The sequence below is a fragment of the Pongo abelii genome, chromosome 4 (genome assembly GCF_028885655.2).
Source record: "Pongo abelii isolate AG06213 chromosome 4, NHGRI_mPonAbe1-v2.0_pri, whole genome shotgun sequence".
NCBI lineage: Eukaryota > Metazoa > Chordata > Mammalia > Primates > Hominidae > Pongo > Pongo abelii.
Genome location: NC_071989.2, coordinates 159,115,283 through 159,258,105, shown reverse-complemented (window position 1 = coordinate 159,258,105; position 142,823 = coordinate 159,115,283). Strand labels below are relative to the sequence as shown.

Here is a 142,823-nt window from a genome sequence, read left to right as displayed (position 1 = left end):
ATAAAAAATAAGATTTCATATGTTAGCATTCTTTTTTTGGAACATTCTTTTCCAAGTTCGTTATTGGTAGAGCATCTCCTCACTGTAAAACACATGATATGCAATGAGTTTGAGGACAATAATAATGATATCATATTGCTGTGAGGATTAAATAAGGTAACCTGTGTACATGCTCAATAGAAACAGCTGTTGTTATTATAATTATTGTTTTTGCGAAGTGGTGACTGAGGGCATTACAAGAGCTACCATGTATTGAATATTGAGCATGTGCTGGGCACTGTATCAATCTTGTTTCTTGTTTCTTCCTCACAATAACATAATGAGGCAGGCACCTACTGTTATCCCCCAGTTAACAGATTGAGGAAGCAGAGGCTCACAGAGGGTAAGTCTGCGCCCATGATCCCAGAGCAGGAAAATGACCACGCTGGAACCTGACAGGTGTCTGTGGCCTGGCGTGGTCACTGGAGGTTTTCTGAGGGTCTGGGGAGAGGCCATTTCACACAGCACAGAGTCCTTTGTTCTGGCTCTGGCTCTGCCATGCCTGTGACCGTGGCCACATGCCTCCATTCTTGGGCTTTGGTGACCGCCCCCCCCGCACAATGACAAGGCTGGGCCTGGGGTCTCAAAATGCTCTTCCAGCTTTAGACTGCCTGTGGAACCCAGCACCCAGGATGCTGGGGGACTCAAGCCTGTTCCAAGTGGACTCACTGAAGCCAGCCTGCTCACAGAATCAGCCAAGTCCCCAGTACGTCACATCTATTTCTGCCCTGCTGGGTTTATAAATACATGGGCCAGGGAACCAGCTTCAGAGGAACTGGGGAGACTGAAGTCATGGCTATAAATACGGGGCTGAGACTGGCTGGGGTCAGGCAGGGGTGTGGCAGGGCAGAGGCCACTCTGCACACAGCCCAGTCTCCCTTGGCCACACCAGAAAATGGGGGCTCAGATGGGGAGGGACTTGCCCATGGCCATGCAGTCAGCAGAGGGGGAGAGGGCTGGTACACAGGGCCCTGGCTATGAGACTGCTCCCCACTGCCGCCCCCTGCCACATTCACAGTGCCCCCTCACCCTGTCCCCCAGTTTAAACAAGAGACTGAGACTGATACTATGATTTCGGTTTCTATAATAAACTTATGCTGATAACATACTGCTTTTTATCTGTTGCATACATTGGGGCTCCCAAATATTGCATTGCAGAAAGGGTTCAAGGACTAAAAATTCAGAAAATGCCTAACCATCCAGGCACGATGGCTCACGCCGATAATCCCAGCATTTTGGGAGGGCGAGGCGGGTGGATCACCTGAGATCAGGAGTTCGAGACCAGCCTGGCCAACATGGTGAAACCCCATTTCTACTAAAAATACAAAAATTAGCTGGGCGTGGCGGTGCATGCCTGTAATCCCAGCTACTCGGGAGGCTGAGGCAGGAGAATTGCTTGAACCCGGCAGGTGGAGGTTGCAGTGAGCCGAGATAGAGCCATTGCACTCCAGCCTGGGCGACAAGAGTGAAACTCCATCTCAAAAAATTAAAAAAAATTAAAAATAAAAGTAGAAAATGCTTAACCATGCCTACCAAATGGGATCCCTTCTTCTCCGTGCCAAGTGGCCCAGCTGTGTGCTGAAGCCAGCCACACTGTCTCCTCAGCCAATGCACCCTTTCCCAGCTCTGCATTCAGGGACATTGTCAATGGCTTAAAATGGCCCACGGTGGGAGTAGCTACACCACGGAAACTGGCAGGTGCTACAAATCAAAGCTTTTTTTCTCCAGAGAGCAAGTTGTTAGACATTTATCCACACACCGCTGGTTAAAACCATGGCTAGTGAATCCCTATCATATCCATTTCCTGACTGTCTGAACTTGCCCCAGTTACTTTACTTCTGTGAGCCTCCCATCTTTCATCTGTGGAGTGGGAACCCTAACCACGCCTGCATCATAGCGACTGTGAGGGCTACCGGAGCTGGTGCCCCTAAGGGTTAGCATGGCAATTCCCAAACTTGTCCAACTCATCAGAATTACCTGAGGATCTTTTATACATTCCAAAGCTCTGGCCACACCCCAGACAAATTAAATCACAACCTCTAGGGGTAGGACCTGGGATCAGCGTATTTTGAAGCTTGGCAGGTGGTTCCTATGCGCAGGTAGGTTTGGGAACCCTCACTCTTTGCAAGCACTATGTAGCTGCCCAGAGATCATACAGGGATGGGGAATGTGCAGACCCCACATCACTGCTCCATTGTTTAACTCCTGGGGTTTCAGGGAAAAAAAAAAAAACTGTATTAAGAATAGTGGGTTTTATTCATTTGTTTTTTCTGTTTAAAAGCCTAAGCAGCCTAAAGGAACCATGGGAGGAGAGGCTCTTACCCTCTCCCTTGCAGATGTGGGCCTGGCTGCCTCACACTCCAGAGCAGTTGGGCCACAGGCTTATAGGCCCCAAGGAAGCTCCACTTCATGTGGTACCCAGCTGGCCAGCCAGGAAGATGGAGGGGCTTCTGGCTGGCCTCTCTTCCTCTCCTAGAGAATCATGCTGGCCCTTTTGGGTCCACGGGCCAAAGGTTCATTAAGTTGGCTCTGCCTGCGAGACATCAAGCTGCTCCTGGCTTGAAGGACTTGGATTAAGAAGAGTGACATCAGTGCACAGTTTATGCCAAGGGCTTGGGGCCTCAGTCCAGCTTCTTCCTGGACCACCAACAACAACAACCAGTGATAAAAATAATCATACTAGTGGCTGACATTTGTGGATTTTTCCTATACACTAGGCTATACCACAGCGAGTGCCTCGAAAGGCAATATAGTATATAGCACTGTGCCGTCCAACATGGTGGCCACTAGCCACATGCACTACTGAGCCCTTGAAATGTGGCTAGCCCACATCGAGATGTGCTGAAATAAAGAATAGACACCAGATTTCCAAGACTTAGTACCAAAAAAAGAATGTAAAATGTCTCATTAACAAGTTTTTTTCTTACACTTATTACATGTTAACATGACGCTATTTGGAGTTTAAATAAATGCATTATTAAAATTGATTTCACGGGCTTCTTTTTCCCACCTTTTTTTTTTTTTTTAAACTTTTTAGTGTACCTGCTAGATAATGTAATATTACATATGTGCTCGCATTAAGTTTCAGGGGACAGCGCTGGCATTGCAGTCAGGAGAGCTGGTCTCCACTGCCATACTCCAGCACTGCATTCTGCCACGTACCAGCTGTGAGACCTGGGTCAAGTTATATCACCCTCTGTTCCTGTTTCTTCATCTGTAAAACTAGGTAATAGTACCTACCTCTCATTTAAATGTGCCTGGCAAAGAAAGTCTTCAATAAAGATCAGCTATCCTGGCACCCCTTGGCATTGGGCTAAGTGATTCCTCAGATTAATACGTGCCTCAATAGGTACTGAGCTCCCTGTCACTTGTGGTAAACAAGCAGAGAATGAGAAATTCCTCAGTAGAAATGAACTGACCCCAATATTACAGGAAACCCAGACCAGCACAGAGCATTGTAAAACCGTAACCTCCTTCACTCTGGACATTCTACCTTTATTAATGCAGCCTAACATCAGATTCGCTTTTTTTTTCCTTTCAACAGCTATGTCCGTATTATGCTTATGGTCCACAAAGACGTCACTAAATAACTGCTACTTTTATGCCATATCTCCCACATCCTGTACCTAGGCAGTTGGCATTTTGAGCCCAATGGAGGACCTGACATGTATTTAAGTTAGTTTGGCATCATGCTGACAAGGACTCTCAGTAAGGACTGGAGCCCAGACTCAAGTCTATCAAAAGATAAGAACGCCCTCCCCCTCCCCACAACATAGGATGAAATAAAATAACGGAAGGGAAATATGTTTTGTCAACAGTTATCCAAGGCTACTATTAAATCCATTCAGGACACACTTGTTGAGGCTGGATGAAGAACAAGTGTGAGGGCGTCAGATACTGGACAGGGAAGGGCTGGAGGATAGAAGTACAGGCTCAGGAGTTGGGGGCAGGTCAAGGAAAGGAAGACACTGAAAGAGGAGGCTGAAGGGCGCTGAGCCTAACTGTAGATTTGCTCGGTTGGCCAGCCCCTGTCACCTGCCTCTCCTCCTCACTGAAGCCTTGGCTCAGCACACACTCAGACGTTCAGCCCTGCTCTTTCCAACACCTGTGACCGTGGGCAGGTCACTTTCCCTCCCTGGACCTGAGAAAAGGCAAAATCATGTTGCTGCTCCACAGGGCATGGCAATATTGGAGGTGAAAGAGCTGGTCCGCATGCCCGGCGCAGAGCAAGAGCCCAGTGCTCTGGGACAGTGTGGGAGCATGGTTCGCCAGCTGGCTCTGCACACTGGCAGCCTGCCTTGCAGAAGCCGTAAACGAACTGTGTGGCCTTGGGCAAGTGACTTCCCCTCTTCTCCATGTACAAATCAAGACTAATCACAGCGCCCACCTCATTGGGTGGTTGTGAGGACGAAACAAGTTAATATAAGAGCTTAGAACAGAGCCTGACACGTGGCAGTGCCCAGTATACAGTAGGTGTTATTACTGCAGTGAGGGGGTTGAGCCTGTGTAAGTTGTTGGGGCAGAGGGGAGCAGGTTGAACTAGAAGTAGCTACAGAAATGCACCATCCCAGCATCTGTCCTCCAGCTTGGAGCCTCTCTGCTCTGTGTCTGTGTGCGTGTGTGTGTCTATGTCTGTCTGTGTGTATATGTATTCATTGTGTATGTTTGTATGTGAATCTTGTGTTTATGTGGATATCTGCATGATATCCATGTGTGTGTATGTGTGCATGTGTACGTGTCTGGGCATTCATCTGTGTCTGTGTGTCTGTATGTGTTTCTATGTGGCATTTTGTATATATGTGTCTGCGTGTAATCTGTGTAATTGTGTTTCTTTGTGTGTATCTACGTAACTGTGTGTAAGTGTGATGTATATGTGTCTCTGGGTACGTATGTATGCATCTGTGTGTGTCTGTGTGTGTGTGTCTATGTATATCTGTCTGTGTGTATTTGTGTGTCTGTGTGACTGTATAGTCGCGTGTTTGTGCCTACATTTATGTGTGTGTCTGTACGTGTCTCTGTGTATCAGTGTGTGCATATCTGTGTGTGTGTGTGTGTGTGTGTGTATGTGGTGGGGGTGGTTGGAGTCTGTCTGCAGAGCTGCTGGGAGTGGCCCAGGAGGTGGTCCAGCCAGACCAAACAACCCCAGCGAGCTTGCAGCTCCAGGCTTTTCGCCTGACTCTGTTTGCTTTCTTCCTCTCCTTTCCGGTCCCCTTTAACCCATTCCTGCTCCAGTGAAGCTGGGAAGGAGGCCCTGTACGGGTAAGTACCAAGGGCCTCCCCTTCCCTTCTCCCCATAAGGTTTCCTACCTTCTTGCCTCCACCCCTCCATCCCTGCCTTGTTGCCACATTGATCCCACAGAGGCCCGTTCCCTATCTGAGCCTCAGTTTTCTGAGTTTCCTCATCTCTTTAAATATCCTTCAGGCATGAACCATCACACCATCCCTGCTGTCAGTGACAAGGAAGAGCGCTAGTCCTGACCACCTGCCAACCTGGGAGACTCAGGGAGAACATTCCAAGAAGTGCTTTTGGTAGTGTTTATGGCAAGATTTGAGACCAGCCTCAGGGAGAGCCCCGCCTGGGGCTCAGGGCCTCTGACCGTCCAACCTCACTACTCACAAAGGCTGTGGCCCCAACTTGGGACTACAGGGACTATCAGAGGGGAGCAGTTTAAGGAGCAAAGGCCTCTGGGTTTCCATTCAGCCAGAGGAGTGTTCATTGAGCACCTACTATGTGCCAGGAGCTTAGGGTTGGCTCATTTAATCGGCATCACTGCCTTGTGAGGTAGGTGCTATTCCCGCCCACTTTACAGATGAGGGGACACAGACTTGGTGGGGTGAAGTAATCTGCTTGAAGTTATGGAGCCAGTGGGAGCGGGGATGGGACTGGAACCCAGGCCTGCGAAAGAGTTGGTGCTCTTCTCTCATCTTAGGGCATATCATTTGCTTCCGCATTGTCCCCTCTGTAAAATGACAATCACACCCCCTCCTTAAGCCAACAGAGCTATCAGCAGGCCTGATACCTTTGAGCTACAATTTGTTCAGTGCCAGCCGCAGTGTGTGCCAGGGCTTCTGGGCCGCCACCTCGTGAATTTTCATGACAACCCATTTTACAGGTCAAGAAGGTGGCGTTGAGACGCAGTCACCTGGCGAGCTCCCACGTCTGCTACAGGAGCAGAGCAAGGGGTCACCTAGCTTCTCTTCTTTTTCTTTTTGCCTCACCCAGCAGCTACCTTCAGTTTTTCCTTGCCTAAAGTTAACATTGCCACCAGTAGATCTGGATGTGACTCTATAGATAAACTGCATTGTTGCCACTTCCACACACTGCCCCCTACCAAACCCAGGAAAAAGAAATCAAAGTAAAATCTAAGGAAGTCAAGAAGCCAGGGCATCACTGTCGGTGAATAAGTTCTAGAATCTTCAGCCTCCATCTGCACCCCATTCCTTAGCCCACCAGGGTGGCTTACTTAAGCAGACCACAGTTGTGGGAACAGTTTTGCTTTTAAATGAGAATGTTTCTTTGGGACGGAGTTGCTCTTTAAGCGCTCATCCTCCCCACATAGCAGTGCCACCTCCCGCTTGCTGGTCAGGCAGATCTCTCTATAACGGTGCCCATGCCAGGACAGCATGAAGCAGATCTCTGTTTTCCCTTGGCCTTGGTTATAGCTGCTAGTGGTTCAGCAGGACCCACAAGGCCACTGAAGGTCGGTTAGAATGTGGCATGTTCTGCAAGCAGAAGCTATGCCCCTGACCATGGCCAGCAGCTTCCCCAGGGTTTGAAACAAGATTCAAGGGAATCCAGGCCCAAGGACTGTGGATGACTCCATATGCCCATCTCCAGAAAGCCCAACTCCAAAACTCACAAGGTTCCTCCCCCTAGGAAAGGCACCCTTCCATAAGAACAAGAGTCCCCTGGAAATAGGATTTTGTTTCATCCTAGGGCAGCACTAGAGAATCACTTCAGCCTCATCAAGGACAATGCCTCCTGGGGCCAGAGGAGAGGTGTGCCAGAGAGGGCAAGGAGCTTGCCTAGGGTCACACTGCATGTTAGTGTCAGGGATCAGGTGGACCCAGCCCTGTGCTCCTTCCTCTGCATCTCTGCCTCACCAAGAAGAGACTGTGAATTCATCCCCACCCAAGGATGCTGTCCACATCCTGGAGCCAAAGCTTGGTACCCTTTGCCTGTTGCAGGACAAGACAAGAAAGAATGGTCGTGAGAGTTGCATTTCCTGCAGCAGAGCAGGGTCAGGCTACCCTAAAGAGCTGGTGATGAGACAAATCACCAATGAATATCCACATATAAGCAACTGTGGTCACAAGTAACACTAACAGCAACAGCAAATCTAGCAGAAAGGGAGGAGGGTGAAAGAGTATGTCCTGAAAGATGCCAGCTCTGACCAGCTTTGCCTGGAGAAGTGACTGGGGAGCTTTGCCAAGGGGTCTTCCCAAAACCGTTGCACCCTCCCAGTGCACCTCTCCCTGGCTAGTTCTGGGCTGGCAGATAAAATGCAGCCAAGCGGCCTGGGATCCAGAGCTGAATGGCAGGAAAGGCCAAGGCCAGGGCGGCCTCTCGCCTACCCACCCATCCTGGTGATTCAAAGCAAGGCTGAGGCCGGACAAAGCACTTGAAAACGTCAGTCAAGGGACAATCTCTTTCCCAAACTCCTCGCCTGTGACCTTGGGCATCCAGCTTTTACTCAGGATGGCTGATCTTTTCCCCAGCTCTGCGCATTCCATCCCCTGCCCCTTCCCACATAGCACTCACAGCATACACCACACACACACACACACACACACACACACACACACACATCCTAAGGTGGCAACTGGGCTTTCCACTCTGTAATCACAGAATTACAGGGCGGTTGCTAGTTTGTGGGGGCCAAAAGATGGCCTACATAGCAGATCACACCTTCAGGCCCTAGGCAGTCAAAACCAACGCTCTTAGGAACATTTAAAATGATGAAAGCGGCTATGTGTGGTGGCTCATGTCTGTAATCCCAATGCTTTGGGAAGCCATGAGGGAAGGATCGCTTCTGGCCAGTTGTTTGAGACCAGCCTGAGCAACATAGTGAGACCCTGTCTCTACAAAAAATAAAAGAAAAAATGGCTGGAAGAGTTATGATCATGCTACTAGACTCCAGCCTGGGTGACAGAGCGAGACTCTGCCTCTAAAAAAATAAAATAAACAAATAAAAATAAATAAACAAATAAAATGCCGGAAGCATAATGAGAGCCCATTGCCAAAAGGGACAGAACACAAGGATCTTCTCCTGATCCCTGGCTTTTATTCATTTGGGTCCATTATTCCTTTATTTCCACCTACCCGCTGGCTTGATATGCTATTTAGACACCTTTCCCTAATGTAGGTAAAAACAACACACACTCCTTGTTACAACGAAAATTGGCAGTCTACACGGCACCGTCTCATGGGCTGCCAGAGGTGCACACACCAGACTTTGGAAAACACTATCCTGCCCCAACTCTGCCATTGTGGGGATAGGGAAACAGGCCCGGAGACAGGAGGAGACCTGTCCGACATCCGTAGCAAGGCAGTGGCAGGGCCACCACCAGAACCCAGAGCCTGGCACCCAGTAAGGCTCATTCCTTAAAGAGAGATGATCCAGGACTCAGGTCACCTAGGCCCTCTGGGAGCCCCATTTGCCACAGAACCTGAAAGTGTGGACTCCAGCCTTGCACCAAGGCTGAGCCCACATCCCAGTGTCCTCTGTGCCCCTGGTGAGTCTGGGTGTCCCACCACTCTCTCCCCGATGGCCATGAGCAAGCTGTCCCTCACTCAGGCTAGGTTTTCTCACCTGCCAGGGCTACAGTGGCGATGCCGAGCTCCTGGAGGTGACTGCTCTGAAAAAGATGAAAACAGATGTGGGAGCAAAGATTATTATCACCTCCTTGCTCTACTTCTCAGCTCTTCCCCCAGGGAAATGGGCAGAGGTTGTGCAGGTGCCAGAAGACTGAGCTGGGCTGAAAGAAAAGGAACGAAGGAAGATGGTGGTCACAAGGGAGTCTCTGCACAGTGAGGACCACCCCCCACTCAGGTGAGTGTCCTCTCACCCCAGAGGGCCCTCCCAGGGGGCAGCCAGCAGGCTCCCAAGCTCTGGGTGACAGGTAGGAGTGTGCCCAGGACTTAGGCCACAGGAGGCCACTTCAGCCCTGCAAGCAGGAACACCCCACCGACCTGCAGACAGGCTCTCGTGTGTGCACGCACGCTCATTCATACAACAAGCACATGCACAGAACTCATTCACTCACACTCTGACACACTCTCACTTGTACGGATGCAAATGACCCCGAGCCCTCCTGCACAGCCCCTCACCCACCCTGGGGCACATGGTGGGGCCAGCTGCATCTTTTCTCCCCCAGCCCCAAGCCCCAGGCTTGGCGGCGTCTCTGCCCCGCTGCCTGGGAGACACATGTGGTTTCAGTTAACAGGAGAGCGGGCATTTCCGTCCCAGACAGCCAGGCCCTGCCAGGGCCCTGGCCCTATAGGCGCCCGCAAGAAGGGCCACCTCCACCCCCACTCCTCCACTGGCCATCCCAGGGACCCCGAGGTCCCCTCTCCCCTGGAAGGCCCTATTCTCCTTCCCTGTGGTCGCCCCCTCACCTGTAGCCGGACACCACACCCTCTGGCACAGCAACTGGCTGTGCCCGGGCCTCTGTCCACGGCTGCCCGGCTGCCCGCCGCCTGCCTGCCTGCTCCTCACTCGCGCTCTGTCTTGAGCAGGCTGAGCGGGATGGGAGGAGGACAGGGTGTCAGGGGGGCGGGAGGGAGGGAGGGGAGGGGGCGTGTGGAAATGAAACTTTAATAACAGAGCCCCTTTTGTTTCCGAGCATATGGGATATTTCATACATGCTGAAGACATTAGCCGTCTATATTTTTAAGGGTTTGGGCTAAAGGATGAATAAATACAGCCCATATTCTGCTTGACAAACACACATATCAGAGTACTGACTTCTGTAGCATTTCAAAACCTGAAGAAAAAGCCCCCAGCGACACAGGACACTTAAAAATAAATATGTTTCCAAAACCTTAGTCTGGCTTTGCCCCTTCCTGGAGCCACTTGGAGGACTCGGGGCTCCCTTTATCCCACAGCACTTCCCACCACCCCCTATACCTTCTGTGCTATTGTGGGAAGCAAGCCCCTGGAATCCAGCCCCCTGCCCCATTTCCCTTTCCCGGATCCCCTAACCCCCAGCCAGATCCCTGAGTGTTAAGAGTTTCAGAAGAGCTTGGGATCTCTGCATCTCATTGCAGAGATGGGGAGCCAAGGCCCAGAAAGGGGCAGGGACTTGCCTGAGGTCACACAGCAAATCCGGATTTGGGCCAAGGGGCTGTGCCTTCTTTTTTCAACAGGAGGGATCCCCACTTCCCTGCCTGGGGGATGGGCTGGGGAGACCCCAGAGCCCCAGAGGGAGGGCCGTTGTGTGGGCTGGGAGAGTGCCCGCCTGCCTTTCCCACTGGAGTGCTGCTCTGGGCATCCCCTCCAACTCTGGGCACCCATCCAGGAGTGACGTCAGCAGGGCTGGGAATGGGGCTGGCCCCAGGAAATCCCCTTCAGGCCGGCAGATCCCAACAGGCCTGGAGGCTTCAGGTGCAGGAGCCTCCCTCCTTTACAGTTCAGCTCCCAAGTCCCCTCTCGCCCTCCATCTGTTCTCCAGGAACAAAAGCAGAGGCCCAGAGAGGTCTGAGGTTTGGCCAAAGCCATGCAGCACAATGATAGCAGGACAGAAAATCGACCCCGGCTCTTCTGAGCTTGTGTTTGCTGGCAAGGCTTTGCCAGCAAGCTGTTCCCAGCTCCCTCCAGGCAGGGTCCCTTGCTTGGGGTCTCTGCAGTTTCCCCACTCGTGTCTATTCATTCTCCGGAGGTGGCCTCAGGTCCCCTCTCCTGTTAGAATTCAATCCCTTCTCATCAACTGCCTAACCATCCATTTAGTTAAGCAGTTAACACAGTGCTTGACACTTAGTAAGTGCCCATGATAAATGCAAACACTTTATTATGATGATATTGATTGAGTCCCTGCTACAACCAAGCCTGTGCCCAGCACTGGCACTGCAGTAGTTACTGTAAGACAAGCCCACCCCCCGACCCCCAGACTCACAGTACAGAAAGAGCCTCCATCTTTGGAGATGTCTTCTCAGGGACTCTTCTCCGATACACTTTGCAGTAGGTACCACAGTCATCCTCACTTTAGGGCAACTGAGGCTCAGAGAGGTTTAGATGTCTCCCCAGGCCACACTGGTGGTAAGGGGGCTGGGCCTCCAACCAGGATTCCCTGACTCCAGAGCCGGTGCGGGTCACCCTCCTGGGGCTCACTCAGTACTTGGCCCCAGCATTGGTCCCAAGACTACTCAGCACCGCATACCACTGGGTGTCTCTACAGCCAATAACAGTCACTTTCCTGGCCCCTGACAGGAAGAGCACCCCCAAACCATCCATGAAAAAGGGGGCACTGATGCAGAAGCTTGCGTCCTGGGTTCTTGGCCTCACCATGCCACTAGCAAGTGTGTGGGGTCCCTTCTCTAAGGACCTGGTTCTTCACCTGTGAAGTAGAGATTGCCGTTTCACTCAACTGTGAGGATCACATGATATTAAAGGATGTGAGAGGGGCTTCGCCAGGTACATGGTGATTTCCCTGTCTGGAATTTTGTGTTGAGAATGGATCCTGGCATTAAATCCTGTCTGGGTTCCAACAGGCCCTGACAGGCCTCCTTGCCAATGGGTGGCCCTTGGTGTAACCTGCATCCGGCCCCAGAATCAGCTTCCTGAACAAGCCCTTCCGTGTCGGTGTCGTCGCCCCTGCAATAAACCGACAGCAGGTCCCCCGGCCATATGAGGGGCTAGAGGGGATTGATTCAAGGCCCCCATGAACCTGGCCCCACCTCAACCTCCCCCTCCTTCCCAACCCAGAGCCCCCACCATGTCAGCCTGCACCTTCAGGCCTCTGGAGACCCCTCCCTCCCCACCACCATCAGCGGCCCCTGCCTTCCACTGCCGCCATCAGCTTGCTGATGTGGGAAGTCCATGAGCTGTGTTGTCTCTGCACACGGAACTCTCTGTTGGTAACAGTTCAGAGGCCTCTTTAGAAAGGGGGTTTCATAGGAGTTCTGGGCTGGGCTCTGCATTAGGAAGTTTCCCAGGTAGGTGGGAGGTTATTATCTGGATACTAATTATCTCATAAAATAATAAGAAAACCGCCATTAAGGGATCACTTCCTCTGTGCCGGGCACTGGGCTAAGCATTTCACATGCACCGTACACGCATTCCTGACAACCCCAGAAAGCTGGTAGGGAGGCCGAACTGTTTGCTGAAAGCCCCCCCAGCCTGTCCGTGGCAGTGCGGGTATTTAAGTGTGTCCTACAAGTATAACCTGCTACCTCCAGCGTATGCCCTTCACGGCAGCACAGACTGGCTCCAGGGGCAGCATTTTCTGTCCCTGGTGACAGAATGAGCCCCTGGAGGAGTGAGGCTCAGCCTCAGTCTTTTCTTTCCCCCTGCAGCAGGGCTGAGCGCCGTGCTTGTTCTGAATTGGCATCCGTGAACATTTGCTGCGTTGAATGCCAGAGAGGTCCTGGTTAAACTCTCAGATGGAAGGAGGTAGTGTATGTTTCTCTGTGGGCGGGGGACACTGCTTCCTCAGTCTGGCGAGCCCTGCCCAACCTACGTGGAGCCTGTGACCACGATGTGTTGTGAGGGCAGTGGGTATTCACAGGCAAGATCCCACTATTGAGGAGCGTGAGGGTTTTGACCCACTCTGTTTCTGACACAGGGAAGTTTGTCCCTCCTTAGGTAACCGGGTGGTCTCCCACCCCCAGGAAGTCATTATATTCATGCCAAATTTAATGTGGTCTGGGTGCGGTGGCTCACGCCTGTAATCCCAGCATTTTGGGAGGCCGAGGTGGGCAGATCACTTGAGGTCAGGAGTTCAAGACCAACCTGGGCAAGATGGTGAAACCCTGTCTCTACTAAAAATACAAAAATTAGCCAAGCGTGGTGGCATGCGCCTGTAGTGCCAGCTACTCAGGAGGCTGAGGCAGGAGAATCACTTGAACCCAGGAAGTGCAGGTTGCAGTAAACAAAGATCATGCCACTGCATTCCAGCCTGGGTGACACAGTGACACTCTGTCTCAAAAACAAAAACCAAAAAAACCTGGCTGGGCACAGTAGCTCACACCTGTAATCCCAGCATTTTGGGAGGCCGAGGCGGTTGGATCACCTGAGGTCAGGAGTTCGAGACCAGCCTGACCAACATGGAGAAACCTTGTCTCTACTAAAAATATAAAAAATTAGCCTGGCGTAGTGGCGCATGCCTGTAATCCCAGCTACTCCAGAGGCTGAGGCAGGAGAATCGCTTGAACCTGGGAGGCGGAGGTTGCAGTGAGCCGAGATTGCACCATTGCACTCCAGCATGGGCAACAAGAGCAAAACTCCGTCTCAAAAACAAAACAAAACAAAACAACAAAACCAAATTTAGCGTGGACACTCAATCAGCACAGCACACTATGTCCCAGAACGCCTGTGCTCACTGAGCCTCCTGTGTATGTTGATGGTGAGGGGTGGGAGACAGCCAAGAGGCACAATGTCTAAGAAAACAGTCCTTGAGCAATGGGCTCAGAGTAAGAGGCGTTAAATGGAGACTTGAAGAAACAGGAAGCTCCAAAGCCCACTGTCCCCCACTAGCCAACTTAGCAGAAGCCACAGGAAGACAGCAGGATTGTCTTGATTTCCCAAGGAAGGCGTATTGAGACCCAGCACTAGGTCCCCAACCCTCACTATCATAGCCCTGCAAGCAGGTGCCAGCCCTACCATCCAGGTTCCCCTTCTAGAGTCCAGAATGTGGACAGAAGTCATGAGGATTTCCAGCCCTTGCAAACTCTAATGGCTGGGTACATGATGGGGCCCGTGGGTGTGAAATGCGTACACTATCTTCCGTTACCTTCCAGCCTCCTTGCCCTGACTTGGGTCTTTGCATGGGGGATCTGAGCCCATGCAGGAGATGGCAGCCTCTTCTGGGTCCCCTACCCTTGCTTAGCAGGAGACACTGCTCACCAGACCCATTCTGGGAGCCAGGGACCTCAAGAAGTTACCCTGGGCTGTGGGAGGGGTGGATCACTGGCCCAGGAACCTTCAACTCTGGCAGAGTAACCTTCACCAGGGCCCCCTTTGACACATGAGCCGTCCTGATCAGATCACTGGTAATTGAGTTGCCTTGGGGGGTAAATTCCATCCAGATGTGGAGGGCGGGGTGGACTTCCTGAGCAGAGCAGGGGCGGGGCACTGATATATGGGGGCCGTCCGTCAACTCGCCAAGTACCTAGGAGGCCTGGAATCGAACATAGTCTTCTGAAAAAGCCAGATGTAGAATTTCAAGGCCAGGATATCTGAGTCCAGCCTTCTTAGTGAGCAGATAGGAAAACCGAGGGCTAGAGAGCCTGGAGAGCAAAAGGGACTAGTCCCACAGTGACTGCTGGATTTGCGGGATCAGAATTCCAGATCTCCCATCTGGCCAGATCTCTTCTCTGGGGGTGTTTAGGGGAAAGTAGGCAGGGTGACCCCCTCCCCCAGGAATCTCTATCAAGCCCTGGATTTGGAGGTCAGGAGTAGGGGTCAGGAAGCAGAGAATCTGTGGTTGGGGGAGGCTCTAATCACCTCCAGCTTAAACCCCCAAACCATAGAGAGCTGTATTTTATTTGCAGAGGTTGTGGGGACAGAGGAGAGAAGATTCTAGGGGCAAGCCTGTAAACAAGACTTCCCCTCAACCCACCTGCCCTTGCACGGTCATGGGAGAGCCTGTAGCCTGGGCTTCTTTTCCCAGGGGAGGCCCCTCCATGCTTCTCTCCTTTGAGAAGAGCCGCTGGGCCACATACCTTCCTGGCTCCGTTGGGCTGACTTACGGGAAGGCAGGAAGGGGCCAGCCAGCTAGGGGGGTGGGGGGCATAAGAACTTGGAGAGAATGAGAGGAAATGAGGGGGGAGTGGGCTGGGGTGGGGGGAGATTAAGAAGGGAATTTTTTTCCTCCTGCCTCATGTTTTGGCTGCCTTAGTGTGAACATGTCTAGGTGCCTTATCGCGAAGGCCAGCACAGTCTGCACGAGAAAGAAAATAGTGTCTGCAGTGGAGAAAATTACATCTTGATAAAATAGCCCTTTGGAATGACATTGTGGGTCTCTTATCAGCGAGTGGCTGGGCCTTACATACCTCTTGTCTGCCTGTCCCCAGGCCCCCAGATCCCTCCTTTTCTTCTCTCTCCCCTGTCCCCTGACTCCTAATGCCTATCCAGAAAGTGGCCTATGCCGAAACTGTCAGCAAAGTGTGGAGACCCAACTTTCTAGTCCTGTTGCTCCTGATGCTGTGAGACCTGAACCAGGTTCTTCTCCTCGCTGGGCCTCTGTTTCCCTTCAGTGAAGAACAGGGAAGGGTGGAGGAACAAGATGGTTTCTGAAGATCCTTCCAGCATTAGCATCCCACAGTGCTGACGTTTTCATACTTGGTGATTCTATGTGTTTTGAACTTTTCCAACCTCTTCCCAAATGCCATCGCATGCTAAATGTCTACGATCTAAAATGTGCAAGTCCCCTTCATTTCCATTAGACACATGAAGTTCTTGCTTAATCCCCAGATAAAGCTACCCAACCCAGAGTCTGAGCAGCTCAGAAGAGGGTCCGCCTCAGCTTCCACCTGAGAAGTCTTGCAACAGCAAGGGGTCTTCCAATTTTTTAGGCATAAATATTTTTTTCCTCAAAATATTTCCTACGTGGAAATCCATATAAAATAACAGACAAGTGAAGCAATCATGCCTGCTTCATCCCATCCCCCTCATCATCCACATCTGCTCCTCTCAGGCCTCTGACCTCCTTCCACAGCATCCAGGCCCCACTGAAGCCCCTTGCAAACTTCTGGGGCAGTTGATGGAGGTCTGGACGTAACGGCAAGAGTCCTCCTCAACCATTACCTTGCTGTGCAAACTTGGAAGGACTTTCCCCGTCTCTGAGCCTCAGTTTTATCATCTGAAAAAAACTGGGGATAATGTTCACCACACCCACCTCCCCAGGTTGTTGAAGGATAAACTAAGTGGTAAATAGGAAAGTGCTCTGTGAACTGAAAGACTTGATGATGATGAGAGAACTTGTAGTCTGCAAATGTGAGGCCCAGGAGAGCTTTTAGTGACTCTCTGTGCAATTCCTTCTTCTTACAGTTGGGGAAACTGAGGCCCAGGAAGAGGGGAAGGGATCTGACAAAGGCCACACGGTGAGATGGCAGCAGATCCGGGGCAGGTGGAGGGACCCATTTCTGTAGCCATCTGTCAGGAAGGCCTGTTGGTAGGTTGTGGGGAAGACTGGTTGCTTTTTAGGGATCCTGCCCAGCTTGAGGATTTGTTCTGACCCCTCTGAGCTACTCAGAGTCTGGGTTTTCCCCTCTTCCAGCCTCCTGGCTCTGCAAGGCAGGGATGGGGAGAAAGCCCCTTTGTGTAGCAGCCAAGCCCCAGCTCTGACCCAAGTTTTTGTTCCGTAAAGATCTTCCTCCTGGCAGAGAAGCCCTATCTCCACTGCCCCAGCCCCACTTGGCCAGACTCCCCTGCCGCCTTCCACACCACCCTCAAGCCACAAGTCCTGGCCCACACACAGGATTCCACAGAGCGCCTCTGTCCTCTGGCCATCTGGATGGCAGGGCAGGAGCTAACACACGTCTGCAGGCTGGAGAAGGACAGCGCCAGGGTCAGCACGGCCATGCAGGGTAAGCCTCTCCGCCCAGCAGGGACACCCCCTGCCCCATGCCTGACTTCATTATCACCTCACTTTGTGGGGCTTTATCATTCCAGAACCAAGCACTGCCAGAGCTGGCAGCCCCCTAAGTCTTCCATGACTGGTACCTACATAGCTCTCAAACTGCCATTCTACTGACCACACACTGCCCATTTACCCACCAAACCCAGACACCGCCTCTGAATTCTTCTTATCATAGTTCCAGCCAGCACTGGCCAACCAGAACAGACACAGATGTTTTTATTGTTAGAAATAGGGCACACCCCGGGCGTGGTGGTTCATGCCTGTAATCCCAGAACTTTGGGAGGCCCAAGTAGGGGGACTACTTGAGCCCAGGAGTTCGAGAGCAGCCTGGGCAGTGAAGCAAAACCCCATCTCTACAAAAACACAAAAATTAGCCAGTGTGGTGGTGAACGCCTGTAGTCTCAGGTACTTGGGAGGCGGAGGTGGGAGAATGGTTTGAGCGTGGGAGGCAGAGCTTGCAGTGAACCGAGATCATATCACTGCACTCCAGCCTGGAAGACAGAGCAAGACCCTGTCTCAAAAAAATAAGAAGAAATAGGCCAAGCCACTTCCGGAATATATAAAATAGAGCCAAGGCTCAGAAGGGAAAGGAGTGTTGCCTGAAGCTGCACAACAAATAAGGGACTGCGTAGGGAACAGAACCCAGGTCTCCAGGGCTCTGTCTGCAACTCCTGCAGACTCAGCATCCAAAAGCTCAGAAAGGAGCTTTCCTCCTTGTCCTGGCTCTGCCCTGGCCCCGGCTCCCAGGACAAACCTCATTCTTACTCCCTGCCTGAAGATAGCACACAAGTCAGGGCTGCCAGGCATGCCCTGGTCTGGGGGCCTAAGGCCATTTCTCTGCAAATGAGAAAGCCAGAGACCAGGCCATAACAGGTAGAATTCAAAGAAGTGGGTCTATTCAGACTCCAGTGGGCTACCAATACAGCTCTGAAGGACTGTCCTGGGACATAGGGGAGCACTTTGTTCAGAAGGCAGCAGTAAATCTACAGAGACATAACAGGAAGGCAGGTTTCTGTTCAGCCTAAGGAAGAGCTTCCTAAGCTGCCCAGTGATGGAAAGACATACCTTGGTAGGTGGTGAGCACCCTATCACTGGACACAAGGTTCAGATGCTCACATGGGGTGGGCAGGACTGGTAGGTGGTATTAGAGGAGATGCCCTTAAAAGCCCTTTTCCATCTTGAGAGGGTGTGATTTGGGCAAACACACTCAGTCACTCAAGTTCACAAACCACAGTCACTCGAACACAAGATCCCCTGTCTTCTGAAAGAAGGGTGAAGCCTTAATCACTGAGGAGTGGCCTCTGTCCTTCAGGCCATGGCTCAACAGGAGGAAGGGTGCTCGGTCTCCAAGACTGCTGTCTTACACTAGCTGGCCTATGAGTCCAGCCCCAATGCCTCCTTCTCCTGCATGGAGCCTTCAGAATTTCCCCCATTTGGAATGTTCTGAACCTACTTGCAGATTCCCACACTAGCGTGTTTTGTTGGTCTAATTCCACCTTGAATCAGAACAGTGTTTCTCAAGATTTTTTTTTCTTGGTGGCATAGGGACACGGAAATATCCAATATCACTTAGCAGTGAGAAAGCTGTTCCTTTAAAAACTCTCTCATTCGTTGAGGGTGGGGTTGCCAGATTCAGCAAGTACAAATACAGGAGACCCAGTTAATTTGAATTTCAGATAAACAAGAAATAACTTTTTTCAGGGTAAGTAGGGCCTCCGCAATATTTAGGACATATACTAAAAAATTATTCAATGTTTATCTGAAATTCAAACCCAGTGGGCATCTTGTATCTTTTTTTATTCTTTTTTTTTTTTTTCAGATGGAGTTTCACTCTCATTGCCCAGGTTGGAGTGCAATGGCGCAATCTCGGCTCACTGCAACATCCGTCTCTTGGGTTCAAGCAATTGTCCCACCTCAGCCTCCCGAGTAGCTGGGATTATAGGCATGCACCACCACGCCCAGCTAATTTTGTATTTTTAGTAGAGACGAGGTTTCTCCGTGTTGGTCAGGCTGATCTCGAACTCCTGACCTCAGGTGATTCACCCACTTCGGCCTCCCAAAGTGCTGGGATTGCAGGAGTAAGCCAGGGCATCTTGTATTTTATCTGGCAGATATAATCAAGAAGAAAGTCTTAGTTGGGTGCTAGCCTGTCTTTAACACAGCTCTGACACTTGTTAATCTTCCTTTTTATCAGAGAGAGAGAGAGAGAGAGAGAGAGAGAGAACAAGTCTCAGGCTCTAGGTAAAATTTAACAACATTGTTTTGTTTTTATTGTATTTTATTTACATGGTTACTATGTACGGTGAGTGTTACCGTCTTCCCTTTAGAGTAGCAACATCAAATTCCCTTTGAAATAAATGTATTCAGGTTTTAAAAAGTGAATCAATTTAAAGAAAACTGTTACGTAAGTAACATCACAGGTTCAATGCAGTTGTGACAACAAACAGGAAGGCGAAGGCCAAGAGACCAAGGCTTGGGGCTATCTGAGAAGGTGCTTCTGCCCTTTCCCGTCTGTGAACTCTAGGGTCCCTTCCTCCCCTGCCCGGTCCCTTGTCGCACACAGGCTTGATGGCTGGAATTCTGCAGCCCCTGGGGCAGGCCTGCAGGAAGTGCTGGGGGCTCAGCTGTGCATGCTGCAGTTCTGGGGGAGAGGTTTCAGTCCATTCTCCATTACCGAGGTCCCCAGAGCCCCTTTATACAAAACAGCCTCCCCGTCCCGGGCTCGACTTCAGAGGGGCTGTTACTGAGGAGGCAGCCGCCAGGGACTTCTCAATGTGTTTCCAAGTCAAATCCCAGCCTTTTCAGCTTTGCCAAGACCCACCCCCCCCTTCCACTCTGGCTGCCTCCAGGAGTCAGGGCTGCAGGCCATGTCCTCCAGACACCCCTCCCCCACCTACCAGACCTTCCGGCCCAGACACCATTAGTGCCCCCATCCCAGGCCTGGCACCTTTGCCTCATCTGTTCCCCACCCCCTCTAACCCTGAGGCTCAGAAGACAGTCTTGGAATTAGAGGTAGGGGCTGGGAGTGGGGCAGAAAAGGAGCTAATTCCCTGGATTGCAAAGAAGGCCCCAGTCCCTTCTTAGACCAGGACTGGGCTGGGGACGGAGAGGTATAGCAGCAAGTCTATGCTGCACGAGCCTCTTCTTAGAAGCCCCCTTCCCACTTCTTTATTGTCATCACCAGCAACAACGATACCAGCCCTTCCTTTTCGAGACTCTTCACGTGTCAGGCACTGTGCTAAGTATTTTCTGTGAATCTTCTTATTGCACCCACACAGGGACCCTCTAAGCTGAGAATTGCCATTATCTTATTTTAGAGATGAAAAAGCTGAGGCTTGGTTGTGTTAAGTAACTTGCTCAAGATCACATAGCTAGAAGGGACAGAGCCCACACAAACGCCACCCTCAGATGCACAGTATCAGCCCCAAAAGACTTCTAGGACGTGAGGTGGAGAAACTGAGAAACCAAGAGACAAAGGCTGCCTACCAGGCTTGGTTTGACCCTGGTAGAAATCCCCTCTGCTGTCTCACCCAGTGTCTGATCACCACCAGAGCTGAAGTGCTCTACCAACTTGCTGTGTGGCCTGGAGCAGCCCCTTGGCCCTCTCTGGGCCTCTGCATCCCCTTCTGAGCTCTGTCTTAGAGGCTTTTCAGCTTGGCTGGCTGTGGTGGTCCCTCTCTCCCCTTCCAGGGGCCTGTGGTCCCAGCCAGGAGATGAGCCAGGGGAGCACGTAGGGGAGAGGCATGGGGACCATCTCAGGCCTCATTCACCTCTTGATCCTCAGCAAAGATGCTTCTCCCCAAGGCAGAGGCAAGCTCCAGCTCAGACATCAAAGAGCCTGTGCGGCTGGCGCTTTGATGGGAGCCTTGTAAAATAATAGGAAACATGAGGATGACACTGTGCCCCAGCCCAAAGCGCAAGGCTTGGAAAAATGAAAAGAAAAAACTCTTGGCAGCCGTCTGTGCGGGCTTTGGCTGAACTTCGTTCCTTGCAGCTGTCGGCAGCCTGTCCTCTCCCCACTACGTTGTTTTCAGCCACCCCCGGTGGGGGATGTGGGTCCTTGCATGACTGGTGAACTGGGGACCTCTCCCCACAGCAAAGGAACTTGTCTACTGGAATCCCTTTCTCCCAGGCTCCAGAGAGCACTACAGAGAGCACAGAGCTGGGGGCTTTGAAAGGGCTCACAGGGACTCTGAATAAACCCTCATTTGAAGATACTTTAGTCCATCTCAGACCTGGAGACTGTGTGGTTCATAATCCAATAATTTGCTCTTTCTACCTCCTGCCAGATGCATTAGCAGCAACTGACCAGACCACGGAGGCCTGTCATTCCCCTGCTCAAAACCTTCTAGGCAACAATGTGGTGACACATACTGAATTAAATGCATGTATCCTTTGACCAGCAATACCACTTCTAGGAAGTTATCCAGCTGGCACACCAGCCCACATGCTCAAAGGTGAATGCGTGAGGATATGTTCATTGCAGGGTTGTTTGTGGAAGCAAATGGCTAGAAATGATGTCAAGGTCCATTCGTAGGGATGGGTAATGAAGTACAGAGCGTCCATATGGCAGGACAGTAAGTGGGGGTAAAACCAGTGAGATACACCTACATGTGCTGCTCAGAAATTATCTATAAGGCTGGGTGTGGTGGTTCACGCCTGTAATCCTAGCACTTTGGGAGGCCGATGTGGGTGGATCACTTGAGGTCAAGAGTTCAAGACGAGCCTGGCCAACATGGCCAAACCCTGTCTCTACTAAAAATACAAAAAAATTAGCTGGGTGTGGTGGCGCACACCTGTAGTCCCAGCTACTCGGGAGGCTGAGGCAGGAGAATTGCTTGAACCCAGGAGGTGGAGGTTGCAGTGAGGCAAGATCACACCACTGCACTCCAGCCTAGGCAACACAGCGAGACTCTGTCTCCAGAAAAAAAAAAAAAAAAAAAAAATCTATAAAGCACACACTGGAACAGAGAATGGTGTGTATAGTACATTACTACTTACAAAAAGGAAGCAATGGAATACATTGAATCAATATAGCCTCGAATATCGCTCCAAAGACATACAAGACCTGTCAAAAGGGTTTGCTTCTCCAGAAGGAATTGGGAGAGGGGAAGGAAAATTTATTTTTTACTAAAAATTGAGTTGTATTGTTTGCTGCCTTTTTTTTTTTGTAAATAAGTGATTGTGCAATACAAATTTTTTAATGTCAAAAAGTGTGAACACCTTTAAAAAAAATGGTTCCATATTCCACAGAGGATAAAGTCCAAAACCCTCATTAGACTTACTTTATGGCCCCTGGGAGCTCCTGGGAGCACCACCCCAGCCTCCTCTTCTCTCCCCTGCCCCATTCCCGCACCCCACCCCTAACCTCTGCCATATAGGATGGTTTTTCTCCCCCACTCTCCTAGACAGACTGAGATCCCCTTCTCTCTGACTCCCGCAATCCTGTGTCTGGGGCTCTGAGATGCTCAAGACCTACTTTCTTCCATGGCTGCTGCAGAGATCCTTCCCTTCCCAACACGTGGAGCCCCTTTTCCTCTGGGTGGGGACAGGCAGCCTGAGGCTCACTCTGGGGGAGGGGAAGTTCCCCCTGGCAGACACACCCCCAGCTTCAGAGGCTGAGGTTGCAGAAGTCCAGGGTAGTGAGAAAGTTCCAGGGAGGTTATGTGGTGCCAGAAACTCACTAAGGACCCTTTTATAACACGCAGCTTCCCCCGACTCCCGGGGCACACCAGAGAGCGGAAAGTCATACATGGAGATATGGCCGGTGGCCAGGCTGGCTCAAGAGGGAGTTGGAGGTTGGTCCTTAGACAAGAATGGGAGGTCCCAGAAGCTCCCAGGATCCATAAAGTCAGGCTGAGGCCTTTGGACTATCCTCTATGGAATATGGAACCGTGTTTTCACACTTTGTTGAAACTAAAAAAATTCATACTGTACACTGACTCATCGTAAAATCACTTCACTTTACCCCCAGGGGCCTGGCGTCCACCCTGACAACTCCATTGGGCTTTGAGAAAGGTATGGGGAGGGATATCCGACACAGCTCAGCAAGGCTGACCTTCCCAAAAATGCAAGGGAATAGCTAGATTTTGCCCCTGGGAGAGACCCAATCTTTTCTTCTAAAGAGAAAATGAAGTCCCAATAACTTGTCCCAATAACTTGTCCCAAGTCACACAGAAACCTCAGAAGAGACAGGACTGGAACAAAGCCTTCTGACCCCTTTTCCAGAGGCTGTTTCACACAGTGGTGAGAAAACAGATTTGTGGACACCTAATTTGCTGTGTGGCCTTGGACACATCGATTTCACTTCTCAGAGCCTATCTGCTCATCTCCTGTAAGAGGAAATTGAGCTCTTAATTGTCCCTTCTAATTATAACGCTATGTTTTATTTTAACAATGTAATAAATAAAAGGTACCTGTCTTTAGCATTCTAGAGTTTCATGATTATGAACATTCTAACAGTCTAACATTCTGAATTTCTGCCCAGACATCCATCCATCCATCCTTCCATCCACCCCTCCATGTATCCATCCGCCTATTTATCCACCTACCCACCCAGCATCCATTCTTCTATACATTCTTCCACTCATTCATCCTGCCACTCACCCATCCATCCATGCATCCACATATCCATCCATGAATCCACATATCTATCCATGAATCCACATCTTCATCCCTGCATCCACATATACCTACATGCAGCATTCACATACACATACATGCATCATCCACATGTTCATCTATGAATCTACATATCCATCCACACATCCATATATCCATCCATCCACCCACATATCCATCCGTGCATCCCTATATCCATCCATCCATGCATCCGTTAACATATCCATCCATATATCCACCCACGTACCCATCCATCCATCCATACATCCAAATATTCATCCATGCATCCATATATACATCCATGTATCCATATATTCATCCATGTATCCATATATACATCCATGAATCCACATATACATATATGCATCCACATATCCATCCATGAATTCATATATCCATCCATGCACCCATATATCCATCCATGTACCCATATATCCATCCATGTATCTACATACTCATCTATGTATCCATATATCCATCCATGAATCCATATATCCAATCATGCTTCCATATATCCATCCATGAATCCACATATACATACATGCATCTACATACACATCCATGCATCCACATATCCATCCATGCATCCATGTATACATCTACCCATCCACATCCACTCAAGCATCCATTCAACTTGTTCAACTAATATTTCTCAGGTTTTTACTATATTCCAGGGCCTGAGGATAGTCTGGTGAACATGATAGACACAACTGCTACCCTTTCAGGGCTTGCAGTTAGAAGGGGCACAATATCAATCAAATAATTCCACAAATGAATATATAATAACAAACCAAAGTTCTGCCCAGACATCATCCATCCGTCCATCCATCCATCCTTCCATCCACCCGTCCATGTATCCATCTGTCTCTTTATCCACCTACCTACCCAGCATAGGAAAAGCCTCAGTTTTAGAAGTGCTATTCTGGAGTTTGACCATATCTCCGGTTTATAGTGGGGGTTGTGGGTTAGGTATCAGGGCGGGCTTCCCTGAGGAAGAGTAGCTAGAGCTAAGACCTGAAAGATGAGGAGGCATTTGACAAGGAGAGGGAGACTGAAGTGGCAGATGAGCCCACAGGCTGTGTTTTAGGAAGCTCCACACTGCAGCGTAAGATTGATTCTAACCTCTGTGATTTGTGGTTTAACGATCTTATCACAGCAGTGGCCTCAGCTGCCTTGCCCTAGAGAGACAGCTGTCAAGCATGAGCTTTCCCTTTTCCCTTCCCGATTTTCCAGCCCCACCAGGTCTGCCAAGGCCGAGGGGAGCCTCTGTCTGGCACTCACCTCTGCCAGTCCTGCATGCTGGCCTGCAGCTGTGCCATACAGCAGGGAACCTGATGCCAATGCATCCTGAGGACCTTCAGAGCCTGGTACATGTGCCGGCCCCTGGCAGCGTCCCTCGCTTGGGGGTGGCACCGCCACTAGGAACCTCTTGGCTCCTCCTTCCATGGGGCCTGGTTTATGACGCCAAGGAGAACTTTGCCCAGCTCAGGGCCTCCCAAGTTCCTCTGGAGCCAACCCTGGCAGAGCCTCCAAGAGCTCCCCAGACTTGGGTTCCTGGGCCAGGCTCACCTGTCAGCCCTTCCTCCAAGGAAGAAGCTGCAGGATGCCAAGAGCTCAAATGGCTCCGTTAGCCAAAAGCCTCCCTCTGATCAGGCTGTCACCTCGCTGGTCCCAGGGCTCAATGGGTATGTTTTGGCTTCCATACCTTGGCTCAAACAGTGCCCACTTTCCAGGATGTCCCCCTCTTTCCTCCCATCCTTTTCAAGGTCTGCTGAAACCCCAGCTCCTCGTCAAAGCCTTTATCCATTGGGTACCCCAGTCCCTTCCTCATCCAAGGCAGGTCAGCCTGCTGGGAGAGCTGAGGTTTTAGAGAAAACAGACCTAGGTTTGAGTCTTGACAGCGGTGAGCCTTGGTTTCCTTGTCTGTAGAATGGGGGAAGGATGATAATCATAGTATCTACTTGTTGGGTTATCAGGAAGACTAAATAAGAGAATGTATATAAAGGGCCTGGTGCACGCGAGCACCCAGCACATGGAAGATACAGCTCATGTCAGGGCCACTCTGAACTCCCTTAGGATTCCATGCCTGAGCCATGTATTTGGAGTGCAACACATGCCACCTTAGACCATTAGTGCTCCCGGTGGCCTGTGCTGTCTCCCCAAATAAAAGCCCTGGCCTGGGCACAGGGAGCCTCAACTGTGAGGCATGGCTCTACGCTCCCTCCTCATGTGACCTGAGCAAGCCCCCTGCTTCTAGGCCTCACATGATGGGAAGAACTCTCAGTTTCCCAAAGGACCGGAACCTGAGCTACCCACCCCACCACAGCCCCAGTGGCGACCTCGGTGCCAGGCACACAGTAGGTAGGTCCTCCAGTGGCTTGAGAGAGCAAAGGAGGAGAGAGCAGGGAGAGGCAGACAGGGAAAAAGAGGGAAAGAAAAAGGATTCAGGGACAGGGCCAAGGGGCTGCCCCCCACCCAGTTCAGAAGCGCAGGTCTGGGGAAAACTCCGCATCTATACAAACCAAGAAGGTGGTTTACAGCCTGTGTTTATTGTACTTACTGTGTCTCTAGCTGCCTGAATCTGGACAAGCCAGGTCTGTTCCACTGTGTACCAAGGGCTGGGTGAGGCATTGGGGGTTCATGTGGTGAACACTCGGCTACCGCAGCCCGGGCAGGAAGGCAGCGTGCAGGTAGTTGGGGGGCCAGGTTGTGTCTGAGTGGTGGGAGGGGAGTGTGTGCTGAGGGTGGGGATCCTCTGCTCAGCATCTCTGTGACCTTAGGCAAGTGACTTTCTCTCATCCTTGCAATGAAGCTAACGAAAGGAGGCTTAGACAATGCCTGGGAAGGGCCTGGCATGTAAGTAAACGCTCAATAGGTGTTATTAAAATTATTACTACATTATTATTATTGTGCGTCTGAATGTGATCTGCGTGTGTGAGGCAATGAAGGTGCAGTCTTTAGTTAGAGAGAGAGAGAGAGAGAGAAAGTGTGTGTGTAGGGTAGAGAATGCTGCTGGTAGTAGTTGACTTTATGTGCAAAGTTAAATGAGCGTCTGCATGCGAATGTCAAGAAAGGTGCTAGTTCCATGCAGTTGGGATTCTTGGGTTCCAGGAAGCCTTGAGAGGTCACCCCCAAGTCCATTCTACTCCTCCAGCCTTCTCTGAGCAGTCACAGCTCATGCCGCTTTGTCATATGTCACACATCCCTGTCCTCAAAGAGAAGCAGCTAAATCTTCTTTAGTCGCTCACTGCAGGGCTGAGCTGCTCTTGCCCTGGCCAGGGTTTCCAGTCTGTTGGTAGGAAGCTGGGATGTCACTGCACAGGCCCCTGCCTGGAGCAGTGCCCATGACATGAACACCCTGCCCTTGTGCCTCTCACAGTCCCCACGTGAGTCGTGGAAGTCCGTCCCTGCAGTGGGCATATTGTAGAGGACCTGCTGTCATTCACACACTGTATAAACTGAAGGAGGCTGTGGTACTGGCCCCCCATCACTCCCAATGGGTAAAGTGTGGACTAGACAGGACCTAGGCAAGATCCTTTCTGTTCCACTCCAGGACTTCCCCACCGTGAGATGCCCTCTAGAGAGAGATCAATGGGGCGAGATATTTCTGGGCTCCCGGGCCAACCTTGTCTGGCCAGAGTGCCCCCCCCAGCCACAGGTGAAGGGCCTTGCAGTACCACTAACCACCTTCCAAGGTGGGGTGGGGGCACGGTGGACATCACGGGCAGCTCTGAGGGAAGGACATAAGCAGAGGGAAGAATGAGGGCCTGCGTGTGTGAGTTCAGTTGGTTCATAGGTTTACCCTTTGAGCAGTTTTACTTCTTGCCATTTATCCCAAGGAAATAATTCACATGTGTACAAAGGTGCAGGTACCAAGAGATTCAATGCTGCATTGTCCATTCAAGGGACATTTTGAAAATCCCCTAAAAGCTCGACAATATCGGGCAGCTATACGATGGAACGGCCCTATAAAGGTCGAAGTGGATCTGCATTTCCTAATGTGGCCAGGTGTGCACCACTGGTGTTGAGTAGAAGAAGGAACGCGACAAAGTTAGATGAGTATGATGAGCCTACTTTCCTGAAAAGTAAACATACATAAATACTACATACACCCAGGACAGAAATAATAGGAGAAATGACACCAGTATATTGGCAGTTAGTCATTTTACATGGTAATTTTGGGTTGATATTTAGTTCTCTTTTTTGTTATATTCTCTTCCAGTTGTTATGTGTTTAACAATAAAATCATTGGCTGTGTGCAGTGGTTCATGCCTGTAATCCCAGCACTTTGGGAGGTTGAGGTGGGAGGATTTCTTGAGACCAGGAGTTTGAGACCCTGTCTCTTAAAAAAAATATGACAACACTAATAATAAAACCATTGAAAGGGCTAGAGATGGTGGCCTGCAGCTCTCTGCTATAATCACCGTACTTGAGAGGAGCTCATGACGAAATGTGCCTTGGGTTCATCTTAGCACCTGCTGGAGGGACTTTCTCTGAGAAGTCCAGAATCTGCTTTCAGACCCTCTCCCAAACCACTCACCCAGGGGCCTCAACCTGGATTTTCCTCCTCCATGGATGGTTCAGGTGCCAGTCACACCTCACCCTGTGGCTCTGGCCAGGGTAACACCAGAACCTTGGGCAGGTGGGACATTTTCCTTTTTGGGGCTGAAAGCCCTTTCCTAGGCAGCTGTGTGCCTCTCCCGGCAGGACAGGGTGGGTGAGAACCCCACCCCCAATTCTGAACAGAGCCAAAGTCCAGGAGACACAGTCATTGGCCAAAGGTCAGCAGTACAGCCAACGCCACCTGGGCCCGGCTGCTCAGGAGAAAGAGGTAGAGAGGTTCGCCGTTTGGGCAGCTGCCCTCTGGCCCGCTGCCGGCCTCCCCTGCCCCCACCCCAGCTCCCCAAAGGCTGGGAACATCTGGCTGCTGGCCTAGATCCAGGAAGGGTGAGTGAAGGGGCCTCTTTCCACCAGGCCCGCCGCTGCCACGGTGCAAGGCACATCAATCAAGACCGCAGAGCTGGCTGGTGATGGGAGAAGAGCCGGCTCCTTCCCCACCCCCTCCCCAGACATTCCTGCGTAATGGAATCTCCTTTCCTGTTCATTTATTACCAACCCGCAGAACCCCGCCAACCCCCGTCTGCACACTCAAGCCCCACCGACCCTGCCTGTTCCTGGGGAAAGGGGTTCCTGGGGGTCCTGGAAGGAGCGACCCTAATGGCCACTAGCAGATTCCCACAGTACTCCTCTGCCTTCGTGCACTTGCCCAAGGGGCCTGCTCTGCTAAGCACTCACATAGGAGATCTCAAGTGTCTATGCCTGTGATATGAGCACTCTCATCCTCATGTTAACAGATGAGAAAACTTCAGGTCAGAGATGTTAAGCCACTTGCTCAGAGTCACACAGCAAGACAATGGCAGAATCTGCCAGATTCCCAAGCCCAAGCTCTTTCTTTTCTTCTGTTGAAAAGACTATTCTTTCCCTCACTGAATGGTCTTTCTTCGAACCCTTGTCAGTTGACCATAGATATATGGATTTATTTCTAGACTCTAGACTTGATACATATCCTTGTGCCACACTGTCATGATTACTGTTGCTTTGCAGTTGCTTTAAAATCTCAATGTGTGAGTCCTCCTGCTGTATTCTTTTTCAGTATTGTTTTGACTATTCTGGATCCCTTGAAATTCCATATGAATTGTAGAATTAGAATGTCAATTTATACAATTTATATCAGCTATTTGATAAGGGTTGTGTTGAATCTGTAGATCAATTTTGGGAGTACTGCCATCTTAACAATGTTAATTGAGTCATCTAGTCCAGGAATATATAGTATTTTCCATTTGTTTAAATCTTTACTTTCTTTCAACAGTTTTGTAGTTTTCAGAGTATAAAATTTGCATTTATTTTGTTAAGTTTATTTATACGTATTTTATTCTTTTTGATGCTACTGTGAGTGGAACAGTTAATTTAATTTCTGGATTGATCATTGTGAATGTGTAGAGATACAATTGATGTTTGTATATCAATCTTGTATCCTGCAACCTTGCTGAACTCATTTATGAGCTCCAATAGTTTTTTAGTGAATTTCTTAGGATTTTCTATGTGTAAGATCGTATCATCTGTGACTAGAGATAGCTTTACTGCTTCCTTTCTTTTTTTCTTTTACTTTTGCTTATGTATATTTTTATAGAGACAGGGTCTTGCTCTGTCACCCAGGCTGGAGTGCAGTGGTGTGATCACAGCTCACCACAGCCTTGAACTCCTGGGCTTACACAATCCTTCAGCCTCAGTCTTCTGAGTAGCTTGGGATGACAGGTACACACCATCACATCTGGCTTATTTTTTTTTATTTTGTTGAAGTGAGGTCTTGCTTTGTTGCCCAGGCTGGTCTCAAACTCCAGGCCTCAAGCAATCCTCTCACCTCGGCAACCTCCCAAAGCACTGGGATTATAGGCACGAGCCACCATGTCCAGCCTATGTCTTCCTTTCCAATCTGGATGGCTTTTTCTTTTCCTTGCCTAATTACCCTGACTAGAACTCCCAGAACATGTGGAGTAGAAGAGGCAGGCATCCTCATCTTAGCCCCTTTCTTCTCTATGTCCCTTCCTTTCTTATGGTTCCTTTTCCTCTCCTCCACCCAACAAGGGATGGCAATGGTGTTAGCAGAAAAGAGAGTCTATACAAGGGAAGTGGCAAGAATAAAATAAGAAAGAAAAAAACAAATTTGTCAGATACCTGAAAGTCCAAGACTGTATCAGGATCCCCACTGTATAACCGAGAAAACAGAGGCCCAGATAAAAAGATGTGACAATTAAATTTATTGGACGCCTACTCCATGCCAAGTACCCAAGATACAAAGATGAATCAGAAACTCAAGGTTGAAAGCTGGAATTCGAACTGGGATCAAAGTAGACCCACACTACCATCTTGGAAAGGAGGGAAACATAAAAGAAACCCGTCATTATTGCTCTTAAACCTCTTTAGAAGCGGAGGCTCGGAGCTGTCAGGAAGGTGGCCACCGCACACAGCCAGGTGCGCCAGCTGTGGCGGGGTGGGCAGCTCTAGGCACCGGCACAGGGGCTGGCTCTGTGTGAAGCTGCAGTTGAACCAGATGTACCGCAAGCAGCTTCCACTGTGGGCACCGGGGAACATGGTGGCTCCTGGAAGTTTAGAGACACCAGAAACCCGAGTCCCAAAGAGGGTGTCACAGCCCTGGCTCAGGGAGCCCCTAGGTCTGGGCTCCCTGAAGGGCCGCAGCTCCTCTCTCCTCACCACCCGCAACATGGCAAGTGGGGGGCATGTTTCAGCCTGTTTGTGTTACAGCTCTTTCAGTCCCACCATTCGGTAGGTCCTAAGTTCTTGTCCTGTGTCCAGGAAGTATGAGGTACGTGGACAACTGGAGGGTGAGCAAGACAGAGAGGAGCTTCACTGGGTGACAGAACAGCCCTCAAGAGACCCAGAGTGGGTAGCTCCTTTCTGCAGGCAGGCTGTCCCAATGTGTCCATCTTTCAGCGGAGAGGAGACCCACAGTGGGCAGCTCCTTCCCGCAGGCAGGTCATCCTGACAAGTGTCCATCTCGCAGTGGAGAGAAGACCCGCAGTGGGCAGCTCCTTCCCGCAGCTGGTAGTCCAGACATCTGTGTGAGTCTGGCTGAATCTGGGTTTCTATGGGCTTAGAAGGGAGAAAGTGCTTGCTGATTCATCCATGGGCAGCCATAGGTGGCCTAGAAAAAGCACCATCAGTTATCATTCTGGGCTGGGCTGTGGACTTCACCCAGAACAGGCAGCCCAGCATCCAGGCTTCAGGCCATCCCTAGCTTGAAGGTGGGGTTTCACCAGGGACCTGCCCCTTTCTGCCCAGGGACCTGTCTGCCTCTGCCATCAACATGCTGTCCATGGCGTCCAGGCTGTTCATGGCAAGGAGTGCCAGCAGGCCAGTGCTGAGCTGCCCTCAGCCGTCCCTTGCCTTCCTCCCATGCTTATCGGTGCCCAAAGTCCAGAGGAGGTCATGGTGGTGTGGGTGCCGGTGTGCCGGTGTGTCAGTGCCACTTCGAATGCGTGCACACCTAGCTGGGTTGTGACAGCACCTGGGCTCAGCCACAACATTGCTCCAAAATCAGAGCAGGTGCCAGGAGCAGGGAGAGGCCAGAGAGCAGGAGCAGGTACATCGGAGCCTGCGCGGGAAGGGGGACTTCCCAGGCCCCTGAGCACACAGGGATGCCCTGGTCCAGAGCTGCGGCTGTGCCTGGCAACATGGGCTCCCACCCTGCCAACTTGGTAGGGGCGGGGCTCCTGCCTGTTCTTGGCCCCCTCTGGCTCTGCAGAACGCGCAGCCCTGGCAGTGCCTCCCCCACTGCAGCTGATGTCCCTGCAGCGGTTGCTCCAGACGGGCCGCTGCCGCCATCAGTAGCCACCTCGGTGCTCTATTGTGAGGATTAGATGACTGGTTAATAAGTGAAGTTTGTGGCAAAGGGCCTGGCATGCAATGGAGCTATGCGAACCATCCCTCTTCTGCACACTTGGCATCCAGAGAAGCCAGCCCTGTCGTGCTATGGAGTGTAGGTGGGGCCGTGAGTCTGTCTGTGCTGGGGCTTCGGACGGGAATTGTCCTTGCTGCCTAGAGCCCTTTGGAGTCATGGAAGAAACTGCTGTGACTTCTTTTTTTTTTTAAGACGGAGTCTCGCTCTGTCACCCAGGCTGGAGTGCGGTGGCACGATCTCGACTCACTGCCACCTCTGCTTCCCGGTTCAAGTGATTCTCCTGCCTCAGCTTCCCAAGTAGCTGGGACTACGGGCGCCTGCCACCGCACCTGGCTAATTTTTTGTATTTCTAGTAGAGACTGGGTTTCACCGTGTTAGCCAGAATGGTCTCGATCTCCTGACCTCGTGATCCGCCTGCCTCGGCCTCCCTAAGTGCCGGGATTACAGGTGTGAGCCGCCGCGCCTGGCCAAAACTGCTGTGACTTCTGTTCCGCTTATAGAATGGGACTCCTTGGCACTTGCCAAGGGCCTGCGACATGCAGACCTACTGCTGGGGACTTCCCAGAAAAGGCGATAATTGCGATTGTTATTCTTATCACAGCTCACTATGTGTGTCAGTCAGGGTTCAGCCAGAGAAACACAACTAGTAAGAGATGTATAGTAAGAGATTTACTGCAAAGACTTGGCTTACGCGATCGTAGGAGCTGGCTAGGTGAGTCTGAAATGCATAAGTGTGGTGGTGAATTTTATGTGTCAACTTGACTAGGTCATGTGGTGCCCAGAAATTTGGTCAAACATTATTCTGGGTTCTCCTATGAGGATGTTTCTGGGTGAGATTGACATGGGAATCACTAAAGGCAGATGGCCCTCGCTAATGTGGGTGGGCCTCATCCTGTCAGTTGAAGAGAACAAAAAGGCTGACCTTCCCTCCGGTAAGAGAGAATTATTTTTGCCTGCTGACCTTGGAACTCAGACATTAGCTTTTTCTACCTTTGGATTTGAACTGAAACAGCTCTCTTGCTTCTCAGGCCTTCAGACGCAAGACAAGAATTACATTCTCAGTTCTCCTGGGGCTCTAGCTTGCCAACTGCTGTTCTTGGGATGGGTCAGCCTCCATAATCTGGGGAGCCAATTCCTTATAATAAGTCTGTCTATATAAATACATGTGTGCGCACACACAGGTACACATACACATGCATACACACGCACATGCACACACACGCATGCACACCCACACATGCACACATGAATGCACACACAAGCCCACATGCATACACCCACACAGTGCACATGCACACAGGTGTGCACTCACACACACACACACGTGCACACATGCATGCACACACCTTCTATTGGTTCTGTTTCTCAGGAGAACCCTGACTAACACAGCAGGGCAGTTTGTCCAGAAGAGCAGGCTGGAACCCTCAGGCACAGCACGCACTGAAGCTGGTGTCCACAACTTCTCCTCTTTAGGGAGACTTCAGCTCTGCTTTTAAGGCCTAAACCACTTAAATCAGGTTCATCCAGACCATCTCAGATGGTCTCCCTTACTTAGTCAACTGATTACGGACTTTAATCACATCTACAAGATACCTTCACAGAACACCTAGATCAGCGTCCGACTGAATATCTGGTGACCATAGCCTGGCCACTGACCATCACAACACCTGCTGAGTGTGATGGTGAGCCCATGACTACATAACAGCTGATTTGTTCCCCCAAAAATCCCATGGGAAGATGTTTTTAGAACATGTCTTGCTCAAAGTGACACAGCTGGCCAGGGGGAGCGCTGGTGTTAGAAGGCAGGTTGCCTCCAGAGCTCAGCCTGAGCCAATCTGAGGCTCTGAACCCCTAACCCACCTTCTCAGCCCTCATAGAGGCCCCTGTGGTGGGACTCTCTTCTCTGCTTTTGGAGGACACAAAGGCTCAGAGAGGGCAGGTGGCTGCCCCAGTCACACAGCTGGGAGGTGGAGGCTGTTCCACTTCAGCTCTAGGCCCCTCCTCACAACAGCCTATGCTCGCTCCCCTCCCTAAGCAGTCCACCCCAAAGGACAACGCTGAGTTTCTGCCCAGGAGCTCTCTGAGTGATACAGGCACCCCTCCCTCCAGGCCTGAGCATCGCCCAGTATAAAGAGGGACAGGGCTCTTCCAGGTTTGAGGTCGGGGGCCCTGGCCTTGGAGCACAGGGTAGAATCTCAGGACCCCTGGCTCCAGGGAGCTCCTATTTTGGGACTACTCCCACCCTTGGGAGAAGGTGCTGAGGGTATCTCATGGGGGCTACTCAGTTAGGACCAAATGCCGTCAAATGGCCTCCCTCCCAGAGGGCCTGCATCGCCCAGTAGAACATGTGTTCCTGGGGAAACCAGGGTGCCTCCTGACAGACAGGACCTCGAAGGGTCCCAACACAGCCGAGCCTGTGGTCAGTCCCAGCCATGGCGCGGCCCACCTGCCCGCCCTTTCCTGTGAGGGCCCCGGTGCCAGGGGAGGCAGCCCCTGAACAATGCCTCACTCTGTTCTTGGCCTGGGCAGGGGCGGCTAATTCAGCCACACCTCACACCGGCTGTAGATCCCACACTCCCCTGCTCTCCCCTGCTTTTCCCCGGCTCTCCCCTGCTCTCCCCTGCTCACCCCTGCTCTCCCCTGCTCACCCCTGCTCACCCCTGCTCTCCCCTGCCCTCCCCTGCCCTCCCCTCCTCTCCCCTGCCCTCCCCTCCTCGCCCCTGCTCGCCCCTGCTCGCCCCTGCTCTCCCCTCCTCGCCCCTTCCCTCCCCCCCTCTCCCCTGCCCTCTCCTCCTCTCCCCTGCCCTACCCTCCTCTCCCCTGCTCTCCCCTGCTCACCCCTGCTCTCCCCTGCTCACCCCTGCTCTCCCCTGCTCTCCCCTGCTCACCCCTGCTCTCCCCTGCTCTCCCCTGCTCACCCCTGCTCTCCCCTGCCCTCCCCTGCCCTCCCCTGCTCACCACTCCTCTCCCCTGCTCTCCCCTGCCCACCCCTGCCCTCCCCTGCCCTCCCCTGCTCACCCCTCCTCTTCCCTGCCCTCCCCTGCCCTCCCCTCCTCACCCCTGCCCTCCCCTGCCCTCCCCTGCTCTCCCCTGCTCTCCCCTGCTCACCCCTCCTCTCCCCTGCCCTCCCCTCCTCACCCCTGCCCTCCCCTGCCCTCCCCTGCTCTCCCCTGCTCTCCCCTGCTCACCCCTGCTCACCCCTGCTCTCCCCTGCTTTTCCCTGGCTCTCCCCTGCTCTCCCCTGCTCTCCCCTGCTCACCCCTGCTCACCCCTGCTCTCCCCTGCTCTCCCCTGCCCTCCCCTGCCCTCCCCTGCTCACCCCTGCTCTCCCCTGCCCTCCCCTGGCTCTCCCCTGCTCTCCCCTGCTCACCTCTCCTCTCCCCTGCTCACCTCTCCTCTCCCCTCCTCTCCCCTGCTCACCCCTGCTCTCCCCTGCTTTTCCCTGGCTCTCCCCTGCTCTCCCCTGGCTCTCCCCTGCTCTCCCCTGGCTCTCCCCTGCTCTCCCCTGCCCTCCCCTGCTCTCCCCTGCTCTCCCCTGCTCTCCCCTGCTCACCCCTGCTCTCCCCTGCTTTTCCCTGGCTCTCCCCTGCTCTCCCCTGCTCATCCCTGCTCTCCCCTGCTCACCCCGCCCTCCCCTGCCCTCCCCTGCCCTCCCCTGCTCACCCCTGCCCTCCCCTGCCCTCCCCTGCTCGCCCCTGCTCACCCCTGCTCTCCCCTGCTCACCCCTGCCCTCCCCTGCCCTCCCCTGCCCTCCCCTGCTCTCCTCTGCTCTCCCCTGCCCTCGCCTCCTCTCCCCTGCCCTCCCCTGCCCTCCCCTGCTCTCCTCTCCTCTCCCCTGCCCTCCCCTGCTCTCCCCTGCTCACCCCTGCTCTCCCCTGCTCACCCCTGCCCTCCCCTGCTCACCCCTGCTCTCCCCTGCTCACCCCTGCCCTCCCCTGCCCTCCCCTGCTCTCCCCTGCTCACCCCTGCTCACCCCTGCTTTTCCCTGCTCTCCCCTGCTTTTCCCTGGCTCTCCTCTGCTCTCCCCTGCTCTCCCCTGCTCACCCCTGCTCACCCCTGCTTTTCCCTGCTCTCCCCTGCTTTTCCCTGCTCTCCCCTGCTCTTCCCTGCTCTCCCCTGCTCTCCCCTGCTCACCCCTGCTCTGCCCTCCTCACCTCTCCTCTCCCCTGCTCTCCCCTGCTCACCTCTCCTCTCCCCTGCCCTCCCCTGCTCTCCCCTGCCCTCCCCTCCTCTCCCCTACTCTCCCCTGCTCACCCCTGCTCTCCCCTGCTCACCCCTGCTCTCCCCTGCCCTCCCCTGCCCTCCCCTGCCCTCCCCTGCCCTCCCCTGCTCACCCCTGCTCTCCCCTGCTCACCCCTGCTCTCCCCTGCCCTCCCCTGCTCACCCCTGCCCTCCCCTGCCCTCCCCTGCTCTCCCCTGCTCACCCCTGCTCTCCCCTGCTTTTCCCTGGCTCTCCCCTGCTCACCCCTGCTCTCCCCTGCTTTTCCCTGGCTCTCCCCTGCTCACCCCTGCTCTCCCCTGCTCTCCCCTCCTCACCTCTCCTCTCCCCTGCTCTCCCCTGCTCACCCCTGCTCTCCCCTGCTCTCCCCTGCTCTCCCCTCCTCACCTCTCCTCTCCCCTGCTCTCCCCTGCTCACCCCTGCTCTCCCCTGCTCTCCCCTGCTCTCCCCTCCTCACCTCTCCTCTCCCCTGCTCTCCCCTGCCCTCCCCTGCTCTCCCTTGCTCACCCCTGCTCTCCCCTGCTCACCCCTGCCCTCCCCTGCCCTCCCCTGCCCTCCCCTGCCCTCCCCTGCTCACCTCTCCTCTCCCTTGCTCTCCCCTGCTCTCCCCTGCCCTCCCCTGCCCTCCCCTGCTCTCCCCTGCTCTCCCCTGCTCACCTCTCCTCTCCCCTGCTCTCCCCTGCCCTCCCCTGCCCTCCCCTGCTCTCCCCTGCCCTCCCCTGCCCTCCCCTGCTCTCCCCTGCTCACCTCTCCTCTCCCCTGCTCTCCCCTGCTCTCCCCTGCTCTCCCCTGCCCTCCCCTGCCCTCCCCTGCTCACCCCTGCTCTCCCCTGCTCACCCCTACTCACCCCTGCCCTCCCCTGCTCTCCCCTGCCCTCCCCTGCCCTCCCCTGCTCTCCCCTGCTCACCTCTCCTCTCCCCTGCTCTCCCCTGCTCTCCCCTGCTCAGCTCTCCTCTCCCCTGCTCACCTCTCCTCTCCCCTGCTCACCTCTCCTCTCCCCTGCTCACCTCCGCTAACTGGCCTCAGGAAACCTAGACACTCCACACTTAGCACCCTCCCAGCTCCCTGACAAGCCACAACTCAAAGGTCAGGAGTGACAGCCAAACGACTTAGGGGCCCTGGGGCTCGGGGTTGAGGATGGCCCATCCTCAAGGCCAGCCATGATCAAAAAGCCTACCCAGCCAATGTAGCCCCACCTTTGCTCAACCACATTGACCAGGCCTCCATCATCATTTGGTGAATGAGGAGAGGGGCTCAGAGAGGCTGGGCAGCTTGCCTCTGGTCACACAGTCTAGGAGCAGCAGAAGCGGAACTCAAACCCAGGTCTTGTGCCTCCAGAGCCCATGGTCTTAACCACTGCACAAAACTGCCTTTAGGAAACCCCGAAGTGATCATGAGTCCAAGGACTCAGAGGCACCTTGCATGGATTTCAGCACATATGCATGGATGTGCGCGCACACACACACACGCACACACACACACACACGCGCACACACACACACACACACACACACACACACACACACACGCCTTCCTCGGTAACCAAACCCCATAGATGGGGCCTGCCCTTCCCAGGCAGCCTTGAAAAGGGCCTTTCAAGGGTCTGAGACATTCCAAGCCTGGTCCCTACCTTCACCTGGAGGGGGCCTCTCTGCCTCCCACAACCCCAGCCTGGGCCTAGGAGTCAGTATCACAGCTCAGAGTCTCCTTGGCGTGTGTACATGACTTGGGGAGGTCAGTCCCGCCCCAGAGCACCCCCCAGCCTGCCAGGCCTGTGGGTCAGCCAGATCCCTCCCCCAACCCTCTCAAGGCCCACAAGCCCCAGGCCAGGCCTGGCTTCCGGAGCTGCCGCCACCTTGGCTGGCCACACCACACATGGTTTTAATCAGCAGCCTGCCTGGATGAATGGCGCCTTGTGAGAGCGCCGCAGGGCTCACCTCCATGGCAGGGCCAGGATGGGCCAGGTGGGGCAGCCTCAGGGAGGGAGGAATGTGAGCGGACCCCATGTGGGGGTCAGGGGGACAGGCGGGGACAGCCCAGCACAGCAGTCATGAGCCAGGGTCTGTGGCCGGACAGAGAGCGGGGGGTCTGGCTCTGCCACCCACAGTCTGCGTCCAGGCAACTCACGGAACCTCTCTAAGCCTGGGCCCCACCCTGCGTATAAACGGAGCCCCTTACGGGGGGCTGTGAGGATTTCATCTGAGGGTGCTTGGTACATAGTGTGGGCCTGACACATAGTATGCACTTTGTACCTAGAGGCCAGCCCAGGGCCAGGGGCAGGGGACTCACAATTTGATTTAATGGAAGAGTGGCGAGAACTCACCTTGGAGCAAGGTGGCTGACCTCCAAAGAGGCTAGGGGTGGCATCTACAGTTGACTCTGGTTTCCTCAGTTCCAGGGCCTGGGCCTCCGCTGCTCCCTCCACCTTTCAAAGGGCCTCACAAAGAGAGCTGGAGGGGCAGACCTCAGCTCCTCGAAGGGCCCACCTCGCCTCCTTCCATGGCAGGCAAAGCTTCAGACAGTACTAATTAATGTTTATTGAGCACTTACTAGGTGCTGCACCTGGGCGTTTCATGCATAATCTCATCTAATCCTCCTTTTATGATCGTTTTCATTTATGTAGAACAAAACTATGACTCAGAAAGGGTAGGCAACTAGGCCATGGCCACACAGCCAGGGAGAGGCAGAGCTGGGATGCGACGCTGCAGAGCCCTGCTCCTGCTGTTGCCTCAACTCCACCCACCCTGTGTCCTGTCCAGGGAGCACCATTTCCCACAGGGGTGGCCGGCACTGGGCAGCCTGCCGGGGGGAGCAGAGAGTGCCTTCTCCTCGGGCCTCCAGTGGACGGACCTGTCTCCCTCACTGACAACCCTGCTCAGCCTCCCTTCCCTCCCACAGTGCCTCCGAAGGCCCCATCCCAAGGGCCCAGGAGCCGTGTCCTCCTCTCTGCCACTCTCCCAGCACCCACCAAGCCTGGCTCCTGGGTGTCTGAGAAATTATGGGAGGGAGGGAGAAAACATCAAGGGAGGGCCCAAACCTTGTCACGCCTCTCCTCACTGAGCCATCGTGGCGGTCCTGTCATGTGGGGTAAAGTGCAGACTCCTGTAACCCCTGCTGCACCCCTGCCCCTAACCTCCACCCTGCGGACTAAGGCTTTCAGCTCCTCCGCAGCGCTGGCTCTGTCTCTCATCTCCAGGCCGTGCTCATCTTTCCCCCTGCCTGGGACCCTCTCGTTTTCCACCCTGGCTAACTTGTGGTCCGAGCCCCATGCACTAGGATGACTGTGTGAAGCCCCTCCATTCCCCACCCACCCCCTAGAACAGCCCCTGGAGCACTTCTGGGAGCAGAGCTCTGGGACCTCTGGGAGTTGCTCCAATTTCAGAATCCATTTCTGCAGAGGAAGGACTGCATCCTCTTTCCTCTGTTGGAGATGGGGACATCACCTTTGCAGACTGGTTTTCTCTCGTTCCTCTTCAAATTCAACTATCTGCAGAGCCGCAGGGGCCGCACTCACATGCCCACATGGGTGTCAGTTGCCAAGCTAAGCTCCCAGCCTTTCAGTGGTTTTCTGAACTCAGCTGAGACCATTTCTAGAGGACTGTTTAAAAAATAAGGCATTCTGCTGTCTTCTACATAGATTAGGATGTCTCCCTCAAGCTGACTTGGCCGAGCTAAGAGCCGGGTGAGCACACCTTATTGGGTGCTCCCCCCACCCAGGGTCTCCCTGACCCCCTGCCCTTTGGTATGATGGGTCAGCGAGGGCCATTAGGGAAACAGCCCTGTGGAAATAACTATAAGCACACTCAAGGGTTAAGCCACAAAAATGTTCTGCATAGCTTTGTTTATGATACTAAAAAATATCTAGAATAACCCACATATTCAACAATTAAATAAAGTGTGATACATCCATAAAATGGAATTCCATAAAGAGGGTTATTTATCAACACCGAGAGATGGTCACAATTTATCTCTAAGTGAAAAAAGCAGATTATAACATCTTACGTTGGAAGAGGAAAACCTGCAGGCAGTTCAGTGAACGAAACTGAGGGATGTAGAATGAGGGGTGCTTCAGGGTGCAGACTTGGAAGCTGGAGGCCCAGGTCATCCGGCAGCCTCTGCCCCCTTGCAGCAAAAAGACTTTGGGCCATTCACCAAACCTAAAGAGCCAGAGGTGGCCATCTGTACAACTGGGGTAATATTGTACCTACAGACATACTAGCCACTTAGCACACTGTGTGTGGCCTGCGACAGACATACAGACTAAGCAGGCAACAGACATTATAAACATCACGTATGGGCTTATTTCCATATTATGGGTGATTTTCATTTTCTTACATTTGCCTATTTGTTTTTTTTTTGTTTTTTTTTGTTTTGTTTTTTTTGAGACAGAGTCTCGCTCTGTTGACCAGGCTGGAGTGCAGTGGCGCGATCTTGGCTCACTGCAAGCTCCGCCTCCCGGGTTCACACCATTCTCCTGCTTCAGCCTCCTGAGTAGCTGGGACTACAGGCACCCGCCACCTCGCCCAGCTAATTTTTTGTATTTTTAGTAGAGACGGGGTTTCACCGTGTTAGCCAGGATGTTCTCATCTCCTGACCTCGTGATCCACCCGCCTCGGCCTCCCAAAGTGCTGGGATTATAGGCGTGAGCCACTGCGCCCAGCACCTATTTGTATTTTTAAATTTTTCTGCAATGAATGTTATTACTTGTATTAAAAAGTAAAAGCAAACATGACCTTACAAGGAAACAGCCCAATGGAACTCATTCCTGTGTTAATGGCCAGCATGTTGTTAAGGACATTGCTTATTATGCTGCCCTAGTGAGATTTCCTGGGAGAAACTATGATCTGCTCTTGGAACCAGGAGGCTTCGCTGGTCACACTGGCTGCCTGTGGGCTTCAAACAGCTGTGTACCTAACCTCAATGCCCACTGTGACAGAATCATTTAAATAAACTATGACACAACTCTACCATGTACACCAGTTTGTGATGTACATAGGAGAATGTCTGAGAGATTTCCACCAAAGGGTTAGAAGTATTACTGGGGCACAGGAAAGAGAGGGACATTTGAGCCTTAAATTTTGTGCATTTCAAAAATGATTGCAATTCTTTCACAATAATCTTGTATTATAATCAAAATAGAAATAACATAATTTGATGTAGTAGAAAAATATTTAATAACATATAAAGATGTTGACAATTTATTATGATTTAGAAGAGTTCGTAGGCTGGGCGTGGTGGCTCATGCCTGTAATCCCAGCATTTTGGGAGGCCAAGGCGGGTGGATCACTTGAGGCCAGGAGTTCAAGATGAGCCTGGTCAACATGGTGAAACGCCCCTCTTTTTTTCTTTTTTTTTTTTGAGATGGAGTCTCACACTGTTGCCCGGGTTGGAGTGTAATGGTGCAATCCTGGCTCATTGCAACCTCCACCTTTCAGGTTTGAGCGATTCTCCTGCCTCAGCCTCCTGAGTAGCTGGGATTGCAGGCACCCACCACCACGCCTGGCTAATTTTTTATATTTTTAGTAGAGAAGGGGTTTCACTATGTTGGCCAGGCTGGTCTCAAACTCCTGACCTTGTGACCCGCCCACCTCAGCCTCCCAAAGTCCTGGGATTACAGGCATGAGCCATCACGCCCGGCTGTGAAACCCCCTCTTTACTAAAAATAGAAAAATTAGCCAGGCATGGTGCCACACACCTATAGTCCCAGCTACGTGGGAGGCTGAGGCATGAAAATCTAACCACTTGAACTCAGGAGGTGGAGGTTGCAATAAGCCAAGATCGCAACGCTGCACTCCAGCCTGGGTGACAGAGCAAGACTCTGTCTCAAAAAATAAAAATAAAAATAAAGGGGGTTTGTAAAATACAGTGTATACATATTCTCCTTTCTGCAAAAACAACTTTATATATCAGACAGAAAGGAAACGTCCTAAAATATGAACCATGGTTATCCAGGGTGGTGGGATACAGACATTTAGATTTTCTTCTTATGTGTCTGTATGTTCTAAAGTTTCCACGATGAAGATTTATAACTCTTGTGATGAAAGAAAAAAATGCATTTTCTTAAAAGGAAAGATTTGGCCCCAGCTCTCCCCTGCCCCGAGTGCCTAAGTCACGGCAAACTCATTCTTAGCCTTCTCGTCTCCTCGCTCCTCACCTAGGCGTGTCTGTTTCCCACTGGCTTTCATATGGGCCACCTTGCTGTCCTTCCTGTGTCCTTGTAAAGGGCCTGAAATCCTCGTTAGAACCAGGCAAGGCAGAAGCCAGGACACAGGCCCAGCCCACCGCTCAGCGTCCAATGGTCCCCCAACCACCCGCCGCCGCCTCCTGCAGCATTGTTCTCATTAGTGGGGATGCAAAGCAGACCCAAAGGCGGAACTATAAACACCAGAGGCAGAGACCCATAAACAGCTGGGTAACCAACTCCAGCTGTGCAGATGGGCCCCGGCCACACTGGGGGGCAGATGGGGGCTGGGCTGGCCACTGAGGAATTGCCCTTTGCCTGTCCTCCTTAGGCCATGAGCTGCCAGGAGCCAGGTAGGCACCACTAGTTAGCGAACTGGAGGGTGGAGGGTCTGTACAAACCTAAGTGAGATTACATGCAAGTGAGCAGGGGTCTGGGGGCCAAGGATTCTCAGGCACCTGAGCCCCATTACCTATGCACCTGGGCCTCAATTTACCTATCTGAAAATGGGGAAGAAAAGAAGTAACAGACTAGATGGGCTTTCTCAGCTCTACTACATCATGACCCACCCATAAATCTATGCACTAGGCCTAAATGCCTATAATATATCTGTCTGTAATATAATAAAAATATATACTATGCAATAACATAAACAAATGTTGTAACTAAATTACCTGTACCATAACCCATACATATTATATGTTTTATATCAGCCTCTTTAATGTTATGTTTCTAAATGTTTAATGACCATCTCTGGATATCTGTGATCAGAGAGTAAGTGGAGGCAAACCAGGAAGACCTCCTGGGAGAAGGGAGACTTAAAGCCTATGAATTCGACAGGCAAAAGGAATGAGCCACCAAAAAGGTTCTAATGGAGGAGAAGGGAGGGATTTGAGTGTGAGGGGATTTATAGGGCTGTTGAGGGTCATCCAGGGAAGGAATCCATGTCCATCTTCCACCCTAGAAACAAACCTTCTGGCACAGGAGAGGGGCAGGGAGAAAGCACACTGGACTGAAGTGACTAAGATTTGCCAGCCCCAGAAGCTCCCAAACCTGGTTACGTAACAGGACTACTGGGGAACTTGGTAAAATACAGACTCTTGGGCCCTTCCCAGTGCTCCTGAATCAGAATTTAGGATAGCAGTGTCTGAATATTTGAATTTTTAATAATTGCCTGGTGGATTCTGAGGCTAGAAGTCTGTTACAGGTGGGTGTTTGGGAACCTCTGGCCTAGAGCTCCCAGTGTCTGTGGATTGGATGTAGGGCAGAAGGAACACCCATAATTTTCACATCCTGTCCTGTGTCTGATCAACCAACACAGGATATAGTCATTGCCAGGCAGCTGGTGCCACCCTATGCTTGGGGCCTGATGGGACTGGGAACCCTTGAGAAGCTCATCACCTAGTGAGGGGTCCAGACCCCCATATCAGCCATCTGAGCTCAGTGCTGGATGTTGGAATCTTCTCAGGCAGCACAGCCCAAAGGGTGGATGCTGGAGGAGCCCAGAGGAGCAAAAGCAAACCTCTGAAAGCAGGACTAGGAAGGGGACCACAGAAGGCTCTAGAGAAGATGCTCTGAAGGATGGGGAGGATTCAGGTGATGGAACAGGAAAGGAACAAACAGGCTAGGTGGAGGGAATGATGGGATCAAAAGCGAGAAGTACAGAGGCAGTAGAGGTAAAAATCAAATGGGAACCATTTTCTGGCCATATGGTTTGTCAGGGGCTCTTTCTGTTGGGCACTGTGAAAAGGCAGTGTGCTGAACAGCCTGGGCCAGGGGACCAGAGAGCACATCTTCCATGTCGTAGGCAGCTGGCCCAAGGTCCCAGAGGAAAAGCCCAAGCCTGGGACTCCCCCGACCTCTCCCCGTCCACCAGGCCCAGCCATGTGACTTTCCCAGTTCCCCCATCTGGGATCACATGAGGCAGGCATAGGCAGGGGAGAGTCGCAAGTTCCAACTCTGACCCCAAGATCAGAATCTCCTTTTCCAGAGGGGCCCCTGAGGCCAAGTCAACCCTGATCCAGGCCACTTCTCCCCAAGCCAATTCAAAAATGGGCAAAAGACTTGAACAAATATTTCTCCAAAGAGATATACAAATGTCCACCAAATACATAAAAAGATAATCAACATCATTAGTCATTAGGGAAATGCAAATCATAACCACAACGTGGTACCACTTCACATCCATTAGGATGGCTATAATTTAAAAAAAAAAAAGGAAAATAAGGCCAGGCTCACATCTGTAATCTCAGCACTTTGAGAGGCTGAGAAGGGAGGATCACTTAAGCCCAGGAGTTAGAGGCTGCAGTGAACAATGATCACACCACTGCACTCCAGCCTGGGCAACAGAGTAAAATGCTATCTCTTAAATAATAATAACAATAATAATAATAATAAGGCCAGGCACATTGGCTCACGCCTGTAATCCCAGCACTTTGGGAGGCTGAGGTGGGCAGATCTCTTGAGCCCAGGAGTTTGAGATCAGCCTGGGCAACATGGCAAAACTCTGTCTCTATAAAAAATACAAAAATTTTCCAGGTGTGGTGGTGCACAACTGTAGTCCCAGCTACTCAGGAGGCCAAGGTGGGAGGATCCCTTCAGCCTGGGGGGAGGAGGTTGCAGTGAGCCATAATCCCATCACTGCACTCTCCCCTAGGCAACAGAAAGAGACTCTGTCTCAAAAATAAATAAAATAAAGTGGAAAATAAATAAAATAAAGTGGTGAGGATGTGGAGAAATTGGAACCCTCATATATTGCTGGTGGAAATGCAAAATGATTCAACTGCTGTGGCAAAAAGTTTGGTGGTGCCTGAAAAAGTTAAACATAGAATTACCTTATGATCCAGCATTTCCCTCCTACGTCTATACCTAAAGGAATTTCAAATAGATAATTGTACATGAGTATTCACTGCAGCACTATTCACAATAGCCAAAAAGTGGAAACAACCCAAATGTACATCAACTAATGAATGGATAAACAAACATACCAATAATGGAATCGTAGTCAGCCATTAAAAATGAAGTATTAACACAAGCTACAACATGGATGAACCTTGAAAGCACACTGAGTGAAAGAAACCAGGCACAAAAGGCCACATATGGAAGAAGGATTCCATTTATGGGAAATGTTCCGAATATGCAATTCATTGAAACAGAAAGTGGTTCAGTGTCTGCCAGGGCCTAAGAGAAGGGAAGAATGAGGAAAGACCACTTACTGCTATGAGGTTTCTTCTTGAGGTGATGAAATGTTCTGGAATTAGATAGTGGTGATGGTTGCACAATTTGCTAAAAACCACTGAATTATACACTTTAAAGTATTATTTTGTGTATGTAAATTATGTTTCAATTTAAGAAAACAGAGCTGCCTTGAATGCCATATATGTATTTTTATTGTGGTGAAATACATATAACATAAAATTTGCCATTTTAACCATTTTAAAGTGCACAATTCAGTGGCATTAGTACATTCACAATGTTATACAACCATCGCTACTATCTATTGTCAACATTCCCCATCACCCAAGGAGAAACTCTGTGCTCCTTAAGCAATAACTCCCATCCTCCCTCTCCCCTCAGCCATGGTAACCTCTAACCTACTTCTTATCTCTATGAATTTGCCTATTCTAGATATTTAGTATAAAGGAAATCAGACAATATTCGTCTTTTTGTGTGTCTGGCTTATTTTATTTCACATAACGTTTTCAAGGCTAATTTATGTTGTACCATGTATCAGAATTTCTTCCTTCCTTTTTTGTGGTGGAATAATATTCCATTGTATTATATGCCACATTTTATTTGCTCATTCATCTATTGATGGACACCTGTGTTCTCTCCAGCTTTTGGTTATTGTGAATACTCCTTAACCTTTTGATGAAACACTAAACTGTTTTCCACAGTAGCTGTACCATTTCACATTCCCACTAGCAATGTATAAGGGTTCCAATTTCTCCATATCCTCATCAAAACTTATTTTCCTTAAAAAAAAAAAAAAATTATAGCCGGCCACATGTGGCGGCTCATGCCTGTAATCCTAGAACTTTGGGAAGCCCAGGTGGGCAGATCAGCTGAAGTCAGGGGTTCCAGATCAGCCTGGCCAACATGGTGAAACCCCATCTCTACTAAAAATACAAAAATTAGCCGGGCCTGGTGGTGGATGCCTGGAGACTGAGGCAGGAGAATTGCTTGAACTCGGGAGGTGGAGGTTGCAGTGAGCCGAGATCACACCACTGTACTCCAGCCTGGGTGACAGAGCAAGACTCCATCTCAAAAAAAAAAAAAAAAGAAAAGAAAATTATAGCCATCCTAGTAGGTGAGAAGTGGTTTTGATTTGCACTTCACTAATGACTGATGTGTTGAGCACCTTTTCATGAGTGTGTTGGCCATTGTATGTCTTCTTTGGAGAAACATCCATTCAAGTCATTTTCCCATTTTTTAATTGGATTGTTTGTCTTTTTGTTGTTGAGTTGTTCTTTATATTTTTTGGATATTAGGCCCTTATGAGACATATGATTTGCAAATATTTTCTCCCGTTATGTGGATTGTCTCTTAACTCTCTTTACAGTGTCTTTTTTTCTTTCTTTCTTTCTTTTTTAGGGTCTTGCTCTGTCACCCAGGCTGAAGTGCAATGATGCAATCTTGGTTCACTGCAACCTCCACTTCCCAGGCTGAAGGGGTCATCCCACCTCAGCCTCCTGAGTAGCTGGGACTGCAGGCACACCACCATGCCCAGATAATTGTTGTATTTTTTGCAGAGATGGGGTTTCACCATGATGTCCAGGCTGGTCTTGAACTTCTGGTCTCAAGTGATCCACCCACCTAGGTCTCCCAAAGTGCCAGGATTACAGGTGTGAGCCACAGCGCCTGGCCTTAATGATGTCCTTTGACACACAAAAGTCTTTTAAATGTTAATGAAGACAAATTTATTTTTTTCTTTGTTGCCTGTGCTTTTCATGTCATATTTAAGAAATCATTACCAAATTCAAGGTCATAGATATTTGCACTTATGTTTCTAATAGTTCTAAGTTTAGCTCTTAAATTTAAGTCTTTGATCAGTTTTCACTTAGTCTTGGCATATGGTATGTGGTAAGGGTTCAACTTCATTCTTTTGCATGTGATATCCAGGTTTTGGAGCACAATTCTTTCTCCAGTGAAAGGTCTTAGCACCCCTGTCAAAAATCAATTGGCAATAGATGTAAGGGCTTGTTTCTGGGCTCTCAATTCTACCCCAGGGTCTAATTGTCTATCCTATGCCAGTAGCACACTGTTATAATTACTGTAGATTTGCAGAAGTTTTGTTTTTTTGTTTTGTTTTGTTTTGTTTTTGAGACAGAGTCTCCCTCTGTTGCCCAGGCTGGAGTGCAGTGGTGCAATCTCAGCTCACTGCAACCTCTGCTCCCGGGTTCAAGTGATTCTCCAGCCGCAGCCTCCCAAGTAGCTGGGACTACAGGCACGCGCCACCACGTCCAGCTGATTTTTGTATTTTTAGTAGAGACAGGGTTTTGCCATGTTGGCCAGGCTGGTCTCGAACTCCCAATCTCAGATGATCCACCCACCTCGGCCTCCCAAAGTCCTGGGATTACAGGTGTAACCACCGTGCCCAGCCTGCAGTAAGTCCTGAAATCAGAAAGCATGAATCCTGCAACTGTGTCATTTTTTTTCCAAGACTGTTTTGGCTATGCTGGGTCTCTTGAAATTCCACATGAATATTAGGAATTTTCATATTAGGAATTTTTTTTTAATTTCTGGAAAAAAAACCTATTGGATTTCGATAGGAATTGCAAAAAATCTGTATATTCCTTAACAATATTAAGTCTTCTAATCAAACATGGGATGTCTTTCCATTCATTTAGATCTTTAATTTCTTCAAGAAATGTTTCATAGTTTTCTGTATTCAAGCCTCTCACCTCCTTGATTAAATTATTCCTATATATTTTATTTTTATTTATTTATTATTATTATTATTATTATTTTGAGAAGGAGTTTACCTCTTGTTGCCTAGGCTGGAGTGCAGTGGCATGATCTCAGCTCACCACAACCTCCACCTACAGGGTTCAAGTGATTCTCCTGCCTCAGCCTCCCAAGTAGCTGGGATTACAGGCATGTGCCACCACATCCGGCTCATTCTGTACTGTTAGTAGGGATGGGGTTTCACCATGTTGGCCAGGCTGATCTCAAATTCCTGACCTTGGGTGATCCACCCGCCTCGGCCTCCCAAAGTTCCGGGATTACAGGTGTCAGCCACCACGCCCAGCCTATATTTTATTCTTTTTGATGCTATCGTAAGTGGAATTGTTTTCTTAACTTCCTTTTTGGATTGTTCATTATAGTGTATAGAAATTCAATGGATTTTGTGTATTGATTTTGTATCCTGAAATTTTGCAAAATTCACTTATTAACTCTAATAGTTTGTGTATGTGTATGAATTCTTTTGGGTTTTCTAGGCATTAAGATCATGTCTTCTATAAGTAGAGATAGTATTACTTCTTCCTTTCCAATTTGGATGCCTTTTGTTTTTTTCTTGCCTAATTGCTCTGGCTAGAACTTCCAGTATTGTGTTGAGTATAAGTTTCTAATCTTAACGAGAAGTTATGAAAACAGACATCCTTGTCTTGTTCCTCATCCTAGGGGAAATGCTTTGTTTTTCACCATTAAGAATGATGTCACTTGAGCCCAGGAGTTCTAGACCAGCCTGGGCAACATGGCGAGACCCTGTCTCTACAACAAAAATAAAAAATTAGCCAGGTGCGGCACGTGCCTGTAGTCCCAGCAATTTGGGAGGCTGAGGTGGGAGGATCACTTGAGCCTGGGAGGTCAAGGTTGCAGTAAGCCACAACTGTGCCACTGCAGTCCAGCCTGGGCAACAGAGCGAGATCCTGTCTCAAAAAAAAAGTTATGTTAGCTGTGAGTTTTTCACATACGGCATTTATCATGTTGAAAGAGTTCTTTTCTAGTACTAGTTTGTTCAGCGTTTATATCATGAAAGGGTGTTGGATTTTGTCAGATGCTTTTTCTGCATCAATTGAGATGATCATATGGGTTTTTTTCCCCTTCATTCTAATAATGTGGTACATTACTTTGATTTTCATATGTTGAACCACCCTTGCATTCCTGGGATAAAACCCACTTGATCATGGCATATAATTTTTTTGTTTTGTTTTGCTTTTTGAGATAGAGTCTCGCTTTATCACCCAGGCTGGACTGCACTGTCGCAATCTTGGCTCACTGCAACCTCCACCTCCTGGGTTCAAGCAATTCTCCTGGCTCAGCCTCCCGAGTAGCTGGGATTACAGGTGCATGCTGCCATGCCTGGCTAATTTCTGTATTTTTAGTAGAGATGGGGTTTTGCCATGTTGGCCAGGCTGGTCTTGAACTCCTGACCTTAGGTAATCCACCTGCCTCAGCCTCCCAAAGTGCTGGGATTACAGGCGTGAGCCACCGCGCCTGGCCTGCAATTTTCTTTTCTTGTAGAGTCTTAGTTTCAGTATCAAGGTAATGCTTGGCCTCATAGAATGAGTTGGGAAATGTTCTCTCCTCTTTAGATTTTTGGTAAGAATTTAAGAGAAGGATTGATGTTAATTCTCCTTTAAATGTTTTGTAGAATTCACCGATGATGCCACCTGGTGGTAGGCATTTCTTTGCTGGGAGTTTTTTGATTACTGATTCAATCTCCTGACTTGTTATGGCCTATTCAGATTTTCTATTTCCTCTTGAGTCAGTTTTGGCAGTTTGTGTGCCTCTAGGAATTTGTCCATTGCATCTAGAGCATCTGATTTTTTAACGTGCAGCTGCTTATAGCAGTCTCTCGTGTTCCTTGTTTTCCTGTGAAGTTGGTGTTGTGTGTGTGTGTTTTGAAGGGTCATTCTCAGTGCCTCAGATCACCCACCACTTTCATTTCAAGGTCCCAGGAAGAACAATCAAATGTAATGAGTTTCCATATTGAGTGGTCCGCTTGACTCCTCAGCCCATCCTTATCCGCCTCAGGACAAAGGTGGCAGTGCCACCCCCAGGCTCAGGCTCAGAAATGGGGTCTGTATGTGTGTGATACCAGGAACTGGCAAAGACTTTACTGAGCACTCACTGTGTAGCAGGCTCCTGCTGAGGGCTTTCCAGACACTGTCTCTTCACTCCCCACATCTCTGTCACCTCAGCCCTGTGATTATCCCCACTTCACAAAAGCAGAGACTGAGGCTCAGAGACATGAAGTACTTGACCAAGGTCACACAGTCAATACTGAGCCTGTATTTGAAACCAGATCTACCCGGCTGTGCATATTTTGACTACTGTGCTGCATAGCCTATTCCTTCCCAAGGGAGAACACCCCAGAATGGGGCAAAGGCCAAGGAATTCAAGCTCCAGTTTTTACCCCCACTCCCTGAAAGGTGTAATAGAGCAGAGCTTCTCCAAGTACCCATGCAGAGAAGCCCTCCATCTGCTGCCATGCAGAGCAACAGATACCCTCCATCAAGTACCCATGCAGAGGAGCCCTGTGCTGCCATGCAGAGCAGTAAATACCCTCCACCCACTGACCAGAGGCACCCATGGAAAAGCACAGTGCAGAATAGCCTGAGGGTACACACCAGCGGGGTGTGCATGTGCACGCAACTGTTTGTATATGTAAAACAATTTCTGGAAAGATCCACAGAAACTGCTAATGGTGGTTTCCTCTGAAGAAGTGAGTTGGAGGACAAAGGTCAGGGAGTGGAAGGAGACATACATCTCACACCATTCCCTGTTTGTACTTCTGTTTTAGATTTGTAGGTACACATACTGTTAGGCACCTTTAACAGCTTCCCAGGACCACCCAGTCCCCAGCCCTGAAAAGGGCAGGGCCAGGCTCGGTGAATTGTTCCCACTCTGCCTCATGGTCATGGCACTTCCCTGTGCCAGGACACATTCCCAGCCTCAGGCCCGGGGGTAGGACAGCCTAGTGGACTCCAGGCTGTGGAGTCTCATGGATCAATGATTACCAGCTCTGTAATCCTGGCAGAGTTACTTAACCTCTCTGAACTCAAATTCCTCAAATATACAATGGGAATGATAATACCTACCTCAGAGGATTGTTATGAAGATTAAAAGAGGCCGGGCAAGGTGGCTGATGCCTGTAATCCCTGCACTTTGGGGGGTGAGGCAGGAGGATCATTTGAGGCCAGGAGTTCAAGACCAGCCTGGGCCACATGGCAAAACCCCATCTTTACAAAAAATACAAAATAATTAGCCAGGCGTGGTGGTGCATGCCTGTAATCCCAGCTACTCAGAAGGCTGAGGTGGGAGAATGGCTTGAGCCCAGGACCTTGAGGCTGCAGTGAGCCGAGATCACTGCATTCCAACCTGGGTGACAGAGTGAGACACTGTCACAAAAAGAAATAAAAAATTTTAAAGATAGCACTTGATAAGCGGAGGGTCTGCCTGACAGGATAAGAAATACTTTTTATTTATATTATTTAATTTATTGATGTTAATATTGATAATATTATTGCCCCACCACCATTAACCACCAGCCCAGTCTTCCCGGGAGGCATTCGCGCTGTCTACACTGTGAGAGGCTAGGATAATAGTGCCCCCTGGTGGACACCTTTTGGACTGCATCTGATGAGTACCTACCATCTAGTACCACTAGAGAAAGAACAGGAGTCAAAATTCAGTTCCATTTCTTCCTTTTTACCCCTAAATATTAGGTTGGTGCAAAAGTAATTTCAAAAAACTAATATCTCACATGTACTTCATTAGATACTCTTTCATAACAGTAAAATAATCAAAACCAGAAAATTGAACATCGGTTGAATAGTATTATCTAATCCACACGGTCCATCTTGCTATTCTGCTAGGTGTCCCTATGGTATCCTTTATAGCTAATTGTTTCATGGTCCAGGACCCCTCCAGGGTCACACATGGCATTTGATTACATCTCTTTAGTGTCCTTTAATCCTGAACCATTTCTCAGCTTTTCTGTATCTTTCATCACCTTGACATTGTTGGAGTTCAGGCCAGTTATTTTGCAAAATGTCCCTCAATACGGATGTGTCTGTTCCCCTTGGCTGGATTCATGTCCCGTGTTTTTGTTAGGAATTTCCCAGGTGTTGCACTGGGTTCTTCCCATTGCATCATATCGGGAGACACATGGTGTCGATTTGTTCCAGCAATGGTGATATTAACCCTAGCTCCCTGTCTGTCAGCTCGGGGAAGCTAAGCTCCCAGGGCCAGAGAGGAGCTGAGACTGGCCTACAGTCACAGGAAGGTCAGGCTCCTCAGCTCAGGGTCTTCACGAATGCTTAGGATAAATGCAGCAAGGCAAGAAATTGATCACTGGCACCTAGGCCTCCTCCAGATCCTAACTCCATAGGAGCTTAAGGGCTGGGTAAAGCAGTGTTGGCCTTCATCGCATCGTCGTGTAAGTCTAGCTGCTTGGAGTCCCCCTTTCTGCTTTGTCCATTTCTATTTTTCATTAAGACTTTTTCATTCCACAAATGATATGCAAATACATTATCCTTGTCTTATATATATTTCAGCCAAGGCTGAAGTCTTCTTTGAAAGTTCCCCTTCTCAGTCTTTCCTCCCCTAGTATCAGTTTGATGTGAGATACGTCTATCTGTAACCCCAGGAAAAATACAAACTGTAGTGTTCTCTTTCCATGATGGTCACATTGTATAGGTCTGTCACAGAAATTTCCCTGGCAGGGCTTGGAGACTGAGCTCATTACTTTCAACTGAATCATCATTACAGTGAATGGATACACTGGAGGTTACCTAGCTGAGGCCCTGTGGATGGACATCTAGGTTGTTCCCAGCGTTTTGCTATTGTGAAACACACTGCCCTACACGCATGATCCAGGCTTCTCCAAGGGAACTCCCCACCTCTAGAAGCCCGAACCACTCCTGGGGCACGAGGTTTCCTGGGTGGACATCTCCGTTGGGGGTGAGGAGGGGCTGATGGGCTGCTATTCATTCAGCCTATTAGAACTGCAGGACTTTTAGGACCTCTGGAAGCAACTGGGCTGGGTTTTCACAATGTGTTTTGAGAAATCTTAGGGTTCCAAGATAGGCTGAGAGACAGGGAGGAGATGAGCTGGGAAGAGTCCAGAGCTTCACTCCCACTCCAACCACAGAGCACCCCCACCTTTACCTGGTTTTCAATTCAGTGATTCTTTCAAAACAGAATCTCAGCTGTATTTAAATTCAAAAATCCCTGCTGCAGGCTGACCCCTCAGCTGGCACAGTCACCTTTCTGCACCGTGCCTCTGGATCTGCTCTTGTCCATGCAGCCTCCAGCTGTGTTCTTGCTGGTGAGGGCCACCTGACCCAAACCAAGCTCCCAGCTGACGAACTCCAAAGAGGGCTCTGCAGGTGCTGCCCTTGTGCCATCAGAGGTGGCACTGTGGTACGTTCACTTTGAACATACTGGGTCCTGGGAAGCAGGACTGCCCAGCTGCGTCCCCAGCATGCCCCTCCTCTGCCCCTCAGAAGCTGTGCACATTTCTGGGTACCGTCTCTGACATACATGAACACCAAGGAGTCTGTTAAAGTACACAGTGCTGGGTCCCACCCCAGAGGTTCTGAGTGAGCAGATTTTGGGGGAGCCCAGGAAAGTATATTGTTTAAAGCTTCCCAAGGGGATTCTGAAGGAGCACGTCTGATCACCTGCATTGCAGACACTGGCCTGGGCCCCTACCTGTGAACTCTCCTTCTCCAGGCAAATCTCGAGTCTGGCCCTCAATTAGGCTGTGAGGGCTTCAGTCATTTGTTTTACCCTAAGTTTTCCTGGACAGTGGGGCTCTCCGTATTAATTAGAACCCATAGGAACCATGGATCTGAGCCAGAGTTTCCCACTCTGAGCCAGAGTTACACTGGGCTGCCTCAGTGTGCTGGAGGGCTTGTTAAAAATTCCTCAGTGTACTGGAGGGCTCCTTAAAGATGTTGGGCCCCACCCCACATCTGCTGGAGTTGAACCTCTGGAAGTAGACCTGGGTATCTGCATGTTTTAGGCAAGTTCTTCCAGTAAGGCCACAGAGTCCAACTCCCTCCATGCGTCTAAAAGGTGAGGGAAATGGGACAAAACAGTAAAAGTGGATTGCCCCCAGCTACAATATACATTAGTAGCAGAAATGGTTCCAGCCCCCAAGTCTCCTCTCGGTCCAGTGCCCGACCCCCAGGGCTTCTGAGCAATCCAGCTTGTCTGAGGGCTCCTGTCATCTGAGATGCCCCCTGTGGCTGCCCCGGGATAGGCCTCTGCTGTATCTGGGAATCTTCCATTTATAACCCAGTGAAAATGATCTGTGTTGACCAAGTCACCTTGTGTATAGGTGTGTACATACATGTGGGCACGTGTGCATGCCTGAGGTGGCAAGGACAAGCAGGCTTTGGCCGTGCATGCAAACACCCCTACTCCACCCTTCCCTGCGGGCCTTGCAAAAAGGTCAGACAGGACCAAGGTGTACAAACAGAACCCCACTTTATTAGCAGTTAGTTCGAGATTGTACATTAATGGAGGAAGGTCTCACCTTTAACACAACCCAAAACGGCTGGTTCGAGAGCCCTCATCAGGCGAACTGGGTAGCACCCCCTCTCCCCACTCTCCCCACCCCAAGGGAAGGAAACCTCTGCCTGCTCCCCCAGTGTGCCCCCCACCCTCTCCTATCGGCCCTCTCCTCTCCCAGGAAATGACATGAATTTCATGCACAAATTACAAAAGGAGCCCTCTTGCTAATAACAAAAGCTAACACAGTCATAGAAAACCCTCTCTTCCCTCATTCTCCTCCAGGGCCGGAAAAAGGAAGAGCAGGAGGGATGAACTTCTTAGGATAAAACGCAGCCAGTTTCCCCCAGGTTCCTGGCATTGACCCCACAAAACCCTATGCCCATCCCTTGGGGAAGCTGAAAACTCTCCAGCCGTCTGAGCTGGCAAGGGCAGCCAGCCCAGAGCTGTCAAGCCAGGAACGCAGTGTTGCCTCAAGGGCCTGGGCAGCAGGGGGTCTAGGCCCCCCCTCACCCTCATATCAACTAGAGCAGAGCTGCCTCCTTTGATGTGTGAAAATCCCTACTGTGGCCCCTATCTGCTCATTCTACAGATGAAGAAATTGAGGGCCTGGCAGGAAGATGGTCAGGCAGCTACTAAATGCACCCGGCTGGGATGAAATTTCACAGCTCCTGCCGCCAGCCAGGGCTCTTCTCACACCACAGCTTGCGGGAGGCAGTTCCCCATGTAGGCTTTTCCCTGCTGCAACTGAGAGCCTGGCTCTGCTCCAGTGCACACAGACCACGGGCCTCCAGGAAATGAAAACCCTGGGACCCCAAAATAGAAAAAGAGAGACATATGATGTGTTTGGTGCCCTGTGGCCCATCCCCAGGGTCGAAGGCCCAGCTTCAGGCATGCAGCCTCCTCCTTCCAGAGCCCTGTGTCCTTCCTTCCGAGGCCCAGATATTGCGGCCTTCTCCAGGGAGCCTTTCTAGCCCCCCGCAGAGCTCTTGCTCTAACTGGCCCCTCTGCTGTTTTGGCACTTGGTACAGGTGACAGTGGAGGCGCATCTTAGGCAGAAGTGAAGCTGTCAAAAGTCAGCACAAAAGGCAAAATCTCATGTAGCCTAAATTATCCTTGAAAGTACAGGGGATAGAAGAAGTGGTTATGCGACACCATGAGCAAACAATCTGACAAATTCAGAATGTGGGGCTTCAACAAGACAGCAGGCCTAGGGCCTCAAAAACAACGTCATTTAAAAACTCAAAGTGAGCTGAGAGAAGACCTTTCAGCATTCAAAGAGGTTTTAAAAACATAGTTAGAAAATGCAATGTGTGCACCGTGACTGGATGCTGATTCCAAAACCAGACATAAGTTACCTGGGAGACAATTGGGGGGATTTGAATACAGACTAGATAGCAGACATCGTTGGGAAATGACTTCTCGTCTTGGCTGTGATACGGGGCCAATGTGTAGGACAATGCCCTAACTCTTAGGAGGTGCAGGCTGAAGCTTTCAGGGATCAAGTTTCATGATGTTTGCAATGTACTTTTAAATTAGGACAGAGAAAACATACATGTACACAGAGAAAAATGAATGTGGCAAAATGTTAATAACTTTAGATCCAGATGCTGGGGAGTGGGCATTCATAATTAAATGCTTGGTAAAACATTGTTGTACTTGCTTTTCCCACTAACAAGCCCATGAGCACAGCTCTGTGCTGGGACCACCAACCTCTGCAGGTCAGCGCAGCAGCTCCCCTCTGCTGGGAACAGATGGCTTCCTTAGCTGGGCCCAGAAGCACTGACTGCTCATCAGGGGGGTTCAGAAAAGGCCCATTTTTAAACTTCAGACTCATCCTTCAAGCAGCAGGATGCTCCACCACAGAAGGCTCTGGAACCCTGAATGACGGAGGCAGCTGCAGGTGACACTTGCACCTGCACCCACCCTGCGGCAAAGGCTCATGGAGGGGACCACAGAATAGATAGTGGAGCCACCTGGACAATTTCAGCTATTTCTCTCTCCTTTTTTTGGCCAAATGCTTAGAGTGAATTGGTGGACACTGAAGACTGGCCTCGCTGGCCCACTCATCTGTGGCTTTCTCTTCTCGGGAGGGGGTGTCCGTGTACCCATTAGCTGACAGCCCCTCAGGCAGCTTATCTGCCTCTCCTTCTACCCCCCACACCTGCAAGTCCCGGCAGTATCTGGGCCTAGTGGGTCTTCAAGAAAGGTCTGTTAGTGGGAGGAGAAGTGGCAGCAGCGACCTAGGCAGACGGACTTGGAACATGTGGCAGGTCCAGTCTCCAGGCTTGCAGAAGGGTCCAGGCAAAAATCCAGAAGATCTCTGCTGTCACAGGATTTCCAACTGCCTGCTCCTTCCCATAGCCAGAGGCAGAGAGAAGTGGAGCTCCTGCCCTAGGCCAGCCCGCCTCTCCTGCCTTCCAGGCTCTGCGAGAGAGGCCTCCTGGCCCAGAGGGTAGATTTCAGAACCTGGGAGCTGTAAGATCCTCACCCATCCTGCAGCCCAATCCCCTCACTGATGGATGGGACTCTGGAAGTCACTGCCCCTCTCTAGGAGCCCCTGGTTCCATGGCGTGGGCACGTCTTCATGAGCACACAAGCAGACATGCCACCCTGTCCTCAGACCCTTTGCTGCTCATCCTGCTGGCCCAACGATGCCCAAGCTTCCCAGGCTTGCAGGCCCCATTGAGAGGCATGATGGGAACACTGCTGTGTACACAGTGAAACCACCTGCAGCTGGTCCCACTGAGTGTCCAACTTTTTCATCCCAGCAGAGAACTGAAGAAAAGGGAATCAGCTCAGAACAGACCCAGGCCCCCACAGGCTGGGGAAGGACCCCTTGAGGGAGAACACGACAGGGATGCAAACACAGACCTCGGAATGAGAAGGCTCAAAGGCACCCTGGCTAGGAAGGAGTGGTTTGTCCCCATATCCTGGAATGACCATGGTGTGACGGAGGAAGGGACAGGAACCTGGCACAGAGTAGGGTCCCAAGGATGGGCTCAGAGGCAGTGTGGCATTGGAAGAGGAGCACGACGGGACTTGTAACCGGGAGCCTCGGGTTCAACACTCAGCCCTGCTCCCAGCTGGCTCCATGACGTCGGCCAAGCAGGCCACCTCCCCTTTTTGGACCTGTTTCATACCCGTCAAAGGACCTTCCAGCCCCAAGATGCCAGAGTCTTCTGAACAAGACAAGGCTCTCCAGAAAGTATTTCCTGGGGTTCAGAGGGAAGCAGAATTTGGCAGTTGGAGGGGGCCGGGGAGAGGCACCCCAGCCTCAGTCACTTCACATTGTTAAATGGGGTGGGGTAGGAGCAGACCCCAACCAGAAATCAGCCCAGAGATCCCACTGTCTACAAGGGCCTGGAGACAGTTCTGTGGGCCCTGGTGGGCATCCCAGCTCTCAGGGCAGCTCCCAGCCTAGCACCATGTGAGGGAGAGTGGGTGGGGCAGCTTTTGACCCCAGCTCTCCTAGCCCAGCCCTGGCTGTTTCCTTTGGCCAAAATCCCCTCAGGGTCACTGGACTTCACGCAGCCCGATGTCCTGGAGAGAGCTGGTCTTCCCTGCGCATCTCACCACCTCTGTTCACCTGGGGTAGCCCCAGAGCAGCCACGGCACTGGGGAGGGCCCCTTCCTACTGTCTGCTCAGCCCCAAGCCACTGAAGACACTGCCTCCCTCCCTGCCACCTCATCTCTAGCTCTAATACAGGGCGCCCCCTGAAAGACTGGGGCTTAACACCATTTTGTAGGACTGAATTAAAAACGAACCCAACCAAAAAAAATAGAATATATATATATACACATTATATATATATATATAACACAGTGCGACCCCAGCACCCAGGGTATAAACTCTGGCACCAAGAAACAAAAAAAAAAAAAAAAAAAACAAAATATTAAAATATTTTAGCTTCTTAGTATTTGGGAAGTTAAGGGGGTCTCTGAGAGCCCTAGCCACAGGTGGCCGAGCAAAGCCGTGGCCAGCAGTCTTGCCAGCTGGCACACGTCTGCCTGGGCCTGAGGCTGGGAGGGTGTGGGGACCGCATCTGTACATGGGAACATGTTACTGGCAGACCCCTGGCTTGCCTCAGTCTTTTACCACAGGAAACACCACACGTCATATCCCAGGGGGAAGAAAGGGGTGCAGGTGGGGCCCGGAGAACTGGGCCCGATGGCAAGGCAGTGCCCCAAGGCCCTGTGGGAAGCCTTGAGGATGGAGTAGATACTGTAGGAACCAGAGATTCTTCCCCAGAATGGGATGGTGAGATGTGAAGGTAGGAACCAGATGTGGAGGCTGGGAGTCCTCTCGAGGTGGCCACCCTCCCATCCAGCCTAGGACTGACTCCGGGGACCCAGCTGGCCCCTTGGAAGAGCCTGGCTCGAAACAGGGAAATGTCCAGTCTGTCTCCCCCTGCCAGGCTCTCCTCTCCTACAGCCTGGAGGACAGGGACATATGACAGCGAATACTGAGGGGCGCCCTGCGGAAGCAGGGAGTGATGGGTGACGAGAGGGGACAGTTGGCAGAACACAGTGAGGGACAGAAAAGAGTCTCGTGGACTCCCTCCTACCAGGAAGTGGCCTCCCCAGGAGCGGTTGGGAACGGAATGGACCTCTGCTGGCGAGGGAGGTCCCGTAGGCCGCAGACCCAGCGGTGGGTGCTCCAAGGTGCTTGCAGACCCGCCTGGGTGCTCCCCCGGCCCCACCAGGCCTCCACAGAGTATTGCTCATAAGCGCGCGGCTGCCCTGGCCCAGCTTCCCACTCTGCAGGTCAGTCTGGCTCAGCGCGTGGTGGGACGTCCCAGCTGCCACAAACATTCAGTCTGGCTATAGTGGCCGCGGCTACCTGGTGTTCTGGAGGTCCTCTCGCAGCCAAGTGGGAAGTGTCTGGCCCATCTTGTACAGCAGCTTGGAGAGCTCGATGTTGTGGTCCCGGTAATAGTCCTTCAGGAAGGCTCGGGACTGTAACAGAAAGGAAAGCTCAGACCTTGCATACTGACTTAAGAGTGACCTCCTCTTTAAAAATTGCCATGCTCGGCCAGGCACGGTGGCTCATGCCTGTAATCCCAGCACTTCGGGAGGCCGAGGCAGGTGGATCACCTGAGGTCAGGAGTTCAAGACCAGCCTGGCCAACATGGTAAAACCCTATTTCTACTAAAAATACAAAAATTAGTGGGGTGAGGTGGTGGGTGCCAGTAATCCCAGCTACTCGGGAGGCTGCGGCAAGAGAATCTTTTGAACCCGGGAAGCGGAGGTTGCAGTGAGCCAAGATCACGTGATTGCACTCCAGCCTGGGTGACAAAAGCGAAACTCTGTCTCAAAAGAAAACAAAAAAACAAAAAGCCACCATGCTGCTGGCACCACCCCCCATACACCTCTTATTTATCCACAATCTCCTTCTAAATGGTAGCCTCCAATAGCGAACTCCCAGTTGGCAGGAGCATCAAAATATAGCTCACTAAGTCAAAATTCTTCTGATAGGGAGAGGAGAGAGAATTAATCATCAAAACCCAAGGCGGGGCAGGGCCAGGGCCAGGCATGGTGGTTCACGCCTATAATACCAGCACTATGGCAGGCTGAGGCGGGAAGATCGATTGAGCCCAGAGGGTCGAGGCTACTGTGAGCCATGATCATGCCACTGCACTCCAGCCTAGGCAACAGAACGAGACCCTGTCTCAAAAACAAAACAAAACAAAGCAAAAACAGAAGCAAGTAGGAAAAGGAGGAAGTAACAAGACCCCCAGTCTGTGACCCTTTTTCTATATATTTTTAAAATTTCTTTTTTCCCCCTATGTTTTTACACATGCTGTTCTTACCTACCCTCCCATTCCATAAGTCCAAATCCTATAAAATGGATCTCATCCTTCTAGGCGCAACTCCAGAGACCCCCATCCCTCCTTTAAGGAGCCTTTTTTACCCCTCTCAGGTTCAAGTGACATCCCCTTGTTCTGAATTCCCATAGCACTCGTGTGCCCTCTCTGACTGCGCGCAGCACTCTTTGCCTGTATTCTGCTTAGTGGTGTTAAGACTCATACCCCTCCAAGACCAGGAGTTCCTTGAAGGCAGAGAACATGTCTGGCTCATCCTCAAAACCCCACAGCACTCAGCCCTTAGTAGAAGGTAACCAACACTTGTTTGACGAAATCAGTTCTGACCCACCATGTCCCAGCCCCCGTTTCCTCCTCTTACAAATACTGTCCAAGAAATGCTAAGGCCATGAACGTGCTGAGTGCATGGTAAAGGAAAGAGAATCCCCCTCAACCCCATACAGGGACCCCTTACCCTTATGCAGGTGCTACAGGTAGTGTGTCCACCACTTACATCCAAGTCCATCTCGGGATATTTCCGGCCCTTGCTTTTGCCCAGACACTTGGTTTTTCCTCCTTCGAGCAGTTGGCACCAAAATCCTTTCTTTGGATCAAACCTGTGGAGGTGGGAAAGTCTCTGGATGGGAGCTGGCTCAGCCACCCACTTCCGACCTTAAAGCCATGTTCATGGACCCCAGGAATGGCAGAACCCAGGGAATCTACTGCTCTTGAACCCACGTGGACTGTCAGAAGCTATGTGCCATCTGTGGGATCAAATGTGTCCTAGGCTGCATTAAACATGCCTGTCCTACTTCCAGCAAAGGGCAGCTCGCACATTCTGAGTCTTCTCTCCTCCAGCCCGAGCAGCCACAGCCGCTTCAGCAATCTACAACATGAACAGTTTCCCATCCTTCAGTGTTCTGGGAAATCTTTTCTGAGCATTCTCAATGCTGAGTAACTCTTTTTTTTTTTAAACCCAAGAAGGCTTCTTTACCCCTCCCAGCATCAATGGGGGAGAGGGGTGTTTAGTGAGGGTTCTTTTGCTTTTTAATAAATTTCATCTTTATCAAAACATGCAGTATCCACAGCTGCACTTAAGCATGCCTATCACTGGAGAGTTTCATTTTTTGGAGTAAACTTCAGAAATGACACAGCAAGACTGCCAACATCAATCTGTCTTCAAAGGCATTTTTGGGATATGAGATCCGAAGCTGTTATGGGAAGGGAGGAATACTGACATAGAATTTAGCCCTGGATCAGGAACTATGACGAGATTCTTGAGCATGAGGGCATCAAGAAAACTGAATTCCCGTGAATAGCGGAGGAGAACAGAGATTTCTGAATGGGTCACAGGATAGGTATAGATGATGACGATGATGATGGTGATAATGATGACAAGGACGATAGCAGCTACTGTTTATTTAGCACTTAGTGCATGCCAAGCTCTCAGCTAAGAGCCCCACATGAAGCTTTCATTCAATTCAGTGACCTTCAGGACGCAGGGATTATTATCTTTATCCCCAACTTACAGATGAGGAAATTGAGGCTTGAAAGGCTGAGGAAATGGATGTGGGGCCCTAACCCAGGCATCTCTGACACCATGGCCCACAGCCTCAGCAGGTGGCCCTTTCTCCCTCAAGGTGAAGGACTGACTTCCCTTCTCCACCTTCAACTCCCATGACAGTGAAGACGGAATATTCTTGTTGCAAAACTTTCCCAAGAATGGAGCCAGGGAGGGTGACTTGATTCCTCCTTCTCTTGGGGTCCCCTCATCCAGCTAAGTGTGTCACTTATCTGTGACATAGCACAGGAAAGCAGCCTTTCCTAGCTCTGAGCCCATGCAATGCAGGCAGGCCCTTACTCATAGTGGGAGGGCATTCTTAACGCACTTGCACCAGGTTCTGAGTGAGTAAGGTTATTAACTGTCAACAACATTTGTGTTTCCTTTTCCTAAAATCGTAAGTCAACATCTAATGCTGGCCGGGGGGGGTGCCTCATGCCTGTAATCCCAGCACTTTGGGAGGCTGAAGCAGGCAGATCATTCGAGACCAGGCTGAGCAACATGGTGAAACCCCTTCTCTAAAAAACATACTAAAATTAGCCAGGCATGGTGGCGCATGTCTGCGGTCCCAAGCTACTCGGGAAGCTGAGGTGGGAGGATCACTTGAGCCTGGGAGGTTGAGGTTGCAGTGAGCCAAAATCACGCCACTGCACTCCAGCCTGGGCAACAGAGTGACCCTGTCTTAAAAAAAAAAAAAAAAAAAAAACCTAACGCTAAGAAAATCTTGTGGGAATTAGGGCTGCTCATTACTGATCTAATTTACTTACATAAAACACTCTGAAAATGTTCAGCCCAGACCAAAGAGAACACCCCAGGATGGTCTGACCAGAGTAGAACAGATTCATCATCTCCCTTTTTTTTAAGGTGATACCTTTATTAATATAACTTAAGTCATATTTTCTGACTCTAACTAACTTCTCTCTCTCATAATTATTCAAGCCTTTGGCTTTTTTGGCCCAGGTGCCTTATCAGGGAAATAACCTGTAGAAAGGCAAAGGCAAAGGCAACACTCACGCCAAGGTTTTGTGGTAGTCAATGGTGTTGGTCACCCCAAGGAACTTCTGCACCATGTCCATCACTTTGGCAGGTTCTGTGCGTAGCAGTTTGCCATCCAAGACCAGAATCTGGAAAGGGAGAAATGGGATCGGGACCTGCTTTGACTTCGGTGGCAAACAAAGGCAACAGCCACAGCAGCAGGAATGGGCCTGCTTATAAATACGGGACCCTGCACCCTCTAGAATCTGACTCCTGCCCGCCTGTTGAAGGGCAGGTATCCCCAAGCTCAGGCACGCCTGCTTTCCACCAGCTTCTGCTGCCCAATGCCATTTCTCCTAGAATTTAAGCTCTCACCAAAACCCTGCCTGCCCCTCAGGTCCCTACGAATATCCCTCTCTAGCCTCTCTGTGAGCTTCCAGTCCATGTTACTCTCCTGCTCAAACACTCCACAAGTTTGCCTAAAAGGCCTGGTATGGCTGGGCATGGCCGGGCTCAGTGGCTCACACCTGTAATCTCAGCACTTTGGGATGCTGGGGTGGGCAGATCACTTAAGGTCAGGAGTTCAAGACCAGCCTGGCCAACATGGTGAAATCCCGTCTCTACTAAAAATACAAAAATTATCTGGGCATGGTGGCACATGCCTGTAATCCCAGCTACTTGGGAGGCTGAGGTGGAAGAAACGCTTGAACCTGGGAGGCAGAGGTTTCAGTGAGCCAAGATCGTGCCACTGTACTCCAGGCTGGGAGACAGAGCGAGACTCCATCTCTAAATAAATAAATACATAAACAGCCTGGTACAATCAGGCTCTCCCTCCATCACCACGCCCAGTCTCCTCGCTCCCACCTGCCTGCCTCAGGGCTTTCTGGGTCCCTTTAGGGCTACAGGGTCTGTGGTGATGGGACACAGGCTTGGGGAGTTCTCATGTATCAACCTTGGGATAAACAGGTCTACAGTCTTTTTAGGCCAGGTGCAGTGGCTCATGCCTGTAATCCCAGCACTTTGGAAGACTGAGGGAGGACTGCTTGAGCCCAGGAGTTTGAGACCAGCCTGGGCAACATAGTAAGACCTTGTTTCTTAAAAAAAAAAAAAAAATTAGCTGGGTACAGTGGCTCACACCTGTAGTCCCAGCTACTCAGGAGGCTGAGGTGGAAGGATTGCGTGAGCTCGGGACATCGAGGCTATAGTGAGCTGAGATCACACCACTGCACTCCAGCCTGGGCAACAGAGTGAGACCCTGTCTCAAAATAATAATAATAATAGTAATAATAATAATAAAATCTTTTTATAGACCCAAGGGTCTAGCTCTCCAAGGAGGGCATATCTGTCCCCGTGGCTGGTGAGAAAGAGTTGGAGGCTCTCCGCTAACCACAGCAAGCCAGTACTGCGACTGCCCTCACAAGGGTCAAGGACAGCAGCTACCTGGTTGGCGTGATAGGCACTGAGCCAGCGCTCGATGTGGGTGGCGTACCAGCCGGGGACCAGGCAGCGGTTCTGGAGGGCACGCAGCTTCGAGGATGCGTCGGAGCCGGCCGTAATCACCTCATGGAAGGTGTACTTTAGGGCCACTGGGTCGTCGTGGGCTCGCTGGTGCTGCAGGCAAGGAAAGAGGGTCAGCATGCCACATGGAGGACACAAAGGAGTGGCCTTAGAGGGACAGCAGCCCATAAGGTGGCCAGAAGGTCCTCAGCTGGACCCAGGAGCTCTGGATCTGAGTCCTGGCTCTGCCTCTCACTGTGTCCAGTGTCAGGGGAAGCCACTGCTCCCAGAGCCCCAACTTCTCCATCTTTGAAATACAGGAGCTGGACTAAATCAGGGTTTCCTGAGGCCAGGCATGGTGGCTCACACCTGTAATCCCAGAATTTTGGGAGGCTGAGGTGAGTGGATCACTTGAGGTCAGGAGTTCGAGACCAGCTGGCCAATATGGCAAAACCCCGTCTCTACTAAAAATACAAAAATTAGCCGGCATGGTGGTGCATGCCTGTGGTCCCAGCTACTTGGAAGGCTGAGGCATGAGAATCACTTGAACCCGGGAGGCAGAGGTTGCAGTGAGCCGAGATCACGCCGCACACTGTTGTCGTATATAGAAGGCAACCACTCATAAATGCAATAAAAACAAAGCAATGTTCTCAAACTCCAGCCAGACACAAATGTCTGCAACAGGCCCTGAACATGCTCTCTTTGTTGAAAGTGGAGGTTGGCAGTGTTAGAAAGGACATAAGACCACTTGCACTAAAGTGAGCATTTCTCCTTTATGGAAATCAGAAGGACTGGGAAAGAACTATAAAAGGGAGACTGGCTGGTCTGAATCACTTAAAATAATGCCATGGGAAGTCCGAATCTGCAGAATTCACTAAGTCCAGAAAGCCAGAGCTCGGGCACCTGTGCAACAGGCAGTGTCCCCCAGTCGCCAACCCCCTCCCCTGAGGATCACACACAGCCCAGGGCCAGGGCAATATGGTGCACAGCAGCCTCTTCCTCATCCCGACCTCCTTCTGAGACAGGCCCCCACCCTTTCTCTCCTCCAACATCTTCCCGGGTCCTCCTGGGGAGAATGAGTCTCCCTTCTCCTTCTCTCCCTTATCCCTCTTGATCATGGACAGAAAAAGGAATAGGGTCTTAGATTTAGAAGACTTGGATTCAAATGCCACCACATGAAACTTGCTGAAACTTGGTTTTCTCATCTTTGAGAAGGGGACACAAACGTGAAACCCCTCCTCTGCCTTCTAGAAACCCGCTGTGACTCTCCAGTGAGGTGGCAGATGTACAGAATTGTCAGTGCAGAACAGAGACTGACCCAACCTGTGGCGGCTCCCTCTCTACCCTACGTTAACCTATGAAAGCAGACTGCCCATTCCCTGCACAGCGCCAGGAGGTGGGGGCACACGGCATGGCAGAAAATGGAAACATTTGACAAATGTTTCTCGGTTTTCTTCTCCTAAAGAAAAAGCCACAGTAAAGCAGACATCAGGGCATAAACAGAAGCCCTAGAGAACAAGAGTAAGACGGGGCTTCCCCACCAGCCTCAGGGAGTGGCAGGAGGAGAGACTTCCATGGAAGCAAAGAGGAGGCGTGCCAGCCCTGCAGGAGACCGCAAGGTCCCAGGCGGGAGGCAGCCACTGTCACATCTGAGAAAAGAGCCTCAAAGCAGGGTGGGAACGATGACAGTGGCCAGGCCTGAAGAGGCTGTCCCAGCCAGGACAGGGGATACTTCTCTGGCAACCATGGGCTAAGACCCAGGGCCCCACCCCCTCCCCAACACCAAGCACAGGCCTGGTCTGCTGGGTTAATGAGGCTGCTCAGGACCTCGGCCTGGACAACAGGGTGGCTTTCTACTGGGGCGCCTCTTCTGAATCACAGTGCTTGGCTGTGTGGCATAATCACAGGAATGCTGGCAGCCAGGGGAGGGACTCCCCCTACCCACCAGGGAAGGCCTGAAAGCATTCCTGCAGGCTCAGTGGGCTGGCAGGCAGGAAATTAAGTCAGGCCATAGGCATTAAAGAGAGCTCTGGTTCAGCCAGGCACAGTGGCTCATGCCTGTAATCCTAGCACTTTGAGAGGCCAAGGCGGGCAGATCATGAGGTCAGGAGTTCGAGACCAGCCTGGCCAACATGGTGAAACCCTGTCTCTACTAAAAATACAAAAATTAGCCTGGCGTGCTGGTGCACACCTGTAATCCCAGCTACTTGGGAGGCTGAGGCAGGAGAATCACTTCAAACTGGAAGGCGGATGTTGCAGTGAGTTGAGATCAGGCCACTGCACTCCAGCCTGGGCTACAGGGCAAGACTCTGCCTCAAAAAAAAAAACCAAAAAGACAGCTCTGGTTCGTACATGTCCCATATAGGGGCTTGGATCCACACCCTCTCCATGTATCACAGTCCAGGTAACTGCCTCACCTGGTCAGGTGCCCGCCTTCTCCACTGTGAATGGCAGTCTTGTGTCTTGTCCTTCCATGAGCTCCCACTCCCACCCGTGTCCAGCTATAGTCAGTATGATCCTGCATCGCTGTTCACCAAATCTAAGCTTCCTCTAGGTGTAACCAGCCTCCACCTCTTGTCAGTGTCAGAAGTAGAGGCAGGACCCCGCATGACACTAGGCGGGTGGCCAGTTAACTGGTGGCTGGCTTTCCATTTCCGCCTGTCTCCTCCACCAGGGACTCCATTCTCAGCCACCACCACGCTCCAGGCGCCTGACTCAGGGCTGGCACACAGTAGGTGCTTACTAATAATATCTGTTGAGTGAGTAACTGAGTGTCACATGGAGCCCTGTGTTCCCCACACAGGGACTCCACCCCAGCCCCACTCACCTGGTACCAGGAATAGGCCCGGTCCGCGGGGTTGATGAGGATGGTCAGGACCTTGGCTTTGGGCAAGAGGGCTGCTGCCCGCCGGGGCGCCACTTCTGAATCAAAGTAGTTGGCGCTTTTCTCAAAGTAGAAGTCGGAGGTGGTGTTGGAAGGGATGGGGAAGAACTCCATGTACCTGCAGGAAGCCCAGAGAGGGGGCTCACAGACAAAACTCATGAGGAGGGGGCTAAGGGAACGCAGCACAAAGGTGAGGCACTCGGGTAGAATGTCCTCAGAGAGCAAACGGGATGCTTTGCTCCCAACCAAACAAGGACTTGCCTCCAGTGGGGATTCTGGAGGGGAATGGCCTCTCGGCAGCCTCCTTGTTTCAAATTCATCCCTTTTCCAGAAGACTCTGGAGTCAGGAGGATCTGAAGACTTGTGGGTGCGCCGTCAGTTGCAGGTCATGGGGAGGGGGTAATGCCCCTCAATCCTAAACTCTAGGACCCTGCCCCCTCAGCAGCTCCGGGCTTAACTGCCAGAGCTGTTACTCTCTCTTCCTCTAGGGGGCAAGCTGGGGCTCAGAGCGGCTCCAGGACTGCCCCAGGGAGGCTGGCACAGAGCAGAGGGGACCTCCAGAGGGCGGGCTTTCTTTCCTGACCTGGGGGAACACTTTCTAGGCTGTCACTGTGGACCAGGACCTCCTGCTACCCACAACCCCTCCCCAGCCTGCTGTGGATGAGCACGGCTTTCCAGACTAATGCCCATATCCCACCAGAGCAATGGCCACCTCTGGATGAAGGAACCTCTGGAAACCAAAGGAACACTCCAGACCCTCCCAGGGGAACCTACCTATGCAAAATCAGGGTCCAACTTCTGGGGCTTGTGGGAAGCAAAGTCCACTCTCATGAAGGGTACAGGGTCCCTATCCTATCCTGTGAGATGGGGCTGCTCTAGGCTGGTCCCAAGGATGCGCTTCATCAGAGCGTTCTGGGGGCCTGCTAGATTCCTGCACCCCACTTTAGACCTACCTACAAAATCAAGCTCTTGGGAATTGGGCCAAGGAATCACGCTTTCTCTCATCTTTCTGAATTTTCTTTGCATGTCCACAATCCTTTGTTTACAATATCTCAATTGAGAAAGCTCTGAAAACACAGGCTTTGTTTCCTAGGTTTGTAGCAAAGCCATTTGGCAACAAAACCTGACTTATTCCTCTTACTTAGTGTAAATATTCACATACTTTGCTACAGACATATTAATGAATTTGCTAACAGGGTGCTGCCCCAGGCGTCGCTAAAGATGTTACTAAATATATGGTTTCGCACCACATTACCTTTCTAAAATCTGAAAAATGTTGACTTCCAATAATCCATCTGACCACAATAGATTTTAGATAAGAGACTGTGGAGATGTTAGAAATGTAGGTTGATGGGCCGGGCGCGGTGGCACATGCCGTAATCCCAGCACTTTGGGAGGCCGAGGCAGGCAGATCACGAGGTCAGGAGTTCAAGACCAGCCTGACCAACATGGCAAAACCTCGTCTCTACTAAAAATACAAAAATTAGCCAGGCATGGTGGCAGGTGCCTGTAGTCGTAGCTACTTGGGAGGCTGAAGCAGGAGAATCACTTGAACCCGGGAAGCGGAGGTTGCAGTAAGCCAAGATCGCGCCACTGCACTCCAGCCTGGGTGACAGAGCGCGATTCCATCTCAAAAAAAAAAAAAAAAAAAAAAGAAATGTAGGTGGGTGGATGGATGGATGGATGGATGAATAGATACAAAGGCAGACAGACAGAGTGATGATACACAGATAAAAAAGAGAAATATGCACAGAAAAATACCAAAAAACAGAAGGCCCATAACCTCTCCACCCAGGGAACCCACTGACATAAAAATAATAAATAATGGTAATACATGGACAAGGTTTAAAAAGGCAAACTTTGCATTCCACGCACGTCATGATTGGGTGTTCACACATGTGTGAGGTGTACCCACCTCGAACCTTGTTATGATGTCAGCACATTACCTACCTGACATGAAAAATTTTTTAAAAAGAAAGAAAAAAGGCAAATAGAGAAAGATGCCAACTGAAAAGGTGGAGAGTAAAACCATCTCTGCTCTGGCCCCCATACCCTTAAGGGAACCTCTACTAGGACCCTCTGCTGGGAACCTCTACAAAGGTAACCTCTGCAGGCTCTGGTGGGAAGTGGCAATCTTAATGACTTCCCCAGGTGACGCCCAAAGACCAGCGACCTGTCCCTGAAGGGCCCACAAGAACACCTCTGCTTCACAGTCAGCCACACGCAGTGAGGAGGGCCAGAACATTTGGATTTCCGACCTTAGGACCCTGGCAAACCCTTCTCCTCCCCAAGACTCAGGATGTTTCTCTGCAAACAAGGGAGGGGTGGACTTCGACTTCAGCGTCTAACTACAGGCAGTAGAGCAAAGGGGCAAAGGGCCTCCTCATCGAGTTTCCTGTCTATGACAACGCTGTCACACCATGATTCAAGGGTCACCGCACTTTGTCCCTGTTTACAGGAACTACAGCTGTGTGTGAGCAAGCTCCAGCTGCTTCCTGCTGTGGCCACAGCAGACTCCCAGGAGGCCCCAGGACGGCCTTCCCGTCCTGCTGTGGACAGAAAGGCCAACTCACCAGTCGATGCCTTTGTGATAGTTGTGGCCATTAAAAAACTGGATCTCCTCAAAGGTCTCAGAGCTGGGGTAGTTGCTGCTTAGGTCAGGGTGCATGCCCAGGAACAGGTAGAGGGCAGTGGTGCCTGTGGGGAGGGTAGACACCTGAGACCCAGGGCCCAGCCCCCAGCCAAAAGATAGAGTCTGGGTTCTGGGCCTAGCTCCCCACGACCCACTGGGGGCTCCTGGGAAGGTCTTTGCCTTTCTCTGGTCTTAGCTTCTTCATCTGTGCAATGAAGGAATTTACTAAATCCAGGGTGGCAAATATATGGCATGCATGTGAACACCGCAACTCCTGTACTACTGCAGACATCACTAATCAATCACAGCATTCTTCACTAAACAAGGACTTGGCCTCAGAATGTGCCTCACCACTGCACTCTGGTAGCCACGTTTAACTGACTGCTGTCCCCTCAGCATCCCAGTAGAGTTGGTCCTTTCCAGCTCTGGGCCTCTGTCCTCTGGCACTTGGTAGGAGCTCAGGGAAAAGGGAGTTTGTCACCCTCCAGTTCTGTTAATGCGAAATTCTTAAAGAACTAAGAAATCTTGTTCCTATGTCTCTTCTTCCCAATACCCTCTGCTCACTCACGCACCCTGCCCTACCTCGTCCTCAGTGAGTTCATTCACTTTCTGTGGTATAAGTCTATGGTTTACATGCTATAATGAGAGAGCCCAGAAGAGAAGGAGGATACAGTGTTTGGCGATTAAGAGTATATGTTTCAGGGTCACAGAGACCAGAGTTCACGACCTGGAATTGCCATTACCTAACTGAATGTGTTAAGCGAAGTCACTTGACTTCTCTGAACCTTGAGTTTCTGTCTATAAAATGGGAGTGCCCATTTGTGCCTTGCAGGGTTGTATGGATGACAAATGCTTAGCAATCATGTCGCTGCTTCTCCCTACTGCACCTCTGGCAGACATGGCTAATTGATCACAGTCCTCTTTGTACCAGTTTTGCTTGGCATTACTCAAACTAGCAGAGCAACTGATCTGGGCTTCTCTGACTGGACTTGGAGACTCCCAGGATAATGCAGGGAGAGCTCCCTGAGGCTATGGTTCAGGATAAATAGGAGAACTCCAGGCCCCTCCTTCACCTCTTTCCCCTCCATACTGACAGGCAATTTGTGTTCACCCCAACTTCACTCCTACTTCCTGGGAAAGAGGGAGCAAATTATCGGGGAGTGGGGCCAGGGCAAGGCAGTCCTCAGAATTCTGTGGCTGAGACAGCAGGCAGTTGGGGAAGCTGGGTCAAGAGCAGAGAGACCTGCCTGTTTTCTGGGGGCCGATGATGAGGAGCTTTGGGAAGCGGTCACACGTCTTCTCCTTGGACCAGATGTCTTTGTGACGTTTGTCCTCGCAGGGGTCCTAAAACAACAGTGGAAGGGACGTGTGGGGCGCCCCAGAACCCAGTCAGTGAACTCCCACTGCACATGGATATGTGGCCCTTACAGCCCAACGGGCATAATACCTACATGCTACACGTGTCCTTGTCACATCCCCACCCCCAGACACTGAGCCACTGACAGGCAGGCTCCACTTCTGGTCAGTTTCATGTCCCCCAAAGAGCTCGCAAAATGCCCCTTAGCACATAACAGGAACTCATAAGCACTTGTTGAATTTAACTGGACAAGCTGCGTCTGAACCAGGGGGTCAAGAAACATTTCCTATTAAGTTTAATTAATCTTTTGGTAAGTATTTAGTAAATATTTTAGGTTTGGGGCGTGGAAGTTTCCATTGCAACTACTCGACTCTGCCGTCATAGCATGAAAGCAGCTATAGACAGTACATACAAGAATGAGCGTGGCTGTCTGCCAATAAAACTTTCTTTACAAAAACAGGTCTCAGGCTGGATTTGGCCCATGAGTCATGGTTTGTGGACTCCTGGTCTGAACTATGAGACTGTCACCAATTCCAGCTTCTGCTTCCACTTTTTAAAAGCCCGTAGGAGCAGACTTTCCCAAAAACTGGCCCCTAAACCCTCCCATCAATCCCTTTTCCCACTCAGAGCCTGCTGCAGTTAGAAGAGATACAAGAGATTATCTAAGAGTCTGACCAAGACAAGGCAGTCACTTTCTGTACTTTGTCTGCACTGTGTTCCCTTGGAGTTGTTTCTTGTTTTTGAAACGGGGTCTCACTCTGTTGCCCAGGCTGGAGTGCAGTGGTGTGATCACAGCTCACTGCAGCCTCAACCTCTAGGCTCAATTGATCCTCCCACCTCTGCCTCCCGAGTAGCTGGGAGTATAGACGCGCACTATCATGACCGGCTAATTTTTGTATTTTTTGTAGAGACAGGGTTTCGCCATATTGCCCAGGCTGATCTTGAACTCCTGGGTTCAAGCAATCCAGCCACCTTGGCCTCCTAAAGTATTGGGATTATAGAGGTGAGTCACTGCGCCCAGTCCACTCATTTTTTTAACACTGTTTTTTCCAAGGCTATGTATGACTGCATGCATGTAGGTCTGTGTGGGGAGGTATGTACATGTATGAGCATGCATGTGTGCAAAGGAGTGAATGCACCCATGCCGGTAAGTAGATGGGGACCTCAGTTTACATTCAAGCAAGAGTGTGAAGGCATGATGGCTGAGCCTTGAGTCCATATCTGGAGTGTGTGCCTGTGAGTGGTGGCGTTCCATCCCTGCAGCAAGGTGCCCAGGCTGCCCAGCCCCCCACCTGCCAAAGCGGGTCCTTCTCCTCGGAGAAGATCTGGAAGTACTTCTGCGCCAACTGCACAGGGGGCAGTGTCTGCAGCCGGAGGTTGGTCCAGGAGTGCAAGAAGCGCACCAGGTGCTTGAAGGTGTACAGGCCCAGGCGGTCATTCCCATAGTTGGACAGGTGCGTCATGAAGATGCTGATCTGCTCCAGGGGAGGGGAGGAGAGAGGCAGGGCCCATCAGTGTCTGAGCCACCCTCACCGCCAACTCTGACCCTTCTGACCCTGCCTCAGCTTGCAAGGCTCCTGATGACCAGTGGAAGTTACGCTGGGGCTGTCAACAAACTCGCTGCTAGTACTTGGATGAGGCAACAGACGAACCAGGCCTGACTGACCCCAAATATTACAATCCTGAAATGGAAAGCAGACCCAATGTGGGAGCTATTTGGGTTTTGTTTTGTAAATGTTAGGGGTGGGGTGCATGGAAGATGAAGAGTACTCAGCCCACAGAGCTGAATACCAACCAACACTTGAAGTTTATTTAATATTATTAAAGCAGAGGTAATTGTTTGCATTTTACAAATAAGGAAAGCGAGACCTAGAAAACTCCAATGCTGTTCATATGTGTGTATCTGTGTATGTGTGTATACACACATGAGCAAAGACTGAAAGGGAACATGCATAAAAATGCCAACACTTTTGTACTGAAGTACATGATCAGGAAAGGAAAAAAAAAGCATGCTCGGATTCTTTAGCCAAGGTCACACAGCCGAGGCAGGACAGGGCCAGCGCTGGAGAGTGGGTCTCCCAACTGCCAGGCACTCACTCATGCCTCTCCGCCCTTTCCTGGCTCCAGGAAGTCTGTGTCAGCTGCAGATGGGCTGTGCAGCAGCCCCTTCTCACCAGCAGCCATGGGCTGTGGAGCACTCACGGGATTGAGGAGCACGGTGAGGAAGAGCTCGCCCCCGTTGATGATCTTGTCCAGCTCGCTGGAGCCGCCAGGGTACTCGTTGTAGAAGATGGTGTGTGTGAAGAGGCCGCAGGTCTGCCGTGGGAGAACCTGAGGAGGGGGTGGGGGAGAGGAGCCATGGTGCCCTCTGGCATGAGGGTGGTGGGAGGACTCTTCCTCAGAGGAAGAAGGCCCAGCTGCTCCTCAGAAAGGCAGTCTCCATGTGGTCGCACAGCCCCTACCCTTGGGTGCAGCCTAGAGCACAGCATTCCCCCCGGTGAACTACAGGCTCTTGCCATTTTACAAACTTCACTGCTATTCTCTGCACAAAATGAGCAGGCCTTAAAGTAACAGAGTGGAAATGTTTCTGGAAACTTGGGACTGCTGCAGCCACGGCCCCTGCCTGGCCCTCTCTGAAGTAGCAATCCCAGACATGTTCTGTAAGACCCCTTGCAACATTAGAACCTCACCTGGTGACACTTGTTGTCACACACTGGCTTAGCCATTTGTCTTTTGTCTCCCTTCATGAAACTGTGAGCTCCAAGGGAGCAGGGAATGGGCCTGCCTTGTCACCACCTCATCCCTGGAGTTCACGGTTGAGGACCTAAAGGAGTGCCTGGAGTTCAGCACAAGGGCCTGGTGCTGAGGTCAGTGGGTGGATGGATGGATGGACTGATGGACAAATGTACAAACCTTGCCTACCCACTGCTGCCCCAGCTCAACTGATGACAACTCATCCTTCCAGCACCTCAGGCTAAAAACCCTGCAGTCATCTTGGACTCCTCTCTTCCTCCCACACCCTACATCTACCTCATCTAACCACAGGCCTAACTATTCTAAGCCCAGAGTATGGCCACGTCCCAACATCAGGCCCTGGTCCAAACTGCTGCCACCTCTGGTCTGGAAGACTGCAGTGCCTCCTAACTGGTCTCCCTGCTGCCACTTTTGTCCCCTACAGTCTCTGCTCCACACAACAGCCAGAATGATAGAAATCCCTTTCAAAGATGAGTCAAATCATGCTCCATTCAAAACCTTCCCATCTCAGCCTAAAAGCCCATGGCCATCCAATGGCTGGCCTTACATGGCCCTATCGATCTGGTCCATCACCCACCCCGACCTCGTCTACCACTGTCCCTCACTCCCCTCCAGCCATTCTGGCCTCCTATTTGGCCCTCAAACACAGCCAGCACAGCCTGCTTCAGGGCCTTTGCACTTGCTGTTCTCTGCCTTGAGTGCTCTTCCTCATGTGGCAGCGTGGCTTATTCCAGGAAGGCCCACCTAGCCACCTTATTTAAACCAGCTTCTCCTCTTGCCAGCATTCCTCCCTTCCATTCCCTGCTTAACTTCGTCCGTGGCACTCATCACCATCTGACCACTGTATACTTTACACACGTATCGGGGGAAACCAATCCCCGATATTCAACGTGGGTCCTTTTCTATTTTCCCTAAGTGTCTGCCGGTCTGAGAAATAAAGGGAAAGAGTACAGAAGAGAGAAATTTTAAAGCTGGGTGTCCGGGGGAGACATCACATGTTGGCAGGTCCTGTGATGCCCCCCAAGCCACAAAACCAGCAAGTTTTTATTAGTGATTTTCAAAAGGGGAGGGAGCATACGAATAGAGTGTGGGTCACAGAGATCTCATGCTTCCCAATGTACTAAAATACCACAAGGCAAATGGAGGCAGGGTGAGATCACAGGACCGGGGCAAAATTAAAATTGCTAATGAAGTTTCGGGCACATATTGTCATTGATAACATCTTATCAGCAGACAGGGTTTGAGAGCAGACAACCAGTCTGACCAAAATTTATTAGGCGGGAATTTCCTCATCCTAATAAGCCTGGGAGTGCTATGGGAGACAGGGGCTTATTTCATCCCTTATCTACAACTGTAAAAGACAGATGTTCCCAAAGCGGCCATTTCAGAGACCTCCCCTTGGGAATGCATTCTCTTCTTAGGGATGTTCCTTGCTGAGAAAAAGAATTCAGCAATATTTCTCCTATTTGCTTTTGAAAGAAGAGAAATATGGCTCTGTTCCACCTGGCCCACAGGCAGCCAGACTTTAAGGTTATCTCCCTTGTTCCCTGAACATTGCTGTTATCCTGTTCTTTTTTCAAGGTTCCCAGATTTCATACTGTTTAAACAATCTGTGCAGTTAACACAATCATCACAGGGTCCTGAGATGACATTCATCCTCAGCTTACAAAGATGACGGGATTAAGAGATTAAAGACAGGCATAGGAAATCACAAGAGTATTGATTGGGGAAGTGATAAATGTCCATGAAATCTTCACAATTTATGTTCTTCTGCCATGGCTTCAGCTAGTCCCTCCGTTCGGGGTCCCTGACTTCCCACAACACACATGCATGAGCATATGGTCTGTCTCCTGCCACTAGAATGTCAGGTCTACAAGGGCAGGAACTTTCCTCCGTTTTGTGCATTTCTGTGTCCCCAGTGCCAAGGAAAGGGATAGATGCAAGGCTGGGCACAGTGGATCACGCCTGTAATTCCTGGCACTTTGGGAGGCCAAGGTGGGCAGATCCCCTGAGGTTGGGAGTTCGAGACCAGCCTGACCAACATGGAGAAACCCTGTCTCAACTAAAAATACAAAATTAGCCAGGCATGGTGGTGCATGCCTGTCTTCCCAGCTACTAGGGAGGCTGAAGCAGGAGAATTGCTTGAACCCAGGAGGCGGAGGTTGCAGTGAGCTGAGATTGTGCCATTGCACTCCAGCCTAGACAAGAGTGAAACTCTGTCTCAAAAAAAAAAAAAAAAAGAAAAAGAAAAAAGAAAGAAAAAAAAAGGGATAGATGCATGGTAGAAGCCCCAGGGAAAAAAAAAATTTTTTTTTTTTTTTGAGACAGAGTCTCACTTTGTCACCTAGGCTGGAGTGCAATGGCGCAATCTTGGCTCACTGCAGCCTCGATCTCCCAGGTTCAAGTGATCCTCCTGCCTCAGCCCTGCAAGTACCTGGGACTACAGGCACGCACCACCACACCTGGCTAATCACCAGGCATATTTTTTTTTTAGTAATTTTTTTGTAGAGATGGGGTTTCACTACATTGCCAGGCTGGTGTGAAACTCCTAGGCTCAAGCAATCTGCCTGCCTTGGCCTCCCAAAGTGCTAGGATTACAGGTGTGAGCCATCAGGCCCAGCCAAGAAAAAATTTTTAATCAGCAAAAAGACTGTAACAGAGCCCTGTCCCACGTCCTCATCAGAAACGTCTTTCAAGAATGCTCACTATTCCTTGATCCTCTGTCACAAAAGCTAAGAAAGAGCTCATGAAAGGGGTCAGAGTGGCAGCCCACCTTCCCTGGGACAGAGAGCCTCGGGTGCCAGAGGAGGCAGCAGAAGCTGATCTGCAACCCCTAAGCCAGCAAACCAGAGCCGTGCTTCCCAGAACAGCGTGTGCACACACACGACAAACTGTGCTCTCCATTCCCCCACCTCCAGGGCTTCCAGGGGCCCACTCACCATGATGCCATTGTGGATGAAGCCACGGCGGTAGCGGGCTGGCTTCAGGTGGGGGTACTCCTCCGTGCTGGTCACGCGGATGCTCCACACCTGCTTCCAAGCCTCATACAGCTGCACATGCACGGGGTACACGCCCGAGTGGTGGGGCGCCACTGCATACCCCATGTCTGTGGGAATGCCATGCTCCTGGGGAGAGGATGACCAGGCCAGGGTGAGCATAGGAGTCCTTCCCCTTTGGGCCTTATTCCCCCTTTGTAGAATGGGAGAGAGAAATCAGAGGCTAGGTCAGCATGGCTGCTGGTCTGAGCCTTCATGGTAAGATGGGAAGCTGAGGCCTGGGAGGGCAAGGAATGTACCCAGAATCTCAGTGTGGGCAACTGGCAGAGCTGGGATTAGAACCCAGGTCTCCTGACTCTTGGTCCAGTGCACATGACTCTAGCACAAAGGACTCAAGTACTCTGTAGTGAGGGACAAGGATGAGGGCCTTTCCTGCCTTCTCTTCATTCTACCTAGCACCTAGGGCTCGTTCCCTCCTCATTGACCACCTCTTCCAGCTTTCCAGAGCCTCCCCTTCTAGTAAGAGCTTGGGCGCAGGAAACAAATGGCCTGAGTTTAAGTCCCAGCTGGACCTCTTAGTAGCTGGTGTGATCTCCCTGAGCCTTGGTTTCTTGTCTGTAAAGGGGTTATTCTCTTGAGGCTTCAAGGAGACAGTGGCTATAAAGGCAGCTCTCCCTGGGCCCTGGCCCAGAGGTGTTAGTAAAAATCCGTCAGAGCAGACTGCAAAAGCGGCAAGAGGCCAGCAGTCTGGACCTCCAGCCCAGCCCTTAGCCCACCCCGCTCTGCCCTGCAAGGAATCTTACTCACGACAGCAAACTTCTTGTTCAAGGCCATCTGCTCGGCCAACACGGACTGGTTGTGGAAAAGGTGGGGCTGCATGTGGCTCCACATGTGGGGGAACCACCAGAACTCCTTCACATACGACAGCAGCAGATCATCGCCAGCATCCTCAGCATCGGTACCTGCAGCAGCACAGGCAGCTCAGACCTGCCCACTGGGCCATGAGGCCCTCTAACCTGGGCCTGTGCCTGGGGATGGGAGAGCATGGCCACAGCCCACCCAGGAGCTGCCTGGAAGAGTTATCTGGGCTACAGCACAGGAGCAGACAGAGCCCCAGCCCAGAGCCCTGAATTCTAGTCTAGAGTGTGCCCTTGACTCAGTGGGGGACCTTGGCCAAGACTACCTGCTCTCTAGATTCTTGGGCCCATCTGCACAATTCAGGGTCTGGAGTCAATGATCTCAAGGGTTTCTTCTACCTCTGACATACCTGCTCTGATTCCATTCCAATGATCCAAATCAGGTCACTTGTCTTTTATCTAATTATCTATGGAAGCTCTTTGTATATATACAGGATGTTTGACCCTCTATCTCAGACGTATTACTATAACCACCTCTGATATGCTAAGTGTTATGAATATAAAAAACAACCAGGTGCAGTGGCTCACACTTGAAACCCCAGCACTTTGGAAGGCCAAGGTGGGAGGATCGTTTGAGCCTAGAGGTTTGAGACCAGCCTAGGCAACATAGTGCGAGGCCCCATCTCTACAAAAATTTTTAAAATATTAATAGCCAGGCATAGTAGCATGCACCTGTAGTACCGGCTACTTGGGAGGCTAAAGCAGGAGGACCGCTTGATCCCAGGAGTTCAAGGCTGCAGTGAGCTGTGATTGCACCACCGTACTCCTGCCTGGGTGACAGAGAGAGGTCCTGTCTCTAAAAATAAATAATTTTTTTTCTTTTTGTTTTGAGATGGAGTCTTACTCTGTCACCCAGGCAGGAGTACAGTGGTGCAATCATAGCTCACTGCAGCCTTGAACTCCTGGGATCAAGCAATCCTCCTGCCTTAGCCTCCCAAGTAGCTGATACTACAGGAGCACACCACCACGCTGGGCTAATTTTTGTATTTTTTGTAGAGATGGGGTTTTGCCATGTTGACCAAGGTAGTCCTGAACTCTTGACCTCAAATAATATGCCCACCTCAGCCTCCCAAAGTGCTGGGATTACAGGCATGAGCCACAGCGCCTGGTCAAAAATAAATACAAAAGTTAAAAAGAATATAAAAAATACAGACAGACAACCCAGGATCACTCCTATTTGGCTTCGGGGCTATGTTGCATATACCCCTCCATCTGCTGAATTATTGACTAAATGGTTTTCTTAGAATTCAAGAGAGGCTGTCTCACTGAGGCCTGGGCAGAAGGCAGCTAGGGGGAATGGTCATTGCAGATGACCAGCTCAGGGGTTATTCCTTCCTGCCCAGTCCCTGAAGGGCAGCAGATGGGGAGAGGACAGCAAGTGAGAGAGAGCCCCAAAGAGGAAGGAAAGTGTGCACCAAGCAACCTATAGCCCTCACCCTCAACCCTTAGGACTCTAAAATAAACCCAGGACACTGGTCATCCGAGGTGGATACAATTACAGGGCATCTTCACTTTCTATGCTACATGTTTCTGTAAAGTTCTTAAAATTCAACCAGCTTCTTTTATAAGCAGAAATAATACACACAATTGTAAAAGATAGGAGGGAGAGGCAAGAGGGAGAAGATGCCCCACCCAGGCCAGCACAGCCCGAAAGGCCAGGGAGGGACAAGCGGCTGCCGTTGCTGTTGTCCCCAGATTGCCTCTGCCTGGGCTGTGACTGCTCTTGTAGGCTGTTGGCTCCACGGGGGCAGAGAGGTCACCTCTGCCCCTAATGTGGGCCAGTAAGCCCACCTGCTGCCCTCGTGGATGGGTGCTTTGAGGGTTTGGGTACTGAGGAGTCCTGGAAGTTGCTAGTGAGGGCAGGGGCAGGCCCACTTACCTGTGTGGAAGAATTTCCCTGAGTAGCCCAGGTTGAAGGTGAAGTTCGGGATGTGTGCGCGTAGTTCCTTCTGTGTGTCAAACAGGGCCTAGGACAGGCAGGGGAGAAAGGAAGGAGTGAGGGAAAGCCAGGAGCTCCCTGCTCTTCCCACTGAGGGCTGTGAAAAAACGTAGAAAACCCTTGTTCAAAAATTATAAAGAATGTCAAGGACGGCGTGGTGGCTCATGCCTGTAATCCCAGCAGTTTGGGAAGCTGAGGAGGGTGGATCACTTGAGGTCAGGAGTTCAAGACCAGCCTGGCCAACATGGCAAAACCCAGTCTCTACTGGAAATACAAAAATTAGCTGGGCATGGTGGCATGAGCCTGTAATCCCAGCTACTTGGGAAAATGAGGCAGGAGAATCGCTTGAACCCGGGAGGCGGAGGTTGCAGTGAGCCGAGATCGCACCACTGCACTCCAGCCTGGGTGACAGAGCGAGATTCCGTCTCAAAAAAAAAGAATGTCGAGAAGGCAACACCAGGCATTAAACCACGTAATGGGCTCCCTCTGAGCATGGGGCTCTGTGTGGCTGCACAGATCACATACTCTTGAAGCCAGCCCTATGCTGCCGTCCCCCAGGCCTCTGGCAAGGGAAAATCTAGAATCCCACCCAGCTCTGCTATGTGTCCTTGAAAAGGCTTCACATTCCTCTAGGCCTTGGTTTCATCAAATGTAAAACAGGGATGATAATATCTCCCTCATAAGGCTCTTGGGAGAATCAAGTAAGATAACCGCATGTATGCCAGCTATTTGGGAGGCTAAGGCAGGAGGATTGCTTGAGCCCAGGAGTTAGAATCCAACACGGGTCCAACTGTAAGACCTTGCTCTAAAAAGATTAAACAATTATAAAAAAGATATTGTACGTAAAACTGCCTGACATCTGGTAAGTGATGAAAAATGGTGGCCAATGCCACGTCTGTGGTCACTGCTGCTGTGAGCCTGTGCCTTCATCTATCAAATGTGGAGGATTTCTCTTTGCTGATGGAATGCAATGCTGATATTAAAGGGCCATAACCTTTCCAAGGATGGGACACTGTGGGCCCAGCAATGCGGTCTTCCCATGCACTGCGTACCCAGTACTTTGCAAGTCAATGAAGGGACACTGACACTTATGAAACAAACATACAGGTGTACTCTGGAGTTAGGACACATGAGCCACAAAGCGGCTCAGGAACCTGTAAGAGCCGCCGGGCGCGGTGGCTCATGCCTGTAATCCCAGCACTCTGGGAGGCTGAGGTGGGCAGATCACCTGAGGTCAGGAGTTCAAAACCAGCCTGACCAACATGGTGAAACCCCGTCTCTACTAAAAATACAACATTAGCCAGGCGTGGTGGCAGAGGCCTGTAATCCCAGCTATTCGGGAGGCTGAGGCAAAAGAATTGCTTGAACCCAGGAGGCGGAGGTTGCAGTGAGCAAAGATCGTGCCATTGCACTCTAGCCTGGGCAACAAGAACGAAACTCCATCTCAAAAAAAAAAAAAAAAAGAAAGAAGAAGAAAAAGAAAAAAGAAAACCTGTAAGAGCCAGCTATCAGAGCACTTTACAAACTAAAAGTCCTGGCCCTCCCCAGGCAATATAGTCACCACCAGCATCTTACCAGGGCCGTGCACTGCCTGGTGGACATGCATGCTCCAGCTGTGTGACCTTGGGCAAGTTACCTCAACTCCCTGAGCCTCAGTGCCCACCTCTGCAAAATGGGACTCAGAACAATACCCACCTCACAGGGCTGCTGTAAGGACTCAATGAAGCAATGGCCAGAAAGGGCTAAGCACAAGGACTCACCAAGCCCTGAATAGGCAGCTGCTATTGGTATTATTTAAATTGTGCTGTACAGCCAGTACTGTACAAGCTAATGAGGCGACATTCATGTCTCTGAAAGAAGGGCTCTGTTGTAGGGTGTGCTTGGGATTAAAGAAAAAAAAAAAAAAACTCTGCCCTTTCTGACTCACAAAAATGTTTAAGGCAAGTAGGATTGTGGCTGGAGAAGCACTTTGCAATCTGAACTGAGCTAAGTGTGTGAAAGAGGGTGCCTCTATTTGTATTTTTGGTTTGCATCCTATTTTTCTATTTCTACTGTTCTATAGAAATGGCTTCAAACTGCTATCATTCCTCTCACTTTAAAAATAGAAAAAATAGGGCCAGGTGCGGTGGCTCATGCTTATAAACCCAGCACTTTGGGAGGCCGAGGTGGGTGTAGCACTTGACTCCAGGAGTTCCAGATCGGCCTGGGCAACATGGCGAAACCTGGGCTCTACAAAAAACTAGCTGGGTAAGCTGGGTATGGTGGCATGTGCCTGTGATCCCAGCTACTCACGAGGCTGAGGTGGGAGGATTGCTTGTGCTTAGGATCACTTAAGTGAGCTGTGATCCCGCCACTGCACTCCAGCCTGGGTGGCAGAGTAAGACTCTATCTCAAAAAAAAAAAAAATTAAAATATGGAAAATTAATAAGAGAGAGAAATTCAGGGCTTGTAGGAACACAGTGAGCCCAGGAACCTGATCTCCTTAGGCTCAACCTGACCCTGGACCACAGTCTCTCCAGAACTCACTGGACAGACAGCAAGAACCTAGGTTCCTGTAGGAGAAAATGAGCTTGGGCCACTGGAAGAACACCTCAAGTAGAACACAGAGCAATCTACCTTGCCAGAGGCAGGTGGTGGCACTGCATGAAGACTTAGACTGGAAGGCTAAAACGTTCTTTAAACAGGAGAGCCTTTAAGAGAATGGAATTTCAGGAGGAAACACAATGCGTAAAAGCAGCACAAAGCAGCACCGCTGGAGCAACTAAGGTGGAGCCTGGAGGGCTGAGCCTGGCACCAAAACATCCCCCTCACCCCCACCCCAGCTATCCAGGTACCTATGGGAGACCCCTGTGGCACCAGGAAATAGCCTGAAAACTTCCCATCCACCCCATCTCATCATTTTATAGCTAAGGCTCAGGCATGGGAGGGGACCTGTCTAATTCACCTAGTTCATTAGGGTCAAATTAGGACTCGACTCAAATTAGGTCTTAACTCCCCAGACAGTGCCTGCTCCCGAATGTCATCCATTCTGCTCTTCTCTAGAGGTGTAAGGAAGAGCAAAGTTCACTCCTGACCAAGGCAGGGCGATGAACGCCACCAGGACCCTCCTTCCAGGCCCCAGGGCCAACCCCTACCAGAGATTTCAGAATTCCTCTTACAAGTCTCTTTTTAAAGCCTCCTGCTAACATCAAAGACAAGCCTGGGTTTGGTGCTAATATGTTTCTAACACTTGCTAATCTCCTATAAGAGAGGACAGGCTGTCAGCAGACAGCAGAATGTCTCTAGAATTTAATCCTCCTCTTTTGTTTTCATTGGATTTATTGTTATGGTTGCCTCTATTTATGGCAACTGATACGGATTTCCTATTTACACTAGGATGCCATCTCCTTTGTGACTAAGTTTAAATAAAATAGTGAGTAGATGAAAACTGTATTTTAAAGATTGTTTAATGGTCTTAATTTGTAGGCTGCTTCTCACAAGGACCGTTCACATGTGTGTAAAATCTTGTGGTCTGCAAAGTACTTTTACACAGTTTTGTTTAGTAAACACTTTTTTTTTTTTTTTTTTTTTTTTTTGAGACAGGGTCTTGCTCTGTGGCCCAGGCTGGAATGCCATGCACAATCATGGCTCACTGCAGCCTCAACCTCCCAAGCTCAAGCAATCCTCCTGCCTCAGCCTCCCAGATAGCTAGGACTACAGGACTACTACCACCACACCCAGCTAATGTTTCACTTTCTGTAGAGACAAGGTCTCCCTATGTTGCTCAAGCTGGTCTCAAACTCCTGGGCTCAAGCAATCCTCCTCCCTTGGCTTCTCAAAGTGCTGGGATTACAAGCACAAGGCACCACACCCGGCCAGCAAACCTTTTTTGAATTAAACACATGCATTCCACTGTCGACTTACACCTCAGTTAAAATCTGCCTCATGCATGATTCAAGCTCTCATCCTTATTTTAAGAGTTTTGTAGGCGCTCTGACATTAACATAAACATTTTTAAGAGTTAAAAATCATATTTAAATTAAAGGCGGACAAACAGCATTGTACAGCTCCCATCTTTGTCTGCATGTCTTCTTCCATACATATTATAGAAACTTAAACTCCACGTTCCAGATGCAAAATTCCTCTATATTCAATACTTCAATACAATAAAGTTTTATTTATTTTTATTTTTTTTAGACAGAGTCTTGCTCTGTCACCCAGGCTGGAGTGCAGTGGCACAATCTCGGCTCACTGCAACCTCCACCTCCCGGGTTCAAGCGATTCTCCTGCCTCAGCCTCCTGTGTAGCCAGGATGACAGGCATACGCCACAACACCTGGCTAATTTTTTTTGTATTTTTAGTAGAGATGGGGTTTCGCCATGTTGGCCAGGCTGGTCTCAAATTCCTGACCTCAAGTGATCCGCCCACCTCAGCCTCCCAAAATGCTGGGATTACAGGTGTGAGCCACCACGCCTGGCCAATGCTTCAATCAAGTTTTAAATGATACTTGCTTCTAATAAGACAATTAATAAGAACCAACTGGCAGGATAGGAAGCAGAGTGGCACTGTCTTTTAAGTAACTCCCAGCATAGGGGAGATGCAGACAAGGCACACCCACGATGGGGCACCTGAAGGCTGAAGCTTGCCAGGCCCCACCTGCCTTGCCCGGTCTGGCACCCCTGGCCATACCTTCACGTCCTCCACCTTCATGCGTGTGCCCTCCTTGCCCACGAAGATGTCATCAATGTCCACCAGGATGTAGCGGTCCAATGGCAGAGAGAGGCGCTTCCCCGTGAGGAATGCCACGGCATCCACGAAGACGAGCTTGTGCAGCCAGAAATTCAGGTTGTTGCCAAACAGCACGCGCTGGATGCCGTCATGCAAGCCCAGGTCCTGGACCACAGTGGCGTGCAGTGCGGCGTGCAGGCCGGCGTCTGCGCCCAGGTGTGGGATGGACTCAGACGAGCGCGTCTTGGCCAGCAGCACTGGCTCATAGGTGGAGTGATTAGACTGGAACACCGTCCAGTCCTCGCCGGGGAGCACACCCTTCTCCACCTCGCTAGGTCGCGTCACGTAGAGCAGCGGGGACTTGGGGTTGATGCTGCAGTCCTTCAGGCCCAGATTTGAGTGCAGGAACAGGGGGAAGCCCTTGAGCTGCGCGCTCAGCAGGCTGTTCTCATTGGCCTGCAGTCAATGGGGGGCAGGAAGGGGAATAGAACTGTCACATCCAGAACCCCAAAGGACACAGTCTCTCACACGTGGACCGTAACAGTGGTATCAATATTCACCAACATTCATGGAGAGCTCACCACCCTGGCCCTGTGCTCCACCCTGCACAATAATATACTCACAAACACACATGACTCACTTACCAAAGCCAGGCACTAGATGCTGTGCACTTTGCAGACAGGAATGCTGTTAATCCTCCAATGACCCCATGATGGAGACACTGCTCTCATACCCATTTTACACATAGCAGACGGAGGCCTAGAGAGGCTAAACCACACAGAAGAAGATCTAGCAGTTGAGAACATGAATCCTGCCAGACTGCCTGACTTTGGGAAAGTTATGTCACCTCTCTGTGCCTCAGTTTCTGCTGTAAAATGTGGCTAAGAACAGAAAATAACTCTAGGAGTGGTAGAGGATGATCAGTATCAATACCGGCAACGTGCTCAGAATAGGGCCTGTGGCATGATCAGAAAGTGCTCATTCAGTACTCACATCAGCCTGCGTATCCCACTTCACAGGTGTGGAAACCGAGGCTTGGAGGGGCATGCTGCCCTCAGTAGCACAGTGGTTGGAAGGAGCTATGAATCACTGCCAAGAGGTCGAGCCCTAGCACCCACACACCTAACCATTAGGCGTGGTTGCCTGGGGTTTCCAAACTGGCTCTGGCCACGCAACCTTTTCTTCAGGAGACATCTTACGTGGATGCCAATGCAGACGTTCAAAGAGGAGGTTTCTGCTGGGGGTACCCCATACGCCCCTAGCACTCCAGAGGCCACTCCCTCACTATGGTGCCTGCCCGGTCGTTGCCATCAGTGGTGAAGTCTCTGCCTCCTTTCTCTCAAGGCATGTGGCTGCCCAGCTCCCTGGAAGTCTGAAGACAGTGTGCCCCAGTCCCCTCTTCCCTAGGCTCACAGCCCCTGTTCCTTCATGACTTTCCTCACCCTCTCAGCCACCTGCCCCTGAATATGGTACAATGTGTCCTTGTTCCTGTGTCAATTCCATTCTGTCTTCTTGGCCTGACAAACTCCTGCTCATAATTCACACCCAATGCATATACCCTCTTCTCTGCACTGGCCTCCCTGAGACCATGTGAAAGCCTCAGCTGCAGCATTTCTCACCTCAGCTGCAATCTTATATTTTCAGCGTTCTATCTCTCACCAGCCTGCAACCCCTTAAGGTTAGGGGCTATGATGTTTCACCTTTGGACCCCTGGTGCCCAGCTTGATACCCAGCAGGAACACACACAATTTAATGCAGAACTGGATTTTTAAAAGGAATAAAAGAGGAACAGCCAGCTCTCCAGTACCTGGCATATGATAGATGCTCAATACAGGTTTCATCTGTTCATTCCACAACTATTTGCTGTGTCAGGCACTGTTTTAAGTGCCAGCGATACAGTGAGAAAAACAAAGACATGGCCCCTGCTCTCATGAACCTTAAAATCAAGGAGGGAAGAGAGACATTCACTGAAATCACAGGAATAAATATAAAACTTCAGTGTGGCACATGCTACACAGAGGAGGTTCATATTTGTGGAACAGTAGATTACTGGGCACAGTTAGTGGGCTCAGGAGGTCTCCTGGAGAAAGGGACTTTTGAGCTAACATTTAAAGAACAAATAAGCACAAACAAAAGGAAAGGTAGAGGCCAAGAATAGCAAGTGCAAAGGCCCTGAGGTAGGACAGGCCTCAGCATGACCAAGGAATAGCAAGAAGGCAGCAGAGTGACCAAGAGGGAAAGGAGGAGATGAGGCAGATAGGTCAGCTGGAGCCAGGCCTGCAGAGTACTGGAGGATTGAAGCAGCAGCAGGAAGCCCTCAAAGACTCCATCAAAGGATGACAGGTTCCAATTTGCATTTTAAAAAGATCCATGTGGCTGCTGCCTGGAGAGTGAGTGGGGCAGGGCAAAGCAAAATGAGTTTGGAGGGGGAGATGGGGTCATGTGTGGGGCCCCCAGGAGAGCTGCTCAGGGGGCACTCACAGGGGTGCACAGGTCAGTGGCAGGGGCGGGGTAAAGTCTCAGCTGAGCCTGTGCCCGTTGCAGAGCTGTACCTGTCCAGAAGAGTGCCTTTCACTCATCTCCTTTAATTCCCAAAAAGGCTCTGCAGGGCCCTGGCCTCGTTTACCATATTAAGTAGCCTGCATGTGATTCTCCAAACATCAAGAGTACCTCCCCACCCTGTCCTGAGCCAGCCTCGGGTGCTGAGGCCCAGCGCACAGCCCAGTCCTCAGCTACCTCCCCAGCTCCAGGCAGCTCACGACTTCTAAGACAGCCCTGACCAAGGATGGGAACTACTTGGGCTGTGTAGGGACAAAAGCAGTAGGGGCCAGAGACATTTCAGGCCTTGTCCATAGCCTGCTGAGGCCTGGGATGCTATACTGGACCGCGGGTACTGAGGGATCCCATTTCAAAGTCCCGACCCTGAGCTGACTGCCAGGTGCTGGAAGCTCAGTCAGCTGCCCAGCCATCCAGGAAGGGAGGAAGCCAAGTCACTGATGGCCCATCTGTTGGCAATGAAATGAACCAGCCAAGAAGGGAATGGAGGGCCTCAGTACCAAGAGGCTGGCCTTACTGCAGGCCTCACCCCACAGCAGTGGAAATCGCTCTTGCTCCTCACCACTGAGTACCCACTCCGGAGACACCAAATCTTCCAATGGGGTCCCCCAGGTAGAGGGAGAAGGAGCCCTGATTCGGGAACGCAGAGGTGGAGGCCAAGCACAGACCTCACCATTACCTGGGGGACCTTGGGAATCCCACATCTCCTCTCTGAGCCTCAGGCTCCCTGTCAGTCCATTTGCTCCTATGGCTGAGTTAGAAACAAGCTTGACTGTCAGATCTTGGCTCTATGACTTACCACAGGTTGAGCATCTCTAATCTGAAAATCCAAAATGCTTCAAAATCCAAAACTTTTTGAGCACCAATGTGACCTCCAAAGGTCATGCTCAAAGGAAATGCTTATTGCAGCATTCTGGATTTCAGATTTTCAGATTAGGGATGCTCAACTGGTAAGTAGAATGCAAGCATTCCAAAATCTGAGACACTTCTGGTCCCCAGCATTTCAGACAAGGGACACTCAACCTGTAGCTACGTCATTCTGGACAAGCCATTTAACTTTTTGAACCTCAGGTCCTTATCTGAAAATAAATCGCCTACTTCACAGGATAGCTGTGAGAATTAGCCATGAAATGCCTGCAAAGCACCGAGCTCAGTGACTGGGACACAGTAAGTACTCAATGAAAGAGGTCAGGTACTCCTTGCCAGACCCCTGCCAGGGTGTGTTTAGCCCCAGGTCACCTGGAATTTCAAGGTTGAGGCATGACAGTGCCAGGAAGTAGTGATCCAGATGAGGATGACCCTATTCCCACCCTCCAGGATCTCACAGGGGCACACATTGGTCAGGGCCACAAGACAGACACAGTGCTACCACTGCTGTTTGCTGAACCTGGAGATGACAAAGCACGATAGCTACCATCTATTGAGTGGCTCCGGTACCAGGCAATGGGCTTAGTGCTCCCCACCCACTGTCTTGTTTTCAACACAGACCAGTGAGGCAGGAGCTGTAATTAGCCCCACTTTGCAGATGAGTTGAGCATTTTACCCCAAGTCGCTCTGTTTCTAAGTGACAGAGATATCTGAACCTGTTTGGACTTTTAAGTCCCTGCTCTCACACTGCCCTGGGAATCCAGCATCAGTGGGAACTGGAGAATAAGTCTTCAGATCCCTGGAGCCCACAAACAATCCCCACTTGGCAAGCCCAGCACACAGCGGAGAAGCTGGTCTTGCAGAAAGAGTGGAAAGATGTGCCTTGACCACCAGGGGGCATGCATTTGAGCAGAAAATCACAGGCCTCTGCTCAAAACCAAGGATAGTCTTGTCCTAGGCAACAGGGTAGGAAGAGCACCAAGTCCTGGAATTACCACTGGCCCCACAATGAGACTCTGAACATGTCCCCACCCCTTCCTGGGCCTCCTGTTTACCTTCTGCAGAGCAAGGAATTGGGGCCAGACAGCGCCCAAGCTCTATTGTACCAATTATGCCCAATGACCACAGCCCACTGCCTGGTCCCCAGAGACTGTGGGAGCTCTGTGCACTGGATGTGGCCTCTGATGCCACTTCTCCTGAATAAATGGTATGTGAGGCTCCTGGACTCATCACATCGTGGTTAAGACTAAGGCCTCTGGGGCCAGACTGCTTGAGTTCAAATCCCATACCTATACTCATCAGAGGCGCAGACTTGGACCACATTGCTTATCCTCCTTTGCCTCAGTTTCCTCCTATCTTAAATCAGGCTGCTAGCCACCTGCCTTGGTGTGAAGTGCGTGAATCTGCACAACGCATGTAGATGGTGCATGACACTGAGTGAGCACTCAATAAACGTCAGACTCCTGAAGCTTTTCAGGCCTGGGGCTCTGAATAGAACTTAAATGAAGTTCATGGCAGGAAAGGGTAAAGAGCCCAAGAGAAAAGAGAAAAAAGACAATGGAGATGGTCTGACTTGATGTCATTGTAAAGCCATAAACCAGGCCAGCATTCCCCTGAGGGTGCTCTGTAAAAGAAAGGGTTTTGTGATCAAGCCAGTTGAGAACAAATCTCACTGGTTGCTCTACTGCAGGACTTCTAAGGGCCTTCAAATTCTTGGCTTACAATACCTTTCAGTGGCAGAGCTTCCTGCTGTATTAGGGTGTGAAAGAACACGCCATGAGAAGCCCTCCAGGAGACAGGGCCCAGTGCACAAGTGCACCAGGAAAGGCCTGGCACAAATGGGCACCCAGCAGCGGACACAGGCCACTTCTGACCCATCTCCCGCTCCACCTCGCCTGGCTCACACCAAGCAAGAGGCTGCATTAGGACTTGTGCACTTACTGTCCCTTCTTCCTGGAAGACTCTTTGCACAGAAAGCCACACACCTCCTCCCCTCATTTATTTCAGGTCACTTTATCAAAGACGACTTTCCTAAAATAATGTCAAGCTCCCACCCCCACTACCCTCTGTGTCCTTTCCCTGCTTTGTTTCTTTTTGTACTGATCACACCTGCCCCATCCTATGTTTATTTGCTCACTGCCTGTCACCCACCCACTCCCACAGCACTGAAATGCCAGCTCCATGACAGCAGGGACTTTGTCCACTTCGATCACCGCTAGCACAGGACCACAAACACCGTGAGTGCTCAGTAAATATTTGTTGAATGAAGGAACAAATTCCCTGCCACCTCCAAAGCATCCAACTAGAGTCCCAGCTAGTGTCTGCTTTCATCTTGCAGGTCAGACTTCTCTGACCACAGCCTCTGGATCCCCCGCCCACCATTCCCAACCTCCCCCCACCAAGGACAGATTCTCTGTGACACTCTTTCTGCAAGGACCCCAATCCCGGCAGTCATTCTAGAAGCCCCATAAAGCCCAGAGCAGCTCCCCATCTGCCAGTGGGATTCCATTCTCCTCTTTCGCCTCATGCAAAATGGCTCTGGGTCAGGAGGTATATTAACGCCATACTCCACCACCACCAAGAGGAAAGAGCATGGGATAGAGAGCCCAAACTGTCTATGTCTAGGTTCAAATCTCGGCTTCTCCACTTACAGGCTGCAAAACCTTACATAAGTAACTTAACCCCCGGAGCCTTGGTTTGCTCATCTGAAAAAATGGGTACACACGCCCTCCATAGGGGAGATTGCCTTGACAGGTTTTGGGGCACCTAGCAGAGCATGCTCCTCCGACTTCACACTTATCTCTGTGGCCTCCTTTAGGCAAGCACCTGCAGTGTGATGGACCCCATGCACAGCAGGCGATCCCCCTGGCACGCTCCCCTAATACTTACAAAGCACTTGGCAGGCAGTGGGCACCGCATGCTCCCAGTGCTTTACATATACTCACTCATTTAACCCTCCCAACAACCCCAGGAGGCGGGTGCTACCATTACACCCATTTCACAGGTAAGAATTCAGGCACTGAGCTGGAGAGGGGGCTCTGAACTGCTCAGGGACCCTGCTTCTTGTGTACCTTGAAGAAGCCAATGATGCCCACGCCGTAGGCCACACAGTACTTGTCCAGCAGCTCCCGGTTCCAGGCGTCCAGGTTGACATACTTGAGGATGTTCTCATAGATGATGAGGGCGAAGCGGCCACGGCCCTTGTCAGTGAGCGTGGGCATGTCACCCTTGCCCGGCGCAATCTCTGTGCGGTATTTGAAGCGGCTGGACTCCAGGATGGCCACCACCTCCTGGCCCAGTTGCGAGTAGAGGCTCTCCACAAAGACCAGCACCAACGGGTCTGTGCGGGAAGGGGTGGCTGCCTGCACAGGCTTGAGTGGCAGCAGGCGACTGGGGGCCACCGGTGGCAGGTCCCCGCAGTCAGGCTCGGGGGCATCCGCCGAGGGCTCCAGGCCTCGCTTCCAGCCATATAGGTAGTAGGCCGAGATGAAAACGCTGAACAGGCAGAAGACGAACAGCAGGAAAAGGACAGCCTGCGGGGACACGTGCCGACACAGCCTCCGGAGGCATGCCAGGGCAGGCATCCTGGCCTCCGAGACCTTGGCCACCGGAGGCCCAGCCTGCCCTGGCTACCCCAAGGCCCCACACAGGAGGAGACACGAGAATCGTCCACTGACCAACAAATTCACAGAGACTTAGGAAGCGAGGCCCTTGTGGGGCACTGGGAGTGGAGGATCTGGGCCCCCAGTCCTTCCTCCCAGCCAGGGGCGCAGTCCACAGGCTGGTCACACTCCTTCCTTCCTCCGCGCCCCTTTATGTCACCATGGCAAACCCCCGCGTGGTCCTGTGCAGAGCAGAAGTGCCCCAGGGCGTCAGGGCCTTCTGGGGGTGCAGGGCAGCAGGCCAGAGGACACTGGGCAGGCGCAGGGGTGCCGCATGCCGCTCACTCCGTGGGGCCCACGGGGCTAAGGCTGTGGAGAGTGGAGAGAACAGGAGAGTCAGAGTGGGCTTCAGGGTTCAGCTAACTGTGGACACACAGGAACTGACCTAGGAGTGCCCAAATGCAAGTACAGCTGCCGAACCAAGGCTGCATGATTTGGAGCAAGCTCTTTAATATCTCTGAGCCCCGTTTCCCTACTTGTAAAATGGGGCAGACAATAAATAATATGAACCCATCTCATGAGGGGTTGGAGGATTAAGTCCAACAACGTTTGTAAACGACTTAAAGCAGTACCTAGCATATGGTATCTACAAATGGGAGTTGCTATTTTTGATCATTATCAGAGCCCAAGACTAGGCCAAGAAAAATCCAGAAGCAAGACGGATGGGGAGAGATGATAAACATTTGCAGAGCCTGGGAACTACAGGTAGAATTCTAAATCACGACTGAATACCACATCCTCACCATATTCCATTCCCTTCCTAACCCGTTGCTCTCTTTGGATGAGCCCAGCAGCCCCATCTGATAGATGAAAAGACTGAGTCTCCATCCAAGGAATGAAGACTCAGAATGAAGCCAAGCCAGGATTCATTAGCAGGCTGTGGGGCATGTGTGCCTTAGCTGTGTGAGAAGGCCTCAGGTGACCATTATACCTTTCAAGCATCAGTGAGCTAATCTGTAACACCAGCACCCCTGCAGCTCATGGCTGTATCTGAGCGTTGAGTAAATGTGTCTGAGGAGCTTGGCACAAGAAACATGGCAGCTGTCGTATTTGCCCGTAATGCAACCAGGTATCTCTCATCCTCGGGGTACGTACCCACAGGTGCACACAGCAGCCCAGGACAACAGATGACCAAACGGCCTTCCTGAGGATCGCCATACTGCCACCACAGGATGCAGAGGGGCGGCCTCCCCTGCCCTGGACCTTCTGTCCACCCAGGCAGCCATAACTCTGGGTTCCAGCCTCCCCCTCAGCCTGAACCCCCCGCACCCAGGCCACGCCTCCTGTACTCATCTCACTGGAGTTAATGAAGACGCACATACACGACACAAAGGCCCCAATTCTCTCATCCCAAACAGCAACCCCAAACACAGTCTTCCAGTCTCCCTTAAATAGTAATGAAGTCACAAGAAGTGAGATTTCCCAGCAACCCAAGGAGTAACTTTCTTTTTTTCTTTCTTTTTTTTTTTTTGAGGCAGAGTTTCACTCTTGTTGCCCAGGCTAGACAATGGTGCAATCTCAGCTCGCCGCCACCTCCACCTCCCCAGTTTAAGTGATTCTCCTGCTCAGCCTCCTGGGTAGCTGGGATTACAGGCATGAGCCACCACGCCCGTAGAGACGGGGTTTCTCCATGTTAATCAGGCTGGCCTTGAACTCCCGACCTCAGGTGATTCGTCCGCCTTGGCCTCCCAAAGTGCTGGGATTATAGGCATGAACCACCATGCCTGGCCCCCAAGGAGCAACTATCAGTCACAGCAGCTCAAAGCTAGAAGGAGAGTTGCCCAGGTCTAGATGGAAGGTGTAAGAGCCAGGGCTAAAGAGGCCAGGGGGGAATTCAAGGCTTGGGCCCAGCCTAGAGGGTAAAGATCTTTGAAATCCCTTCCAGCCCCAAGACTATATGATGTGCTCAGCATGGGTACAGCATGCTCCAGACCCGACAGCTGCACTTCCAGGAATTTATCCTAGAGGTATTACTGCAGAAGTGTGTAAAGATTTTTCCACAAGAACACAAATCCTAGTGCTGCTTATAACAGCAAATCCCAAACAATGGGAGATTGTATTTAGGAATTATAACACAAGGGTTGGGCGTGGTAGCTCATGCCTGTAATCCCAGAACTTTGGGAGGCCGAGGTGGGCGGATCACTTGAGGTCAGGAGTTCAAGACCAGCCTGGGCAACATGGTGAAATCTCATCTCTACTAAAAATACAAAAATTAGTCGGGCGTGGTGACACACACCTGTAGTCCCAGCTACCCAGGAGGCTGAGGCAGGGGAATCACTTGAACCTGGGAGGCGGAGGGTGCAGTGAGCCGAGATCACGTCACTGCACTCTAGCCTGGGCGACAGAGCGAGACTCCATCTAAAAAAAAAAAGAAATTATAATACAAAACATATGAAATCCTAGGCAACCATTTACAATATGTTGAAGAAGGACATGTACTGACATAGAAATATAATTACCATACGTATTGTCAAAGTCAAAAACATTTATAAAACAGTTTGTACGTGTGGTCATAATTTTGTTAAATATTTTTGTGCATAGGCTAGAAACTGGTGCTAAATGCAAAAAAAAGAAACATTAACAGTGATTATCTCTGGGTGATTTTTATTTCCGCTTTTTGTCTGTGAAATGAGGAGGTGACTGGGACAACAGGTGTGGTCTCAGCTCTGCCATGATGCACTGTGTGGCTCCCTCTGGGCTTCCTGCATGTTAGAAGAGGGTTGGGGCAGGTGATCTCTGGGGGCTCCTTCACCTCTGATATTCTACATTTCAGTGCCAGTACCCTGAGGAACCAGAGGCAGCCAAGAAAATAGGCATTTGCAATGCAGGGGGATAAGTGTGACAGACGGGGATGGGAGGGGTGTTTGGGAGAACTCAGGGGTCCTTAACTCTTCTGGCAGGGGGAAGGAGGGTACAAGGAAGGCTTCCTGGAGGAAGGGTACCTAAGCTGACCAGAACAAAAAGTAAGGGTTGGGCAGGGGTAGACAGAGGAAATGGCACATACCACAGCTTGGAGATAAGAGCATGTGTGGCACTTTCCAGGGACTCCCTGCAATTCTAGCTGAGAGCAGGGCAAGAAGGAGCAGGTGTCCTGAGCAGAGCCAGGAAAGCTGGGGTGACTGGTCCTGTTTACACTCAGGGTACCCAGGTGTCCAATTTACCACTGATAAGGGCAACCTGTGGCCGCAGCCCAGCCCCACCCCTTGGCCTAGGGCCAGGACAGAAGCACAGCGGATAGGAGGTGGGGATGCCCTGATGGCGCCCTGCCCACGTTGGCCACCCAATCCCACGGAAGCGGAGGAGAGCAGCCACCAGCCACTCCTCGAAGGCTTGAGTGCTGTGGTCAGTGACCCTCTATCAGATTAACAACCTTTCAGAGTGTGAATGATGCAGCTCAGAGTCTCAGGAATGTGGGAGCCACGAACCTCTGTGGGAATCTGACATTTTTTAGACATAAAAAATATGCACATTAAAAAAATGCACACGGTTGCCAGAGGTTGGGGGTTGAGAGTATGAATCAGCGGAGCAAAGAGAATTTTTTTGGCAGTGAAACTACTGTGTATGAGACGACGATGGTGGATACATGTCATTATACATTTGTCCAAACCCACAGAACGCATACTACCAGAGGTGAACCCGAAAGTAAACTGTGGACTCTGGGTGATAATGATGTGTCAATGCAGGGTCATCTGTTGTAACAAATTTACCACTCTGGGTTGGGCACAGTGGCTCACACCTGTAGTCCCCTGACCCTGGGAGGTCGAGGCAGGAGGATCACTTAAGGCCAGGAGTTCAAGACCAGCCTGGGCAATATAGCAAGACCCCCATCTCTACAAAAAAAAAAAAAATGAGCCAGTTGTCAGGGCATGTGCCTGTAGACCCAGCTACTCAGGAGGCTGAGGCAGGAGGACCACTTAGGCCCATGAGGTCAAGGCTACAGTGGCCATAATTGTGCCACTGCATTCCAGCCTGAGCGACAGAGCGAGACCCCATCTCAAAAAAAAAAAAAAAAAAAAGTACCACTGTGGTGGGGGACATTGATAATGGGGGAAGCTGTGTGTGTGTGCAGGGGAAGAAGGCTTATGGGAAATCTCTGTATTTTCCTTTCAATTTTGCTGTGAATGTAAAACTAAAAATCTAAACAATAAAGCCATATATATATACATACACACACACACACACACGCTAGAAAACGTCATAATGGTGTGGTGGCTCACGCCTGTCATCCCAGCACTTTGGGAGGCTGAGGTGGGCAGATCACTTAAGGTCAGGAGTTCAAGACCAGCCTGACCAACATGGTGAAACCCCATCTCCACTAAAAATACAAAAATTAGCTAGGCATGGTGGCAGGCACCTGTAATTCCAGCTACTCGGGAGGCTGAGGCAAGAGAATCACTTGAACCCGGGAGGCAGAGGCAGAGGATCACGTCACCGTACTCCAGCCTGGGCAATAGAGCGAGACTCCGTCTCAAAAAAATATATATCATAATAATTTCAAGGAGTTCAGAGCCTCCCTGCCACCCATCCACAGACCTAAAGTCCTAGATTAATGGACCCTACTGGTTACACGTGCAGACTGGAGCCAAGTGGCTTCGATTCAAAACTAAGCTCCACCACTTAGTAGCTGTGTAATCTTGGGCAAGTTGTTTAACTTCTCAGTGCCTCAGTTTCCTAGCATGTAAAATGGAAATTCTACCTACTTTAATGTACCCAAGGTTGTGAACATTAAATGAGTTGATACATAAGATGCTCAGAACCACGCCTGGCACACAGCTGCGGTTATCACGCACCCCTGTTGCTTATTTAACATACTTACGACAATCCCTCACGATGTGGATCACAGCTTAGCTCACGAAGCACTTTCAAGCTCATCCCTCTCTTGAGAGTCTGACAGCCCCAGGACTCAGGCAGGGGAGGGCAGCTCATTTCACAGAGGGAGAGCAAGGGCTGAGGCAGGCAGGCAGGCACCAGACACACTTACTACACAGAGGGCCAGGCAGCCAGGGCTGCCGTCCTCTCTCACAGCATGCCTGAAAAGCAGCCCTACCTTTGGAGGCTGTGGCCCTTACTGGGAGCTGGCTGGCTGCCTGGATAGAAGCCAAGAAGCTAAAGATAAGGCCATGGCAAAACCCAGAGCAGAGGGAGAGCAAGGTAGCCCCTGTCCTCAGAGAAGGCCAAATACCCTGGGGTGGGGGTGAGTGGGGGGAAGCCAGTTGCTTTGTAGCAAAGCGCCAGCCACTCAGCCGGCTGGCAAAGGGGGCTTCCAGCACAGCCCCTCTGCAATCCACTCAGAGGCTGCCACCCTCCACCCACGGCCCTCCTCACCCGCCTGCACTCCAGAACTCCCGTGGCTCAAGGGGCTTCTAATCCCCCTGCAGCCACCAAGGCCTCAAGGATAGCTGGGGCTGAGGCCTCAATGACCCCCACCACCCTGGGCCTGCTGGGCCTTGCAGACATCACCAGCAGTTTCCCCTAAATTCCAGCCTCACCCAGCCAGTCACCAATCTCGGGGAAGCATTGAGGCTTTTGCTGATGAAATTCCCATTGCCTGGAATGCCTCCCCGGACCCCTTGGGACACTTACTCATCTTTCAAGATCCCGGTTCCAAAGTCAAGACCCCTCTGAAGTCATCACCAACCACTGCCCCCTCTCCCACTCCTAAGTCTCATTCCTCAGGCTCCCGCCTCATCCCCACTCCACGGTGCAGAGGCTGAAAACCAGGACCCTGGAGCCCAAACAAAACGCAGCCTGTGCTCTTTGGCTTGCACAGTATTTTTCTTTAATTTGGGATTCGTTAGCAACATTTTTAAATCAGGAGATTTTACATAAAAGTCAGAACTTCTAACTTGTCTCTGAAGAGGGCAAGTTCTGGTGACACTGGGCACACATCCTCACCCGCCACCACCAGCCGAGGCACTTAGAGTGCCAGCCTCAAATGGGCCGCGTATCCTGCAGTTAACACCATCAGCATCTCTATGTACAGTCTCACAGCCAACCTCTTTACTTCATTTGGCTTCCTGCCCAGCCCCTGGGTGCACCTGAGCATGTGGTCTGTGCAGAGTAAACTGGGGGCATTCCTGCACATGGCTCTACCTCCTGTAGCCTGCAGATCTGTGGGGCAGGACCAGGGCTTACTGACCTCTGCACAGGCCCTCACCGGCACCTGGCACACACAGCCCTCAGCACAAAACAGTGTCCTTTCTTCCTCCTCCCCCGATGCCCGGGTGCCACTCAAGGGCAGGAACCAAGTCTCATTCATCGTGGAAGCTCCCACTTTTCCCAGGGTCAGGTCCTTATTGAATACTCAGGATATGAATGAATGAGCAGCTGTTATTATTTCCAATTTACAGATAAGGAGACAAAGACTTCAAGGTGAAGTGACTTGCCACAGTCACATGGAAACCACCAAATCTTAACTCAAATGGGTTTCCTTCCTGACTTTGAGTTTGGTCTTTCATTCCTCCCTGAAACCTAAGGGTTTCTACAATAAAAATAACACCAACAACATTATAATTATCATCATTATGAATACTGCCATACTATGAGCCTGGCACTGTGCTAAGCACTTTTCTTTTTTTTTTTTTTTGAGATGGAGTCTCACTCTGTCACCCAGGCTGGAGTGCAATGGCACTATCTTGGCTCACTGCAACCTCTACCTCCCAGGTTCAAGCAATTTTCCCACCTCAGCCTCCCAAGTAGCTGGGATTACAGGCACCCACCATCATGCCCAGCTAATTTTTGTAGATATGCAGTTTTGCCATGTTGGCCAGGCTGGTCTTGAACTCCTGACCTCAGATGATCCACCCACCTCGGCTTCCCAAAGTGCTAGGGTTACAGGTGTGAGCCACCACGCCCAGCCAGTACTTTTTATACCTCATTTCATGTAATCCTTACAACTAATATTGATATCCACATTTACAGTTGAGTAAAATAAGGCTCAGAGAGGTTAAGTCACTTGCCCAACATCACACAACTGTTCAGTGGCAGAGCCGAAATGTGAACCCAGACCCCATGGGTGGGAGATAACTCCAGAGCCTACAGAGGAACCTTGGCTTGGGGTAGGCAGGGGCATGAGGGGAACCTCAGCCACAAAGGCCAGTGGCCCACAGCCCTCAGCCAGGCTCCCACTACACTCCCCTAGTCCTAATCCCAGCTTTCCCTGCCAAGGTGCTGAGGATAATGAATGAGATGCTCTGGTCGTCATGGAGACGCCATGGCAACGCTGCACTTTCGGGAAATACCACGGTAACCGTGGCCACTGCTCTGGAGTTGAAGTCACTCTATCTAACATCCCCACCTGAAAATGCTGCCCCGGACCCATAAGAGAACAGGGGCAGAGGTACAAGGGCCTTCTTACAGAAGCAAGCTGTCCAGAGACTGGGACCAGGGAAGGGGGTCCAGCTTGGGCCTGTGATGAATGGGTGGGCTCCAGGAATGAGACCAAGGGCTCCGTAAGAGCAGGTACGGAGACTGGGCAAGCCATGCCTTTCATGGTGAATTGTGCCCAGTAACCCAACTCACATGTACACAGTGCCTACTGTGCACCAGCAGGCCTCCTTAGAAGGGCTGTGTACACCCTTCTATTTCACTCTAGTGACGACAGCTAGCATAACAGTTAAAGGCCCAGACTGGAGCTAGCCTGCCTGAGCTTGAATCTTTGAATCTTTTCTTTCTTTTTTTAAGTCTTGCTCTGTTGCCCAGGCTCACTCCAGCCTTCCCCTCCTGGGCTCAAGCTTTGAGCGATTTTCGAGCCGCAGCCTCCTGAGTAGTGGGGGTTACAGGCGCCCGCCACCATGCCCAGCTAATTTTTGTATTTTTAGTAGAGACGGGGTTTCACCATGTTGCCCACGCTGGTCTCGAACTCCTGAGCTCAGGTGTTCCACCTGCCTCGGCCTCCCAAAGTCCTGGGATTATAGATGTGAGCCACTGTGCCCAGCATATTTTCATTTTTTGAGACAGTGTCTTTCTTTGTTGCCCAAGCTGGAGTGCAGGGGCACAATCACACTTACTGCAGCCTCGACTTCGTATGCTCAAGTGATCCTCCTACCTCAGTCTCCCAAGCAGCTAGGACTACAGGCGTGTGCCACAATGCCCAGCTAATTTTTTAATACAGACAAGGTATCCCTATGTTGCCTAGGCTGGTCTTGAACTCCTGGTCTCAAGCAATCCTCCTGCCTCGGCTTCCCAAAGTGCTGGGATTACAGGTAATTCAAGCCCCAGCTGGGAGCCACTGCACCCAGCTGGGGCTTGAATGTTGGCTCCATTATTTACCAGCCTCATGACCTTTGAGCAAATCTCTCAACCTCTCTGAACCTCACTTTCACTAACTCTAAAGTGGGGTTTATACTACTTATCTATCTTGCAGGGCAGCTGCCAAGACAAAGAGAGATGAGGCATGTAAAACACTGAGCTCAGTGCCTGGCACATGGTAATATAAGCTAATAAAATGATTACTCAGTAACAGATTTGGAAAGTGAGGCTCAGGAAGGAACTGGCCCAAGGCCACATATCAAATTAGTGGTGAATTGAGAAAGAGAGAGGAAGGGAGACCAGGCTGACGCCAGAGGGAAAGAGCAAGAGAATGGGATCCAGGAAGGAGGTTCAAGATCTTTCTGGGAGTGCGGAACAAGCAAACGACCTGTTTCCTCATCCTGTATTTACTGAGCACCACTAGGTGCCAAGCATGCCACTAGGCACTGAAAATGCAGTGGCGACCATGACCTTCCCACAAGGATTTCTAGAGGTCTCTGGAACCCAAGGTTTTATGTCTCTGGTACGACATGGCTGCAGTGAATGGGGGAAGGTGCCCACGGCCCTGAATGCTCACCCAGCCCACATTTTATTTCCAGCCTGGGTCACTCTTGACAATGCCCTCTGCGGACCACACACCCCTCCCCGCCCCCCCAACACACACCCCACACTCACATGCACACGACAGGCTCAAATGGCATCATCACAGGCATCTGGACCACGTGCACATGGGGTGGGTGCTGAGAGGAGGTCAATGCAGAAAGAGCTCTGCCAGCAGCCTCAGAAGGATGTGAATGGGTACCTGGACTTGGGCAGGGACCTGAGCAGGGGAGGGCGTAGCAGTGGCTGCAGGCCTGGGGAACAGGTAGCCCCACATGCACCCAGGGCCACTCCCCATAGCTGATCCAGCCCCTCCCAGCCAGTCACACCCCCAGCACAGTCACATCATCACCCCCACCCAGCCACACCCCACAGCTTCCCAGCTCCACCAGCCACCCTACCACAGCCTGCCCCACCCACCACATCCAGCTCAGCAAGGAAAATCCTCCACATTTGCTTCCCAGCTGTGCGGGAGTTTCTCCAGCGTGATTACATCCCTGGGAGGCCAAGACCAGAAGCAAATCCCTTCCTCTGCTGGAATCTGCTACATGCCCCATCCCCCATCACCCCCACAGTGCTGCCTGGCCAGGAGCCAAGCTGCCGCCTGTCAGTCACCCCAGAGTCCAGGACCGCCACCACTGGGAAAGAGACTGTTGGAGGTCTGGCTCAGAGTCGCAGGGCCACAGAGAGCACAGTCTACCCTGCAGTAAGCCCCTGGGGACCCTGAGATCCAGAGAGAGGAAAGGACCTCCTGGCCTTGTGCCGTCTGGTGTGCCCCACTCTCATTTACCTTGGTCCATTTTCTTGTCCATTAAAACCCTGTCCCTCCTCCTCCAATGCCAGCCTCAGCAAGGAGGTGAACAAGCCTGCTCTGGATTTCTAAAGAGCTGGTTGAGCTCCCCTGCTCCACATCCCACCATGCAACACCAGGTATCAGTTGTTCTTGCAACTAGAATGCAGGCTCCCAACTTCACTGAAAGCTTTCCAAGGCACAAGCCGTCTCCTACCCACAGCAGGTACTCAAGAGCCTTGTGCCCTTGCCAATTACCTTCCCCTCTGTGAATCTGCTACACGGCATCTCCAAGCTAAATGCATTAATAACATTAACTTCCATTTATGAGACATGCCAAGTCTGCGTTACATGCCATTATTTCAACCTTACCACAGCATCATGACCCAGATTCCCCCCATTATACGGATGAGAAACTGAGGCCCAAAGAGGCCAGTCACTTGCTGCAGCCCACAGAGCTAATAAGGGGGTGAATGGGAACTTCAGCACACAGCTGCTGGGCTCCAGAGCCTGGGCCCCTCATCCCCCATCTCCACAGCCCCTCTGTGATCACCTAAGACAGCTAACACTTGCCAGATGCCCTGCGCATCCCATTCTCCATTCCCTTTGAATAGTTTTCTGTCTGTGTTGGTTTTCATCCATTTTATATGTGTTTTAATATCACAAGCAGCCTCTAGTGATCTTTCTTGGAAGTAGCCCACAGATCATCTATCAATCAACAAGGAAACAAAGCATTAAGCACTACTGGTTCACTCCCTGGTTCTCAACTTGTGAATCTGTTCTGGGTTCCCTGGCAGGGAAGGCCCAACAGAAAACCTCAGGAACTTAGACCTCACTTGTCGAGAAAGTGTCCTTCTTCCAACAGGGCCTGAGTTGCGAGTTTACCTTTGTACCAGCTCTGAAAGAAACGGCTTACCGAGCAAACATACCAGACAGCCTGGGGGCGGGGCTGTGTGGGGAACACGGCAGGTCACCTGCCACCCTCCCTTCCCAAGGACGGGACAGTCCTGACAGTCCCACTGAGGCTCTTCACGCACACCAAGGCTGTCAGGTCCATCACACAGAATGTTATGCAGTGGCCACAAAGCTTCCCAAAATGGGGCTCTCTGCCCACCCTATCCCCAAATCTGCCTATGACAGAGTCAAATCCATCCAGAACTATTTTTTTCTTAGGCTCAGATCGCAGACACTCAAAAGGAACAAAGCAGCATATCCCAACACATATCATAACCTCCCTTACTGGCGGCCAACATTAAGCTCCTGCGAACATCTGGGGCTGTGCCAGTAGCCTTCCCTGCTCCACCACGCTCAATCCTAACACCCTGAAAGATGTGTCACTGCTAAGAGCATTTTACAGACAAGGAAATGGAGGCTCAGAGAGGGTAAGAAACCGCTCGAAGTCACACAGCTGGGCAGAGGTGGAGCTAGGATGCCCCTCCCAGCTCACCCCACAGCCTCTGTTCGTAACCCCTCTGCAGTCCTACTTTCCACACCACTCCCAAGCCAGGTCTGCAGCCCAGGAGAGAGGCTTCCTGGAGGCGACCAGGCCCAGGGCTGCTGACCCAGCTTCTCTAGCTGAGCTTCAGCCTCCTGGGAAAGCCTGCACTGCAGAGAGGTGCACCATGGGACCCAGCAAGGCAGGACTTCAGACAGAGGGTCCTCACGCCCCCATCAGACACCCCAATATAAGAAAGGGAGATGGCAGCTCGGGGCGGCGGCCCCTGCCTGTAATCCCAGCAGTTTGGGAGGCTGAGGCAGGTAGATCACAAGGTCCAGAGATCGAGACCATCCTGGCTAACACGGTGAAACCCCATCTCAACTAAAAATACAAAATTAGCCAGGTGTGTGGCACATGCCTATAATCCCAGCAACTCCAGAGGCTGAGGCAGGAGAATCGCTTGAACCCGGGAGGTGGAGATTGCAGTGAGCCGAGATGGCGCCATTGCACTCTAGCCTGAGCGAAACTCCATCTCAAAAAAAAAAAAAAAAAAAGAAAGGGGGGCCACCTCCTGCACCAGGCAGAGGCCTCATGCTAAGGAAGAGGCAGGAGCGAGGGTCAGAAGCAGGAGATCTCAGTTAGCAGGGCACCGCAAAGGACAATGGTGAGCACCTCGCCTCACGGCCTGGCATGTGCCAGGCGCTCTACCAAGCACTTCCCAACCCTCACTTCATTTATTTGTCATTTATGCCCAGTGAAGTAAAAACAATTTTATCACACCCTGAGCTTCTCCCCTATCTGCCTCCCCTGCAGAGGAGCTGGGAAATGTGGGTCACAACCAGCCCCCACCCTCCCGCATGCCCGACTCCAGGCCTCAGATACACCTTGAGAGATTCCAAGGCACAGGCAGACTCAGGGGCCTCCATCTCATGGATGCAGAAACCAAAATCCATGCGGGCCTGGAAATCGCAACAGCCTCCCAGTCCTTCCCGAGGCCCTGAACACTCAGGGGATGAGAGGTCTTTGTTTCCTGAATGAGCCAAGCTCCCCCAGCCTGTGAGGTCAGGCGGAATGCTGGCAGGAAGACAGAGGCGGGGGGTACCACAGCCTCCATTGCTGCCTGTGAGTCTCTGGGCAAGTCTCTTCCCTTCTCTGAGCCTCAGTTTCTGCAACTGCAGTGAGGGGTATGGACTAGAGGAGAAGTCTGTGACCTTCTGGGGATTATGGAACCCTTTGAGAATCTAATGATGGCTATTAGCAGATTCTCTCCCAGACACACAAATTCAGAGTGGTTGTGACTGGCACCCATCAAAAGCCAAGTTAAGAACATGGAAATTCTCTAGGGGCCCCTCTGGCTTTGACAAGCCATGGCTCTCACAGTCTAGACAGGACCAAAGCCACAAACACAACATCTGAGAGCCCTGGGATCTCACCATTCCAGCTTCCCCCGTGGCCCTGAAGTAAATCTTTAAACTCTTGGACCTGCTGGCTTCAGGTGGATTTGTGGACGTGCCTAGCTGTCTGGAGAAGCCACAGGAGAAACTGAGCCCTTCCTTCCCATCCCTCAGCCTCCTCCTCCTTCTCCTCCATCAGGAATCTGCCATGTCAGCCTAGACCTCTCCCTGGGGCAGTTCCGGGAGCTGCTTCTGATCTGGCATGAAGGCAGGAGCCAGTGCCAGGATCAAGTGCCAGCCTGTACCCCCAGGTCCCTCCTGGGGACACACACACATACCACACACACACACACACACACACACTCAGATGGACCTGGAAGGACTGGACAGGGCAGGGGGCCAGGGACAGTGGTCAGAGGGGACAGGAGCCAGGGAGAGAATGACCAGACCCAGACCCACCGGAGCTCCAGGCAGTGGCGTGCGGTTCCTCTTCACTTCGCCACGCCCTCTCGAACGTCCTCTCCTTAACACAGCTGCACCTAATCCCAGGGCCAGGAAAAATGGCATTACTGTTGGCCCAGTCCCCTCCCCAGGAGAAAAGGAAGGCAGAAGCAAGGGAGGGAGGTGGCCCTAGAGCACCCTGAGCCACCAACCACGTTCCTAGAAACCTCCACGCCCCTTCCTGCCACCTCCCTTGTCAAAGCCTCCAGCCCCTACCTCCTTAACCTCAGAAAGAGGATGTCCTCCTCTGATTCTGCCCCGTGCCCAGGGGACCACTGGCACCTCGCCTGCCTCGCCCAAGCCCTGCCTGGAGGAGCCTTCCATGGGAAAGGAAAAAGCATGTCCCTGACCCTCATGCTAGTGGGTCTTCTGACCCTCTCAAGAGAGGTAGCAGCCAACAGCAGGAGGAGCGCTCACTGGCAATAAGGATAACTGGGTCCTGGTTCCAACCCTGGCCCTTCCCCCTCCAGACCTCAGTTTCCCCACCTGTCTTGAGAAGAAGAGGAAGGACTGGTATGCCCAGCTGGTGGGAAAAGTGTCTATGATGCTGGCTTTTGGCCCCTGGCCCCACCCAGCTCAGCTGCGAGGCCCTTCCCTGTGCCCCACCCTGCAGAGGAGGAAGACAGGTGACCGGCAAAGGTGTGGAGGGTGTAAGAAACCATGCTGGAGCCTCAAAGTGCTAGAGCTGAAAAGGGTCTTACAAAGACGAGACCCAGAGAGGAGAAGCAACTTGGCCACGGTCACACAGAACACTGGAAAAGGGCCAGGCTGGCCAGGGCTTGCTTCTTGACAGCAAATGCTTAAAAGCACCCAGCTGAAAAGGTATTTGCCTTCTTAGAGGATGCCAAGGAGTGCACAAGGCAATCTGACAACAGTAGAATTGCAGGCTCTGAGAGCTGCAGTTAAAAAAAAAAAAAAAATAGTATGTTTATATGTGGGGCTTAAGGATGGAGGTTGGGCTGGCTTTCCAGGCTCCTCATGTCACACCACGTGGGTGGCCAAGGGTCCTGCCAGCCACAGGGAAATCCTAGGAGCCCCTTCCAGGGATTAGTAGCTTTGGCCACCTCTCAAGAAGTCACCTAAGGCCCAGCAGGCAGGCCCAGCAGTGGTGACAGACAGAATGGCTCAGATGGACACTCCAAGACTAGCCCACTCTGGAAGATGCCAGAGCCTTGGAGAGACTGAAAATCCCCCAAGCCCCACGGCCAGTGAGGACGGAAGCCAGGTGGGCTAGGGACAACACAAAGGAAGGGAAAAGCTTTGAGCCATCTGGAGCCACAGAAGCCCCCTAATCTCCCAGAGGCCTGGTGGGCACAACACAGGGCCTGCTGAGACCAAGGAGGCTTCACCGAGGGCCCACATGAAAGCAACCAGTCCCTGTAGACTTGCTGGGGCTTGTCATCAAGACAAAAGCTGGCCACCAACATGCCTTGGGGTGTTAATGGGCTCAAAGTACTTACATGGAGGCGCAGCTGGCAGGGGGAGGGGGCAGGAGGTGGGGAGAGGTGTGGGCAAGTGGGCCCGGCTTTCTCTAGGACATAGACAACAGCTAGAGAACACAAACGTGGAACAAAAAGCACTGGGTGACCTACTTCACAGAGGCTCCTTTTAAAGAGGAATAGGGGGCCTCAGTGAGACTCTAGAAAGTACCTCGCAGGGGTCCAGAACAGTTCATGGGGCCAGGAGACCAGGGTTCCAGTCCTAGATCAGGGACTCACCCAGGACTAGGCTCAGGTGAGGCCAGCGAGGAGCCTTTAAGAAGGCGCTCACTGCCAGGTGCGGTGGCTCACACCTGTCATCCCAACACTTTGGGAGGTCAAGGCAGGTTGACCCAGGAGTTTGAGACCAGGAGTTCAACACCAGCCTGGGCAACATGGCAAAACCCCTTCTCTACAAAAAAAATTACAAAAATTAGCCAGCGTAGTGGCATGTGCCTGTAGTCAGTTATATGGGAGGGCTGAGGTGCGAGGATCACCTGAGCCCAGGAGGTTGAGGCTGCAGTAAGCCCAGATCGCGCCACTGCACTCCAACCTGTGCGACACAGCTAGACCCCCTCTCAAAAACAAAGGTTCTTATTCTCCACAGTGTGCAACCACACAGCGGGCACCTCCTGAGACGCTGCACTTAGATGCCTCACTTGCCTCATCCTAGGCCCAGCCTTACACAACCTGCCTGTGACCTCAGGCAAGTACCACTCCTTTCTCGGCCTCAGTTTGGTCACATAAAACAGAATCATGAAGCCAGGCATGGTGGCATGAGCCTGTAGTCCCAGCTATTCAGGAGGCTGAGGTAGGAGGATTGCTGGAAGCCCGGGCATTCGAGGCCGCAGTGAGCCACAACTGCTCTACGACACTGCAGCCTGGGAGATACAGCAAGACCCCATCTCTAAAAAAAATAAAATTTTAAAAAACAAATTAATTTAAAAAATTGAATCATGCCATATGATTCCATAGACCCTCCTAAATCTAAGCTGGGTTATTCTGTAGGGAGCATAACCGACCTCTGCAGCAAATCCCCAGAAATGGGCACAGTGGCCCCAGCTCCCTGCCATCAATAACCTGTCAGTCACCACGTTGTCAATGACCACATTCCAGGCAGAATACACATTATACAACCACCTGATGCGGTTATGTTCTGGGCTCTTTGTTAAATGCTTGGCCTCTACTTGATCATGGCCTCATTTTACAAATATGGAGCCTGAGGTCCATAGAGATTAAGCAACTTGCTGAAGGCCCCCGTTAGGAAGTGCTTAGCTGAGATTCGAACCAGCGTCTGTCTGGTTCTTAATCCCCACATTCCATGGCATCAGCCACAGATAACAGAAAACCCACCAGGGCTGGGGAAATGCCATCAGCTCTTTGCACCTCCCACATTTTCTAGCATATAATGCCGGGGCTAATGTGAAGGCAGGCTGGTGGACAGCCAGGAACAGGTAGGCAGGGACAGGGAAGTCCGTGTGGGCACTAAGCATTCCACAGATGAACCAGCCTCCAGCCCGGCCAGCTGCCCACCACTGTGGTTACAATGCCCTCATCGCCATCAGCACACCACAGCCACCACTGTGCCATTTTTAAATCATTACACAGATGCAAAGCATTTTCACAGGCATTGCTATGGCATCACATGCCAACTTTATTAAAGTATAGCAGGGATTTCTTCACCCTTTCTCTGAAAAGGAAAGTGAGGTTTCCAGAGGATAAGTGGCTCCCAACATGCACATAGGAACGCAATGTTTGAGATGAACTTGGAGCCCACATCCTCTGCCTCCCAGTCCAAGCTTGGGTCTACTCCTCCATGCTCACGACTTTCCAGTTCAACCAACTGATGGGCCTTTGGGACAATGATGACCATTTCTGAGAGTTTACTTGGTACCAGGTGTTGTACTCTGCATTTCACATGTTATCCCATCTAACTGTCTTGACATTCCTATAAACTAAGTATTGCTACTGTTTTCATTTCACAGAGACAGCGGCTCAGAAAAGTAGGGTATCATGCCCAAGGTCACCAGACCAGGAAGGGGCAGAGCTGGCATCCAAACAGAGTTCAGACTGGCTCCAGAGCCTGGGGCCTAAACCTCATGCTGCACAGCTCTGTCGGGGAGACTCTGTCACGGGCAGTCAGTGGAGGGGACAGGAGGTAGACACATCAAATAGTGTGCGCATCTGGCAGATTATGGCAAGATTATGATAATGGAGGACAAACAAAGCTCTTAGGGAGCCCACAAGAGGGAGGTTGTTACAAACGTCCAGGCAGAAGGCCAGGAGTCTGTGCAGAGGACATGGAAACAGAGGGGAGTGACAGATATGAGGGAGGTGGCCTTGTGAGACCTTGGTCAAGTGCCTTGCTCTCCCTAGACCTCAATTTACCAAGCTGTAAAGAAAAGTCCTTGGAATATCTCCAGAACCCCCACCATCCCTGAAGACTCTTGGGCCCTGGGAAAATAAGCAATGCCCGGTGACAGCCTGGCTATGAGCCCTGGGGACTCTGAAATGTCCTTGGCTGTCCTGGCACAGCTCAACTGCTGGGAAACAGGCTTGCAGAAGCACAGGGCTTGGCTGGCATGCCTGGGCACCAGTGAAGTGTGGGTTCTGAAGGGGCCACATTCCGCCCATTGTCGACCTCTCCATGGCTCTGCTGGAGCAAGCACCACCCAGCCTGGATACAGACCAGAAACCGAGGTCACTCCCAGTGTCCACTGGACTGCCACTCCAGGCTCTGCCTGACCCACCAGCCCTGTCCAGAGCCCTACCTACATGTAAATTAAGTCCCTTTGATGTCACTCACCCCAAAGCCCTTCCCTCACATTTCCCTAAGGCTGGCCACTGGGATATAGAGACAAGGGGTCCTATAGGAGGCCTTAAGGAAAATGACCACCCCACCCCAAGGGACTTGTGCAAAACAGAGGCTGCCTATGCCAAGCCAATGAAGACCCTTGGCTAGGGAAAGGAAAATGGTCCATTAGGGCCAGCCCACAGCTCTCACTCTGGAAGGTGGAAGGGGCTCTTGGACTTGCTAAGAAAACTCAGCCCAAGTCTCCACACTCACAGCTGCCCCATCAAACCACATGCCTGGCATGCTCCTGTTCAATAACCTCCCACGGTTCCTCCCACTCACCAGGCCAAGCCCCTTACCTGCCTGCCTGCATGGGCCACTGTGAGCAGAGGCCTTGGTTAACTAGGTGTGCTATATGCCAGGGCCTTGCTAAGTGCTTTATTTTTTTGTTTGTTTATTTTTTTGAGACAGAATTTCACTCTTGTTGCCCAGGCTGGAGTGCAATGGTGCGATCTCGGCTCACCACAAGCAACCTCCATCTCCCAGGTACAAGCGATTCTCCTGCCTCAGCCTCCCGAGTAGCTGGGATTATAGGTGTGCACCACCATGCCTGGCTAATTTTGTATTTTTAGTAGAGACGGGGTTTCTCCATATTGGTCAGGCTGGTCTCAAACTCCCGACCTCAGGTGATCCGCCAGCCTCAGCCTCCCAAAGTGCTGGGATTACAGGCGTGAGTCACTGCACCTGGCACTAAGTGCTTTATGGACATTTCCTCATTCAACCTCACAGCAACCCTGTGAAGCAGGTACTATCATTGGCCCATTTCTACAGATGAGAAAATTGAGGCTCAGAGAGGTTATGTTACTGGTCCAGAGTCTCACAGCCAAGCAGCAGGCAAGGTTTCATGCCCATGCCTGCCTGACCCCAAGCCCAGATTCTTAACCACTGTGCCATGTGGCCTCCTCAAATAGTCCCTGCCACCCTCAGAACCCTGGGGCCACCTTAACCCTTCTCCATACAGGAGGGGAAACCAAGGCAAAGAGCTCTGTTGGTAGCAGAGCCAGGATAAGGCCTGAACCTCCACCCCACCCTTCCGCCCCCACACCTCGCCTACCCCAGAAGGAACTCCCTGCCAGAGGCGTGCCAGGCAGAAAGGCTAGGACCATCACAGTGACAATGAGGCTTCAGAATCTGCCTTTTTCCTCTGTCCAAAAGGAAGAGAAAAGCAGAGGGAGGTTTGCAGAGAGAGAAAAGGACATGAAGGGATCAGGAAACATTTGTTCTTACAGAATAGACTCCTAGTATTGGGGCCCCTCACACAACCCCTGTTGCTGTTCCTGACAGCAACAGGAACATGCAGGACCCAGCACCCATGTGCACCATGCCCCTCCCCCACCAGCACAGGCCCCACCCCAGCACAGCTGACCCCAAATCTTAATTGCTCTCCCCAAACCTGCTTGTCCCACAGCCTTCTCTGTCTTGGTAAATGGCAATACTGTCCAACAGTCTTCCAGTTCCTCAAGCCAGAAACCTTGCGGTCAACACTCTCTTCTCACACCCCACATCTAATCCATCAGCAAATCCCATCAGCTCATCCTGCAAAATAAATCCAGAACCAACCCCTGGTTGCTCCCCCGCCATCCCCACCCACCACTGACCCGCCCAACCTCTCTCGTGGCAAGACTGCGGCAGCCTCCCAGCCAGTCATCCTGTGTCCACCCTCACCCCCAGCAGTCTCTCTAAAATGTGTACCCAAACCAGTCAGTCCTCACACCGGGCCCGCCAGCAGCTTCCCCTCCACTCAGACTCAAACAACAAAGTCTTCCCCATGGCCAAGAGGCCCTACCTGTCTCCACATGCCCTCTGGCCCCTCTCCTCCACCATCCTCTCATTCTTCCAGCCCTGCCTCTGGCCACCCGTGTCCTCCAGTTCCAGCGCCTTTGCCCTGCAGCTCCCTCTGCCTGGAAAATTCTTCCCTCAATTTCCCGTGGGCCGCCTTCCTGGAGTCTAGTGCCCCTCATCAGGGACCATCCTGACCACCCGACATGGCAGGGTCACTCCCCCAAGTCACACTCTTGACCCACAAGCCAGCTTTACTTTTCTTCCAGGCACATCTCACCACCTGACAGTGAGCTTGTTGGGCTGTTCATTTCATCCCACCACTCGAATGTCAGCCCCACGTCCAAAACAGGGTCTCCATGTGTTTTGTTCACTGCTGCATCCCAGTTCTAGAAAAGAGCCTGGACCAAAGTGGATGTTTAATACAAATATACTGAATGAGGGACTATTGTCTCCCTCATCTGAACACACTTTTAGGCTTACACAGCCCCTATTAGACCAGAGGCTACAGGCTGATACAAGACTCCACCTGGGCCAGCTAAAACCCTGAGGGTTTTCACCTGGCCAGTTCCCAGCCAAATTCCCAGTCCTGCTCTAGTCCAATTGACTGCTTGGACAAATGGACGACAAGACTTTACGTTTGTCCCTGTCTGGTGCCTTGGTCTCTCCTTTTGGCCATGAGGGAGAACTTCTGAATCCTGACAGTTGGGCTGCCAGAGGGAATGTGGACTGGACTGCCGCCACCCACCTTCACGGCCTTGCCAGCATCCACCCAAGGCTGCCTACCCCATGCTCCCAGCAAGAGGAGGCAGAGGAGGGAGGCTGGTGCTACGCTTGCCCTTTTCCTGTGGTCAGCAGGACTGTCAGAAGGAAGCTTTGTTCTCAGAATGAAGAGCACGAAGCCCAGTGCCAGGCGGAAGCGAGCACAGAGGCAGCTGGCCCATCAGATAGTTTAAGGAAAGACAAAACAACAACAACAAAAAATGGGATGGAGGATGTTTGAGGGGTAATTTGCACACCCAACCGGTTTCATGCCTCCGGGGTGACTGTGACGATGGTTCATTTTTCCAGGCTCTAACTAGGTCGTCATAGACAATCAGATGATTGTCCCAGCTAGGTGATCTGCCACTGGCCCTGCAGAGGGAGGTGAAGGTGGAAGAGTGTGGCCTTGCCTGGCATTGGAAGACCTGGGGACCCAGCCCGGCTTTCCACCCACTCATGTGACATTAGGAGAGTGTCTTCCCTCTGTGTACCTCAGTTTACCCAGCTGTAAATGGCTTGTTCATGCCTGCACTTGATGTTTCAGCCTGCCTGCCACAGGACCACATAGCAGGAGAGCCCCTCAGCCTGTGGCCAGGTCACTGGGCCACCCAGGCCAGGCCTACCCTGTGGGGCCTGATACCAGGGGCACAGCACTTGCCCACTTTGAGCCAGGCTTCCAGTCTGCCTCCTCTCCTGACCTGTTCCCTAATGTGAATGTGAAACTCCTCTGGGCCTGGCTAGGGTGGGGCCAGGACTGGCAGCCCTCACCCCACCCAGACACTGGCACCTGCCCCAATCCACTCTGTGTTATCCTCTCCAAGGATAGCTCACATTGCACTCAGCCATGACAACTGGGGAAGCCCAGAACACTGGCACAGGGGGCAAAAGAGTAGCCCAGAGAGAGAAAGGGGCATGGTTAATGTCGCCCAGCACAACAGCCACCCAGGGCTCCTCCCTACCAGCCCTGGGCTCCATGCACTAAGACAGAGTCCTTGAAGAGTGGTCTATAGACCCCCTGGTCTGAATATTCTCAGGATGGGGAGGCTACACCCTAGAATGAAAGAATCAGAGCAGGAGGCAGGGGGTGGGGGCAGCAATCTGCATGCATTTTTGCAAGCTTCCCAGGTTTTTCCTGTAGCCAGAACAATTGCAACCTCTCAGCTAAGACCTCTTCCAGGAGAAGACATCTTAGCAGGTCCCAGGAAATACTTAAGATTTCAATTGAAAGAGTTAAATAAACCTTGACTGGACAGACAGCTGGACAAGGGAGCTGTCAGATAAAGTAACATACTCTAGGAGGAGAAAGCACAGAGAGGCCCAATGGAGAAGAAGCCCAGGCCAGTAAACATGTGAACTGGTCCACACCCCTCTTCACCCTGCTGGCCTCAGCACACAGAGGTCTGGACCTGATATCCTCTGAAGGCTGCTGAGCACAGTCCTCCCCTCCCTAAACTCCTCCAAGCCCACCATGAGAGTGAGACCTGGTGACAGCCGCAGGTGGATGCTCCTCTCCTTGGTTACACTGCAAGGTGGGGCCCGCCCTTTCAGGGACTGTTATCTGCAGCTTAAGAAGCCGCCTGGGTCAGTGGCTAAGCAGGCAGAGCTTATCTTGGGGGAGGGTTCGAGGGTCACAGAGCAGGCTGACCCAGAGGCCTCTAGCAAATGGAACCTTCACAGCTGGAGGGATAGACCATGGCCACACCTGCTTTCACACAGGAAGCACTTGCTACGCTCCTACTGGGGACACTGTTCTGAGCCTAAGCATGATGCTCCAATGCTTCCATGCTTCAAGGGACACAAAGGTGATTCAACCCACAGCCCCTACACCTGCTGCCTTAGAAGAGCCCACAAAGGAACAATGTAGGAGAGAAAGTGGTTCATGGCTTAAGGACAGGGTTGCAAACTCAGATGCCTCCAGTGACCAGAAAGATCATGTAAGCATATGAAATGGCTGGCTGGGGATGGGGTGAAGTGTACATGCCTCACCTCCAGCAATGACCCCTGGAGAATGTAGGCTCAAGGTTTTCCTATCTTCCAATTTTTGAAATAAAGCCAGAAGTCTGAGTTTTTATGTAAAACCTCTGGTTGGCAACCAGCTCAATATTTGGCATGGGCCAAACAAAATCTGCCCATAGGGCAAATGTGGCCTGCCAGTTTGTGACCTCTGTTTTCTTAAAAGGGACAGAGAACACACTGTGGAGCTCAGTAGAGGCCAACTTCCCTGCCGCTGAGGTACCTGGGAAGGCTTCCTGGAAGAGAAGGCATTAGTGCTGGGCTGCAAGGATGGAGAAGGCTCTTCTGGGGAAGGAATCCTGGATAGGGAGTGCGGTGTACCTCTAGAACTGCAGAGGCCGTGGGCAGGAACATCCTGTCCCTACAACCTGGCAGGCTGGACCAAGAGCCCAAGCCATCTAGACTCCTGTGTTTCCTCCCCAAAAAGGAGGCATGAAGCAGACATAGAGGCATCAGTTTAGTGCTGTCCCCAGGTAGCGGGAGGAGGGGCCGCCAGCCCAGCAAACCTCCGGACTAAACTAAATCAATTGGTGGCAAAATAGCAAGGGTCCGATTTCATCCCTGGAGCTTGAGGAACAGGTCAGCTAACAACAGCTCCGTGGGGGGAAGGGAGAGGAAGAGACAACGGAGGGACAAAAGGAGGTTGAGAATCGTGCCCTGCCTGGCCAGACCCGGCTGGTTACATAACCCTGCCTCAGGACAAAGCCAGGGAGGGCCTGGGCTAGGGAGTCCCAGAATGCAGAAAGGGTTTCCCCTACCTCCCCTGCCCACCCCTGCTCTCTAAGCTGGTCCTGCAGCTCCTAAAAAGCCCAACACAGAGTGCGGAGACAGGGGTGGAGACTAAGACCCCAGGATCAGGCACTTACAAGATCACTCAGCAAATTCATAGCAGAGCTAGAACTACCAACAGCAAACTTTTACCAAATGATTACTTTGTACCAAGCACGAGATAAGTCCTTTACAAACATTAACTTACCTAAAAGTCTAACTATAACACCATGAGATAAAAACTGTTATTGCCATTTTACAGAGGAAGCACAAAGTAACTTACCCAATGCCACACAGCTCCTAAGTGGAGGAGCCAGCTCAGAAGCCAACAGCCCGTCTCCAAGACCACACCCTGACCCAGGATGCTACACTGCCACCAGGCTACTTTCTACTTGCACCACGCTGCCACCATTTCTCAAGCCCGCAGTGCACACAGCCTCCTGTTAGCACTCCACACGGACACCCAGCCTTCTGATGATCTGATGAAACCAACAAACTCTTTCTTCAGAAAAAGCAAGCACAGAAATGCCTACAACATATCGCACCTTTGGGGGCTCACGGACCCCTGCACTAGTGGGAATGGACAGGTCACAATCACAGGATACTCAAGAGACAGGAGGTAGCAGAGGGAGCCGACTCCCTTAGGTCCCCTGGGCCTCCTCATATCAGCTTTCATCCATAGGCGTGGGCATGGATCAGTGCTCAGGGCCTCATCATCCCTTCGGGGCTGGGAGAACAGAATGAATCACGGCACACAATGGCCTGTGCCTCTGTATCCACTGGGTGTGACTCACAGCTCCCAGCTGCTGGGCAGACGGCACACAGCTGGGCCTGGCATCTGGATGGGGGTGGCATTACCAGGTGCACCATCTCAGCCTTCTCCCCACCAGTGGGCTCATCTCGCCCAAGACCAGACCTGGCCTTACCCTATCCCCGGCAGCAATGAGCATTTTGAAGGGAACCCCTCATCAGCGACTGCCCAGCCCCCATGCCAGCCTGGTCCCAGGAGGTGGTAAGTCAAGATGAACAGCCTCTTGCAACACATGGGAAGATCCAAGACCTCCGCTGCCTCACTGTGTGACCTCAAGCAGGCCCCCCACCTCTCAGCCTCCATTTCACCAACTATAAAGTGAGGAGACTACTTGATCGAGTCCTTCCCAGCTCCAAAGCCCTGAATCTATAAAAACAGCACCTAATGGCCGGGCGTGGTGGCTCATGCCCGTAATCCCAGCACTTTGGGAGGCCAAAGCGGACAGATCACCTGAGGTCAGGAGTTCGAGACCAGCCTGGTCAACATGGTGAAACCCCGTCTCTACTAAAAATACAAAAAAAATTTAGCTGGGTGTGGTGGCACACGCCGGTAATCCCAGCTATTCGGGAGGCCGAGGCAGGAGAATCGCTTGAACCCGGGAGATGGAGGCTGCAGTGAGCCAAGATCGCGCCACTGCACTCCAGCCTGGACGACAGAGCGAGACTCTGTCTCAAAAAAAGTATAAAAATTAAAAAAAAAAAAACAGCATCTGACAAGCTTCACAGAGTGCTGGGATCCTGCCTTCAGAAAGTTACACAAACATCCTTCAGAGAAACAAAAGTCAAACTTAAAGCCTGTATTTTTTTTTCTAAGGATATCAAGAAGCCCTTTTTAACTTCCCTCATCTCACCTCCATTGTTCCAAATATCCTCTCAGGGCCCAGAAAATACATTTGGTTTCCGTCTGGGGTTTGGGCTTCTTGGTGCTCTTCCTCTTGGAAGTTGCCCCACCCCTTCTTGGCAGCCTCTTCACAAGGCACCTTCATCTCTACCCCCAGCACTGCTCTGGGCCACCCTGAGGGCGACAGCTACTCAGCCTGCCAAAGAAGGGGTGGGGTAGGGACAGGTTTTGGGAAACAAACCCCTTCCTGGTTGGAACTGAGACAATTCTGGATTCTGGCCTCAACAGTAATTCTGACCCCCTGTGTGGCCGTGGGTGAGTCCCTGCTCCACTAGGCCTCAATCACCTAAATGTGAAGTGAAGGGGTTCCTGTGTCAGAGAAAGACTGCCCACCCTTGGGCTCCTGGGCAGCAGCTTGGGGACACTGAGGCAGGAAAAGACAGCAGAGTGGACAGTGGGCTCTGATCTTGAATCTCACATCCCCTCGTTAGAACCAAAGGAGATCTACTCTTTTTGCTGTTTGAGACAGAGTCTATGTTGTCCAGGCTGGTCTTGAACTCCTGGGCTTAAGCAACCCTCCTACCTCAGCCTCCCAAGTAGCTGGGATTTCTGGCATGTGCCACCATGCCCAGTTAGAGATCCACTTTTATCTCTTTGATTTGTTCTTTTGCCCTAGCAGTGGAACCTTGAACTCACCACTGAATCTCTGGGCCTCAGACAGCCCATCCACAAAACAGGAGAACAACAATGTCTGCAGTGGAAGCCCCAGCTTGGAGGCTGGAGCCCTAACCACCCCAACGCAATCCCATCCACCTTCCTCCAAAGCATAATTCACTCATTTGACAAAATATATATTTGGGGACATCTTTAGAAATTCACCATAAGTTGTGCCTATGATACAAACACTCCATGACAATCCCCTACTGCTGTCCTTCCAATGAGATCATGCCTTTAAGCACTCTATATATCTCCATAGAATTCTTAGATCTATCCTCTTATAGCTTATAGCTTATATGTGGCCTCAGTATTTTCATCTATTAAGTGGGGACAATAATAGTGATGATAGTGCCTACCTATAGGATTGTCCTGGGGATTACTTCTGATGAGGTGACATGGAAGTGCCCAGCAAGCATTTATAAGCTGTCAATAAATGTGAGCAGCAATTACGATCATCATCATTAAAAGTATTAAGGCCGGGCGCGGTGGCTCATGCCTGTAATCCCAGCACTTTGGAAGGCCGAGGCGGTCAGATCACTCGAGGTCAGGAGTTCAAGACCAGCCTGACCAATGTGATGAAACCCCATCTCTACTAAAAATACAAAAATTAGCCGGGCGTGGTGGCAGGCGCCTGTAATCCCAGCTACTCAGGAGGCTGAGACAGGAGAATTGCTTGAACCCAGGAGGCAGAGGTTGCAATGAGCCCAGATCGCGCCATTGCACTCTAGCCTGGGCAACAAAAGTGAAACTCCATCACAAAAAAAAAATAATAAAATAATAAAATTTTTAGGCCAGGTGCAGTGGCTCACGCCTGTAATCCCAACACTTTGGGAGGCCGAGGCAGGTGGATCATGAGGTCAGGAGTTCAAGACCAGCCTGGCCAATATGGCAAAATGCTGTCTCTAGTAAAAATACAAAAATTAGCTGGGCATGGTGGCGTGTGCCTGTAGTCCCAGCTACTCGGCAGGCTGAGACAGAAGAATCACTTGAACCCAGTAGGCAGAGGTTGCAGTGAGCTGAGATCGCGCCACTGCACTCTAGACTGGGTGACAGAGCAAGACTCCGTCTCAAAAAAAAAAAAAAAAAATTATTGAGGCCGGGCGCGGTAGCTCACGCCTGTAATCCCAGCACTTTGGGAGGCCAAGGCAGGTGGATCACTTGAGGTCGGGAGTTCGAGACCAGCCTGGCCAACATGGCGAAACCCCATCTCTACTAAAAATACAAAAATTAGCCAGGTGTGGTGGCACACATCTGTAATCTCAGCTACTCGGGAGGCTGAGGCAGGAGAATCGCTTGAACCTGAGAGGCGGAGGTTGCAGTGAGCCAAGATCACACCATTGCATTCCAGCCTGGGCAACAGAGTAAGACTCTGTCTCAAAAAAAAAAAAAAAAGGAAAGAAAGAGAGAAAGAGAAAGAGAGAGGGAGGGAAGGAAGGAAGGAAGGAAGGGAGGGAGGGAGGGAGGGAGGGAGGGAGGGAGGGAGGGAGGGAGGGAGGGAGGTAGGGAGGTAGGAAGGAAGGAAGGAAGGAAGGAAGGAAGGAAGGAAGGAAGGAAGGAGAGAGAAAGAAAGATTATTGAGATGCTGACTGGGTGTGGTGGCTCATGCCTGTAATCCCAACACTTTGGGAGGCCAAGGTGGGAGGGTCACTTGAGCTCAGTTGGATTCCAGCCTGCAAAACATGGTAAAACCCCATCTCTACAAAAAATACACACAAATAAATAGCTGAGCGTGGTGGTGCACACCTACAGTCCCAGCTACTCAGGAGGCTGAAATGGGAGGATCCTTTGAACCTGGGAGGCAGAGGTTGCCGTGAGCCAAGATCGCACCACTGCATTCCAGCCTCAGTGACAGAGTGAGAACCTGTCTCAAAAAAAAACGAAAAAAATTATTGAGATGCTTAAAACCACTGGATTGATAGCAGTTAAGGCCACTCAGCCCTCTCAGACTACATATGGCCATTGTAATTGCACATGTGTGCATCCACACCACACACACACACGTGCATATACACACCTAAGCACACTATACTTTTTTTTTTTTTGAGATGGAGTCTTGCTCTGCTGCCCAGGCTGGAGTGCAGTGGCACAATCACAGCTCACTGCAACCTCCACCTCCCGGTTTCAAGCAATTCTCCTGCCTCAGCTTCCCAAGTAGCTGGGATTACAGGCACCCATCACCACTCCCAGCTAATTTTTGTATTTTAGTAGAGATGGGGTTTCACCATGTTGGCCAGGCTGGTCTCAAACTCCTGACCTCAGGTGATCCACCCATTTCGGCCTCCCAAAGTGCTGGGATTACAGGCATGAGCCACCACGCCCGGCCCTAAGCACGCTATTCTTTAAGGCAGAGCCCATGCTCTCTGCCCAACCCCTGCCCTGGCCCCCGCCCCAGAAGAGAGCTGCCACGTCCCTGGCACCCATGCTTGCCACCCACAAAATCTCCCCTGCTCTTCCAGCTCCCCAATCCTGCCTTCCTCATGTTGCCCCAGCACCGGCTCCTATAATCATGTTGGGGTTTCTGTTATATCCCATCATCGTGTCACGAGATTGTTTCCTGGGGGATAGAGAGCTGTTACAAGATGGAGGCTCCTTGAAAACAGGGTGGTGAGAACCTGGGCTTTACTCTGGGTCCCCCACATCTGCTGGATGACTGAATATGCTGAAAACAAGAGAGCCCAAGGAAACAGGCATCAGTTTTTTTTTTAATGATCTATCCTAGTATTTCTTAAAATTCAGCATGCGGCCAGGCGCGGTGGCTCATGCCTGTAATCCCAGCACTTTAGGAGGCCGAGGTGGGCAGATAACCTGAGGTCAGGAGTTCGAGACCAGCCTGGCCAACATGGTGGAACCCTGTCTCTACTAAAAATACAAAAATTAGCTGGGCATGGTGGCAGTCACCTGTAATCCCAGCTACTTGGGAGGCTGAGATGGGAGAATCACTTGAACCTGGGAGGCAGAGGTTGCAGTGAGCCGAGATCACACCATTGCACTCCAGCCTGGGCAGCAAGAACAAAACTCTGCCTCAAAAAAAAAAAAGAAAAGAAAAAATTCAGCATGCATTAGAATCAGCAAGAACGTTCTTAAAACAGATTGCTGAATCCCACCCTCCAGGGTATCTAATTCAGCAGGTCCAGTATACAGCTAGATAATTTGTACTTCTAACAAGTTCCCACGTAATGCTGATGCTACTGATCCAGAACCCAACTTTCAGAACCACTGACTTAGCCTGCAGGTGGATCAGGGAGAGCTTCCATGAATAGATGGTGCTTACACTCATAGAAGCATTAGCAGGAGTTGCCCGGGCATAAGGAGAGGGGGAGGGAATGAATGCAGGCAGAGGATACAGCATGAGTAAAGGCCCTGCTATGACAACACTCATTTCTCCTCATCTGGCCTCTGCCTGGGCAGGTCATACTTGCAAGGCTGGTGGTGTAAACCAGAGGTGGCTGCTGTGCAGCTATGACTATAGCAAACCTCCACCTAATGCCACCCTGGGACCTGCCCAGACAGGCCAATCCCTTGGACAGCCTGGGATGATAAAAATCCAAGCTCTCCCTCGTGGAGCCAGACCTCAGGTCTGAACGAGGCCAGAATCTCCACCACATCTTAATCACATGAGCTCCAGGATTCTGCTCCCACCTCCAGAAACAGGGAGCTCGCTCCCTGCAGACACAATCCCTTCCATCTTGGCTTGCTCTAATTTTTTTTTTAAGTCTCCTCATTACACTGAGTTGAAGTCAGCCTCTCCTGGCCCATCCACCCATTGGATTTGCCTTCTAGCACCTCACACAAGTCTACCTCCTCTGGCCAGAGCAACCCCTCAGAAAGCAGCGGGCCCTGACTGTAATCCCCTGGGACTAAACTTCTCCAGGCTGGCCACCTACCTCTCTAAGCCTTGGTTGCTACATCTGCTAAAAGGGAATAATAATAGTGCCTATCTCTCATTGCTGTTGTGAGGATTAAATGAGCTCCTTAGTTAATAATATCAACTACAATAATAATGATAACTCACATAGATTGGGCTCACAGTGTGTTATCTTTCCAAACCCTGTCAGATGGGGACAATTATCATCCCCTTTGTACAGAGGAAGAGCTAAACAGCTTACCCAAGGTCTCACACATAGGAAGCAGCCCAGCAGGGACCCGAACGCAGGCCACCTGGCTCCAGAGCCTGGCTCTCAACCTTTGCTCTGTCTGGATCTTCTAGTCACCTGCCCCAAGACCAAGCCCATGTCACCTGTCTCTGCCACCATCCTCTCCCCCTTCCCAGGCAAAGCGAGACTGGGTGGGAGGCCTCAAAAAGCTCCAGCCCATGCAGTCTGGGGTACGGGTCCCTGGTTACAAGGACAGCCAAAGGGCCGCCAGGCCAGCGGGACCTTCCCAGCCAGCCCAATTTATCTGGTGTAATCTTTAGACATCCTTCAACATGGTCACCAGGGAGGAGATTGAGCCCATGGAACTTGAGCACCTTAGGCTTGATGACAGGAAGGAAGAGGAAAAACAGAGGCATAACAAGAAAAGAAATCCCGTCCAGCTTCCTAGATGAGACCAGATGTTCCCACATGCCATGCAAATTGCTCTATCTCTCCAGGCCTCAGTTTCCTCATCTGCACATGCCATCTCAGGCCATTAGGCAGAAAGTTCAGAAACTCAAAGTCCAGGGATTCTTTCTCTCATCTCTAAAAGGACAGATCCCCTCTAGCTACAAACAATAATCATAACAACTGTTATCTTTAAACAGCTTCTACTTACTGCAAACTTACTATGTCAAAGCACTGATTTCCTTAACCTCCCTAACAAAACAGAACTATTATTATCCCCATTGTGAAGTTGAGGAAACTGATGTCCAGGGAAATTTAGGTAATTTACCCTAGATCATGCAGCTAATAGTGGCAGAATGGTGATTTGAACCCAGGACTTTTGATTCCACTCTACAACACTGCCCACCCCCATTGGAAATCGGTCATGTGCAGCCCCTGCCTCCAGAGCACAGAGCCTAGAGGAGATAAGACTTGTCTTTAGGAAGCTAGAGTTCAAAGCTAGGAGCTGAAGGGCCCATGAGAGGTCCAGGTAACAGGTTCTACACATGTAAAGGAGGGAGCAGGCAATGCCAGCTCTGGAGAATTAGGGATGGCTGCATGGAAGAGGTGACCCTGGAGCTGGGTACTGGTAGGGAGGATTTTGGGGTGAGCAAGGGGAAGTGACTGGAGTGCAGCATTTTCACCATGAGCAGATTTGTAGAGGTAGGAGGGGCCAGGAGCACAGCCAGGGAGAGGGAAAGAGGCCAGTTCTGCTTGAGGGTTGAGGGGGAGTGGGAGAGGGGGCCCTGCAGTCACACAGCAGGCACTTCCCATACATTGCCCTCAAATAAACAAATGCTCATTCGTCATGCACATTTTAAAATTAGATTAATCCAATCTGTATTCAAGAAATAAGGTGAGTAGAAATAAAAAGGACCAGGAGGCAACTTAGCACAAACTCTCCTCCATCTAGATAACGATTTTGATGGCAAATTGGCTTTAGCCCTGAGGCCACAGGGTCCAGGACCGCTGCCCCCCAAACATCCACCTCTTCCACTGAGCTCCACACCTCCAAGACAGAAGCTGCGAGGCAGAGCTTTGTAAGAGCCTCACAGACAGAGAAAGCAACTTTGCTGGTGACCCCCAGAAACCAAGAGAGCCTCCTTTAACCTCCACTGCAGGGAAGGAGGGGAACAATCCCTGCCCGCGTCTTCACTTTCAAACCCACAAACTCACCAGCCATTTTGCCCTAAGCCCTACCGATTCAGCCTGATTCATGATTTAGCCTTATTTCTTCACAGGTGAGGAAAAAGAGACTGACCCCATTTCACAGATGAGAAATGGAAGCAGAGGGTTCAAATCCTCTGTGAAAGCACCGTCCTTAGCCCAGCTCTGGCCACTGCTCCAGACATCTCCAAGGCGCCCCTTGACAGTCAGCTGGGCTGAGTGTATTCCAAACGGCAAGGACTCTCCCAGTGGAGCTCTGCAGGCCAGGCCATATGGAACTCCCCAGGACGTGCAGGAAGGGCAGCTCCAAAGCTATGAGAAAACAGGGGGTGGAGGTGGGACGGGCACCATCCAAATGCTGAGAATCTTGGGTGAAAAGGGAACTGAGAGTGGCCACCCAGGCCTGCCCCTGCTGATGCATCCTCCTGCCGCCTCTGCAGCTCTCCAGGCTCTTTGCATACCTTCAGCCATGCTGTTCTCATCTTCCTTCTGGGCAGCTTACTTCCGGACTAGCTTCCTTGGAGCTGTCACCCTTGTTGCTTTCTCCATCCTCAGGAACCCTGAAGGACAAGACTATGCCCCCTACCTGTAGAGGGCCTTTCAGGGATTTGAAAGCAGTAATATTGCCCCTTAAGGGTTATTCCCCAAACCTTAAGACCACCTGTGATGACCCCAAATGCCAAGACAGCTACAAAGTCCTGCAGCTTCCCCCTCCTTCCCCCTCCTTCCCTCTCAGTCCACTGCCTGAGTCAGCCTGTGGTCAGCTTTCTGCAGGACCATGATGAGCACAATCTCTGGCCTGGTCTTAATCCTGCCAGTCTTGCTACCATCTTTGGTCAAAAGACCCCTGAGAAGCAACACAGTAAGGCAGAAATAGTTCAGGCCTGGGTTCAAATTCCAGCTCTATAAGTGACTCCACCCCTCTGAGCCTCTATTTCCCCATCTGAAAATGGGGCACGGATAGGGGACCAGCAGCAGCAGCTACTTTGCAGAGTATTGTGAGATTTCAATGGGGTGTCTGTAAAGAGCCTGGCATGGTGCCTGACACAAGGCACAGGAACAGGCATCGAGTCAATGAGCTACTTACAACCCTCTGTCCTCTTTATAGGCTACAGAATAAAATCCAAACTCCTGAGCAGGGCACTACAGGCTCCCCATGACCTAATCTTGTCTCCTATTGTCCCATTTGCCGCAGTCTGCACCCTCGAAAACACTTCCTCCTCTAGGAAGCCTTGCTGACATTAATAAGCAGAAAGCGTTTCCTTCCACTGACCTTCCAAAACCCATCTATAACTGATCAGATCCTGCCCCATAGCCATCATTTGAATCCTTGTCTTCCGTCCCCCATCAGAACAGCCTCTCCTGAATCCAGCAGGACTGCACCCCATTTCATGTCCCCTGTCACCCTCAGCCACAGACATTTTCCATACACATTTCACAAATTACCCTAATGTTCCATTTCAAGTAAAGAATGTCCAAGTCCTCCCAACAGTCCAGATATTTCAAGCCATACTCAAATCCAAATTCCAGGCCAGTAGAAGTCGGCCCAGCCTCTAGAGACTTGCAGGCCTGGCTCTGGTCCCAAAGCATGGAAGAGCGGCCAAAGCACAGCCAAGCAGGTCCAAAGCCCAGGGCAGAGAGAGCTCCAGGCTGCCTAGACCAGAGCCCATTTGTGAGTTTGTCAGATGCCAACCCCCAGCCTATGATCTTAAATTCTTGACCACATCCTCAACTTGTGATTACAAAACTGTTCCTCGCATACCTCCTTGTGACAGGAGGCTCACTATCCATGTTCTCTTACTTGCTGGGGCCCTCCCTTTACTTGTTGATTCCCCCAGAGGCCTTTACTCTTGCTCTGACCACAATGACAAGGACAGTCTGACCATATGACGAGTCAGCCTTCCAACTTCTCCATTCAATGCCCTGCTTTTCTGAGTCCCCTCAATGTCCAGCAAAGCAACGGAATTTCCACATTTATTCCTACAAGCAGAACTATCAGCCCAGGAGGGCCCCCTATTCTCAGGGCCCTCAAAAAGCCTACAAATCCTGAAAAACCCAGACACAGTGCTGGAACACCCCTGGGAGCAGGCTGAAATGCACAAACTTTCCTTCCCCAAGAACTTCTCTCATTATCTACCCCCACCCATCACACTCTCTCTCAGCCCTAGATTTAAGATGTTGTTAATTAAATTGCAATTTGTTTTCCATTTTTAAAGTAATTACTCAAGGACCTCAATCAGAGCCTGATCAGTACTCATAAGATGTCACCCCCACCAAATGATTGGACCAGCCCAGGGTGTGAAAGCCAGCAGAAGTCTAAGCCACTTCACACATTCACTTGTGGGATATTTACTGAGGGCCTACAGGGTGCCCAATACTGTGCTAGCTAGTCTCAGGGACCTGTACACACATGCATTCTCCATTAGGGTTTTGCAATCCTGACACTATTACTATCCTCAAGGACTTTGGGCATCCAGACGCGTCTATTAGTTAGCAATGAGAACCCCTGCCATGGCCAAGTTACACAAGAACACCCTTGCCCTACCTCTGCCCCCTGCTGATCTGAAAGTAACCTGGTCTGAATGAAAAGTAAAGATTCGGCTGTCCCTGGGTGCTAGGGAGAGAGGCCTGTTGACAAAGCCACCAGCTGTCTCCAGTCAGAGCCAGGGAGATGGGCTTCTCCCTGCACCACCCGCACTGCCATAGACCCAGCAGCCAGCAACAGCACTTGGACCATTACGGAGTTCCAGGCCCAGTCTCCAACTGACCTCCCTCCTGCTCCAGCTGCCCATGCTAACAAGAGCCAGGGCACAAGACCTCACTTGGAACAAGTACCAGGCAGAAGAGAGCATTACCTGCGGGGGGGGAAAATGGGGAAGAGGACAGATGTCCCCATAATTTCAACTGAAAATGAAACTGTACAAGGCCAAAGTTGTAAAAAAAAAAAAAAAAAAAGGAGAAATAAACTGTGAGCTGTCACAGCAAGACACTGTAGAGATCTGTGGTTGAGACACAGGCTGAGAGAGGGAGGTAAAATCCAAGCTCCACCACTTTCTATCTGTGTGACCTTTACAACCCTGCGCCTCAGTTTGCCCCTCCGTAAAATGTGGTTAATAGTAATGTGGGAGAATTAAATGAGAGAATGTATGTAAAGCAATGCATTAGTCCAGCGCCCTAACACACAGTAAAGGTGAAATGTACTCGTTGAATATAAGCATGCCACCATTTACTGAAATACCACACACTCCTCTTATCCTTTTTCTAGCAAATCCTATTCTCCCCATTTTACAGGTGAAGAAACTGAGGCTAGGGGAAGGTAACGAACCCACTCAAGGTCACACCGCTGGAAACTGACAAACAGCCAGGTCGCTCTGAAGACACCTAGAGACAAAACTGCCCGCAAGCCATTCTGAAAGCTCTCCTGGGTGGGGAGGGCGACAATGGGGCGTTCAGGGGGTGGGGCTCTGTATTCCCTTAGCCTCGCAGGGCACACCGGGCTGCTCGAATCTGCAAAGAGCCAAGTGGCCAGTCCCCGGATTCCCGGCCGGTCCTAGAGCCCACCCGTCCCACCGGCGCCCCCTCCTCACCCCTGTCCCAGGGCGTTAAAGAGCTGCGTGCAAAGGGAGAACTTCTTGCTCCCGAGACCCTGAGGGAGGAGGGGAGTTAGACAGCAGGCCGCTCAGAGCCCGCAGAAAACCGGTCCGGCTGCCTCAGCCTTCGCGAAGCCAGGACCCGGCCTCTAACCCCCTCCCTCGCTAGACAAAAGTTTCCCCTGTTCGGGAGCAGGGGAGGGGGAGGGGGCATTCCTCGTGAGTGACATTATCCGTGACCTACAGCTGCCGCGCTGCCCTCGCCCGCACCCCAGCCTCCCCCGGCCCCGCGCGGCCCCCTACCCTTTGTCCTCCCACCCCCGCGCGCGGGGCCCGGCCGACTCCACCCGCCCGCCCGGCGCCCGCCCGCAGCAAACTTGCGCCGGCGGCCGCTGGGGGCCCCGCGCGGCCTGCACGCCGGGCTCGGGCCCCACCGGCTGGGCGACAGGGGACTGGCAGGCCCGGGCCCTCCCAGCCTCTTACCTGCCACGGCTGGGGCGCCACAAGGGGGAAGTGGCGCTCCCGGCGAGGAGCGGGACGCCTGGGTCCCCCGGGCCGTGCGTGCGCCTCCGGGCTCCGGCCCGGGCCAGGGTTAACCCCTTCGCGGCCGCCTCCCGCCGCTCCCACCCCCGCTCCACGCCGCCGCCGCCGCCGCCGCCTCCTCCTGCCCGCTCTCCTCCCCCTCCCGCTCCCTCCCGGTGCCCAGCCCCCAGTCCCGGCCCGGCGCTGCGCCGGGGCAGCTCGCAGCCTCCCCCTCGTCCCGCGGCGGGGAGGGGTCTCCCTGGAGACTGGAGGTTGGGGCGCGCTGCCTCGCCCCCTAGCCCAGAGGGGCGTACCCGTGCGCCGAGAGCCCCCAAGCCCGTCTCCCCTTACCTCCTCGGCCCAGCGCCTACCTCCCCGAATCGCGGCTGCTGGGAGCGGGGTTCGATCCCGTGATGCCGCGTGGGTGCCGGCCAGAGAAGAGCTCCGGAGGCCGGGGCGGCCTGCGGGCGTGCGGTGAGCGCCCCGGGGCGGGGGCCGGGGCGGGGGCCGGGGCGGGACCGAGCGCTGCTATCGGGGCTGGATTTCTCGACTTCCACCCGGATTCTCCCTCGGCCCTCCCGGCCGATTCGGTGCTGCTCGGCGACCACGTGACGCGGGCTGCCTTTGACCCCTATCTCCGAGCGGGTAGGGGGCGGGGGCCGGAGGGGGTGTCAGATGCAGGACCCACGAGGGTTGGGGCGGCTGCCCGGCGTCCCCGAGGCGGTGACCCCCGGGAAACAAAGCCTGGGGGGAAACCAACAAGTTATTCGGGGTCAGAGACGAAACAGCGCTGGGGGTCGGGAGAGGCGGCAGAGAGAATGTGGGAGACAAAGACCCGCGCCCGCGGCGGCTCCGAGGGCCCTGGGAGCGCTCTAGCTGGGCTCGAGAGGGCCTCCAGGCTCTTCCACCGCTGGGCTTGTGACAGCTCTCCAGGACCTCCTGGGACAGCTCCCCGACCACCAGTGCTCTGTCAGAGTGACCCCTCCTGGGCAGACCCTCCCTCCCCCAACACACACTCTGCCCTGACTCTCGAAAACCCCTTTATCGTGATTATGTGGTTCATTTACTGGTTTCATTGTTTACTAGAATGTCATCTTTCCCAACAAGTTGTTCCCAGCAGAATCCTCTCTCCTGGCACAAAACAAGCAGATGAAGAGGTAAATGACCTTGTGCAAATCTCTTCTCCCGCTGAGCCTGCCTCCCACCCCCCACCCCCCACCCTGTTATTCTAACCATCCCAAGGACTATGCAGATTAGGCAGGATGACAGTGGTTGTTCCCGTTAAACAGATGGGAACAATGAGGCTCAGAGAGATGAGATGATTTGGCAGGTTAGTGAGAGCCTAGGCTGGCACTCGGATCGGCCTGCTCCCAGTGGAGGGCTTTCTGCCGTCCATGAGCCAGCCTGTAAAATGAGCAGGGTGGGGTTGGATGAGTGAATCCCTTAAGGAGTTTGTAAGGATGAAGATCACCAGGCCCCTGGAGATCCTGAGTCTGGGAAACAGTGGATTGGTGGATTCTTAAGGACCTTTAGAGGCTCAAGATTATCCAACTGGGCCGGGCGCGGTGGCTCACGCCTGTAATCCCAGCACTTTGGGAAGCTGAGGCGGGCGGATCACGAGGTCAGGAGTTCAAGACTGGCTTGGCCAACATAGTGAAACCTCCTGTCTACTAAAAATACAAAAATTAGCTGGGGGTGGTGGCGCATGTCTGTAATCCCAGCTACTCAGGAGACTAAGTGCAGGAGAAAATCGCTTGAACCCGGGAGGTGGAGGTTGCAGTGAGCCGAGATCGTGCCACTGCACCCCAGCCTGGGTGACAGAGCAAGACTCCGTATCAAAAAAAAAAAAAATTTTTTTTAATTATCCAATTGTAGGAACAAAGCTCAAAAAATATGCAAGGCCGGGTGTGGTGGCTCATGCCTATAACCCCAACACTTTGGGAGGTTCAGGCGGGTGGATCACTTGAGGTCAGGAGTTGGAGACCAGCCTGGCTAACATGGTGAAAACCATCTCTACTAAAAATACAAAAAAAAAAAAAAAATTAGCTGGGCATGGTGGCAGGTGCCTGTAATCCCAGCTACTCAGGAGGCTGAAGCAAGAGAATCACTTGAACCTAGGAGGTGGAGGTTGCAGTGAGCCATGCCACTGCACTCCATCCTGGGTGACAGAGCAAGACTCTGTCTCAAAAAAAAAAAAAAAAGGCTGGGTGTGGTGGCTCACGCCTGTAATCCCAGCACTTTGGGAGGCCAAGGTGGTGGATCACAAGGTCAGGAGTTCAAGACTAGCCTGGCCAACATGGTGAAACCCTGTCTCTAACTAAAAATACAAACATTAGCTGGGTGTGGTGGTTCGCACCTGTAATCCCAGCCACTCGGGAGCCTGAGGTAGGAGAATCACTTGAACCTGGGAGGCAGAGGTTGCAGTGGACCGAGATCACGCCACTGCACTCCAGCCTGGGCAATAGAGTGAGACTCTGTCTCAAAAAAAAAAAAAAAAGGCCGGGCACGCTGGCTCACGCCTGTAATGCCAGCACTCTGGGAGGCTGAGACGGCTGGATCACGAGGTCAGGAGATCAAGACCATCCTGTCTAACACAGTGAAACCCCCTCTGTACTAAATATACAAAAAATTAGCCGGGTGTGGTGGCGGGCGCCTATAGTCCCAGCTACTCCGGAGGCTGAGGCAGGAGAATGGCATGAACCTGGGAGGCAGAGCTTGCAGTGAGCCTGGGTGACAGAGCGAGACTCTGGCTCAAAAAAAAAAAAAAAAGAGTGGGTGAGGTTAGATGAGTGAATCCCTTAAGGGGCTTGCTAAGGATGCAGATCGCCAGGCCCTTGGAGTCCCTGAATCTGCAGGTCTAGGGGTAAGGCTGGGGCAAATTTGGAAAACAGTGGATTGGTGGAATCCTAAGGACCTTCAGAGGCTCAAGATTATCTAACTGTAGGAACAAAGCTCAAAAAAAATACAAGCCACCAGAGCAAAGCAAAGGAGGACAGAGAAGCCAAGTCAGACGCGTAAGGATGGGACAGACTCCTGTTTCCTCCAAAAGCCAACCTCCTTGTGTTGAAGAAAGGGGCTTTCTGTCAGCCTACTCATATCTCAGAGGGGGAAAGAAGCGGAGGCCTTAACAAAGTGAGATGCTGGGAGATGGGACCAAGCTTCTGACTTCCATATGTGACCATGTGACATCTTTGGACTGGGTATAGTCAGATAGGACTGGACCTGATGGTGATGGCCACAAGCCCAAACTGCAGGCCACATACAGAGATAGGCTTGTGACTTCCTAGAACGTGGTCCTGTCACTCTACCAGTTTGGTAAGGGTAATCAGCATAGACCAGCAAATTCTCCTTGGTGATCTGTGTTCCTGTGCTGAGCAGTCTAAAATCTTTGAAGATGGTCTGGGTCTTTCTCACGCTAATTTCTGCCTTAGAGGGTCCCTTCCAGCTGCATGAGGCCCTGTAAGCATCTTCTCTGTGCCAGGCACTGTGCTTCTGGTAAGGCAGATGCAGAGTTGAAAGAGACAGGAGCTTGCACTCCCAAGAAGTGTCCATATTTGTTTGGAGATGACCTGCATGTCCCTCCTTATGTCCAGAGGCTGGTGGAGCTGAGTGCCTGCTGGTGAGATATAGTAAAATGCTGTGACTTAAGGAAGAGAGGGGAGCCTTGTTTTTGTTTTTATTTTTTTTTGAGATGGAGTCTCGCTCTGTCACCCAGGTTGGAGTGCAATGGTGAGATCTCAGCTCACTGCAACCTCCACCTCCCGGGTTCAAGCGATTCTCCTGCCTCAGTCTCCAGAGTAACTGGGATTACAGGTGCCTGTCACCACGCCCGGCTAATTTTTGTATTTTTATGAGAGATGGGGTTTCACCACGTTGGTCAGGCTGGTCTTGAACTCCTGACCTCAAGTGATCTACCCGCCTCGGCCTCCCAAAGTGCTGGGATTACAGGCATGAGCCACTGTGCCCGGCCAGAGGGGAGCATATTGAGGGAGATTTTACAGGAGGCAGCTTCCGAGCAGGGTCAGGAAGAATGGATGGGATCAGGGTGGGGAGATGGACATTCCCAGCACAAGGAACAAGTCGTGCAAAGGCCACGTGGAAGGCTCAGGAAAAGCAGAGTGTTGCATGGGGGAAGGGGATGGAGGAAGCAGGGAGGAAAAAATGAGCAAGAAAACTGGAGAGCTGGTCAGGAGCAGATGACGAGTGACCTTGTGTGTGATAAGGTCCAGGGACTAGACCTTATCCTGAGGGCCTGGCAGAATGAGCAGACAGGTGAAAGAGGTGATAAGAGTAACCTGTGGGAATGTGGAGGGGAAGGGAAGGGCCGGAAGCCAACAGGCCAGTCAGGTCAGGGAGCTGAGCTCCCTGGCTCACTAGGGGAGTGGCAGATCCATAGCATTTGGAGGCAGCCTGTGAGTTGGGGCGACTCCACGTCTCTGGCAGCCCTTGCTCCTCTTCTCAGGTCTTCCGAGTTGCTCTTCACTGAGCTGGGCCCAAATCCTTCCAACTCATTGTCACCCGGAGAAACTATAAGGAGGTGAGGCCTGGGCCCCACCCAGGGAGGTAGGTGGCTGCCATGGGACCAGGTGAAGCATGGGACCTACATTTCTAACCACACCCTGGGAGGTTCTGAGGAAGACTGCTCTTGAGGGCCTGGCTCCTCCCTCTCCACAGGACCATCTTTGTGCTGAGGGGCCCCCCTGCCTAGACTCCATCCTCGACCCCAGGTGGCTCCCACTACCCACTTCACACCCTCGTTGGCTGTCCCAAAGTCAGCTCCAACCCAACAAGTCAAAGGCTGAACTCACCAACCTGCTTCTTCTCTTCCTCCTGTGTGTCCAATTCACATGTTCGGTGCTAAAACCTGACGCTCCACTCATCCCCACATCCCATCCATGAGCCAGTCCCATAGGTCCTATGTCCAGTTTTTTTCTCTAACCCAACCCCATCTTTTCTTTCTTTTTTTTTTGTCTTTTTGAGATGAAGTCTTGCTCTGTTGCCTAGGCTGGAGTGCAGTGCCACGATCTTGGTTCACTGCAACCTCCACCTCCTGAGTTCAAGCAATTCTCTGCTTCAGCCTCCCGAGTAGTTGGGACTACAGGCACCCGCCACCATGCCCAGCTAATTTTTTTGTATCTTTAGTAGAGGTGGGGTTTCACCATCTTAGCCAGGCTGGTCTTGAACTCCTTACCTCGTGATCCATCCGCCTCAGCCTCCCAAAGTGCTGGGATTACAGGTGTGAGTCACTGCACCCTGGCCGTCTTCTTTATCATCACCACCCTAGTCCAAGCTGCACAGGTCTCTGCCCTGACCATGTTTACAGCCTCCTCACTGTGTCTCTCCCTCTCTCTGACTCTATTGCAACCTCATCATGACCATTTCCTAATTAAAACCACCAGAATGGCCCATAGTTCCCAGGATAAACTATCTGCCTTGTCCTGCCTTATTGGCTCCACCGCCCTCAGCAGTATACTCCACCTTCCCCTTTACCTAATTTCCCATTTAAAGTATGGATGCCATAATATGCCATGAGATGAGAGTTTAAAAAAAAAAGAAAAAAAAATAGGCCGCGCGTGGTGGCTCACGCCTGTAATCCCAGCACTTTGGGAGGCCGAGGTGGGCAGATCACGAGGTCAGGAGATTGAGACCATCCTGGCTAACACAATGAAACCCCGTCTCTACTAAAAATACAAAAAAAAAAAAAAAAAATTAGCCGGGCATGGTGCGGGCGCCTGTAGTCCCAGCTACTCAGGAGGCTGAGGCAGGAGAATGGTGTGAACCCGGGAGGTGGAGCTTGTGGTGAGCAGAGATGGCAGCACTGCACCCCAGTCTGGGCGACAGAGCGAGTTCCATCTCAAAAAAAAATAAAAAAATAAAAAATAAAATAAAATAAATAAATAAAATAGAGTATGGACTCAAGCCAGGCTTCCTGGGTTTGAATCCCGACTCTGCCACATATAAACTATGTGACCTTGGGCCAGTTTTTCAAACTGTCTGTGCTCAGCCCTCCTCTCTAAAGTGTGGATAACAGTAGTACAACATACCTCCCAGGGCTGTTGTGAGAATTAAATGAGTTAAATATGTAAAGCCCTTAGTGTGTTATCTGTTACAGGACAAGCACTGTACAGTTACAGTTGTCCCTCAGTATCCATGGGGGAATGATTCCAGGACTTTTCATGGATATCAAAATGTGTGGATATCCCTGATATAAAATGGCTTAGTATTTGCATATAACCTATGCACATCCTCCCATATACTTTAAATCATCTCTAGATTACTTATAATACCTAATACAATGTAAATTGTATGCAAAGAGTTGCTATATTTTTTAGAGAATAATGACCCAAAAAAAGTCTGTGCATGTTCAATACAGACAATTTTTAAAAATATATTTTTGATCCATGGTCGGTTGAATCCACAGATTCAGAATCTGTGGGTACAGAGGGTTGACTGTTTAAATGTTAGATGAATGATTCATTGTGATCCTTTAGGTCTGAGATTTTTTTTTCTTTTTTTCTTTTTTCTTTTTTTCCTGCAGGCTAGAGTGCAGTGGTGTGATCACGGCTCCCTGAAGCCTTGACCTTCCAGGCTCAAGCAATCCTCCCACCTCAGCCTCCCAAGTAGCTGGGACTTCAGGCATATGCCACCAAGCCCAGCTAATTTTTAATTTTTTATAGAGACAGAGTTTCACCCTGTTGCCCAGGCTGGTCTTAAACTCCTGGGCTCAAGCAATCTGCCTGTCTCTGCCTGCCTCGGCCTCCTAAAGTGCTGGGATTACCAGCCCCTTTTTTTTTTTTTTTTTAATGTGTCAGGGTCTCGCTGTGTCATCGGGGCTGAAGTACAGTGAGCAAGATCACAGCTTGCTGCAGCCTCGAACTCTTGCACTCAAGCAATCCTCCCATCTCAGCATCTCTAGTATCTGGGACTACAGGTACATGCCACCATACCCAGCTATAAGTCTCAGATTAAACTTAATTTCCTCCTGGGCTTTCCCTCAGTCCCTAATCCAAACCAGACTTCCTGTATACACTTCACATCTCCCTCTTTATCACCCTCATAGTTACCTGTCAGCTGCCACTCTCTCCCTCTAGATTGTGAGCTCCATGTGGGCAGGACTGTGTGTGTCTCAGACGCCCTGAGCCCCAGTGCCCCAAACAGCACCAGGTACATTGTAGGCAACCAGCACATACTTGCTGAATAAACAGATGAAATGAAAGTTCACAGGTTCATTATGAAACAGAGGACACTGTCTACCTAACAAAATGCCCATCAATGGTACTTCACTCTTTGTTCAACAATTATTAGTGCCTCTTCTACAGTCTTCCTCACACCATCCTGGTGGCAGAAGGGAAGTAGGGAGACACAGAGATGGATAAGACAGATGTGGTTCCTGTCCTCAAAGACTATACAGTCCACTGTGAGAAAGTGCTGTAACACATAGGAAGATACAGTGCAGTGTAACTACGTTGTTTTAGTCTGTAACAATTTTGTTTCCTAGGAGGCTGGGGCTGGTCTTTGGAACAATGAAAGTGAAAAGTAACTGAAAACAAACACTGTTGCCTACTTTAGCCAGCACCACCAGTTCCCAGCAAGCTACTTTTCTGTCTCTCTCCCTCCCTCCCTCCCTTCTTCCTTTCTTTCTTTTTTAACAGGGTCTTGTTCTGTGGCCAAGGTTGGAGTGCAGTGCTGTGATCATGGCCTACTGCAGCCTGGACCTCCCAGGCTCAAGCAATCCTCCCACTTCAGCCACCTGAGTAGCTGGAACTACAGGCACGTGCCACCTAATTTAAAAAGAAAAATTTTGTAGAGGCTGGGCACAGTGGCGCAGCTGAGGCAGGAGGATCACTTGATCCCAGGAGTTCAAGACCAGCCTGGGTAACATAGGGAGATCCCGTCTCTACATACATACATACTCTAGGCATAGTGTTGTGCGCCTGTGGTCCCAGGTACTTGAGAGGCTGAGGTAGGAGGATCACTTGAGCCTGGAAGATCGAGGCTGCAGTGAGCCATGATGACACCACTGCACTCTAGCCTGGGTAACAGGGTGAGACCTTGTCTCTTAAAAAAAAAAAAAAAAAAGAATTGCCGGGTGCACTGGCTCACACCTGTAATCCCAGAACGTTGGGAGGCCAAAGCTGGTGGATCACCTGAAGTCAGGAGTTCAAGACCAGCCTGGCCAACATGGTGAAACCTGGTCTCTACTAAAAACACAAAAATTAGCCAGGCATGATAACGCATGTATGTAATCCCAGCTACTTGGGAGGCTGAGGCAAGAGAATCGCTTGAACCTGGGAGGCAAAGGGTGCAGTGAGCCGAGATTGAGCCACTGCACTCCAGCCTGGGTGACAGAGCAAGACTCCATCCGTCTCAAAAAAAAAAAAAAAAAAAAAAAAGGCCGGGCGCTCTTTGGGAGGCGGAGGCGGGTGAATCACTAGGTCAGGAGTTCGAGACCAGCCTGGCCAACATGGTGAAACCCCCGTCTCTACTAAAAATACAAAAAAAAATTAGCCGGGCATGGTGGTGGGTGCCTGTAATCCCAGCTACTTGGGAGGCTGAGGCAGGAGAATCACTTGAACCTGGGAGGCGGAGGTTGCAGTGAGCCGAATTCACGCCACTGCACTCCAGCCTGGGCAACAAGAGCAAAACTCTCTCAAAAAAAAAAAAAAAAAAAAAAATTGTAGATATAGGGTCTCCCTATGTTGCCCAGGCTGGTCTTGAACTCCCAAGCTCAAGTGATCCTCCCACCTTAGCCTCCCAAAGTGCTGGGATTATAGGCGTGAGCCACCACACTCAGCCCGGGCTGTCTTTAGAGCAGGAAGAGTAAGTCCTGTCCCAAGGGCATCCAGGCCACCACCTTTTTCTCTGCCTGGAAACTTATTTAGCCTTCAAGGTCCCACTTAAGTAGCGCTTGGTCCAGGAAACCTTCTTGCTTCTGCTAGAGGTCTGTATGGGCCCCAGTCACAGCTCTAGTGATTTTCTGGGAATATAGCAGGATTTGTCAAGGACAATCCAAATTTCATGTCATTTGCTTCTTTAAAAAAAGAAAAGGTGGTTCAATGAATGTGTAACTACATGTGATTTCATGTTTGGACTTCAGTGGAGGCAGAAAATAGCCTCTGTCAGACCACGTGACCTGATTTGTGGTTTGGAGAACATGCTCACCATAATTACAGCATTGACCACATGCTGTAACAGTTTCCTCTCTCTTTCCCTCCGCCCCCCACTGCGCCCTCCCTCCCCCAACACACACACACACACACACACACACACACACACACACACACACACACACACTGAACTTTTCAAGTGCTAGGACTATTTTCTTCCTGGCAGACCTTGATATCTGTTAAACAAACAGCAGAGAAAATCTGTAAAGTGGGCAGGCTATCCCTGCTTCAGCCATACAATGCATATAAAATGTGGAAACCAAAGACTGATATAGGGGATGTGGGTAATTCACAGCAATTAATTACTGACTCTGATGCATGCCACCTGCTTTCTTGTATCTGTTACTTCAGCAACCCAGAGAGGTACAGCAACTTCCCCCAGGTCACACACACAGGGGTGGCAGAGGACATTTGGAATCGGGTCCATCCAACTAAAAGATGCAATTATTGTCAGCACTCACACTACCCCGCAGTACCTACGGGCCATAAGCCCCCAGATTCGCCAAGACCACCTGGGCTCTGTGCCTCCTTCCCTCACTTCCACAGGATTCCCTCGTGCCCTTTCCTTCTACACACCACTTTCATCAGTGCCACTGCTCTTTGAAGAGCACCTCCAGTGGGTTCCCAAAGAAGTCCTGTCTTGGGGTCCAGGTTTCCTGTTTCAGTCAGAGCCTAAAGATGCATGTTGTGCCTTCCCAGACCTTCATCCCTCACTCCTCGGTGCTGCTAGCACAATCCATTTCACATGTAGCACTTTCCTCCTGGTTTTGTTTTTGTTTTGTTTTGTTTTGTGACTGAGTTTTGCTCGTGTTGCCCAGGCTGGAGTGTAGTGGCGCGATCTCAGCTCACTGCAACCTCTGTCTCCCAGGTTCAAGCAATTATCCTGCCTCAGCCTCCTGAGTAGCTGGGATTACAGGCACCCACCACCACGCTCAGCTAATTTTGTTTGTTTGTTTGTTATTTGTTTGGTAGAGACGGGGTTTCACCATGCTGGCCAGGCTGGTCTCGAACTCCTGACCTCAGGTGATCTGCCACCCTTGGCCTCCCAAAGTGCTGAGATTACAGGCATGAGCCACAGCGCCTGGCCAGAAAGTGCTTTCTAAAAACCAGGAAGAAGCCAAGCAAGGTGGCTCACGCCTGTAATCCCAGCACTTTGGGAGGCCAAGGCAGGTGGATCATGAGGTCAGGAGTTCAAGACCAGCCTGATCAATATGGTGAAACCCCGTCTCTACTAAAAATACAAAAATTAGCTGGGCATGGTGGCATGCGTCTGTAGTCCCAGCTACTTGGGAGGCTGAGGCAGGAGAATTGCTTGAACCCGGAAGGCGGAGGTTGCAGTGAGCCAAGATTGTGCCACTGCACTCCAGCCTGGGCGACAGAGTGAGACGCCATCTCAAAAAAAAAAAAAGAAAGAAAGAGAGAGAGAGGGAGGGAGGGAGGGAGAGAGAGACCGGGTGCCGTGGCTCACGCCTATAATCCCCAGCACTTTGGGAGGCTGAAGCCAACGGATCACAAGGGCAGGAGAGCGAGACCATCCTGGGTAACATGGGGAAACCCTGTCTCTACTAAAAATACAAAAAATTAGCTGGGCGTGGTGGCGGGTGCCTGTAGTCCCAGCTGCTGGGGAGGCTGAGACAGGAGAATGGCGTGAACCCAGGAGGCAGAGCTTGCAGTGAGCCAAGATCGCGTCACTGCACTCCAGCCTGGGCAACAGAGTGAGACTCCGTCCCAAAAACAAACAAACAAACAAAATAAACAAAAAGACAAAAAACAAAAAAACAGAAAGAAAGAAAGAACAAATGAACTTTCTCATTCTCTACACCAATTCCTTGGTGCCCCACAGCAGCCCTGAGAGGTAGACACAGCGGAAATTTTTTTCACCCGCATTGTACAGAAGAGAAAATGAAGCTTTGCCCAACCTGCAGGAGATCCCCTCACCTTGCAAAAGAACCAAGCTGTGGCTAAACTGGGATCTTCAGTCCCTGGACCATTTAGCTTGACTAAGAGAACAGGAATGGAGGCCAAAAGATCTACAAAATGCTCACACAGAGAAGATGACAGCTTCTACAAATAAATGTCAATCAGTTCATTTCCCCTTTTACTGTGTTCATTGTAATGCACCAATTACAACCTGACCAAAGTAAAACACTGCCAAGCACAAGTGGTCTTTAGATGACCCTTGTCATCTAGAGGCTCAAAGTCCCTTGAGGATAAGGCCTGCTCCAGGGCCCAGGGCTGAGTCCAGGCCTGGCGAGCAGAGTGCTAGGCTCAGGTGCCGTCAGGGCGGTAGGTGTGAAGGGTCGTCCAGGGATTGTTCTTTCCCATCCTCTCAGCTGCTAGTCAGTGGGGCTCTGCCCTGGACTTGCCCTCACCACAGGCCATTTCTCATCCACTCCTCCACCATCTGACCTCCTCATTCTGCGATTCTGATTCTCTTCACTTTAGAACTAACACTTTTGACATCATTCAAATCAAAACATTAGATTAACCCCCAGAAGAGGGGAAGGGTTCAAATGGACACTGAAATGTTAACTGGCTGGCTCAGGATCCCAGTGTCTGCACAGCAGAGTCCAAAAATGCTCCCAATGAGTGAAGCAGGAAGGGGTGGTTGAAGTTGCCTGGCCTGGAGGTTGTCTGCAGTTCTCCATGCCCATCACTCATACACACACACAAGACCACTTTGTTTCTCTGCGTTATTCTCCTGTCCCTGAACACATCCAATTCTCCTTATAGAAATGGAGAAACTGCTGGGCACGGTGGCTCAAGCCTGTAATCCCAGGACTTTGGGAGGCCGAGGTGGGCAGATCACAAGGTCCGGAGATCGACACCATCCTGACTAACATGGTGAAACCCCGTCTCTACTAAAATTACAAAAAATTAGCCGGGCGTGGTGGCAGGCGCCTGTAGTCCCAGCTACTCGGGAGACTGAGGCAGGAGAATGGCGTGAACCCGGGAGGCGGAGCTTGCAGTGAGCCGAAATTGCGCCACTGCACTCCAGCCTGGGCAACAGAGCGAGACTCCGTCTCAAAAAAGAAAAAAAAAAGAAATGGAGAAACTGAGGCCCAGGGAGTCAGAGGGGCCTGCCTAGACCAGCAGTGGCCAGCAGGTGAGCTGGGACTAGATCTGGAAGAGTGTCTATCAGCATTCCCCTCTGCCTATCCTGCATATCTCAGAAGCTGGTAAGGACTCCCAGAGTTCAGCCCAGATGCCATTCCTAGGTGCTTAGAGACATACCAGCAGGGGGTGAGGGAGCAGTGCTGACCTGTGGGAAGTCAGCTCTGGGACCGGTGTGGTGGCCAGCCCTTGTCTGGGGCTCTCTGCTCCAACAGGCATGGACATTCTTATCATTCCAAGGCCCTTTCTTCACTCCAACCTGTCTGGGCTGTGTCTGGGGTGAGATGGAGCTGGGGCTGGGGGTGGGAAGAGTGAGGGGAATGGCAGGGATAAGCCCCAAAGCACACAAAGCATGCGGTCACACTCACTTATGCTCAGACTCTGCATGCCCCATACAAATCCCACCTCCCTTCTTCTGCAACTCACCCCGCATTCAGTGCTTGGGCTCTGACATCAGACTGTCTTGTGTTAGAATCAAGGGTCAGCCCTCACTTACTGTCATTTAACTTGGTTTCAATTGTTTATTTGCAGGAGGAGGATAATAGTATTTACCTTATAAGGTTGTTGAGAGGATTAAATGAAATATTAGGAAATTGCTTAGCACTATGCCTGGCATAGCTATAGTTTTTTTTGTTTGTTTGTTTGTTTGTTTGTTTTTGAGATGAGTTTCGTTCTTGTTGCCCAGGCTAGAGTGCAATGGCACAATCTCGGCTCACTGCAACCTCCGCCTCCCGGGTTCAAGCGATTCTCCTGCCTCAGCCTCCTGAGTAGCTGGGATTACAGGCACACACCACCACGCCCGGCTAATTCTTTTTTGTATTTTTAGTAGAGACGGGGTTTTGGCATGTTGGCCAGGCTGGTCTGAAACTCCTGACCTCAGGTGATCCACCCACCTTGGCCTCCCAAAGTGTTGGGATTACAGGCGTGAGCCACCACATCCAGCCAAACTATAGTTGTTACTGTTACTTTTACCTAATCCTCCCCTATAGCTCACTGGGATATTCTCATTCTCTCTGTCTGTCTCTGTCTCTCTCTCTTTCTCCCTCTCTCTCTCTCTTTGTCACACACACACACACACACACACACACAACCAAGGCTAACCTCCAGGCTGCCCTCAGTCACTGACCTACATGGCCGTCCTGTCACCCTCTGACCGCTCTATCCAGGCAGGCTGGAACTGGGTCATGTGTCCAGCATTCCTTCTGCCCAGAATACCCTCCCCTCCACCTCATCACAGTCCCAGCACCCCTTTCCTTCAAGTCCCAGTTCTAGTTTTACTCCACCAGGACCCCGCCTGACTGATTCCAGCCTTTCTGCTCTGTGTGGAGACCTCTGGGTGAGTCACTGCCCCTCAGCACTGCCTTGGAATTCGTGACTCTGTCAATGAGAAAGCCTCTTCCTTCTTCCTCCTCAGTCTCTTAAAGTTGGAAAAAAAAAAAAAAAAAAAGCATTTTTCAGGCAGACCTGGGGCTCCTGAAATCGACCTGAGATTCCTGTGCCACCCCTCAGCCCATCACCTATAGTCACTCATCCCACGTCTCCCCAGGGCTGGGAACAGGCAGGACTGAGAGACCAGGAGGTAGGGGCCAGTCACCCAGATGGAAAGAAAGGGTAATCTACCAATCAGGAGAGGCTGGCAGGACCCCCGCACTACTGGGGTCCCAGGACAGCTTTGCTGAGGGATGGGGAAGCAGAGAGGCCTGCCAGGAGCTGAGAGTCCTGGTGTGGGTCCCTGAAGCCCACCTGCAGAGACTGGTGTCAAAGGAGGGCCTGTAGCCTGTAGGACAGTGGCCCGGGGAAGGGGAGAGGCAGGACCCAGCACTCTTGCCTTTGCTGAGAAGGAAGACGCAGGCTTGTCCTGTGAGCCCCCACAGGTGGTGTGGGAACCCATGGAGAGCATGGGAGAAGCTGAGGGCAGCAGGCACCACCCGGCATCAGGAAACTCTCCCTAACCATTCAAAACACCCAGTGGCCTTGTCAGGGGGGAGTTCTCTACCCAGCAAAGGAGAGGGGTAGGCAGAGGCTGGACCACTGCTGCTTAGGGTGGGCTAGGTGGATCCCTGCCTTGGGTGGGCAAGGGACCAGGATTCTTATCAAGTTCTTCCAGGCTCTGAGAGTTAGTGCTAAAATTCACAGTCAGCGATGTCATGATCTAGAAATCTGGTTCTAAAATTCTGTCACATTAAAGTTCTGAAATGCCACAATTTTTTTCTTGATTCTGAGATTTTAAATATGATTCTAATTTTCTAAAACTGCTTAGTTCATTAGAAATGTTGGCCGGGCGCAGTGGCTCACACCTGTAATCCCAGCACTTTGGGAGGCCGAGGCAGGTGGATCACGAGGTCAGGAGTTCAAGACCAGCCTGGCCAACATGGCAAACCCTGTCTCTACTGAAAATACAAAAATTAGCCTGGTTTACTGGTGGGCACCTGTAATCCCAGCTACTTGGGAGGCTGAGGCAGGAGAATCGCTTGAACCCATGAGGTGGAGGTTGCAGTGAGCCAAGATCGCACCACTGCACTCCAGCCTGGGCGACAGAGCAAGACTCTGTCTCAAGAAAAAAAAAAGAGATATAATGCAAGCAAGCCACATATGAACAGTCACATTTTCTAGTAGCCACATTTTAAAAAGTAAAAAGAAACAAGTGAAATTAAATTTAGAAATATATTTTGGCTGGGCAAGGTGGCCTGCATCTGTAATCCCAGCACTTTGGGAAGCCAAGGTGAGAAGGTTGCTTGAGCCCAGGTGTTTGAGACCAACCTGGGCAACATAGCAAGACACTGTCTCTACAAAAAATTAATTTAAAAAAATTAGCCCAGCATGGTGTGAGCATTTGTAGTTCCAGCTATTCGGAGCCCGAGGCAGGAGGATCACATGAGCCCAGGAGTTTGAGGCTGCAGTGAGCTGTGATTGTGTCATTGCATTTCAACCTGGATGACAGATCAAAAACCTGTCTCTAAAAAAAATAAATATACAAAAAACAAGGGCTGGGTGCCATAGCCCATGCCTGTAATTTCAGCACTTTGGGAGGCCAAGGCAGAAGGATCACTTGAGCCCAGGAGTTTGAAACCAGTCTGGGCAACATAGTGAGGTTATATGTTGATATATAGCCTCATTATTTTAAATAATGACTCCTCTCATTATTTAAAAAAGTAAAGACCAGGTGTGGTGGCTTATGCCTGTAATCCCAGCACTTTGGGAGGCCGAGGCAGGCGGACCACCTGAGGTGATCTGAGGTGGCTGAGTCTGAGACGAGCCTGGTTAACATGATGAAACCCCATCTCTACTAAAAATACAAAAATTACCCGGGCATGGTAGCCCTCGCCTGTAATCCAAGCTACTCGGGAGGCTGAGGCAGGAGAATTGCTTGAACCCAGGAGGCGGGGATTGCAGTGAGCCGAGATCACGCCATTACACTCCAGCCTGGGTGACAAGAGCTACTCTGTCTCAAAAATACAATACAATACAATACAATACAATACAATACAATACAATACAATACAATACAATACAATACAACAATACAATACAATACAATACAATACAATACAAATAAATAAATAGGCCAGCTGCGGTGGCTCACGCCTGTAATCCCAGCACTTTGAGACGCCAAGGCGAGCAGATCACGAGGTCAGGAGTTCAAGACCAGCCTGGCCAACATGGTGAAACACCGTCTCTACTAAAAATACAAAAAATTAGCCGGGTATGGTGGCACGCGCCTGTAGTCAGGGGCCTGAGGCAGGAGAATCACTTGAACCCAGGAGGCAGAGGTT

General features: G+C 51.2%; 1 protein-coding gene, 1 long non-coding RNA gene and 1 other non-coding gene across 15 annotated transcripts; 2 read left to right on the top strand and 1 right to left on the bottom strand.

Moving 5' to 3' along the window:
• Nucleotides 1-54,766: 54,766 nt before the first annotated feature.
• On the bottom strand, nucleotides 54,767-127,253 carry NDST1 (N-deacetylase and N-sulfotransferase 1). 13 transcript variants are annotated; one of them, XM_063724327.1, is made up of 16 exons: nucleotides 127,121-127,247; nucleotides 94,152-94,273; nucleotides 91,325-92,224; nucleotides 84,792-85,286; nucleotides 80,064-80,151; nucleotides 78,075-78,229; nucleotides 77,211-77,396; nucleotides 73,720-73,848; nucleotides 72,810-72,992; nucleotides 71,408-71,504; nucleotides 70,102-70,225; nucleotides 67,472-67,646; nucleotides 64,588-64,758; nucleotides 63,187-63,296; nucleotides 61,087-61,228; nucleotides 54,767-59,766 (listed from the first exon to the last, which is right to left on the bottom strand). In XM_063724327.1, exons 3-16 carry the CDS (start codon nucleotides 91,835-91,837, stop codon nucleotides 59,647-59,649), a joined length of 2,688 nt encoding a protein of 895 aa, XP_063580397.1. In that variant the 5' UTR covers nucleotides 91,838-92,224; nucleotides 94,152-94,273; nucleotides 127,121-127,247; the 3' UTR covers nucleotides 54,767-59,646. The 13 variants fall into 13 exon arrangements, with proteins under 13 accessions (XP_063580397.1, XP_054412048.2, XP_063580394.1 ...); XM_054556073.2 differs by having other exon boundaries at nucleotides 61,126-61,228; XM_063724324.1 differs by lacking the exon at nucleotides 94,152-94,273 and adding an exon at nucleotides 104,847-104,926 and having other exon boundaries at nucleotides 127,121-127,211.
• LOC112133657 (small nucleolar RNA U13) lies at nucleotides 69,385-69,484 on the top strand. Its single transcript, XR_002915284.1, has one exon. It is a non-coding gene; the product is annotated as a small nucleolar RNA U13 (small nucleolar RNA).
• Nucleotides 127,075-139,736, top strand: LOC103890752 (uncharacterized). The gene is made up of 3 exons (XR_655054.4): nucleotides 127,075-127,243; nucleotides 127,856-127,926; nucleotides 137,780-139,736. It is a non-coding gene; the product is annotated as an uncharacterized LOC103890752 (long non-coding RNA).
• Nucleotides 139,737-142,823: the final 3,087 nt, after the last annotated feature.

Coding starts and splice junctions, on each gene's coding strand:
- NDST1 (XM_063724323.1), bottom strand. CDS start 91,837: ATGCCTGCCCTGGCATGCCTCCGGAGGCTGTGTCGGCACGTGTCCCCG. Junction 73,849..77,210: donor TCATCCACAATGGCATCATG/GTGAGTGGGCCC, acceptor CCCCCTCCTCAG/GTTCTCCCACGGCAGACCTG. Junction 61,229..63,186: donor GACTACCACAAAACCTTGGC/GTGAGTGTTGCC, acceptor CCACCTCCACAG/GTTTGATCCAAAGAAAGGAT.